A 144,179-nucleotide genomic window follows, 5' to 3' on the forward strand; every position below is an offset into this window, starting at 1 on the left:
ATTAGTTTCAGGTGTGCAACATAGTGACATATGTATATGTTGTGAAATGATCACCACCACAACAATACCCACCATAACACATAGCTACAATTTTTTTTCTTGTTATAAGAATTTTTAAGATTTACTCTCTTAGCAACTAAAGTATAATTTCTTGAGTGGCTTTCTACCTTCTTTGCGCAAATGCTTTCTGAATAAATGCCAAAAACTGAGTGCTAATTCTCTTCTCCAATATTCAAACTACTTCAAATCATAAAAAGGAAAATCTTTGGGGTTTATGTTTCCAGGAAATCTATTTTTTTTCATATGAAGGAACACAATCAAAATTTTAGAGCTAGAAGGTAGAAAGAATAGTTGAAAACAATTATTCTGACTGCAATATCATACTGTTTTCTAGCATGTCCAGTATTGTAGCCACTGGCTACATGTTGCTATTTGAATTTAAATAAATTAAAAGAAATTAAACTTTTATAGTGCAGTTCCTCAACTTCACTAGTTATATTTCAAATACTTAATAGCCACATATGGCTAATGGCTACTGTATTAGGCAGATATGGAACATTTCCATCACAGCAGAAGGTTCTTTTGGATCACACTGAACTAGGAAAGAGCTGGAATAAAACCAGATCTCTTGAGATGATGTGCCAGAGAAAGTGAATCAGAAAAATGTGGTGTCAGCAAACACAAAGCAAAAGATAGTTTCAAGAAGGAAATAATAATACAACAGAGGTGTCAGGCAGATGGAAACTGAAAGGAGTCCATTGATTCTGGAACTTAGGAATCTTTACCATAACAGTATACAGTGCCTCCCCTCCTCCCAGGCTCTTAACATAACATCATGATTTCCCCAAAAGGGAAAATAATTGCAAATGAAATTATTGAATTATAAGACATATTAATTAATCAGCATTCCAACATGTCCAACTTTAATCTTTATAGTGTAAACTTTGTGAAATATTTGTGAAACTATACACTGAAGAAAAGATAAACTAAGATGGCTTCTTTGGGAGACCACCACCTGTGTGCACTCTGGAAAGTTATTCATAGAAGATGCTCTTATTGGTGATCCTGGCATTTGTATTTCAGTGGGAGAGAAACAGCCTAAAGCCAAGTTCCAAGAATGAAAGCACCAATGGGGAGGAAGCAAAAGCATCAACCTGTTCTTCTAAGAAGGTGACAGAGAAAAGGAAGGATGGCAGCATATGGAAGACTAGGAGTTTGTTTTACTGCACTAGCAACTTGAAGATTAGTAAATGAGTTTCAGATTCGTTCATGAATCTTACAAAACTCAGTGCAAAACTTTCTAGGTTTGTGAATTTGTGTCTTTTTCTGTAGATAGAGTGTGGACCATATATAATCTAGGTTAGTCAGATGGGAGAATTTGAAGATACAGAAAATCAATCGAGCAAGGTCCCAAAGGAAGCAGGTGTTGTGGAGAGAACGCGAGTAAACGACCACTGGAGTCCAGACCAAATTAAAATTTAGGGAGCTTTTTAATAACTGGCCTGCTGACTGCTCTCTCTCCACGCAGCCAGCCCAGAGAGCAGCCCCGACCCTTTGTGTCTGACCATATTTAAACCCATTCACTACATCCTGTTTTTGCAGAGCAAACAGTCTAAAACAATTTAAAACAAAGCAGTTTTCCTTAATTAACGTCAGTATGTAATTTACAGGGTCCTGGTGCCTGATGGAGTAAGTAACTGCATCCCAGGAAAGTTGACAGTGATCTATCTTGTAAGGCTATTTTGTTAGTTGCAGCTGGGATTTATGGCCAGGTCCACTAGTGTTACAGAGAACCAGACTAATCAAACAATGCCGGAGAGTTTGGAGTCACACTTTATTCACCAGTGGGCTTAGAGAAAATGAATTCAAATTCTAAGCAAGCCTACAAGCAGAACTTCCCTTTTTATTAAAGAGCCAGCCCTATGTGCGCTTAGTGGTTATCTCGCTGCTGGCCTTGAAAACAACACAGTTCTATCCAATTAAAAAATGCACCTGGCATGGCATTGAAATTATGGGCATATCTAGTCTCTGGCCTACAAGGTCAGACAGCTAAGTTTATCTTCCTCATTATTCAAGCAGCTAAAGCAGGCTAGAAAGCAAAGTTAATTTTAGAATAAGAGTCCGTCTAAAAAAAACAGCAGAGAATTCCAAACAGTTTTACAAAATAGGGGTTAGCCTTCTCACTAGGAGGAAGCATGCTCAAAAATTCCCACTCTCTAACACAGGTAAGAAAAGGAATCAAGTAGAGTGGGAGAAGTAAATCTTAGGAAAGAGTACAAAAGCTTCAGTTTTGGTCATCATAGGAAGAAAGGCCACATAAGCAGAGATAATTTTGAATAATCGAATTGAGAAATTTTGCAACACTGTTCAAAGAGCTTCAAATTTCTTCTTGGTTTCATGCCAGCTTTCTCCAAATATTTTTGCCAAATATGACCTCTACATAGAAATTTGTTTCTGTTAAACAATACATTTTGTGGAAAATATCTAAAAACACAGATTATAAACTAATATATACTAATTAAGCACTTAATTAAGCTGATTATGTTCAGTACTGTTTTAATATTCTTACATATGTTTACTTGTACCAAGACCAGAACTATGCAAAGAAAGACCTCGTGCAGTATAACTATAATATTTTCAACATATTTAATACATTTTGGACTCTTATTTTTCTCTCCTATTTCATCATACATAATTAATTTATTTTCTGCCTTTCTTTCAGCTTGTCCAAAAATCCTCATTGTACTTTACATTAAATAGTTGCAGTACCTACATAGCCTATCTAATTACAATGTGACATCATTTTCTTTAATCTGTCTATATTCTTTTACTTTAGATGTTTAGAAATTTTATCATCGTTCTGTTATTATTCTGAGTGCTCCATAATAATCTGTAGTAAAAAGTCCAATAACAATACAATATTTATTAAGTAATATCTACATTAATGAAGCTTACATTCATTGAATCCCAATGATTTTGGACGTAGTATGTTATTATCTTGTTTTACAAATAATATATGCAACAATTCTAAAATCTCCAGAACTCATACTGAGGCTTAGGGGTAAGAACAGTAAGTACTCTGACTCCTTGGATTCCAGGAAAAAGATATATAAATTAAACAGTGACACAATAACTTAATTACAATAAGTAATATGGAAGTCCATAGCTAACTCTGTCTGGTAGGAGAAACAGCAAAAAGTTCCCTAAGGATTAAAAAAATGAATGAAAACATGTATTCACAGAGATACTAGTATATTCACCCTTACATTCATTGCAGCAGTATTCACAGTGGTCAAGACATGGAAACAATCAGTGTCCTTTGATAGGTGATTGGATAAAGAAAATGTGGTGCATATATACAATAGAATACTGCTCAGCCATAAGAAAAGATTAAATACTGCCATTTTGGACAACATAGATGGACCTTGAAAATATCATGCTAAGTGAAAAAAGTCAGACAAAAAAAGTAAAGAATTATATGATTTCACTTACATGTGGGACATGAAACTGAAAGCAATTAATGAATAAACAAGAAAAATGAAGAAACAAAAACTCATAGACACAGACAAAAGTCTGGTGGTTATCAGAGGCAGAGGGTGGGGAGATAGTAAAAGGTAAAGGGCATCAAAAAAGGGGTTCCTGGAAGATGGGGTCTTTGGGTAATGGGTGCACAATGCAACATACAGACCATTGTAGAGAGCGCCTGGGAAGGCACATGGACATTCTTTAATTATTGTCAGCTGAACCCAAGGTGACAGGCAAAGCCATGCCCTGGGAACATGCTTTGCCAAAAAGGCAAGGGTGTTATCAGCTTGACCTTCATTTCAGCCCAGGTGTCCAGTAGTGGGTTTTTGATATGTAAATCCAGTCAAGCACCAGGAATGCTCGGGCCTACTCAAGAATGCAAATAATCTCCTTTGTCTTGACTTTTGGTGAAACTTCCTGGTATTTGGGGGTATAAAATAAACATGCTGTATCAGCTCTGGGTCACTATCTCTCCAGCAAAAGAGGGCAGCGGGCCCACCTGGTTCCCAGCTTTTCCCTTCCATTTTGTGTCTTGTCTCTTTCTTTCTTTTATTTCTCAACCCCCAGCTCCTCTACTCAGGAACTGGACCCACTCTCTAGCCGCGCTGGATGCGGAAAAGAGAGAAATATTTTTACATCATTTGGCGCCTAATGTGGTCCCACTGAGTACAAAGGCAAGAAGCGAGGGGATCGCTCCAAGAAGTGTGCGCACCACAGATTAAAGAAGTAAGGTAAGGAGCGGATTGTTGCAAGTTGTATTAGCTGGGTGCAAAACATGGGTAATTCTCAAATGCTTAAAGCTATGCTCAAAGCTCAAGGATGCTCTGTCAAGCGTAGTCAGATTCTTGATTTCTTAAGTTTTGTTGATGAAACGTGGGAAAAGGTCAGAAAGCAGTTGCGTGACTGATACTCAGCAGAAGGTCCAGAGAAGATTCCTATTCCTACTTTAATTCGTGATGGCCTTGATCCAGCACAGGAGAGTTTAAGAATGTCTAAGCAGGATGTAGCCACGGCCTTACAGCCTACAGTGGAGGGGTGCGAATCTCTAAGAATACCACCTCCCCCCTCTGCGCCTCCTCCACCTCCACGTGTCGCTCCTGCGACCGCAGTCAAAAGCCCACCTGATAAAGATTTATCTCGTAATTATGAGCAGGAGCTAGAGTTTGAGGCAGAGCGGGACAAGCATCACTGTGAGTGGGATAAGAAAGGTTTTGCTCGCAGCTGCCCAGCCTTTATGGCTGGATGCTGGTGCTTGGCCGAAAGTGACTTCATATCTCATTTTGTTGGAAGCTCAAACTAATTGTATTAGGCTGAACCAAGTAGAAAGGATTAAAGGAATTTCTCAGCAACTGCCAATGATTCTTTATCTTAAAAAATCTTTTTCTTTCCTTAAAAAATAAAAATAAATAAAAATTGAAATAATGAAAATAAAAACAGTAGACGCCAGACCATTACTAAATTTCCCCCCAAAGCAAGAAGGAGGTGGGGGAAGGGAGACATGTGGCGATCCAATATGGATGCCCACTCCCCGAGAAAGCCATTTTAAAAGGTCTCATCTTCGCCATGCTTTTTTCCAGCTAGTGAACTCTTTGCCATGTTATAGTATCAAATCCAAAAGGTTTTTAGCCTCAGAAATAGATAGCAATTTTGCATGTGAATAGCTATAGGTTTGCTTCTTGAGTTCCCCAGCAGAAAAATTACGGTCATTTTAAAAGTCAAGCAGCTGGGCCTGGCCTGTTTTGCTTGCCAGGCTCAAGCGTGGTTTTCCAGAGCTGCTGGAAACTTAAAAACTTTGAAGTTTACTAAATCAAATGGTAAAAACTTATATCTAAATATATTGAAATGATATAATACTGAAATGTTGATCTGAGTATGCCTCATAAAAAACCTAGAGGACAGAATTGAATCTATAAATTGATTAAGAATATAAAAGTGTTACTAATCTAGGAACTGCTAAATGTTTGACTTGCCAGCTTTAAAAGTTCAAAGTGCAAATTAAATTGGGAGAAATTATATAGTTGTGGTAATTAAATGCCTCAAGTATAAAAATTGTTGAAAAAATGTGTTTTCTCTGAAAATAATTAGGAATTCAAAATAAGCTGCTTATTGGTCTAATTAAAAAAGAAGGATTAATTCTGTGATCCCAACCAAGGTTTTTAATGCAATAACCAGTTTGAGTTTAATTGATATCTTAAGATAATTATAATATTTAAATCATATATATATATATATATATATATATATATATATTTAATGGTTTTTTCCATGTTAAAATTTCAAGGCTGTAACTGAGAGATGATTCTTGGAAAGCTCCAAGGGCGCCTGGAGTAATACAAGAAATTTGTTCTCTCTTCTTAAAGGAAATATTTTGAATTTAACCAATCTAATATACTTGAAATTGCATGGAAAGCTTTATCAAATAAAAATTAATAACTATATTTTAAATGTTATGAAGGTTTTGGCCTCTGAGAAGGGCAAAATGAAGTAACTAAATATTTCTTAAAATCCAACAGCAGAATTTAAAATGACAAAAAGCCCGTAGCCACCTGCATTCTTAATTAAGCTAAGAGGTGGGGCAACATTTGTGGCTTGTGAATCAGACGTAAACATTTAGTAAATTTGCTTTGCTTTTTAAATGAAGATACCTACTTTAATTACTTAAATAAATTAGCTTAATTAAATTATAATCAAGGTTTTCAACTAAATGAAAAGCCAATATTTTTATAAACAATTCTAATAAAGACCAGAAACAGCTAGTGAGATTTTTGTTTGTCTGCAATATAAATTTGGCTGTCTTTTAAAAGAACGGATTAGACAGCCACCATGATGGCCACATGGCTTGCCGGTCCCCTGGGGGCTGCCATCTTGAAGCCGTAGGGGCCAACCCCTCCCTTTGAATAAGCCAATGTCTTTGTAAGCAATTTGATTAAGTATTCTAAGAAAGTTACTAAGACCTCCCATGGTCCCTCTGTGGATGCAAATAAGTCTAAGGGGATACTCTTTAAAAAATAAAATTCTAGCTTACTAAAAAGGAGAAATTTGAAAATTTTGAAATCTCTTTCACTGGTATTTACAGGATAAACTGAGGATTGTTATTAAAATATTAAATCTAATCCATACTAGTGGCCATTAACCAAGGAGAAATTAAGTCATATTCGTGAATTAATACAAAAACAAATAGAAGCTGGTCACATAGATCCTTCCAATAGTCCATTGAATACGCCTATATTTACAATCCCTAAAAAGACAACAGGAAAATGGCGATTGTTACATGATCTTAGAGCAGTTAATGCTACTATGCATACCATGGGAGCTTTACAACCTAGACTCCCAGCGCTTTCACAAATCCCTTTAGATTGGTCTCTTATAGTAGTAGATCTTAAAGATTGTTTTTTCACCATTCCCTTGGCACCTCAAGATAAACAGAGATTTGCATTTTCAGTGCCATCTGTTAATAATATAGAACCCATGAAAAGATATCAATGGAAGGTTTTACCTCAAGGAATGGCCAATAGCCCTACTTTGTGTCAAATATATGTGGCTCAAGCTGTTCAGCCTTTAAGAGACAAATACTCCCAATGTTACATTACTCATTACATGGATGACTTGCTCTTAGCAAGCCCACGGGAAGAGCAGACTTTGGCCATGTTTTCCCAATTAGAAGAGGAGTTCCCTAAATGGGGCTTAAGAATTGCTCCAGAAAAGGTGCAGAAAGAAACGCCTTTCTAATATCTGGGAACCATAATTGAAAACCAATGCATTAGGCCTCAGAAGGTGGAGATAAGAAGAGATTGTCTTAAAACTTTAAATGACTTTCAGAAATTATTAGGGGACATTAACTGGTTAAGACCTTATCTGAAGATCTCTACAGGAGAAATGACAAATTTATTTAATTTACTTAAGGTGACTCTAATCTTTCCTCTCCGGGAACATTAACAGATGAAGCTAGGAATGAGTTGCTAAGAATTGAGCAGGCAATTTCCTCAGCCCAAGTAGCACGTGTACAGCCTGAATTACCTTTATTGGGACAAATTAACCCTACTGCAAATAGTCCCACTTGAGTCATCTTTCAAAATAAAAACTCTCCTACCATTATTGAATGGGTCCACTTAGGACAAATAAAGTTAAAGTTAATAAATAAATTAACCTTATTTCAGACTAATTTAAATTGGCTAATTGAAATAAGTGAATATTCATAAAAACTTAATTGTACTGGAAAAAAAAAAAACTGTTCCAAAAATTTTTTATTGATAGTTCATCTCATAGCAAAATTGCTTAACATGCTATGAATCCAAAGCAGTCATATTTCTGTGCAAAAATTAAAAAGTAAGAGTTATCAAGACTGCATTATAAAATTTTCAAAAGCCTCATAATATTTAAATAAAAAAGGCAGTTAGTAAAATAATATCCTGTAAGAAATATCCTGTAAGCAAATTACATCAAGCCTTAATTGCTTTAAAATTTTTTTACTTTAAAAGTTATTTTTCATTTATAATGCTGATAACAAGACACCCATAAAATCCTATGGTGTCAAAATAAGCCAAAGGAAAATCATTTGGACAAAAATCAAAAGGATCACAAATCTAATTTATAGAAAATATTTCTTTATTAACCTTTGGTCGAGAATATGTTTGTATATTTCCAGAAAACTCCAAACCCTTGTGGATTCCTGCAACAACAGATCCCAGAGAGGAATTGATAGGACTGTTCCAGCCACAGAAAAAGCAGTGGCCCCCGAGAACAGAGGAAAAACAGTCCAGAAATAAAGATGGTGAAGACGCCTTGCCATGCTAGCAGTCAGCAGCTGTGCGTCGCTGCAGGTTGCCCAGGACCAAGGGCAAAAAAGGTCAGTGTGCGTGCGATTCCAGACCATGTGTGTGCACCCTTCTGCATAGAAATCAAAATGTTTGATGTTTTGTGTTCTACCAGGACCCCTGACTTGGGGGGCTTGCCTTATTTCTAACACAGGAAATGGTATTAGCTGCCACATTAAAAGAAATGTTATACCTCAGGCATTAACCATTTTTACAGATGGATCCAGTTCTGGAAAGGCTGGATCTACTACAACAGGGGAGCAAAGGTCCTTCAAACCCCTTATATTTCAGTAGAAATACAATCTCTTATTTATGCCTTAACAGATTTTGCTATGGAGCCCATCAACCTATAGTGATAGTGCTTATGTGGTAAGTATGGCCAAAGTTATTGAAACAGCTACTACAGGGCACACTAGTTCAGAGGAACTTTTTCATTTATTTTTCAGCCTTCAAAATGTTATTTGAGAACGACAATTTCCATGTTTTATTGGAAGCAATGTCCTAAGTGTGTTATCCACCTCCCTGTGCCAACTTTAGGGGTAAATCCCCGAGGACTTAAACCTAATCAAATCTGGCAATATGGATGTCACTCCGTAGTAGAAAGAGCCAATTGTACTCTTAAAATGCAATTACTAAAACAAAAAGGGGGAGACGGATGTTATGTGTCAACCCCAAAACAAACTCAGTCTTGCACTTTGTACTTTAAATTTTTTGAATTGCGATGCACAGGGCCGTACAGCAGCCGAAAGCCATTGGGCCTCCTGTACAATAGCCTCCACCGAGTTAGCTAGGTGGAAGGAAGCACAAACCAGACAAGAGTTTTATCAGATTCAGTAATAATGTGGGGAAGAGGTTGTGTTTTATATCTTTCCAGAAGGAGCAACACAGCCAATTTGGGTGCCAGAGCGTTACGTGTGTCACAACAGTGAACCTAGACAAGCTCCTTGTCCCTTCACTCAAAAGGACTGAGTGCTGCCCCGATGACAGCAAAGCGGAAGAAGAAAACTGAAAGCTATGCAAGGGACCGAGGTGCCAATATGGAGTCATCTGAAGAAGTTAATGACTGAAGCCCAGCTTATAAGTAGAAAAGCAAGAAGTGGAAGCTACTTCTTCAACCATGTTCCTGCTCATGCTAGCATCTGTTACCTGCCAGTCTTCTGCAAAGTCTTGTGCCGCCAAGTCCGAGGACTCTGAGTAAATATACACTAGCAGCAAAAGAAATTTTCTTTCATTTAGTAGCTAAAAATGTTAACATGCCTGTAGTTTTGATTTCTCTCTTATTGCTGTTGCACTGGCATTGTTTTGTTATTATTTTAATAGCCAGAGTTTAGCTCTTGAGATTCACATTTTAAAATAACATGTGTGTAGTTTGGTTTTTGCATTGGCATTGTTTGCAATTGTTTTAATATTAGAGCTTTATTCTTGATGTTTAAAATTTTACTTTCATTATAGTAGCTTAAAAACAAAAAAAAGGGTGAGATGTAGAGAGTGCCTGGGAAGGCACATGGGCATTCTTTAATTATTGTCAACTGAACCCAAGGCGACAGGCAAAGCCACGTCCTGGGAGCATGCTTTGCCAAAAAGGCAAGGGTGTTATCAGTTTGACCTTCATTTCAGCCCAAGTGTCCAGTAGTGGGTTTTTGATATGTAAATCCAGTCAGGCACCAGGAATGCTCGGGCCTACTCAAGAATGCAAATAATCTCCTTTGTCTTGACTTTTGGTGAAACATCCTGGTATGTGGGGGTATAAAATAAACATGCTGTATCGGCTCTGGGTCACTGTCTCCCCAGCAAAAGAGGGCAGCAGTTTCACCCGGTTCCCAGCTTTTCCCTTCCATTTTGTGTCTTGTCTTTTTTTTTTTTTATTTCTCAACCCCCAGCTCCTCTACTCAGGAACTGGACCTGCTCTCTAGTTATGCTGGATGCGGAAAAGAGAGAAATATTTTTACGTCAGACCATGTATCATAGAAATGTGCACTGAAAAGTATATAATCTTATTAACCAGTGTCACCCTAATGAATTTAATTTAAAAAATAAATGAAAAATTAAGGATAAACAGTTGAAAGGAAAATAAAGCAAGATGCAAAATGTCTTGAGATGCTGTTGGAGAAGAAAGTGATTCACAATGCATTGATAGTTCATTCTTCATTTTGTATAACATGCTAAAGGAAAAAAATCTGAATATTGCACCATTTTAAACATTTCAGAAGGCTGGCTTTAGATGAGTAGCTATTTTCCTGAGCTGATATTGTGCAAATTGAGACAGTGTTGACAGCATATGAACTCTCCTCAAGGGTTTCATTCCAAGTTCATTCAAGACTTGTTCCCTTCATCAGCTGTAATGTGGGGGTTCTGAAGGATAATTACATTGTTTCTTCAAGGGGTGGAATTACTTCTGGGAGGGAGTTGCCAACAGAAAAGAAGTTACAAGATGGAATCTGCAGGTAGGCTTCAGGGGATGTGGGAATGGAGTTTTGAAGGAGGTAGAGGTGAATTTCTCAGGCTATGGCTATAAATGCACGGTATTAACTTAATAAGAGAAGAGACAATTTAAGATTTGGTGGTTTTCTGGAAATTCCTCTCATTTCTGGTGAGTTGAGATACCATCTCTTTGTAGAGTCATCTGTTGAATAGTTGTTTTGTGAAATCTATCACTACAAGGCTGTTTTTTCTTCTGGTGGAAAATAGGAGCAATCAAGGGAAGAGGCGGGGCATTGTTTAAATCTTCATGTTGGTGTAATAATTTCCTGGGAAATTATGTATTAACTTTATTTTCAATAAATTTTATTTTATTAAGGTAAAGCATAAAGATGGTTTAAAACTATAAATAGTCCTAAAAGGCTTATACTGGTATATCAACGCCTTCCCATCTTCTTGACTTTTCTTCCCAATAGGCAATTATTTAAATCATTTTAGCTGCTTCATCTGTAATCTACCAAATTTACAAATAATATATGGAACTGCTCTATTTTGATTAATCAATTTAGGTATTACATATAACATTTCTACTATAGAAAATAAGCATTTCCCCTCTCATCTCCTTTCCATGCAAATGTGGCTGTATGACACTAATTAAATCCCCATTGTAGCTTTCATAATTTATCCTGGTAAGAAAGAAGAGTATTGTAATTATATTTCCTTAAACATGTGTTTTTGGCCCTAGCTGGTTCGGCTAAGTCTATAGAGTGTCAGCCTTCAGACTGAAGGGTCTGGGGGTCGATTCCAGTCAAGAGCACATGCCTGGGTTGCAGGCTCAATCCCCAGTGTGGGGCCTGCAAGAGGCAGCAGATCAATGATTCTCTCTCAATCATTGTTGTTTCTATCTCTCTCTACTTCTCTGTCATCAATAAAAATATATTTAAAAAAATATGTGTTTTTGTTTTTACAAATTAATACTTTAATAACTTTTTTAGCTTAATATTCTTTTATCTTTTGACTAAGTTTACTCACACTCTTCAAACTTTCTGTAAAAAACCACATGGACTTCCACCTCCAGTCTAGACTGGATGCTCTTGGGATCTATTGTGCAGCTTCATTCTGGCACTTTTATTTTCATCATTAGGAAGACCTTTTTCTCATTTTTCATGTGTTGCAATCCTGGTTTTTGGATGCCAGAAACATTTTTGTATTGCTTTCTCCTTGGATAAATCACATTTCCCAATAACTTCTTATGTAAGAATGAATAGGAGTTGGAAAAAAGCATGGAAAATAAATTTTTGAGACTCTCCACATCTAAAAATTAATTATATTTTCTCTTATATTGACTAATGGTTTGGCTATATATAACATACTAGATTGAAGATCATTTTTTTTGCTAGAAATTTGAACATACCACTCCATTGCCTTCTGGATTCCAATGATTCTATTGCTGAATCCTATACCATTGCAGCCCAATCCCCTGTTGTAGTTTTAAATCTACAGACTTTATTAAAATTTCACTAGTTTTCCCAACAATGTCATTGTGTTGGTTCAGAATCTAATACAAAATTCCACATTTTATCTACTTGAGATGTCTCCTTAGTCTCCTATAATTTATGACAGTTCCTTGTTTTTTTTTAATTTTATTAATTTCTTTATTGATTAAGGTATCACATATTTGTCCTCATCCCCCCATTCCCATCCCAAACCCCTCCCCACGAATGTCCCCACCCCCCTGTTGTCCATGACCACTGGTTAGGCTTATATGCATGCATACAAGTCCTTTGGTTGATCTCTCCCCCTTACCCCCACCCTCCGCTACCTTCCCTCTGAGGTTTGACAGTCTCATCGATGCTTCCCTGTCTCCGGGTCTGTTTTTGTTCATCAGTTTATGTTGTTCATTATTTCCCCTAGATGAGTGAGATCGTGTGATACTAGAAATACACTTATAAGAACCGAAAATGAGACAAGCAATAATGATTATGCTGGGAGGCAAATGAATCAGTCTGTAGTGAGTTTCTCTCTGGGCCAACAGTTCTTTTGAGTCCCAATTTCAATGTCAAACAGTTCCTTATGTGTACATGTCAGCGATGATATTTCAGTTCTGGATGGTGGACAAATGGTGGTAATGCAGGTCCGACCCTCTCTGGTTTGGTCCTGGGCAACCTGCCACGACGCACAGCTGCTGACTGCTAGTATGGCAAGGCGTCGTCAGCGTCTTCCATCTCTGGACTGTTTCTCCTCTTGTCTTCGTGGTTGGAGCAGTCCTGTCAATTCCTCTCTGTTGCAGGAATCCACATGGTCTTGGAGGTGTTTTCTGAAAATATACAAACATATTCTTGACCAAAAGTTAATAAAAGAATCTTTTCTATAAATTTGACTTGGGATCCTTTTTCATTTTTTTGCCCCCAAAATTTTCCTTTGGCTTGTTTAGCCACCATGTGTGTTTTTCATGGGTTTCTTGCTGTTAGCATTACAAATGAAAGTTAATTTTCTAAAGTAAAAATTTTCTAGATGTAATTTACTTACAGGATATTTTTCCTTACATGATATTCTTCTACTATCCCCCCTTTTTTGATTTAAATATTAGGAGGCTTTTGGAAATTTTATAATGTAGTCTTGATAGCTTTTAAATTTTAATTTTTTTGCACTAAAATATGGCTGCTTTAGGTTCATTACATGTTACGCAATTATACCATGAGATGAACTACCAATAAAAATTTTAGTTAACACTTTAGGAACAGCTTTTTGTCCAGTATCATTTTCTTTGCCTTTAATGACTGACACCTTTGAAAAGTATTGACCAGTTTATCTTGTAGACTGTCCCTCAATTTGTAGACTGTCTTATGTGCCCTACTGATTAGATTAAGTTTAATGCACATTTGGTGAAATACCACAGAAGTAATATTGATGTCTTCTCGATGCATTATATCAGGAGGAACATGATGTCTGCATGTCTTATTATTGGTGACTAGAGGCCCAGTGCATGACATTTGTGCACTGGGGGGGGGGGGGGTAGGGAGGCAGGGCGATTACCTCAGCCTGGCCTACACCCTTTTGCAATCCAGGAGCCCTTGGGGGATGCCCGACTGATGGTTTAGGCCTGCTCCTGGGTTGTGCATCTGCCCCCTGATGGTTAGTGTGCATCATAGCAACCAGTTGTTTCACCGTTCAGTTGATTTGCATATTACCCTTTTATTATATAAAATGTTATCACATTGTGGACCAGTAGTTTTATTGCTAGCTTTACCCAGTGGCCAGGTAAGTTTCTATTGAATGAGTACAAAAAACGTTTTACATAAATGTTAAAGGCACACTTTAAAATTAAATAGCCATTGCATTTTGAAGTTATTTATTACATGTTCTTACAAGCTAATATCTTTTTAAAGTATGATACTTTGTAAAACACTGTGTAATATGAAGCGAGAATTCTCGCGATCTGCCCTCAATGTGTTAACTATGATTATTTTATTATATTGGCTTCTGCCAGGATATGTCACTGAAAAGTTGCTGTTTTCCATTTTGCAATTATTATTCTGGAGATTTGGGTGTTAGGAGAAAGATCAAAGAGGTAAATCACCATTGACATCAAATCGCATCAAGAGTATATACTATCAACATGACTTATGAGTGTGGATATTAACTTTGACCACCAGGCTGAGGTAAAAATGTTTTTCAGATCTCTACACAATAAAGTTTCTCTTTTTCCCTATTGCCATATTGTACACCTTGGAAATAAGTCTCTGTGCAGCCCACATGTAAGAAGTGATGAATTATGCTCCCTTTCCTTTAGTATGGAGTATCTACATCAATTATTTAGAATTCTTCTACATGAAAAATTTGTCTCTTCTCCCACATTTATTAATTTATCCAATTATTTATTTATATCAGTATGGTCTCATGGATATTTTATACTTTGGATTAAAATCCAACGCTACTTCATTTTTTATTTTTTTTAAATAAATCTTTATTGTTCAGATTATTACAGGTGTTCCTCTTTTTTCCCCCTAGCTCCCCTCCACCTGATTCCCCACCCCACCCCATGCCCTTACCCCCCGCCACTGTCTTCATTCATAGGTGTAAGCTTTTTGTCCAGTCTCTTCCCACACCCCTCACACCCCCTCCCCCCTGAGAATTGTCAATCCACTCCCTTTCTATGTCCCTGATTCTATTATATTCACCAGTCCATTCTGTTCTTCAGATTTTTTATTCACTTGATTTTTAGATTCACTTGTTGGTAGGTATATACTTGATGTCATTTTGTTGTTCATAATTTTTATCTTTACCTTTTTCTTCTTCTTCCTCTTCTTAAAGAACACCCTTCAGCATTTCATGTAATCCTGGTTTGGTGGTGATGAACTCCTTTAGCTTTTTCTTGTCTGTGAAGCTCTTTATCTGACCTTCAACTCTGAATGATAGCTTTGCTGGGTAGAGTAATCTTGGTTGTAGGTTCTTGCTGTTCATCACTTTGAATATTTCTTGCCACTCTCTTCTGGCCTGCATAGTTTCTGCCGAGAAATCAGCTGACAGTCATATGGGTGCTCCCTTGTAGATAACTAACTGTTTTTCTCTTGCTGCTTTTGCTTTTAAGATTCTCTCTTTGTCTTTTGCTCTTGGCATTTTAATTATGATGTGTCTTGGTGTGGTCCTCTTTGGATTCCTCTTGTATGGGGTTCTGTGTGCTTCCTGAACTTGTAAGTCTATTTCTTTCACCAGGTAGGGAAAGTTTTCTGTCATTATTTCTTTTAATAGGTTTTCAATATTTTGCTCTTTCTCTTCTTCTGGCACCCCAAAAATTCGGATGTTGGTACGCTTAAAGTTGTCCCAGAGGCTCCTTACACTATCTTCATATTTTTGGATTTTTTCTTTTTGTTTTTCTGGTTGGGTGTTTTTTGTTTCCTCATATTTCAGATCTTTGGTTTGATTCTTGGGGTACGTTGATCTACAGTTGAGTTTCTGTATATTCTTTACTTCAGATAGTGTATGCTTAATTTCTGACTGGTCCTTTTCCATTTTTTTGGCATTCTCATTAAGGTCCTTGAAGGTCTCACTAAGCTCCTCGGAGGTCTCATCAAGTTTCTCGGCAGTTTTTAGAAGATTCTTGAGTAACCTTATAAATATGGTTCTGAACTCTATGTCATCCATTAATTTGCTTTCCTCCATTTCTCTCATTCGTGACATGTTTCTTTGTATCCGCATTTTGCTGCTTCCTTATGTTGATGGAGTGGTTTTGGGTGGTAGGTGACCTATAGGGGCCAGTAGCTCAGCCTCCCCAATCACCAGAGGTGGACGCTCTTGGTACACCCTTTTGTGGGTTGAGTGCAAAGTCTTGGTGTAGTTAAGCCTTGATTGCTGTTGGTACACTGGGAGGAATTGACCTCCAGGCCAATTGGCTGTGAGGACCCGCTGTGTCTATAATGGAAGAACTGCTGCGCTGGAGACACGCTTATGGTGCAGGACTTGTTTCAGTGAGGCTTTGGTGCTCACCGAGTCTGCCTCTTGAATTTATCACTTATGGATGTGAGGAGTTTAAATCTGGTGTCTCACACTGACCACTAGGTACACTGGCTTCTGGATCTCCAATGGGGTGCAGGTCAGCTACTGTCTGAGGCCACCCAGCAGGAGCTACAGCAAGAACTACAGTTTTCTCCTCTTTGCTTGGAGTTTGGAGGTTTTGGAGCTGTCTGACCCGGGCTGCAAGTTTGCTAGGTTAAGCTGCGATAGGGTAGGCCATTCATATGCTAAAGCCACTGCTTGGAGCTTGGGTGGGTTCGTAGATTGTGCAGGGCTGGGTCTCAGGGCGTGACTAGGCTAGGGCGTGGCAAACAGCGATGGCTGCCAGTAAGCCAGCTCTGCGGCTCTGCGTCTCCGACCGTGTCCCCGCGTCCCGCGCCCCAGCACAATAAACAATTGTTCCTGCATGCAGCCCTGCAAGCAAGCCTCCCTCACTTTCCGACCCCACGGCAGACAGTCCAGCTTCTCCCCGTAGGAGTTTGGGTCCCCCGCGTCTCCCCAGAAACGAGTTCGGAGTAATCGGGAGCTTATCTCCCTTCGGGTTGAAAACAGCAGCGCTTTCAGTCACCCGTCACCAGCCTGATTCGCGCGTCTCCGTACCTCAGCTTTTCAATGCTTGTGCACCCCTCAATGCTGTTTGCTCTTTCCTTCTAGTTGTAGAACTTCCACTCAGCCACCTTTTCATGGTTCTGGGTGATAGACGTTCTGTCTTTTAGTTGTAGTTTTGAAATTGTTGTGCGAGGCAGCAGTTTAGGTGCTTACCTATGCCGCCATCTTGGTTTCTCTCCACTTCATTTATTTTGTAGCTCAAATTGTTCCAACTTTGTTCATTAGTAGCTCTCGAAGGTGGCTCCCATGCCCATTTACTTTACTATACCTCCACTAATGTGAAGATTTTTTGAACACTTCCTTAATTTCTGGAATTATAAGATGCTACAGACTCTCCTTGTAAATTTCCTACCACAATCCTAAAATCAGCCATTTCTCAAAAAAATCCTGGTTGATATTAACTGGAGAATTATATTAGACCCAGGGGTAGACAGACGTGTCCCAAGCCTTGTCCCAGAGCAGATAGAAAGAACAGCTGAGGGTCGCACGGGGAGTGTCTGTTGGAGAGTTAAGGGACAGCTATACTCCAGAAGAACGTGGGGGACTGCTGGATGCTGGTCCCCTGACCAGGCAGCCCCCACTGCTGCCGGGTTCCCTCCGGGAGCCACTGGTTCGGATGCGGGGACCATGCCATCTTGAAGGGGAAAGTGGATGTTATTGGAAACCAGAAAATCTACAACTGCGGCACCCACCGAACAGCTGCGAACCCCAGAGCACCAATCCCCAATTGGCACAAACAGAGGAGCTCTACACTCCACCACGGAAAGGTCAGATTTCGCCTGGGATAAGGTGAGGTCTCTGGTCCCGGCAGAACAGAGAAACACGTGCACTGTGGGAGCTGGAGGACCAGGGGAAGTCTGCACCTGGAAAAATCCGTGGCTGTTGGGTCAGGCATGATCTGTGAATGTGGAAGGGGGTCCTCAGAGCTGCTAACAGAGGGGATCTCTAAAAAGCAACCCATTTTGTTCTGACACAGGAGAGCCTAAAAATTTTGGGAGTGTGCCAGCTGCTTGGACAAAAGGGGGAAAAGGGGATTGTGCAGGCTTACGCGCAGATCCGGAGTTCACACACTCGCGGTTTCTCCTCTTTGAATCCTTGCTTCTGATTACTGAGCCCAATACATAGGATCACCCAGTTGGGGACACCCTAGGAGACTGCAGGGGAAAGTTGTTTTTCTGGAACCTGGGCATCAGAGCGGGGAGTGACCATCAGAGAACCAGCTCTGGGACAGCCCACACCCACAAACAGGTATTGAGTGCCATAGGGAAAGCAGGATCTAAGCACAGGCTAGAGAGGACCTATAGACCCGGAAGTCAACCCAGAAACACTGCCACCCAGGGGCTGAATCACAAATTGACTCTTGTGTAATCACAAATTAAGGAATATAAGAAAGTAAGACACACCGCCTGCTTAAAAATCAGGACTGGCTTACAACCCTGAGGAGCAGTGGAACGCAGGGAACTGCAATACTGACCTAACTGAGAAACAGGTGTGCCAAACAGAACACTAGAGGAAGTGAATGACCTTCACTACTGCACATTTTATTTTTATTTTATTTTTATTTTTTATTATTTTTTCTTTATCTTCTTTTAATTAAGAAACTAATTATTTTCTTTTTTCCTCACTTGATTTCACCTTTTTAATTATTGCATTTTTATTTTCAATCAGTATTATTACTACTACTATTTTACCTTTTTTTAAAAAAAGTGTCATTTTATCTTCTCTTTATTTGATTTTGAGATTAGTGCTCTATATTCTATATTCATCTTTCCTTTAGCATCATTCTACTCTATCTCAACTCTACCTTTATGCCATCACTCTCTTCCTAACTTTTGCCCTTTTGTTGTCCTGTTTCTCTTACCCTTTTCCTGCTTTAGATTATTCTTATTCTTTCTTTTTACCCCCTGTTAAAATTTCACCCTACTTATATATCTTATTTCCAATCCCCTGCTCTGAGTTCATACACACCTCTCTCTTCTTTGTCTTCACTATCCAAAAAATTGTTTTTCTCTCTGTCCTTTTGTTGTTGTTTGCTTGAATGTTGATTATATGGATTTTTTATGCTTGTTTGTGAGATTGTTTTGCTTATTCTTTTTTTTTGTTTATTTGTTTTTGTTTTTGTTTGTTTTTTTGCATCTGTTTTTCCTCGCCTCACTTGATATTAATTGTTGGGTGTAGTTTGTATTCATCTCCAGGTACTTGTTGCTGGCATTTGCTGGGATTAGTGGCTGTTCTATTGGAGTTTTCCCACCTTATATATAGTTTGTTCCCCCTTTTTTTTATTATTCTCTTTCTTTTATCTCTTACTTATTTTTTTCCTTTTCCCAATTTCATTTAGGCACTCCTTTCTTTCTTTTTTTCCCTCTCTTCTTCTTTCTCTCCTATCCCCTAATTTGCCTTTCTCTGGTGGTCACCTTTATTTGGGATTATTAATATCATGAATACATTTCTGTTCAGTGCCTTGTGTGTGGTACCTGGTTGTGTTGTATTTTGTGCCTTTAAATCAATGCAGGAGAGAGAGAACTACATAACCAGACACCCAGAGAAGAGAGACCATGGGGAGACAAAGAAACAGCCCACATATGAAAGTAAAGCAGGCATCACCAGAAAAGGAAGTAAACGAAATGGAGGCAAGCAACCTGCCAGAGTAAGAATTCAGAGAAATGGTCATAAGGTGGCTGAAGAGAATGGAAGACAAATTTGACAATAGTTGACAATAAGAACCAAGAGGAAATGAAGAAGAACCAAGAAGAAGTGAAAAATGACATCTCTGCTGTAAAGAACTCAATAGAAAGCATCAAGAGTAGACTAGAAGAAGCAGAGAATCGCATCAGTGAGCTAGAAGACAAGGTGGGAAAAAATACCCAAGTAGAGCAGCTTCTAGAAAAAAAAATTAAAAAGCAGGAGGAGAGCCTAAGGGAACTTTGGGACAATAGGAAACAAAACAACATCTGCATTTTAGGGGTTCCAGAAGGAGAGGAAACTGAGCAAGGAAGAGAAAACCTGTTTGAAGAAATAATGACAGAAAACTTCCCTGATATAGGGAAGAAAAAATCCACACAAATCTAAGAAGCTCACAGAGTCCCAAGCAAAATGAACCCCAAAAGACCAATGCCAAGGCACATTATCATCAGGCTTCACAGACAAAAAAGGACTAAGGGAATTTATTACCACCAAACCAGCAATGCAAGAAATGCTAAAGGGTCTGCTGTAATTAAAGAAATAGGAAGCAAAGAAGGAACACAGGGGTAAAGAATAAAAATGGCGACAAATAAGTACCTATCAATAATAACTTAAAATGTAAATGGATTAAATGCCCCAATCAAAAGACATAGGGTAACGGATTGGATTAGAAAACATTACCCATATATCTGCTATCTACAAGAAACCCACCTCAGAAAAAAAGATGCACACAGACTGAGAGTGATGGGATGGAAAAAGGTTTTTCAGGAGAATGGAAATGAAAAAAAAAGCTGGAGTAGCAATACTTATATCTGACAAATTAGATCTCAAAGTGAAGGACATAACAAGAGATAAGGAAGGCCACTTCATAATACTAAAGGGAGCAATCCAACAAGAAGAAATAACTCTGGTAAACATATACGCAACCAATATAGGAGCACCCAAATACATAAAAAAAAAAAACTCCTGGAAGATATCAAGGGAGAGATTGACAGCAATACAATCATAGTAGGAGACTTTAAAACCCCACTATCACCATTGGACAAATCCTCTAAACAAAAAATCAGCAAAGAAACATCAATCCTAAATGACTTACTAGACCAGATGGAATTAATTGACATCTTCAGAACATTTCGCCCCAAAGCCAGAGAATATAAAGTGCAATGGGTCATTTTCAAAGATAGACCATATGTTTGGACATAGGCAAAGTCTCTTCAAATTCAAGAAGATAGAAATCATATCAAGCATCTTCTCAGACCACAGTGGCATAAAACTGGAAATCAACTACAATAAAAACAATCCAAAGAAATCAAACACATGGAGACTAAACAGCATGCTATAAACAATGACTGGGTTACCAGAGAGATCAAGGAAGAAATAAAAAACATCATGGCAACAAATGACAATGAAAACACATCAATCCAAAATCTATGGGACACAGCGAAAGCAGTCTTGAGAGGGAAGTTCATAGCTCTACAATTCTACTGCAAAAAACAAGAAACAATGGAAATAAATTACCTAACCCTACAACTCAAAGAGTTAGAAAGAGAGCAATAAGAAAAGCCCTGTGTAAGCAGAAGGAAGGAAATAATAAAGATCAGAACGGAGATAAACGACATTGAAACCAAAAAAAATAATACAAAAGATTAACAAAACCAAGAGCTGGTTCATTGAAAAGATAAACAAGATTGACGCACCTCTAGCCAGGCTCACCAAGAAGCAAAGAGAGAGGACCCAAATAAACAATATCAGAAATGAAAGAGGTGAAATAACAACAGACCCCACCGAAATACAAAGGATTGTTAAAATATACTATGAACAACTTTATTCCAACAAACTGGACAACCAGGAGGAAATGGACATATTCCTAGAAAAATATAACCTTCCAAAACTCAATCAGGAAAAATCTAAACATCTCAATAGGCCAATAACTATGGAAGAAATTGAAGCAGTCATTAAAAAGCTTCCAGCAAACAAAAGCCCAGGGCCAGATGGCTTCACAGGGGAGTTTTACCAAACATTCAAGGAAGAATTAAAATCTATCCTCCTCAGACTATTCCAAAAAATTCAAGAGGAAGGAACACTTCCAAGCTCCTTCTATGAAGCCAGCATCACCCTAATACCAAAACCAGATAAAGACCACACAATGAAAGAGAATTACAGGCCAATATCCCTCATGAACGTAGATGCCAAAATCCTCAACAAAATTCTAGCAAATCGGATCCAGCACTACATCAGAAAGATCATACACCATGACCAAGTAGGATTTATCCCAGGAATGCAAGGATGGTACAATATCCGCAAATCAATTAATGTGATACATCACATAAACAAATTGAGAGATAAAAATCACATAGTCATATCAATTGATGCACAAAAAGCATTTGACAAAATCCAACACCCTTTCTTGATAAAAACTCTCAACACGGTGGAAATAGAAGGATCATACCTCAACATAATAAAAGCTATATATGATAAACCCACAGCTAACATCATACTCAATGGGCAAAAACTAAAACCATTTCCCCTAAGAACAGGAACAAGACAAGGATGCCCACTGTCACCACTCTTGCTCGTCATAGTACTGGAAGTATTAGCCATTGCAATTAGACAAGAAGAAGAAAAAAAGGAATCCAAATTGGAAAAGAAGAAGTAAAGCTGTCCTTATCTGCAGATGACATGATATTGTACATAAAAAACCCGAAAGACTCCATCAAAAAACTAATAGACTTAATAAATGAATTCTGCAATGTAGCAGGATACAAAATTAAGGCCAAGAAATCTATGGCATTTCTATACACCAATAGTACAGAAAGAGAGACTAATAAACTAATCCCATTTACCATTGCACCAAAAAAATTAAGATACTTAGGAATAAGCTTAACTAAGGAGGTGAAAGACCTATACGTGGAAAACTACATGATACTGAAAAAAGAGATAGAGGAAGATGTAAACAGATGGAAGAACATACCATGTTCATGGATTGGGAGAATCAACATCATTAAAATGTCCATACTACCCAAAGCAATCTATAGATTCAATGCACTCCCCATTAAAATACCAACGGCACATTTCACATACCTAGAAAGAACTCTCCAAAAATTCATCTGGAATAAAAAAAGACCCCGAATAGCCACAGCAATCCTGAGAAAGAAGAACAAAGTAGGTGGGATCTCAATACCAGATTTCAAGCTGTATTACAAAGCCACTGTTCTCAAAACTGCCTGGTACTGGCACAAGAACAGACATATAGATCAATGGAATAGAATAGAGAACCCAGAAATCAACCCAAATCACCACGCTCAATTAATATTTGACAAAGGAGGCATGAACATACAATGTAGTCAAAACAGTCTCTTCAATAAATGGTGTTGGGAAAATTGGACAGATACATGCAAAAAAATGAAACTAGGCCACCAACTTACACCATACACAAAAATAAACTCAAAATGGATCAAGGACTTAAACATACAACGAGAAACCATAAAAATACTAGAGGAATCCACAGGCAGAAAAATCTCTGACATATGCCGAAGCAATTTCTTTACTGATACTGCTCCTAGGGCAATGGAAACTAAAGAGAAAATAAACAAATGGGACTACATCAAAATAAAAAGCTTTTGCACAGCAAAGGAGACCATCAATAAAACAAGAAAGCCCACTGCATGGGAGAACATATTTGCCAATGATATCAACGATAAGGGTTAATCTCCAACATTTACAGGGAACTCATGCAGCTTAACAAAAAGAAGATAAAGAATCCAATCAAAAAATGGGCAACTGATCTAAATAGACACCTTTCAAAAGAAGACAGAAGGAAGGCCAAGAGACATATGAAAACCTGCTCTAAGTCACTAATCATCAGAGAGATGCAAATCAAAACAACAATGAGGTACCATCTCACACCTATCAGAATGGCTATTATCAACAAATCAACCAGTGACAAATGCTGGCGAGGATGCGGAGATGAAGGAACTCTTTTGCACTGCTGGTGGGAATGCAGACTGGTGCAGCCACTGTGGAGAACAGTATGGCGTTTCCTCAAAAAACTAAAAATGGAACTCCCCTTTGACCTAGTGATCCCACTTCTAGGAATATATCCCAAGAAACTAGAAATACGAATCAGAAAGGATATATGCACCCCTATGTTCACAGCAGCACAATTCACCATAGCTAAGATCTGGAAACAGGCTATGTGCCCATCAGCAGATCAGTGGATTAAAAAACTATGGTACATCTACACAATGGAATACTACGCTGCGATTAAAAAAAAGGAGTTCTTACCATTTGCAACAACATGGATGGAGATGGAGAGCATTATGCTAAGTGAAATAAGCCAGCCAGAGAAAGATATATATCACATGATCTCACTCATTTGTGGAATATAATGAACAACATAAACTGATGAACAAAAATACATCCAGAGACAGAGAAACATCAATCAGAGCGTCAAACCTCAGGGAAGATAGGGGAGGGTGGGGGTAAGAGGGAGAGATCAACCAAAGGACTTATATGCATGCATGTATGCCTAATCAATGGACACAGACAACAGGGGCATGGGGGCATGAATGGAAGGTGGGGAGTAATGGGGGAATAAGGACACATATGTAATACCTTAATCAATAAAGAAATAAAAAAAAGAATTATATGAGACCCAAAATTTGTGAAATAGGTATCCTCCTCATCCCTCTTTTTAACTCAATTTTTTTTCTATATGAAAGCTTTAAAATCTTGTCTTTATCCAAAGATTCTAATATTTCATGATAATTTTCTTTGGTTGAGGAGCTATTTTCATTTAAACTGATTGACCCTCTGTAGGCTCATTCACTTAGGAGAATTGGGTCCTTCAATTTTGAGAAATTTTCTTGTATTATTTATTTGAGGATTTACTATCCCTGTTCCCTGTTCTCTCTGAAATTCCTGTCAGCAGGAGGTTAAACCTTTGAAATTTATTCTCTCTTCTTATCTTTACTATCCTATTGTCCATCTCTTTGTACATTCTTTGTAATTTTCACAATTTTATTCTCCAAACTATTCTTCTCTTTCTTCCCTCTCCTCCCCCACTACTTCCCTCCCTCTCCCCTCCTTCTCCTACTTCACTTTTTCTCCTGTTCCTCCTTCTCCTCCTCTTTCTCCTTCTTCTCCTCTTCCTCCTCCTCCTTTTTCTCCCCACTCCTCCTTCTTCTTCATAGATTAAGATGACAAAAGCTTTCATATATAGAGCATCCTACTCTTGTTCCATGGGTGCATCACTCTTACTTCTCACATTAATTCTATTGCTCTGTCTTTACCTCCATAGAGTTACTGGTTTCAACAGATTTGTTTCAGTTTCTCTCTGCCATAACAAAAACATTCTCCAAATGTCCAATGATTCTTGTTTAGTGAGTGTGGGAATTAACAAGTGAGGGGCAGTGGATGAAAAGATCATCTATGAGGGAGGAAATCAGAAGCTTGTGTTTTATTCACAATGGTTATTGGCATCCAAATGGATAAAAAATCTGTTCATAATTGTAATAAGAATTCAGACGAAGGGGAAGATTTTCAACCAGAAAATAAATTCTTAGTAAGAATGTCCACAAAGTAAGAAGATGGTTGCCACAGCAGAAGAAAAGAGTGAGACAGCTAGAGGTCTTATCTTTGAAGGAAGAGTTTTGATTTGTTCGTATTTTGGGAGAATTGTTGGTCATGTTTTACACAAGGTTTTACCAACTGAGAATATAGTGATGTGGAATGGGAATAAAAACTCTAGGCTTATCCCAAGTTCTAAAACTGACATCTTTGACGCTAGAATAAACAGGCCCCACTGTGGCACCCTGCAAGGAAAGTAATTCTCCCAAGGGGCTTATCTGGTTCAAGTGCAGTGTGATAGAGCAGTTTTATCTTGAGCTTCTGCCTTATGAATATACTAGAGGCCCAATGCACTAAATCCATGCTAGAGTAGGCCTTCCTTCCCCCAGCTGCCAGTACTGGCTTCCCTCCGGCCGCAGGCAGGCATCCAGGACCTGGGCTTCCCTCACAGCCCCAGCTTCGTCCGTAAGGTAATCTGGAAGGATGTTTGGTCTAATTAGCATATTATGCCTTTATTATTATAGATACTTAGAAAACACAGCATAGAACAAGGGTGTTAAGGCAGAAGTGTGGGAAACAAATAGCAAATGACCCCTCCCACCACACACACCTCTGAGCAAATCAAAGGGATCTCATCAGCTTATTAGGAGCACAATAATTGCTAAAATTTATCAGATCCAATATAGCAAAATTATCTAACAGTGGTGGTAGATACAATGTGCTCCAGAACAACAACAAAAAAATGGAAGTACCACTCAGAAGATACATCCAATATCATCAGTTTCCCTTCTATTTGCCTCTTGTTTCTATTATTGCTCTGCAAAATAGTTTGAGATGAGTTGCGTGTTCATTCCATATTACACAAAGCCATACAGTAATCTCCCCTTTTCCATGGTTATACACTCCAAGACCCCCCATGGATAGCATGAAACCACAGACAGTGCTGAACCTTGTAAATACTATATATTTTTCTGTATGTACACATGCATGATACATTTTAATTTATAAACTAGGCAATAATTTTATAAATTTATAAAATATTAACAAAAATGCTACTAATAAAATTGAAAAATATAATAATATGCTGTAACAAAATTATGTGAATGTGGTCTCCCCCCACACACACTCAAGAATATGTCCTATTGTAGTTACTCACCCTTCTTCTTGTGATGTTGTGAGATGACAAAATACCAAACCAATTCCTCAATCTGTGTAACCATCCCTCACTTCAGCAAACAAGCGGTTTGGTGCCACTTGTTTCGGGTCTCCCTTGCTGAAGTTTTCTTGTGGGCTCTGTGATTTCTGGCATAACACATGGTCCCCAATCAGAACAAGTTCCTATTCATGTCCTCCACCCACGAATTTAACGCCTTTTTCATTGTAACTAAGCACTTATCACACACTGTGGCCACTACTTTTGCAGTTTGAGGTGCAACAAACAGCAAAACTAACACAAATTTCTCTCTTCCTTCTTTACAATTATATTTGTAAAAAAATTATTCTTACCGTAGATCTTAGCAACCTCAGCATACGATTTCTTTTTCTTTCTGATTAAGTAGAGAATTTTCACTTTTCACTCAAAACTTTAAAATTTCTCTTTGGAGTATCCAAACTGCCAACATAATGACTTTTGCGCTCTGGGGCCATTACGAAGAACACTGGTGGTACTTGAACACGCAGGAGCCTTGTGATGCCATGACAATCGCTCCCATAAGCAAGATGGCTGCTGATGGTCCAGGAGTAGACAGAGGGAGGATTCACATCTCGGGGGACAGAACGGGATTCTCAAGATTACCTCATGCTACTGAGAATGGCACTTGAAAACGTATGGATTGTTTGTTTCTGGAATTTTCCACATAATATTTTCAGACTGTAGTTGACAATAAGGTAACTGAAACCACAGAAAGAGAAACCTCAGGTAAAGGGGCCTACTCTACTTCTCTTTATTTATGTCAAATAGCTTATTTAAGCTATCAAATATTTGATATTAATAAATTTAAGTTTATATTATGTGTGAATGTACTGAGAGATGCATAGGATTTTACTAAGTGAGAAGGGATGTGTCAGGTTGCTCCAAGGAAGTGTTCTATGCACTGGAACATTCACTTGTATTGTCACCACAAAGCATGCGGAAGGAAGGTGGAGATTCATATGTTGTCTGTTAGAAAAAAATCAAGTGCACATTTGACACCACAAAATAATTATTGTTAATTTTTAGGTATGATAATGGTCTTGGGTTATATATTTTAAAAATCCTTATAATTCAGAGACATATGCGGATGTATTTTTGGATAAAATGATATGACACCTGAACTACTTTTAAGTTAATTTAAGGTGGGAAGGAGGATACAGAAAAACAAGATTGTCTATGTCAGCCTCAACTATTGAGTACATAGGATTTTATTGTACTTTCTTTGTATTTTTTTGTATATTATGAAATATTTCATAATAAATATGTAATTTAAACAAACAAAATACATGCAACAGACCCTTTCTGTGAATCGTGAATAAAACATGCTGTCCCTAAGATGTTTTTGCACAGAAATAGTGTTAGCTTAATCCCACTTTACTCTTCTGTTCTATAACTGGCAATATAAAATTTGAATCTCATAAATATACATGATTTCTCTTCCCGGTGTGTTGCAGGAATCTTTTTTTTTTTTTTAAGGGAACGTTACCCCTTCCAAACAAATTGGAATTATAAAATGAATGTGCTATGGTGTGGGAAAATTTCCAAACCCCCTTTGAGAAAGAAGGTTCAACAACTTTTCCCTTCACCATCAGGTTATTATTGTCCACCAGTTTCCCCAAAATGTCCAAAATGCATAATTTTTCCTGTGTCCCTTGTGTTTCAAATCGCCAGAGCTGGAAAGAAATCTAGAGGGAGGAGGTTGTAGCTCCAGGCCTTTGTTCCCTAACAGCTGCACACCTACACACACCTCCATACACATCACACAGCCACACCTCAGCCATGTCCAGATTTGAATGCTGCAGGCTCCACTGGGGCAGCTAGGCAAGGCGACAGAGAAAGCAACTGGAGGTAAAGAACCTGTTTGCTGCCTTCCTCTCTCACTCTTCTCCCTCTCCCTCTCCCTCTCCCTCCCAATCACATCTCTTTGCCATCCTCTCAAACCTTCCACCTTAACTGCATCCCTGCTCTAAATCGCCTCTCCATTTTTTCAAGTCCAAGTCTTCTCCCAGCTCCACCTTCTTACAGATCCCGCTCCCCACGCGCCCTCCCTTCCCAAGGCAGCTGGTGCACAAGACCTCGCAGCTGCCCGGCTCCTGCGGCCGGCAGCAGACTCTGCAGCCGGTTTCAGTCTACATCACCCCGCCCACGCCCGGGTGTTGAAGTCCAACACTGGCCTGGAGCTGAGGGCGGAGGAGCGGGGAGGGAGGAGAGGGAAGAACACAAAACAGCTTCCAGGCGGCGGGCGCGGCTCCACTGCTCATCTGGCTGGAGGGCTTCCCTGGGTTAGTGGCTGGGCAGCTGCCCCAGTGACTCGCGTTCTAGCTGGCAATTCAGTGGGGCCGTGAGCCTAGGTGAGGGCAGATGCTAATCTAGCAACACCATCTAAGCCACCGGAGCCCAGGAAGCCAGAGAGATCAGAAAGAGAAGCCCAGGAGGAGAAAAAGGGCTCCAAGGAGCCCAGCTCCAAGGGCTCCAAGGAGCCCAGGTGCTGGCGGAGACCCATCACATGGGAGCAAGTAAGTGTTTTCTCCTTGCTGTGTGCCCAATCCCAGGAGAGTGTCATCAGCAGCCAGTCTTTCCCACCCAACCCCCCACCGACCCCACCCCATACACGCCCCAGGCGATTAATAGATTCTGGACAAGAATTGAGAGAGCTGCTTTTGAGAGCAGCAGTGGCCTGTGGATGTTTGCTCTGCAAGGTAAGTGTGGTCAGTTTGTTCATCCCACCAGGTAAGCTTCTGAAACCAAGAAGTTATGTTAGTGTAAAATATCTAGAAACCCTACTTGTCAATGGTTTTTAGGTCACATGACACAATAATAGAAGAGAAGGAATGACACCCTATGCAGGCTGGAGCATATTTCTCCTAAGGAATTTTGTCTCATATTCTAAGTAACTTAGTGATTTCAAGATTGGTGCTTTTCATGTAAGAACTGACAGTATAAAATTAGAGGCATAGATGTGATGGGAAATGTTGTGCCTAGTTTAAACCACTAGGCATTTTGGTATGGTTTGGATCAACAGGTTTTGGGTTGTGGCTGTTTTCTTTCATTGATTAGTTCTGTAAAATGCATACGTCCGGAGGTGCTCTTTTAGAAGCGATGATTATTCATTGTGACTCTGGCTATATGTTGCCTCCAATACTCAGGGTACCAGTCAAAGCAGGATAAATGGTGAATACAGGTGGAATGACAGTGATGGGCTCCCTTTCTTTGTGGAAATGATGGATGCAAGTTTGGATATTGGTCAGAAAAATCTCTTGAAATGGGAAGGAGTTTGGGTGGTGCTTTTTGTGGTTGTTTTTTCTTCCTGGCTATTGTTCAGGAGAGTAGTGTATGGCACAAACAGAAGGTAGCTGGGCCCAATAAAAAAGAATCCTGGGTACCATACCAGCTACATAGAGCCCTTATTAAAATTACAGGTCAAGCATATAAGGCCCCTAAGGAGTAATTAGTCAGTAATTACCTAGCTAATGAATGAAGAGTTGAAGTCCCATGAAGAAGACTTTGAGGTTAAGAATAATAAAACATGATTTCCATTTATGTGAAAATGAAGCAAATTATTTAACTTTTGATTAAGCTTTATATTTCTTATTTGTAAATCACACATCAAAAATTTATATTCTGGTAAGGACTAAATTATAGAAGGGTTTTGTGAAGGTAACGTCATGTTTAACTGTTGTTTGCATAAAGAATTTTTCTATGTTTTTATACATTTATTTCACTATTCTAGCTCTCATTTTAAGTCAAGTTCAATATCTGAATAAAAGGGGCTTTCACAGGCCTCACTAGAATGCACTAGAGGAAGTGAAATTCACATGCAGGTCGTGATCTCTTGCCACCTGTACAGTTTCAAGTATATTCTAACCTGTGAGCTTCCATCCTTGCAACATTTTATGTTTAAACACCTTTGAATGCTCTCAACATATGCTTTAGCCACTTTCTCTTTTTAGTTTCAAATTTTGATTTAGTCAAATGGTCTTACTTCCTTGGAATGAAACCATCAAGTAAATTGGCTATTGCTGAATGTATTTTAATCCATTAGTTAATATAGGAAAAATCAGAGTTTAGGCATAAATAATCCACTCTTGAGGGCTGGGAGTAATCAAAACCCTGCCCTCAGGGGAGAAGTACTCTGAGCCCCTTCTTTCCCATCAATATATTTAAAACAATAGGAGAAAATCTTAAAATTGGACTTGGGCTCAGGAAGAGGGGCCAACAGATCCCAGATGATGTGGGCAGGCCCCAGGACCTGCCACTGCCCATCAGCCTCCATTGGAGAGTGGGTGGTAGAGCCAGGCACCTGGGAACTGAGTCTTGTGTCTCACAGCCTCCTGTGGGAGAAGCTCTGGGCGGGTAGTTGATCTATACTACCATAACTTGATCAGAGAGGATAAATACAGGCCTAAAGCACACTGGAAATTAAAACAACAGTATTTTGCTCAACTCCTACCTAGGGAAGAAATATCCTAATACACCCAAGCCCTAGATCTCATTATGACAGGATCCGGACCATAAATGAGGCATTCAGAGCCTGACCCATGATCTTATCCCTACCACCATAGACTGTTTCTTGAAAGCATATGGTGGGGGCATTAGCATAAAAAGGACATTCTTGATTTCTGGGAGTCTGGTCCTATTATTTTTTACTAACCAGTATCAACATTGGTCAGTTGTGAGAGGACATGTGTAAACCCTGCCCACTCTGACTAGCTATCAGCAATGCACAGTCACTCACCATCAAGGCCAGGTAAGCAAGGTCTCACCTCTACAACATTGAAAGAAGGAACCTTTAACACTGCAGAGGAAGTTTTCATCTCATGGCTTCTAGGGATATTTTTCCATTTGTCTCTATCTCTTGGGCCAGGTGGAATTATGATTTCCATGAATTTGTTCAATCGTTGCTATTTATAAACCAGCCCTATTCTGGTTATGCTCCATGCTGACAGGGGAACCCCCATTTGTCTGGCCAACAGATATCCCTGTTGTGTACACAGTATTTCTGACTGAATTGACGCAGACTGATGCTGGCTGAGGAAAACCACCTCTGTGGTGGCAGCCAACTGCCAAACTGACTGTATCAGCATCAAACAAAAGCTTGATTAAGTTAGGGCCCTGCTCAGGGAAATTCTGTTTTTAAAAGGCTGAAATTAGGTCAGGGCATTTGGTTTTAAGCTAGAACATCAGAGGATGTTGATTGGGTGGGGGGAGGACGGCAATGGTCCCTGGTTGAATCTATGGTGTTGAATGGAATATTCCTTTCTATCTGCTTTAGATGCCAGAGTGAGGCTCCCGGGCCACCAGCCTCTCACTCTCTGAGTTCTTCCAGAAGCTGCATGGTCTAAGTGCTAATTATGGGCTATAATTCTGGCTCTGGTCCATAGCTAGTTTTGTGCTAATATGTTTCAAGGCTCCTCTCTGGTTTCTCTGAAATTCGAGAAGTGGTTGGGTATCTATGGGTTTGGTTCCTCATTTGAAAAGCTAGAGAGTTTGGGGAGTAGTAGATCCTGGAGGAACAGACCAACTCTCTGAGAGTGACCAGGAGCCGAGATGGACAGCCAGCTTTAGGAGGCCTTCAGGGTTCCAGTGACGGTGCCAGTTATGGAATTTTTAAAAATTTATATTCCACAGATTCAGTGGCACCTAAAACCATAGGTCAAAAGGTCTCAGGCTTGCTGATGAGTATAGAAGTTACATGCATAACAAGCTCTCCTTTGTATGACTCTAGCAGAGGCAACAATACATTCTTCCTGGTTGAGCTCTTAAATGGCCTCTGGCCAGATTTTCCTTGTTAAGGGGTCTGACTGACTAGGGTCACAGAACATTTAGTTCTGGAAAGATTCTGGCCTTTCCCTAACACACTTGTTTTGGTGGGCTGGACAGGCACAGCTTAGAAATTGTTGTCATATTCAGAGAAAAAAGGGACCCGACCAGTGAACCATGAGGTTGCCATAGAGAAGCGCAAGTGGGCACACTTAAAGACCAAGGCAGCTTTTCTTCATGTTCCTAGAATCCCTTTGTGGCCTTACCAGCCGTAATGGCTCACCCTGCTGAGACTCTGTCCCCCATAGAGACTTATTGTCCTGCATCTTCTCAAGGCACCGGGACATCCACCTGGCTTTCTTTGGGCTCATTCTTGTAAGGGAATTCGAGACTGGGTGCTAAGACTGTCCTATGACACTTTTATCCAGATTCATTCTCCTCAGTATAGGAGGATCACACATACTCTGATCCTAGGTAGAAGACATTTGCAAAGACCTCAGGTCCTGATTATTTTAATGAGCCATCATCATTGGAATATAAGTTTACCAGATTTTGAGGGGAGTTCAGTTCTCAAAAGTGATCTATTTGAGGAGAGATGGGACTTGTCCCTTTGAACTTTTGCTGCTGCTCGTTGATTTACAAGGCCGTTTTCCTAGATTTTGAATCCAGAAGAATGCCTAGATTAAAATTCTTAAAATTTATTTTTAAAAGACAAAATGACAGTGCATACTTGTGTTTTTGAGAAAGTTATTTATAATTTTCTTCTGCAAGATGACATATTGGCTGAAATTGCCAGAGTGAGAGAATTGAGACCAGAATGAAGTGGATATACTGAGGCCAAAATGGGATGACTTGGGAATAGAAACAGCTGCAGTCAGACTCCAGGTCCGAGGACAAAAGAGGCAAAGTCAATTAAGGCAGGCGAGATAAATTGTATGCCAGGAAGAATTAAAGAGTAGGAGTCAGCTAATCAAAGTTCAACAGGAAATAAGCAGCTTAAGTGGAAAAATAATCCCAAAGCAGAAAACCAAGTGGGCTGAAATCAAGGGGAACAGGCAGCTGCAAAATTCCAGGTGGATTGATGCCTTTTTGGTCAATCTGACCTTTATTCCCAAGCCTTCAGTGTGTGAGCATTCCAATTCTGGGTTTTAGTAATACGTACATGGTACATCACATTCAAGTACTATAGAACCGTTAACCAGAAAGCAACAGAATCTCTTGACACCTTTCAGTTCCTCTTCATGGCTTTAGCAGTTTAATTTCTTCCAGAGGGGAAACATTATGCATGTGGTAGCATATATAACCCTATGTATATAACTTATAAAACATTTTATTCAAAGGTAAACAAGGCAAGCCATTACTAATGTTACATTTTTCATGAAGTAATTTATTTTGGGAATCTTTCCATATGAGCACGGACACATCTCATTCTTCACGTTTAGTAAATAGTGTCTCATGATAGCAACCTACTGGATTTACAATATTAGCTCCTTAAGGTGGGCACTTCGATTGATTTCAGTCTTTGAAATGAAAAGCCTGCTGTGACTAACATCTTTGCAAACATGACCTCTCAACTTCAGCAAGAATATTCATTGAGAAGTTTAATTTGGTGGTGGTGGTGGGGGGGGCAGGGGGAGCAAAGAGTACAAGTAACTATTGCCAAACAGTCCTTCCAATAAAAATGCACTATTCACACTCTCACCTGAACTGTGTGAAGGTGCCCATTGCTTTCATATCCCAGTGGGTCCAGGGTCATATCCACTGAGAAGAGTCTCATTTATGTCTCTAGAGCTTTACTGCTAAAGCTATTGTTTTCATCTTATCCATATCTTTCAGAATCTCATTAGTTTCAATCACCTTTCCTCATATTTTTCTGCTTCCTAAAAGACAATGATAATATTTTTGTGTCTTCCATAAAAAAAGCAATGCATCTAATATCATTTGAGTTCTAAACCCCTGTGTGTGGGGCGGGGGCGGGGGGAGAAAGGGAAGATGATAGAGAGCGCTAAGGGAAAAGGCTCTGTCTGCATCAGAGAACTTAGTTGTGAGTCATCACAGAATGTGGGAAAGATGAAATATAAGCCATAATATATCTATGAAGTGCACTCAAGTAGCCCTGACAAACAAAAATGTCAATATAAATTGGTCTCTTCCCTAAAGCATGTGTAATTTCTACATTCTCAACAATATAGATTTCATTCAGTGATTACATTACCTGTCTCCTTCACTTATGTATGCAGTACATTCTAGTCCCAAGTTAACTTGTTTATCAGCATTGTCATTACTTTTTTTGATTATAATTATCTGAATTTCATTGGTGCAATAGGCTTGATGCATTGTTCATGCTGATAGAAAGCTTAATTGTTTCAAAATAGTTTGGAAACTAAATGAGAAGTCATTTTACCTTTTATTTTCTACTAGAGGCCTGGTGCATAAAAATTCATGCACTGGAGCGGGGGGGTCCCTCAGCCCGGCCTGCCACCTCTCACAGTCCGAGAGCCCTTAGGCGGGGGAGGTGACCTGGTGATCAGGGGAAGGCGATGCCCCCATCACACTTCTGCTGCTGCCACTGCCAGCAGCGCAAGCCTTGGCCAGCCCTGGTTACCTGAGCCTCGGGTGGCCCTGGGCAGCTGGGCAGCTGCCATCTGAGGCTTGCTTGCACCTCCAGCCAGCCCTGGGCAGCTGGGCAGCCACCATCCGAGGCTTGCCTGTGCCTCAGGCCTGTCCTGGCAGCTGGGCAGCCGACATTGAGGCTTGCCTGCGCCTTGGGCATTGGCTGGGCAGCCGACATTGAGGCTTGCTGCGCCTTGGGCCGGCCCTGGGCGGCTGAGGGCATGTCTGGCCGCACTGTGCGCCTGCTGTCCCCCCGGCTGAGCTGAAAGGACTGGGGGACTCCGGCAGGGCTGAGGGGACTGGGCGCCGCCATCTTGTAGCTATGGGTGCCACCATCTTTGTGACACTGTGATGGTCAATTTGCATATTCCCTCTTTATTAGATAGGATTCCTTGTTAGATTGAAATTGGCATTTGGGATATTATCCTTACTCTGTGCATCCATTATGCTATATTTCCCCCTTCATTTTTCCTAATTTATATTATCTTGCTCTATGGCTTACACCCTTGTAAGCTACCCTAAATCTTTTAGTAAGTAAGGAGAATATGTGAATATATACTATCTAGTATAGAGTAGAACATTTCATAATTCTTTTTGGCAAAGCAAATCTAGCATCTGTTTCTCATCACTAGGATCAAATCCAGCTTCCCAGGAAGCACAGAGGTTGATTATTTGTATGTTGTTGTTTCATTCCCTAAGGAGAAAAATGAAATTGAGGAGGCTGTGACTGCCCTAGACAGTCACTTCCTACATGTGCAGAATCTGTCTCCACAGCCTGACTGCATTACTGGCAGGCTGTTCTCTGGGAATCAAACCGAGACACAGAAGAAAGAGGAGTGGGAGGAGAGAGGAAAAGCATTGGCTTCTGACTTGCCCTTTCTTTGCTCTCCTTCATTCTGTCTCAGAAAATGCAGCTACAGCTGCTGGTAGAAAATGTTATCCACACAGCCTCTTCCCTGGAACAGAGGCAAAGCACTGGCTCACTGATTGGGTGGCCATGTCATTCATCCTCCAACTCAGGATGCTTGTGAAAAGAAAAGAGAACGACATTTTCTTAATAATTAGTTTTCAACAATTTCAGCATACACCCAAACTGTCCCCAAAACCCGTGACTTCTAATCACACTACTCATAGATGAGATTAGACATTTTGGGAACAAGAGGAAAGAGTGGAAAGAAAAAGAGATTTGCTATCTCCGAGGGAACTGGGAGCAATAGGATAAGGTGGATGTCCCAGTGCATTTCTTTGATTTCAAACTTTAGAACTGTTCTACCCTAGGATCTCTGTGGCAGAATGGTAGTACTTGGTAAGGTCATTGCTAAGCAGATACCCAAAGAATGAGCAAACTAGCGCTAAGGAAAAGAAGGTGCTCAAAGGGGTGAAAAGGATGTGGATCTTCGGGGGAAGTGATGTTTGTAAAGGTGGTTGGATGAAGCTGGGCTATCATCCAAAGGAATCTTTCTGTCTGACAGGCTGCATTAGATTCATTTCAGGTGGCCTCAGCCCAACATATTCTGAAATTATCTTCCTGGGTTGGGCTGTTTGCTCCTAGGTTTTCAATATTAACACCTGGAGATTTCTGATAGTCAAGAGCTAGTATACTAGTAATTCAGCTGCACTGAGGGGATTTGCTTTCCCTACAATTCAGTACCAAGGTTTTGACCAGAGGCCACTCTCACCTTTGTCTTTTGAGAGGCCCTAGGATTCATGAACTGCAGATTGGACACTGTGACATCTTGTTAGCCATCCAGAGTCTGATACATTGTTGAAGTTCTTATATATATCTCAGGCTAACCCAGAGCCAGACTAAGTGCTAGAGGTTTATGATTTGCCTTATGTGACAACTGGTTCAGAACTCTTTTATCTGCATATTTAGAGCATGGTTTGTGGATCTATGAGCTTAGTTCCACTGCTCAGAAGCTGGGCAACAATGAAGGTTAAGAAAAATTTAACAGTCCCATTGCAGATTCGGAAGATGCTCAGGGAATTCAGCTTGTTGTGAATGGTCCCCAAGAGCTCCAGGAAGAGTTCCAGTTATGTATTTTATTAAACAGAAATTGAGATCAGGTCTTGCATCTCAGGGGAGCCAGTGGCACCAAGGACTTCAGGGTTGAAGGCAAGTTATAGAATCTGGTTGCATGACAAAACCCTCATGCATTCTACTGGGAAGTGACAAATGGTACTTTTTCTTCCACTTGTTGAGCCCTAATGTGGTCACTGGCTAGGAATTTTTGGTCAAGGATTTGACAGACCGGGTTCATCAAAAATACAATTCTAGGAAGATCCTGGCTCTTCTACAACTTGTTCATTTTTGTTAGGGTAATAAGGGGCAATTCAGAAATTTTAGAGGCCAATTTTACGAAGGAGAAGTTTGAAGAACATCTGGAGAAATTGGAGCCATTAGTGGTTTACAATGTTGGGTTAGATCACTTTCCCAGTCTTACTGTTAGGGCACCCAAACCTGTGTTGTCTTAGAAGATTCAAATTGAACTGTTTAAGCCAGAGTAGCTTTACTTTTGGGTTCCTTAGTAGCCTCACTTTCTATTATCTCTGTCACTGTCATAGTGGCATTTGTTAGTGAGCCAGGAGACCTTCATTGGGATCCTATCCCCAGTGGTGTATGTTCCTTCCTGGTGTTTCAACTGCCAATACGTTTTCCTTTATTCATTGTTCATAGCAAATTTACACTCAGATGCAGATAGGGAGACTTTGTTATCTGACACTGCATATGGACCTCTAATCCTACTGTGCATATTGACTGTAATTCTGAAGCTTAGTTCCCTAGACTGCTCCCTTCCTCAAGAAGAGAGACATTAACTGTTATCAGATTATTAGAAAATTTGGCACTCTGAAGAATCCAGGTCCACCAGTGTTGGAGACGATTTTAATTTCAGTTAATGTTGCTCTTAAAACTTAAAAATTTTCAGAGATGACCAAGACAACTTGGTTCTTATTTGTGTACAAGTCTGTCTCCTATTGTCCTTAAGTTCAGTAATTATATTTTATTAATTTTTCTAGCACTGCTACCAGGCATAGTACTTGGCACTTAAGTATGTTCTGCAAATGATTGCCAAATAAATTAATGCTAAAAGTAAGCACCATGGTTGAACATATTTCCCTACATGACATATTAACTGGCAAGAAGAATCTTTTAAGGAAAATTGGAGCTCACTTTTTAAAACATATATGTTATTAAAATGTTAAAATATAGAGTTAAAAATAAGTACTGATGAATACTTATCTGTCAAACAAGAAGTTGTTTACAACTTCTTTCTGCAAGAGAGCACATTTCAATAATGTGTTTCAAGGGTTCTGAGAGGGGTTAGGAAGGATAGAGTTGAGCAATCAGGAAATCCAAAGCCACCAAAAAGTGCAGAATGTCCACCCAGAGAGTAGGTCAATCCTAGGTCAATCCAGTTTAGGAGCCTTATCCAACATCGGTTGAACTCTGGGCAGACCATAATTGCAGAGAAAGTAAAAACAAAAGCTATGTATCAACAGTCATTTCAGTCAGAAAGAGTAAAACAATCTTAGGGGCAAGAAAATGATTTGAAATAAAAAAAAAGTGATTAGCCACACTAGAGTAAAGAGATGCTAATACAAGAAGAATCTAAGCGTATAAATTATTATGTAATAATTAAAATGAAATCTGAGCCAGTTTTGGAGTCTAGAGATTGTATACTCACAGGAGTATATGGTTATTTGCTATTAGGTGTTAAGTCTGTTCAGCTAGTTGCCTGTCATTCAGTCTTTCCGCTTATAAATAGTCTACCCTCGGGACTTCAAATTATCAGGTAATAATTTGTGACATTTTAATTATAAATTAAAATAAAAGAAATATCAGATTTTTCTAAACATGACTGGAATCTTGAAATCTAAAGAGACTTATGCTCTGCCCTATTTATTATTATGAAGCCATTTATTTATGCTGCAAGTTATATCTCAGGACAAAAAATAATGGAACTTGGGGTTAAGGAGGATGGAGAAGATTAGTGAAAAGTTAAAAGTTTTACAGTATGGTTGATTTTTTTTCCATTGGAGATTTTGGACTGTCACTCATGTGCAATTGTTATGGTTGTTTATCCCTAGCAAATTAGAGAGGAATTGTTGGAAGGGGAAGCCAAAAGAAGGAAGCAATGTGAAAGCAGCAAGAAAAAATCTAAAAGTATGGTGATGAAAGAGATACAAATAAATAAAGCAGAAAAAATGTAAAAAGCAGAACTCTTTCAAAACTTATTTAAGCATGTCTCTGTATTGCAGTTGATTGTAATTGAATATTATCATTCCTTTGATTTATTAGTAAGAAATTATATTCAGCATATTCTCTTTATAAATTCTAGGAAGTATGGCAGAAATTTTGATTTAAAGACAGTTAAACATAAAAATACAGTGCTTTAAAATAGTAACAGCTAGTATATATTGAGTGCATATTACCTCTTCTGGATGCTTTGTATTTATTAACTCATTCCATGCTCACACTATTCTAGGAGGTAAGTACTCTCATTGTTCCCATTTTTTATAATTGAGGAAACTAGCCAGGGAGAGGTTAAGTGCCTTGCTCAAGGTCACAGTTAGAGTTCTCAACTCCAGATTGAAATCCAGTTGATCCAATAAATATTCTGTTATGGAGCTAGATATTTTCCAAATATTTATTACAAAATATTTCAAATATATGGAAAAGCAAACAAAACTGCACAAGGAACATCCAAACACCATCTGAATCTTCAATTGTCATTTTATAATGTTTACTTCATTATCGATGTAATATACAGATGTTATATCATAGCCTTGTACCTTTGAAACCTATATAATTTATTAACCAATGTCACCCCAATAAATTTAATAGAAAATACAATGTTGAACACTGTGTACATTAATTGGTTTGGGGTGTACCTATTGTGTATACTCATATTGCTCAAATTACTAAGGTAAAGTTTATATTTTTTAATTTAGAGAACTAGTGCCAGATATTTTTTTTTGGAAAATATGTACCAATTTATAATACCAAAAAAGTTTATATTAAAGTATTTATTTCCTCACATCCTAGCCATCACTTTGCTTCATTAAACTAGGACCTTCACTTTAAATAACTATAAAGCCATTTATTTATGCTTTCTTTTATAAGTTTTATTGTGTAGGTTTTTAATTTTAAATTTTGTTTAGCATTTAAATAATTCAGCCATCCAAAATTTATTTGGCTATTAGAAGTGTCTGGAGCCAAGGATAATGGGAACTGCCCAACTCTGAACCTCCCGGTATGTTTCACAAACAATGCAATACAAAACAACAACAATAATTAAAACAACACAAAACCCACACCATCAGTAAAACTAGAAGTCAGAGAATGCCCAAACTTCAAAATGCCTGTGAAGAAAAAGTAAAATTCAACCCATATGCACTCTCTCTCATGCTCCAAAGGCTTTATAGAGAATGTGGTCTAAATTTAAATTGAAATGACTGACAGAAAGAGAACACTCCCACTAATGGTGAAAATACTTGGGAGAAAAGCATTTCCCACTAACTTCTTTGTATCAATTATTGAATAGCCTCTGTTTTGCCACTCTGCTTTGAAATAAACTACTAAGTATATTCTATATGATCCCAATGCTTCAAGTTATGCTTAATGACAGTAACATATCAGCCTGGGAGAAATGAAATCATTGATAGATTTAAACTCAGCTCTCAATAATTCTCAATCTGAGCATCTACAGAAGAAAATGGAAGGACGGGGATAGAAGGGGAGGACTAAATCAAAGCCAAGATCACAGCCAATATCATATGGCAGAAGCAGTCCAGTGAGCATGAATGGTACTTCAGCTCAAACCACCAAAAATATTTCACTGGGCCCACCTGAGTTAGCATATATTTTCACCACTCACCTAGCTATACCATGATGGAGAAGTCATGAAACTCATCAATGTCTGTTTCCTTATTTATAAACGGTGATCACAAGGATGACATGTGAGAACATGAGATAATGGAAACATCTAGTCCAGTGCCTCACAAATGGCAGTCACTCAGTAAGTGTGACCAAAATTATAATTGCCTTAATTATGACAAATACAGTATTGGCTCATTTTCAAATGCTTGAAAATTGTTATAAGGAGAATATTTTTCTATCATAATGCATCTCTTTTTCTCATATTGATGCTGGTTGTGCTACTTTCAACTGATATCTAAGATACATGGCTTGCACTTTAATAAATATAAAATATTAGTGCAACTAGAACTTGTTAGAGTCCAAACTTGAGTTTAATTTGATACAATTCTTGCCAAAAGTGTACTTTAGCTTTCGATTTTTTAGAAAGGCACTCTAATGGACAGATTAACTATTAATCTTTCTATATTTTTCAGGCTTTAGTGTGCTGTATTAAGATCACTCACCGGAAAGCATAGTGCCTGGACCATATTTTATAAATTCCCCGCAGAAATGCTTTTACCTAAGTGTGACTTAATTATTAATAATTTATCATCCTTTCTTAGCCACCTAGAAGTCAGATGCAAGTCGGTTCCATTTGATAAGTACTTGCTTTTCTTTGACATACTATAGAAGTCAGTGCTCACTATCAATTCATTTAAATAGTCAACTATCCAGAGTACTTTCATTCAGCATCAAAATTATCACTAAGGAGCCTGGCCTGTATGGCTCAGTAGTTGAGTGTTGACCCAAGAACCAGGAGGTCAGGGTTCAGTTCCAGGTCAGAGCTTTCTCAGGTTGTGAGCTCGATTCCCATTAGAGGGCATGCAGGAGGCAGCCGATGGATGGTTCTTATCATTGATGTTTCTATCTCTCTCCCCCTCTTCCTTCTTCTCTGAAATCAATAAAAACATATTTTAAAAATTAAAAAAATATATATCACTAGGAAGTCTTCTGGGATAACTGAATTGGGGGAGAGAATTAGCATGGACAGAGTCAGTACTGTCCTGCAGGCTTTCTGTATATGGTCTGTTTAACCCTTATGACCTTGTGCAGTACATGAGGGATTCTGGTTTACATGTGAAGAAACATGACTCAGGCAATGTTATGATACTTTGAAAAGAGAATGTTTTACTTGAGTCTTTTCTACTTCAACTAATGTAGTCTCTATTCTTTTCAGTAGTCTATAGATGCTGTGATTTGAGTCTAATCAATATTCCGATTCTATCTGAAGACCCTTCAGTTTACCTACATGCCTTTTGGGTGTGGTTATGGATTACAGCAGAATAGAGAAGATCTGCCTCCTACATCTTCCTTCAATACAGATCAAGGTTATATAGCTTTTTTGGCAGCTACAGGGTAGTATTGATTTACATTGCAATTACTATTAAGTAAAATCCCTTGGCAGTTTTCTCTGTTACAAAAAAAGTATCTTCACTGTACTTGTGCAGATGGGATTTTTTGGTCCAACTTTCATAACCATACATATATTCCCATTATATATTATTTTATTAGATTTGGCCCATCATTCTAAGATATAAAAATCTTATCACAATTAAAATTTATACTTACTTCCCATTTATTAGGTGCCAGTCAATGTACTAGGGTAACTTGGCATTGTCACCTATATTATTTTATTTTATTCTTTTTTTTAATACTTTATTTTTTTATAATTTTTTAAATTTTTTTAAATTGTTATTTTTTATTTAACCCAAAGAAAAACACCAATTTTATGACTGAAGGATCAAGAATATTGAGTAACTTGACTGAGACCTCTCGAACATTAGTAACAGAATTTAGCTTTTGAATGCATGTCTATTTAATTTCAAAGTTCATGATTTTATTTGTTTATTGTTTATACTAACCTATAATCATGAGTCATTAAGAAACCTTTTAATTTATACTCAAGGAACTCCATGTAAGGAGTTCAATTTTGAAAGCACATTTAATATATTAAAGAAATAAGATTTCATATGTAAGAACAAACTTCAGTGTCTGTAGCCTATGTTTATAAATTGTGAGTTGTTGCTGTAGATGTGTTTGTATGTATATGTATATATGGTATATATAAATGATTCTTAACCAACTTTTAATGTGTTAGTTTTGTGCATGATATTGAGCAAGGTACTTGGAAAATAAGCAAATTTTAAGATGAACAATTGTTAGTTTTTTAAAGCATTAATCTGGAAAGAGAAATCCAAGTAGATACATGCCATTATTTGTACTCCATATTTATCTCTTATTGCTTCACACCCCATCCTTGTAACATGTTTTGAGGGAAGTAGACATAAGGTAAGAAGCTATTGCTATTGTGAAAATGTTTCTCTCTAGTCATAAGTGACTGTACCAAGGGGAAATAAATCCATAGGCTGGGCTAGACCAATTAAGAGTTTCTTTTTACAGTTTTTGAGACATGGGCATATGGGGGAAATTAAACTGAAAAATCAAATAAAATTGAAGCTGAGATGGCATTGTTTAATGTGTATTCTGAGAAGTAAGCAAAGGCAGCCATTCTTTAGATAGAATGAAAAGAAAAGCCCAGAAGACGGTGATCCCATGAGAGGCATAGGAGTCATCCCAGTACTTGATTTTCCATTTTTATGTCCCAGGACACAAAAATGTACTGTGTGTTCTTTCCTTGGATGTCTATGAGATTACCATTTGTATACTTAAATGTCTGCCTCACACCATTTATTTAAGCTAGCATTTAGAGTCTGATTTTTACAATGACTGCTATTCCATTAATATTAACTAACATCTTTTCTTTCTTACTATATAAGCAATGAACTAAACTATTAAACAACTCAGTTTCATTAAACTGTGGAATTCTGGTGCAGAATATATATGTGTGTACGTGTGTGTGCTTTCTGTTTTAGGAAAACATTATAGAAGGAATTCAGCCAAGGCCAGCTCTATAAGAGACAACATATATACATATGAAATGCCACAATTATCAAGTACAAAATTTCTTATCCTTTATTGCAGTAATAAAATTACAAAGAGGGTTAAGGGGAATGAATAAAGAATAAAGAGTCAGTTGTCACTGAATAGGATCACTTGAGTAGGTTTTGACAAGAATTAGACTGGAGAAAATCAGCAAAAGAACATATTTTTATGTGAGAGGAAGTAACAAGGCTTATGAATGGGGAATTGATACATAAAATTACATTTCATGAAGACAAATTTGGGTGGCCTGTAGGATGATTTGAAATAAAGACTAGAATGGAGGGAAACCTGTAAAGACTACTACAGCAACCCAGATATAGATGACTTACCTCAATGTAGATATGTAAACAATGGATCATATGTAATTACATAATGAAAAATAATTGAAAGAACATTATTTTCTTTAGAGAAGTTGATGACAAATACAAATCTCATGAGTAATATTCAAAATAATTAGTTTATATTTGTGCTTTTTATATAATGAATAGAAGGTTAAAGATTGATTATAGTCATGGGAAAAAACAATAAATTTTGTTTTTACTTGTTAAGTTGCTCTCATTGGTGGGTTTGCATAAATGATAGAAGATAGTATTTTGGGAACTGTACTCAGTAAATATCCATGTATAGTAATTAAAACTATGTTTGCCTATGCATTCACCAAAAAGAAGGACGTAACAGAAGGGAAAAGCATAACTTTAAGGGATATCAGAGTTAAAATTTGGAGGGAAGAACTGTGTCAAAGGGAGTATTCAGAATCCTAAGAAGAGTGGATAATGCTGCCATGAACATAGGATTGCATATATCTTTGCAAATAAATGTTTTCAATATTTTATGTAGATATAACCAAAACAAACAAAAACTCATAAACACACTCAACAGTATGGTGGTTACCAGAGAAAAATGGGAGTGGAGGGGTAGGGAAGGCTAGAGGGGGTTGAGTGTGTGGTGATGGAAGGAAATTTGACTTTACAAAACACAGTATTCAGATTATGTATCATAGAATTGTACACTTGAAACCTACATAATTTCATCAACTAATGTCACCCCAATAAATTTAATTTTAAGAAAAAGAAGGTAAGAGTGGGCTTCAGAAGCAATGAAGACTGCCTTTAGGAAAGGAAAGCCTAGTCAACAGTTAAATGCAGATGAGAGTGAAATAATTGGATTCCCCACCTCCCACCTCCAAATCTCTAGCAGCTTTAGAACTCTTATTACAGAGGAGAAATGGAAAGAAATATTTCACTAAGAGGAAAAGGATTCAGTGGAGAGGTAAAGAAAACAGAATGAGTTACATATGAAATTACAAATTAAGCCTAATATTAAGTATAACAGGACCTAATTTAACAGCTCAGTTTTCTACAAAACTCAGGACTTTTCTTTGAATACATTCAGTTATCTGTTACCTTTTATTTATATTTTTCCTAAGCTTTTTAATTTAAAATTTTTCTTTCTACAGTATATACAAATTTAATAGAGAGCTAAAAAATACATTTCTTGCAGGTGCAAAATTGAAAATGGCTTCCCCAGAACCTAAGGGCCTTGTCCTCTTCACAAGGGAGTCTCTTGAACTTATGGAACAGCGTATTGCTAAAAAACACAGTGAGGAACATGAAGAAGATTTAAAGCCAAACACTGACTTGGAAGTTGGAAAAGAGCTTCCATTTGTTTATGGAAATCTTCCTCAAGGAATGGTGTCAGAGCCCTTGGAAGACGTGGACCCATACTACCAGAATAAAAATGTAAGGATCAATTGAACTTACTGTGACCACATTTGTTTTTCAGACATGCAAAAAATGTAATTGAGATAAGACGTAAAAAGAGAATTAAGAAAAAATTAGCAAGTAATTTTAAATTATACAAAACTACATAAGACATCCCACAAATATTTGAGAATTTTATCAAAAGTCACTGTTTGCCTGGTTGGCTAGTTTGTTTGGGGTTACTTTACTTTGTAATAGGCATACTGTTATACCTTTTTTATTTTTTCTCCCCATCTGTGAACATGAGATGTCTTTACATTTATTTAGATCTTCTTTATTTCAACAATGTTTTGCAGTTTTCAATGTACATGTGTTTGCTTTTATTAAATGTATTCCTAAGTATTATATCCTTTATGGGGATATTATACTAGTGCAGGGGTCCTCAAACTTTTTAAACAGGGGGCCAGTTCACTGTCCCTCAGACTGTTGGAGGGCCGGACTATAGTTTTTTTTTAAAAAAAACTATGAACAAATTCCTATGCACACTGCAGGCCCGGGACGAGTCGGCTGCTAAGCAGGACAGGCAGCGGCACCCGGCGGGCCGGATAAATGGTGGCCCACGGGCCGTAGTTTGAGGACCCCTGTACTAGTGCATGGAACTAGAGGCCTGATGCATGACATTTGTGCACGGGGGTGGGAGGTCCCTTAGCCCAGCCTGCGCCCTCTTGCAGTCCAGGACCCCTCGGGGGATGTCCGCCTGTCAGCTTAGGCCCCCACCTCATGGTGGTGCCCCAGTGGCGCTCCCCCTATGGGAGCGCACTGACCACCAGGGGACAGCTCCTGTGTTGAGCATCTGCCCCCTGGTGGACAGTGCGCTTCATAGTGACCAGTCATTCCAGCATTCAGTTGATTTGCATATTAGGTTTTTATTATATAGGATTGTTTCTTTAATTCATTTTTTGCTTGTTTATTGATACAGTATAGAATACAATTGATTTTCAAAATATTAATCTCATATCCTGAAACCTCACTAAAATATTTTTTAAAATTGTTGACACTATTACAGATGTCCCTCATTTTCCTCTCTTTGCCCCCCTCCACTTTGCCCACCCCTCCACCCCGAGCCTTCACCACACAATTGTCTGTGTACATGGGCTATACCTATGTGTTCTTTGGCTAATCTCATCACCTTCTTTTATCTAGACCCTCCCCCCTGTTATGCATTCATATAATGATTTGTTTTATTGGAGTATGATGATCAGCTACTTAAGGTTATCAATTTTAAAGCACTATAATATAAAAGTTATATAATATCTACACAATTTCACATTTCAACTTGCTAAGAGCTCACTCATTAGTTAGGAAAATAAAGTCAACCTATATTTTATCATTTTTATTCATTCATAGAATCATATCCTATCTTATCTCCAGAATAACTTGAAGAACCTACTAAATATTTGAAAAATTGAAAAACAAGCACAAAATGTTAAAAATAAGAATAATTGTTTAGAAAAGGCAGTGATCTGTGTGGCTTGGTAGCTGGAAGTGTCTTCAAGAAATAGCATGTGAGTGATAGTTTAGAGAACATTTCAAATTTTAACAAGGCAAAGGGAAGGTCTATGAAAAAGTAAGAGCAGAGATTAATTCTGGAATAGGAAATAGAAGAAATAAGAGAGATTTCAACATGGATTTAATGTGATGGCCAAAAGACTGATGTGATGAATGCAATATTTAAGTAAGGTTAATATGAAGATTTCTAGATTATTATTGCTTGGAAGAGATAGGGTCAGAAAAATGAAATAGGAGAGAAAGAGTAATCCAGTCTGATGGTATCTTAGAGGAGAGAGAGAGGTAACAAATCCGAGAACAATCAGCAAGATTTGAAGACTGACTAATAATGCCAAGGTCTTCAGCCTGAAAGAATGGTGGTGCTGCTGACAAAATTGCAATAACTATAAAACAGATCAAGTTTGGGGGACAAAATGATTAACCCCATTGTGGACAAATGTAATTTGATATTTTTGTAGAGCAAGCATGTCAAACTCACAGCCCGTGGGCCCCATGCGGCCCACAATGAATATTTTTGTGGCCCAGCCTATTTAATGGTATGTAAGAAACGTTTTAATAAAAATTTCATAACTTAATTTTTACAATATCCTGTTACACATAATTATTAATAACAAACTACAACGTTTGCTAATGACGGATCACTAGAATCATGTTGCATTCATTTCCCTTACGCACCTTACACACAGGCGCACCATTTCTCTCCACTAATACTAGCAGTGAATATTTTAGCAGCAGATTTCCATGTCACTAGTCTTGGACTGACTTGTTTGGTTGTACACAACAGGAAATATTTCGCTTTTGGAGAACAAGAAAAATAGGTTTATTTGCATTATGCTTATTAATTTGTGCAGTTATTCAGTGTCTGGTAAGTTAATGTTCAAGAAAAAGTATCAATTTTTATAGAAGCATAGATTAGATGCTCAAACCTCAAAGGGAAGGTAGGGGAGGGTGGGGATAAGGGGGAGAGATCAACCAAAGGACTTGTATGCATACATATAAGCATAACCAATGGACACAGACACCAGAGGTGTGAGGGCATTAGCGGAAGGTGGGGGAGTAGGGGGAATATGGGGGGATAAGGACACATAGGTAATACCTTAATCAATAAAGAAAAAAAATAAAAAATTAAAAAAAATAGAAATGTTCTATTATTTTATGTTAATGACTAGAGGCCTGGTGCATGAAATTCCTGGGGATCAGGCCTAAACCGGCAGATGGACATCCCTCTCACAATCCGGACCGCTGGCTCCTAACTGCTCACCTGCCTGCCTGCCTGATTGCCCCTAACTGCCCCCTCCGCTGGCCTGGTGACCCCTCACTGCCCCCCCCTGCCGGCCTGGTCACCCCCAACTGCCCTCCCCCGCAGGCCTGGTCACCCCCAACTGCTCACCCTGCCAGCCTGGTCACTCCTCACTGCCCCCCTCTACCAGCCTGGTTGCCCCCAACTCCCCCCCACCCCCCGCCAGCCCGGTCGCCCCTCATGGCTCCCCCTGCTGGCCTGGTTGCCCCACACAGCCTGCTGTTCTGTCATTACCTTTTATTAGTATAGATTACTCATTTATTCCAGCTCTTTGTATTTAGCATGTCTCTATCAAAATAAACCTACATTTTTATGAAAATTGAAGCTTTTGTTTTTTTGCAGCCCACATGAACTTAAACTTTGTTTATTTGGCCTGTGTTAGCCTTTGAATTTGACATGCTTGTTGTAGAGCATTCATTGATATACCAATAGAATTAAAGCAAAACTCTGGATGGATGGCAAGGTGATCATTTTGTAGAACCACAGCTCTTTTGAATCATTGCGTGGTGGAAGCGTATTGGCATTTTACAGGATAAATAAATGTATTAACAAAAGGACTCCAGTATCTGTGGTAACTTCCAGGGCATTATTCAACAATAATAAATACCTATAAAATCTTGAGATAGTGGAAATGCAAGTCCTCATCTCAATTTTATCTGCTTTCAGTTTTTGCTATGCTTAAATCATAAAATTAATATAACAATTACTTAGAGGTAATTCTAATATAGCAGAGTTCTGAGTTTTTTATAATATACTAGAGGCCCAGTGCATGAAATTCGTGCATGGGGGGTGTCCCCTCAGCCCAGCCTGCACCCTCTCCAATCCGGGACCCCTCGGGGGATGTCCGACTGCCAGTTTAGGCCCGATCCCTGGGATCAGGCCTAAATCGGCAGTCAGACATCTCTCTCACAATCTTGGACCACTGGCTCCTAATTGCTCACCTGCCTGCCTGCCTGGTGACCCCAAACTGCCCCCACTGCCAGCCTGATCACCCCTCACTGCCTCTGCATGCTGGCCTGGTCACCCCTAACTACCCCCTGCTACCAGCCAGATCACCCCCAACTGCCCCCTCTCTGCCAACCTGGTTGCCCCTAACTGCCCCCCCTGCCAGCCTGGTCGCCCACGCAGCCTGCTTGTTCAGTTGTTTGGTTGTCCCTCACTAACCCCCCTGCCGGCTTGGTAGTAGGGAGCCATCTTGTGAGGACATGATGGTTAATTTGCATATTACCTCTTTATTGTATAGGACAGTGGTTGGCAAACTGTGGCTTGCAAGCCACACGTGGCTCTTTGGCCCCTTGAGTGTGGCTCTTCCACAAAATACCATGGCCTGGGCGAGTCTATTTTGAAGAAGTGGTGTTAGAAGAAGTTCAAGTTTAAAAAATTTGGCTCTCAAAAGAAATTTCAATCATTGTACTGTTGATATTTTGCTCTGTTGACTAATGAGTTTGCCAACCACTGGTATAGGATACTGAAGTGGTAAGCAAATCAGGATTGTTATTGAAGAAAAAAAACACAGGAATTTTGAAAAACAAAAAAAAGTAAAAAACTGCAGCAGAGTTTAGTATAAAAAGTAGTTATTTATGATGGTACATTTATTAAAAATTTGAATTACATTGTTTATTTTGTTAAAGATGGCATATAAGTTAATGATTCTAAAATTAAATAAATAATTTCAGCACTTAAACATTACCTGGAAAATATGATACTTAGAATTACTCATTGCTTCATAATAACATGTAAGCTGATTGGTTGTACATCCATCTTCTGTGCAGTTTAAGATTGTTCTGGAAATATACAGAAAGCACATTTTAAATAATCAGATTTATTTGGTGGGGCTCTTTTTAATTTTCTCATTGCATTTAAAATGAAAAGGGGAAATTTCTACAATACAGCCAGATATCCATAGATTGTATGTTGGAAAAGGTTTCCATTTAGAACATACACTAGTATCCTATCTAATAAAACAGTAATATGCAAATTGACTGTCACTCCAACACACAAGATGGCTACCCCCAGGTGGTCAAAAATGGCTGCCCCCATGCGGACACAAATGGCTGCCACAAGATGGCCAGCAGGGGAGGGCAGTTGGGAGGGACCAGGCCTGCAAGGGAGGCAATTGGGGGTGATCAAGCCTGCAGGGGAGGGCAGTTAGGGGTGACCAGGCTGGCAGAGGAGGGAAGTTGTGGGTGACCGGGCCTGCAGGGAAGGGCAGTTGGGGGGGACCCAGGCCTGCAGGGGAGAGCAGTTGAGGGGAGGGGCAGGCCTGCAAGGGAGGGCAGTTGGGGGTGATCAAGCCTACAGGGGAGGGCAGTTAGGGGTGACCAGGCTGGCAGAGCAGGGAAGTTGGGGGTGACCGGGCCTTCAGGGAAGGGCAATTGGGGGGGACCCAGGCCTGCAGGGGAGAGGTGTTGGGGGTACCAGGCCTGCAGGGGAGGGCAGTTTGGGGGGGCAGACCAGCAGGGGAGAGCAGTTAGGGGCGATGAGGCTGGCAGGGGAGGGCAGTTAGGGGTGACCCAAGCCTGCAGGGGAGAGCAGTTGGGGGAGACCAGGCCAGCAGGGGATGGTAGTTGGGGGGACCAGGCTGGCAGGGGAGGGCAGTTAGGGATGACCAGGCTGGCAGGGGAGGGCAGTTAGGGGTGATCAGACCTGCAGGGGAGAGCAGTTGAGGGGTACCAGGCCTGCAGGGGAAGGCAGTTAGGGGCAAACAGGCTGGCAGAGGAGCAGTTAGGCATCAATCAGGCTGGCAAGGGAGTGGTTAGGGGGTGATCAGGCTGGCAGGCAGAAGCGGTTAGGGGCAATCAGGAAGGCAGGCAGGCGAGCAGTTGGGAGCCAGCAGTCCTGGATTGTGAGAGGGCAGTCAGACATCCCTTGAAGGGGTCCCAGATTGGAGAGGGTGCAGGCTGGGCTGAGGGACACCGCCCCTCCACCCCCATGCACAAATTTCGTGCACTGGGCCTCTAGTGTATAAATAATTAGCAAATATATATTTTTATCCACTAATATAAATGTAAATCCCTCTATACCAGTATAAATAGCTATATACACTTATATAAATACTTATATATATAAATGATTGGCTATTTAAAGTTATCAATTTTAAAGAACTATATCTATAATAATAAAAGCATAAAATGCAAATTGACCAAACTGCCATCTGTTTGTCCTTCCGGATGACCTTCCAGACGAATCCGGGGCTGTGAGGGATGGATGGAGGCAGCCGTCACAGCCACAAAGGCCTACTTTTTCATGAATTTCATGCATTGGGCCTCTAGTATAAATATAAATATCTATATATAATTACCATATACACTTCTGTATAATTATATGTTATATAACATAAAATATAATACTATAATATACATGGTGGGGCAAAAAGCAGATTTACAGTTGTATGTGAAACAATTTATTTGTATTATTATTTATTAATTATTGTATTACTTTACATATGAACAACTATAAACCTACTTTTGCTCCACACTATATAAGAGATCATATTTAATATATGTAATTTAGTATATTATAGTATACTAAAGGCCTGATGCACAAAATTCATGCAAGGGGCTCGGCCCTCACAGTCACGGCAGCTTACCTTGGCCCTGGCAGCCCCAGCTTGGTCCAGAAGGTTATTTGGAAGGACGTCTGGTCTAATTAGCATATTATGCTTTTATTATTATAGATTGTATTACACTGCATTATATGCTATATATTATATCCTGTTATATAACAAATATAATACTCAATATAAAATATATTTATGCACATATCACAATAAATGAATTTTTCAATTGGATATGTATTATAGTAAAGGTGTATACAGAGACATACACACACACTTACACTGTGTGTAAGTGTATATGTATATACATATATATTGTAGATACACACATATATATACATATATACAGATATATACATAAATGACTCATTTTTAGGATATTTTTTATCTTTCATTAGTTTTGGCTTTATGTTCCAATATATTATATTTACATGATTTAAATGTATGTTAAGAAAATGATAATAAACAAGTGGGGTTTTATACCATGGATAATTACTTATGATTGGGGTAACATTTAAGTGCATTTTGGGTCATTTTTACTATTGTAATCCCACACCTCATTGGCTTTGAAATAAAATAAATGTTTTTTTACATTCATTGAATTCTGGTATGTGTAAATGAATCTCCATGAACCATTAATATTTACCTTTCTTCCTATTATTTTAATTTTGCTGGAAATTTTGAGGACTGGTGTGTGGCAAATTGTTTTCTCAGTAGAATCCTCCCCACCGCCAAGCAAAAAAAAGTGGTAGATAAGCCTAAATATCAATTAAAAGAGTTTAAAAAAAACACACACTTTTCCATTGCTTTTATATGTAAAAGAATATCAAAATATAAGAAAAATGTAATTGTTAGAACTCATGACGGAAGTGACCATTGTCAATATGTTGCATAATTGGTTAGATTATATAGTTCATGTTCTAATTTCACATGATCTTCTTTTTTGCCTTACAGACTTTCATGGTATTAAATAAGAAGAGAAAAATTTTCAGATTTAATGCCACCTGGTGTACATTGTCTCCTTTCAATTCAATTAGAAGAGCAACTGTTAAGATTTTGGTACATCCATATCCTTTTCTATTGGCTTTAGAATGTACAAATATCAAATGCAACCATTCTATTCAAATATTGCTGCAGTCATTTCCTCTTTTGAATTGATATCTCATTTTAGGTCACATACAAATTTGGATTATAACTGCACTAAATGTTTCATATTTGAAAATGCATTAAAATATATTTTCAAGTACACACAATAGTAGTAAACATTAATAAATCTTTATCTTCATCATTTATCAATGACTAACATATTTTTGATAATTTAAGAAACTATTTTATCTCATGTGTACATACATATAAACATTTAGGAACATATATTTCCAATATTATTTATTATCTATTATTCCTTGACTGCAATCTACCTTTTTTCGACTATTAATTTTGATTAGCGTTCTGATTGACTGCATATTTATGTCCCTGACTGAGAGGCCAAAGTGGGGGCCAGAATTACAGTAAGTTATATAATTTCATTGTATGTAATCTCATATAAGATTATATTTTATATTTACTTGTGGCATTATAGTACATTACATACTAAGTATTATAACATTGCATAATTTAATATTTATAATGTATATGTAATATTCATTGTACATAATATAATATTTATACATATATCATGATTAATGAATTTGCCAAATAGAACTCTACATATATATCAACTAATCAATTTTAATGTTTTTTTATCCTTTCATTATTTCCAAACCTGTTAGATTAACATTGTGTAAATTTGAGTCTTTAGCTGTATGTTTATGTCTGGTATAATTTTAAAGTTAATCACTAAGGATTAGTATTTCAGTGCCTCAGATTTTCTTTACTATTGCAATCCCATACCTGATTTACTTCAAACTCAAATCACTTTATTCTTTTTATTATTTAAAAAAAGTTATTTTCCTTTCTTTCTATCTCTTTTCTCTTTCCTGAGAGATGTAAGTAGATTGAGTTGCATTAGCCTATAATGATGGAAAGGCCCATTACATTTTCTAGGGATGAAGGTTTTTTTGATGCTACCTCTCAAGTTTAATTCTGTTCTTAAAACTAGTTGAAATTGGAAGATAAATATAGTACTGATTCACTATAAAAATCCTTATTTAAGCCAAAACTGGTTTGGCTCAGTGGATAGAGCGTCGGCCTGCGGACTGAAGGGTCCCAGGTTCCATTCCGGTCAGGGGCATGTACCTTGGTTGCGGGCACATCCCCAGTGGGAGGTGTGTAGGAGGCAGCTGATCGATGTTTCTCTCTCATCAATGTTTCTAGCTCTCTATCCCTCTCCCTTCCTCTCTGTGAAATATCAATAAAATATATTAAAAAAAAATCCTTATTTAAACATATGATAAAATTAGTTCTTTAAACCCCTTTACAATTCAGTGTGATCCCCAATATGGAATAAAGTTGATATTTTATGTTTTCTAAATATATAGAGAGAATATAACCTTGAGCTAAGATTTGTTGAAAAAGCTGATAGTCAAATTGTGTGGTTAATGCCATGAGACATATGCCACCCTAGAAGCCCTATCTAAAGCCTGTCTGTGGCTCAAAGGGCACTTGCTTTTCTAAGTGTCTGGTTGGTTGCTTGGTTATTAGTTGATTGTCTGCCAGACAGTTGTCATAAACATTGTATTTCAGAGCTGACAATGTATTATTTTCACTATATATGTATATTTATAATTTTTAATATATAAATTTTTCTGCAGGATCACTTTGCTTGCAATTTACACATTTGAAATACTTGTAAAACTCATTGCAAGAGGCATCTGGACAGGATCTTTCTATTTCTTTGGTGATCCGTGGAACTGGCTTGACTTCAGTGTAACTTTGTTTGAGTGAGTATTTATTTAAGTTGTGAACATCTTAATACCTTGCTAAGCATATGCTTTTCATGAAAAAATTGAAGTTGGCAAAATTTTCTGCCTGAAAAAATTTTGCAAATATAGAATATTTTATAAATTCTAATCATAGTGAGTTCTCTAAGACAGCTCCAACTGAACCCGGTCATAGAATATGGAATAAAAATGAAAGGAATGGGATATTATCTATGTTTTCTATATGAAATGAAGAAAATAGAGGTTGATTTTTGCTTTTTAAGTTAGTTTTAGTGAGCAGAAAATCTTCTGGAGACTTAGCAGAGGATACTAGCATATTTGGTTCTGTCTCACATTTACATTTTTTTTAGCTACATTTCTTAATACCAGTAAATATATTAGATATCTGAATAAGATATTTTAAAAATATACACACATACATTTTCTACATTTCATAGAGTGTTGTTACATTAAATTCTAATGATTTACACATGTATTTATTTTTTCAATGCATCTGTTTAATATACTCTGCTTTGTAGCTGAGTGATCAATGGTGTTGAACCCTATTAAAGGAATTAAAAATAATATTCTATTTCTAGATTTTGGGTCAAGAATTTTTCTTCAAAAAATCTTTATAAAGGTTAATAATTAGTGTCTGCCATATGGTAAGCAATAAAAAATAGTAGCTAAAATTATTGCAATTATCACTACTACTTCTACTATTACTATCACTAATGGCCCGGTGCACAAAATTCGTGCATGGGGGGTTGTCACTAAGCCCAGCCTGCACCCGCTCCAATCTGGGACCCCTCGGGGGATGTCTGACTGCTGGTTTAGGATCAGACCTAAACCGGCAGTCGGACATCCCTCTCACAATCTGGGACCACTGGCTCCTAACCGCTCACCCTGTCTGCCTGCCTGATTGCCCCTAACCACTCTGCATGCAGGCCTGCTTGCCCCCAAATGCCCCCCCACCAGCCTGCTCGCCCCCAACTGGCCCCCTCTGCTTGTCTGCTTGCCTCTAACTACCCCCCTCCCACCAGCCTGATCACACCCAACTGCCCTCCCCTCCTGGCCTGATCTCCCCTAACCGCCTTTGCCTCAGCCCCGCCACCATGGCTTTGTCCAGAAGAACATCCAGAAGGTCTCCTGGTCTAATTAGCATATTACCCTTTTATTAGTATAGATTATTTCTGCTGTTGCTGTTAGCAAACAGTTAATAGCTAACATTTAGATATCTTATAGCATGTGCCAGTTGCTTTTCTATGCACTTTACATATATTAGCTCACCTAGTCCTAACCCTCTGAAAAAGAAAGTATTATCCACACCTTACTTCTGAGGAAACTGAGGCAGGAAAGGTTAAGTAATTTTTCTCTGTCACACAGCTAGTAAAGAGTGGATTTCTACACAGGCAGTCTGGATCCAGAGCACAGACTGGATCCAGTATGTACCCTGCACAGGCAGTCTGGATCCAGAGCACAGACTGGACCAGTATGTACCCTGCCTTCTGCTGTCACCACCATTACCATTGTCATCATCAGAATCACCTTAAACACTTACATTGAAGCTCATTCCTTTAAAAGACTGTGGTTTTGTATTTTAAATAATCTTTTTGTTAGTTGGGTAACAAAATGTTTATGAAGATGACATAAATATGGACTTAAGAGTACTCAGTGTCAAAATTTTATAAATTCTCATAATTTGTGGATTAATATTTACCCAGCTACTTTGCACATTGTAGCAATTTCATCTTCCAATCAGTAATAAAACTATTTTCAAAATGGAGCAATGAAAGCAAGGGAAATGTTTGGATATATGGTTTTTAAAATAAGTTTTAAAGAACGTAAGGAGCCAAAGATATGTCGTATAACCTCTAAATAACTCTAACTTAATTCCACAGGCACATAACAATATATTCGCCTCTAAACTTCACACCAATATTTAGAGTTGCAAGAAGTTTGAGAATTTTGAAAATTATTCCCTTAAACCAAGGTAAGAAATGATATTGAGTTCCTTTTCTTCATTTTGTTTTATGTACTCCCATATAATCATTTGAATTCCTCTGTTATTGTTTGGAGAAATATTAAATTGAATACTGCTTCAGCTTGTTCAATTAATGAATTATCTGATCTTTAAATTTGTTTCAGTCACTACAGAAAAGGCAACAAAATTACACATTTGACTGTTATTTATTTGAGGTGGGTTCATTCATTATAAAATATAGATATCAATCAAAAATATAACTTTTCTATTTATTTATTTATTCTTATATCTTAAATATGAACTTATATAATTGTCTTTAGACTTCTTAGAGAGACAGCAGCCTAGACAGGTATCTAATCTAACTTCTTCTTTTTCTAATTACATCTAACAATTAGATGAAATAAATAAAGTAATATAAAAAAAGATAAATTCCTTTTTGTTCTGAGTTCTTGGATAGGGTGTATTCCATATGCTACAAAATTCAAGGAGTTCCTGCTAAATAAGGCTGTGACCACATTGATGGAAGATGCTGAGGACAAATTTTAGCTCCCATTCCTGAAGATATCTTAAAACCTTCTAATTTGTTATTCAGAATGAATAAAAACAACAAAGTAGGAAAACTCCAATCAGAGGGGTTTTTTTTGCTGCTATGATTCAGACTAGTATGAAATAGGTAGATCAATAAACCCTGAGGCAAGTGTGATAATACCAAAAGTAAGAACTACAGGCAACTTTTGTGCACTGGTACACCGTGAAGCATGCCAAACACACGCATACTGTGTATCAATCCAAACAAATTCCAGGTTGGCAAAACAGCAAAAAGATTGGGGAGTGTGGTGATGGATGCATAACCATGTGGCCATACTAAAACATTGAACTGTACACATTAAATGGGTGAATTGTATGTTTTGTGAGTTATAGCTCAGTAGAGGTATATAATAAACATGATTTGTGGCATGACAGTTTTGCCAAACCCAGTGAAGAAAACAGTGAGAATTGCCCTGCTAGGAATAGTCACAGTCTGAACTTCCTTACTGGTCTCTACAAATTACTAGAACATAAAATTGCATCAACTGCATCTTTATCTTGGCAAAGATTATAGAAGAAATCAGGTGGATCCTAGTTAATTCAAGAGGAATACACACACTAGAGTTCAGAGCACACAGGCTGGTAGGACCTGCTCTTTACAAGGGAGAAAGTAATCAAGGCACATAGCAATATAAAATGTATAAAAATATTTTGCAACACAGAAAGAGAAACATACTATTTAAGAGAATGAAAATAATTTTTTTTTCTTTAAAAACAGTGCTCTAGGAAATAGGAGCAAGCATAAAAAAATCATATTTTGTAGTCCCAATAGAAGAAAATTGAGACTCTTTGAAGCAAAAGGGGAAAATGAGATTATAAAATGACAAAAATACTGTTAAAACTAAAATATGATAAAATTATAATAACTTTGGTTAATATTTGATGGCAGTAAAATATAGTATCATCTGTATAGTATTATGGTAAAGCAAAACCTGTTGTACAGAAAAATTAGAGACATTCTATATTAATACAGTAGAACCAAAAAATGGATGGATTAATAAAGGAGAGAAAACTTAAGTTTCATTTTATGGATAATAGGTAATACTAAAAAGGAGACAAAATAATGTAAAAGACAAATTATTAAAAAATACACTAGAATTTTTTAATCACTCAAATTGAGAGAGACCTTAGTCACAGTTGGAAAGGGCTCATCTTATACTAGATAAATAAATAAGCAAACAAACAAATAAATGATACATTCATAAAAGTATTATAAAACTCCTACAAGCAAAAAAGCAAAGATAAAGAGCCTATGGAAAGGTAACCCTTAGACCTCGTGAGTGGGCAGTAGAGTTTCAGAACTTGGAGGGCATGCAGGCAGGGAGGTTATGACACCAGAACTTCATACCTGTTTGTCATTTATGTGTGAAGTCAACAGAAAAATAATCTCAGTCACCCAAGAGTTCTTGAATTTTACGTGTGTATCTTTCCTGAATGTCTGCTGAAAAAGAAAAATATAAAAATAAAATATTCAACAATGAGAAGATTTACTATCCAAAGTAATCGCAATGAAGTCTTAAATCATTTCAACAGAGAATAAATTCCAAATTATGTTGTTAGTGGGTTGCAAAACAGAATACAAATATTATAAATTATAATATGGACATCTGTGGGTCATTCTTGAACTAGAAACATATGTTGTTTGTGCTTTTAAAAACTTTGGAATAGATACCAACCTTATAAAAATCTGGTGATTTTAACATTCAAATCTAAATTAATTTGGATAAATTATCAGCATCAATCCAACCAAATTTCTGGCTGCAACTACCACCTGTAACTGAAGAGCAGCTTACCCTTTACGTCAGGCACATTCATCCAAGTCTCCTCCACTCCCTACTTGCACGGATTTATATTTTCTGACAAGCCTTTGTAAGAATATCAATGTTATCTTTCCTGTAAATCATGAAAAATAATATATAATGCAAAATCCATAGAATTCAACTATTATAATTAGGTCAGAGGTTCAAAATTATATTAACAAAAATGAGAACTAGAAACTGAGAAATGTGAGAAAGCAAAGATGATTATGTTCTTATATGAGAAGACTATAGTACAGTTTTATTTTTTATGTAGAGAGTACATTTGTTCAAAATAATAATTTAAGTTAGATACAGGTGCTCAAAATAGACATACTAGAAGAAAAAAGAAAAATATTAAAGTTAATTTAAGAAAGATAAAACACATAGAAAATCATAAGGGAAATATAAAAATAAGAAACCAAACTGGCAAAGACCAATCCAAAATAAAGGCAATTTATGAAAATAAAAATAATTGGGTTAAATTTTTCTGTCAAGATGTAGAGACTTTGATATTAAATCAGAAATAAATTGAACTCCACCAGAGATAAACTAAAACAAAATAAAAGTTTAAAACTAAAATGAAGGGGAAAATAATACCAAGAAATCAAAGTCAAAGTTGGCATATGGTAGATAACAATGAATGGTAGATAACAAAGAAAATTATTAGTAAGTTTGATTCTGTAAAATTGGATGGTGACTTTTTTACCTTCAAACAAAATGTTACCAATAGATTAAAACTCACAAAAACTTGGTTTATATATACTGTATATGTATACACACATACATATATACACATATACAAACACACACATGTGTTCTGATTTAAAAGCTACTCCAATAAAACAATATGAAACATTTTTCAGTAAAATAATATACAGAGAACTCGGGATAGTTGCCAAACAGAAGTACAGTGTAAATATACATGTTTTAAAAGTTCATTATGGTAGTCACAGAAATTACATTAAAGTAAAGTGATCCCATTTTTCTTCTAATAAGATGAAAATACTTGTTAAATATTTCATTTTTAATGAGGACTTGGTTATATACATATGTAGTGTTTGGTTTATCCATTGGTTTTACATCTCTTATTTAATCAGCTCCAAAAAATGAATTCTTAAAAATTAATGAAAGAATATTATAGAATACTGCTGTTTCAAACTAGTTTTTGTTTCAACATTTTCAACTCATTTTGATGAATAACTCTATATCTTTACTTATGCTTATAAACAATAGTGATTGGTATGAAAAGCAGTAACCAAGAGAGAAAGCCTGTCCTTTATGTAGTAAAGAGGAACAAACAAATGACTAATTACAAAATATATTGTGACTACATTATTTTGTTAAGTATAAAAAAATAGCAATTATACAAAAACCTTACAGTTTGGTGTTTTATTCATTTTATTTATTAGACAGAGATAATGGTAAATTAGATTGTGAAACACAAAGCTACCAAGTTCAGTGGATATGTATTTGCCATGGGAGAAGTTTGCTAATGCTGCTTTACGAAAGTATTTTACTTTATTGGGAACAAACTTGTCTCTTTTCAGGTGTGAAGTCTTATGTAGGGATCCTGCTCCAATGCTTGAAGAAACTTACCGGTATCATTATCCTTACTCTATTTTTTCTGATCATATTTTCTCTAATTGGGATGGGGTTCTTCATGGGCAACCTAAAGCATAAATGTTTCCGATGGCCCCAAGAAAATGAAACTGAAATCCTGCACAACAGAACCAGAAACCCATGTTATATTCGAGGTAAGAATCGCTTGCCATCTATGTCAATTGAAATGTTTCTTTAGGGGAGCAGGGGGTATTTTTAGTTCTATTTTTTAAAATTGAGGTATAATTTATGTACCATAATAGTCACAGTTTTAGTTTGTTCACAAGGTTGTATAACCATCACCACTATCTAATTCTAGAACATTTTCATCACCCTAAACAGAAACTCCTATCCATTAGCAATCATTTCTTATTCCCCTGGCACCAGCCCCTGGCAACCACTAATCTACTTTTTGTGGCTATATACTTTCCTATTCTGGACATTTCATATAAATGGAATCAAGCAGTGTATGGTCTTTTGTGACTAACTTCTTTTACTTTCTTTTTTTGGAGAAATGTCTATTCTAATCTATTTCTCTTTGAGTTATTTGCCTGTTAATTATTGAATCAAAATAAGGTTTTATATATCCTGGATTCTAGACTCTTATCAGATACATGATTTGAAAACATTTTCTCCATTCTATGGGTTGTCTTTTCACTTTCATATAGCGTCTTTTGGATCTCTAAAGTTTTCAATTTTGAGCATATTTTAGGCTAATAGAAATAATATTTACCATAATCTTGCAGAGGAGACATGAATAACCCCTATTAAAAGAAGGAAATGAAGTTCAGAGAAATTTAGTGAATGCTCCAGAATACTGTAACTACATGGGCATAAAATCAGGATTCTAACCAAGCACAATCCGGATTTAATACCCATTCCCTTTGCACAGACCATACTCTTACTGGATTTTTCTCTCACATTAAAATTATCAGGTCCTTTCTGACAGTATTTAGAAAAAAATAAAAGCATATTTTTCAACTAATAAAAACCAAACATTGATTAACCTTATGTAGTCCTTCTACATTAACTTATACTTTGGATTTAATAAGTTATAAAATAAACTTAATTGATTTTACTCTTTAGTTTTCCCCATCTACACTAATAAAAGAGAAACATGCAAATTAACCATCACTCTGCTACACCCACAAGCCACGTCCACCAGCCAATCAGGAGCGAATATGCAAATTAACCCAATCAAGATGGCGGCTGGCCATGGAGCGAGCAGGAGGCTTGGGTTTCCCCAATGATGGAGGAAGCCAAGCTTCTGCAGCCCTGGCCTGCGTTGGCCTCTGCTCAAGGCTACAAAGTTCAATTATAGAAGATAAATAAATCCCAGATCCCAGGACCTCTGCTTGGGTCACCGGGGGGGCATGGCCAGCCTGCAAACCACCACAGGCTCCTTGCCCAGGCAACCACACACCCCAAGGAAACTCTCACCCTGATCCGGGACACCCTTCAGGGCAAACCAGCCGGCCCCCACCTGTGCACCAGGCCTCTATCCTATATAATAAAAGAGTAATATGCAAATTGACCATCACTCCAACACACAAGATGGCTGCCCCCATGTGGTCAAAGATCCTGCCCCCATGTGTACACAAGATGGCTGCCACAAGATGGCCAGCAGGGGAGGGCAGTTGGGAGGGACCAGGCCTGCAGGGGAGGGCAATTAGGGGCAATCAGGCTGGCAGGGGAGCAGTTAGGCATCAATCATGCTAGCAGGGGAGTGGTTAGTGGGTGATCAGGCTGGCAGGCAGAAGTGGTTAGGGGCAATCAGGAAGGCAGGCAGGTGAGCAGTTGGGAGACAGCAGTCCTGGATTGTGAGAAGGATGTCCGACTGCCCATTTAGGCCCGATCCTAAATAGGCAGTCGGACATCCCTCGAGGGGTCCCAGATTGGAGAGGGTGCAGGCTGGGCTGAGGGACACCACCCATGCACGAATTTCGTGCACCAGGCCTCTAGTGAAATGATAATGATGCAAGTAATACAGAATTATTAGCATACGAGTATGTGAAATGTTTCCTTATGATATGTGTCTATTTCAAGGCCCCAATTTTAGTGGTGAGGACATTAGGAGATAGATATTAAATGTTAGATTCCAGTTGAAATACCCTTTGGTTCCTTTGACAATGTAACAAGATATGCTAATTACTTAAAAGTAATTTTTGCTACTTCACTAATTATTGCTAAGAAAAAAGGTTATTTTCATCTTTGTTAAAATATATTAAGAACAAATCATTTTTAAAGATTACCTCTTTAAAATAGTCAATCCATTTCCTCAAGTAGCATGCTAGGAGCTGCTGAAAATAAAATATTATTAACCTAATTGCCAAGTCATAATCCTTGTACATAGAAAACTATTTGGGACTGTCCAGTTTACTAATGTCAAATTTCAATTGTTTTTTTAAATTTATCTTTTTTATTGAAAGTATTACAGATGTCACCCTATCCCCTCTTCAGACTTTCATCTCACTATTGTCTGTGTCCTTGGGTTATGCATATATACACGTAAGTTCTTTGGTTGTCATTTCGTTTTTAACTGCTGTTCAAGAAGTTTGATCAATGGTTTCTAATTATGTATGATTTAAAAATTCTTCTAAAATTATTTTAGTGACGTTATTTGAGATTGAAGTAATTCAATTTTGTATATATAACATATATAGTGCAATTTTGTACATGTATATTTTTGTATGTATATACTCTTACATAGACACACACACAAACACACACACACACTCAGAACTACTTTCATGGGTTTGATTTCTGTGATTTGAATTTAGAATCTAAAAATAAATGCTCCTAGGGATGCATGTTCCCAACCCTGGTAACTGTATTTATAAATACGCAGTTTACATTTTAATAGACAGGTAAGGATATCTGGATAAATTCTATGGGCTCTAATTCAGATCAGCTTAGGTTGTGGTTGAAATTAGGTGACACCAGGGAAATAATTGGCGCTGGATGCTCAATGAAGAAAAATAAGCTTCGAAGTGAGAAGAGAATGGAAATTAAACCCAAAGACAGAAAATCTTGTCTTCTGCTCAGGAAGAGCATCAGGAATAAATCTTGGAAATAAAGGCCCTTGGCTTTCCAACATATTAGTTTTAGGAATTTTTCCTTCAGGGGTCTGGATGTACTGGGCTGGTTACATTCATTTTCTTGAACTCTAATTTTGAAAGGGATTCTCCTCTTTCTACACTGAGTTTTATCACTTTCAGGTCAGTGAAGTAGATGGATTGCCAGAGGACTTTTGGTCTGTGCTTCAGATGCTGAGACAGCTTCCTTGATAAAAGTATGGAGTTTCCTCAAAAAGTTAAAAATGGAACTCCCATTTGACCCTGTGATCCCACTTCTAGAACTATATCCCAATAAACCAGAAACTCCAATCAGAAAGGATATATGCACCCCTATGTTCATAGCAGCACAATTTACAACAGCTAAGATTTGGAAACAACCTAAGTGCCCATCAGCAGATGAGTGGATTGAAAAACAGTGGTACATCTACACAATGGAATACTATGCTGCTATAAAAAAGAAGGAACTTTTACCATTTGCAACAGCATGGATGGAACTGGAGAGCATTATGCTAAGCGAAATAAGCCAATTGGAGAAAGATATATATCACATGCTCTCACTCATATGTGGGATATAATGACCAACATAATTTGATGAACAAAAATAGATCTAGAGACAAATGGCAGAGGAGGTTGGGGGGGTTAGAGAGCAACCAAAGGACTTATCTGTATGCATATTAGCATAACCAATGGACACAGACACTGGGGCGGGGGGCTTGCCTGGGGTGGGAATGGCTGGAGGGGCGGAGGGGTCAATGCGGGGGGGGGGGGGGGAGAAGAGACATATGTAAAACTTTAGACAATAAAAAATAAAAGCCAGGCTATATGCTAATTCCTTCTCACTATAGAGGTTTAAATAGCTTTCAGATATGCTGTTCACTCAAGATTAGAAAATTAGATATAGAATATAATTTCTTTCTTATTTTCAGAAACAGAAAACTTTTATTATTTGGAAGGAGAAAGATATGCTCTCCTTTGTGGCAACAGATCAGATGCCAGGTAAGTGAGGTTAATGTTTTCTTCTGTCAAGTCAGTATCACCAATCAATTGTATTTATTGGATAATTATTATCTTTACTTATGGTTCCTATTCGATTAGATTATCTATTTTTTAATTGAAACCATGCTGAGAATGAATAGTATGGAATACTATTAAACCAATTCTATTTTATTTTTATTTTAAAAAACAATAGGCAAGCTAGCTAAATGATTTAAGGTCAAGAAAGATATAATACTCATTTGTAAACAGCAGAGCTGGGACTTAAACAAGATCTGTTTTTTTCTGTTTTCAGCGTGCCTCAGAGCTAGCAGAAATTACCAAAAAACCAAAAAACAATAAAATCTTTTCTTTGGCCCCAAGCCTTTGAAGAAAGAAATATTAAAGATATGCTGTTATTTCACTTATTTATGGCTTGTCTATCTTTTATGACCATAATTTTAATTAAGAAAAAGCTTATTGTTCTTGAAAACAATATTTATAAGTAATTCTTCAGTGAGAACACAACTCTCATGTCTTGTCCTATAATTTCAGATGAAGAGATAAGAAAGTAGAAATAAAGTGCTTCTTGACAGTGCAATGCCTTTCGGAGTTCCTTATGCTACTTTCCGCAGCTGGATGACTTGATATCCATCTGTAGGCTTTTTCTTAGGCTCAGGGGCCCAGGTTGACAAATGGCACATGATGGGGAAAGGAGCCTAAATTATGCAGTTTTGTCATATTTCATTGATTTAGTTATTTTGTCGCTTGCTCAACTCTTTTTGCCCAGCTACTTTTGGGTGTACACTCTATTCTCAAGTCCAAATTGTGAACTCATCCCATTGTGTCTGTCGAATACAACACCAGCTAACTCCTCTTTGTGGACATTCCTAACACAGATTGAAGATATCTGGTTATGAATATCCGGAATCACAATGATATACTTCAAGGCCAGAAAGTCATGCAATACTTCACCTGTAGCCATCATACTTTGCTGCAGGATAAATGAACCCAAAAGTTAGTGCCTTAAGAACAAATATTCATTTGTTCAGATTATGTGGATCAACAATTTAGCAAGCCTCAATGCATAATTACTTTTTATAACCTCTGTTTGTATCACATTTATTAACCATTAATCAATGTTCAAAATAAGACACAGGGCCAAAGCCAAAATAATGTATGAGGGAACTAGGATAGAGGGAAGCATCATTTATTGGGCCACTACTGTAATAACTGACCTCAACACTCAAGCCCCCAGTAGATAAAAGTATGAAGATTCCATAAAAGGCAATGAAATATTATTTGTTCTTTCCATGGTAGTGCAAGTACTGCTTGTAATTACTGATGTAATAAATGTTTTCTCACCCTTAAATAATAGGATCTAAGGATTTGAGGTGAGACCAATTAAAAATTAAACCCTTAACTCTTGCAGTTTTATTATATTTCATCATTTATAACCTCACGTTGATATTGGGTACTAAAGAAAACTTTAACAAAGGCTTGGCAAAAAGTACTTGTCAGGCCCCTTTTCTTTTTAGCTTAATTAACACTCTTCACTTATACCAACTTAAAAATCTAACTCATTTGCAGCTTTCCACTGGAAATTGTTTGGGAGAAGATTGCTCCCTATGGAAACAAGAGTCCTTTGTTATTTATGGGCAAATGTTCTATATTTATGATTTGGCCATAATCTGGAAGTCACCTAAAAGTAAGCAGTTGTTCTTTTCTTTGTATTCTTTAGTCAGTGTCCTGAAGGATATGCGTGTATAAAAACTGGCATGAATCCTGATAATGGCTACACAAATTTTGACAACTTTGGCTGGGCCTTGTTAGCCCTATTCCGGTTGGTGATGCAGGATTACCCTGAAGCACTGTATCATCAGGTAAGAACAGAGAGAATCTGCCATGCACATAAGAATGGTACCATGCCCCTCCCTTTCAAGACAATGTTCAAATGTGACATAGTTTATTACATTTGGATGTTAAGAATTTGAAGACAGAAGGAAAGAGAACAAGAATTATTAAGGGTCAAACTATACCCTAACACTGTATTGAAGTTTGTACTCTTATGTGTGATATCTCATTTAACCTTTACAACAATCCTACATGGTGCGTATATATACATCTGATTTTTATATGAAGACACTAAGATCACAGTGGATGCGTAACCTCTCCAAAGTTACAACACGGGTATATACAGGGATCACTGTCCTGCTCTGTGATATGAACTAAGTTAAGAAGGTTTCTGGGTACCAATTCTTCAGTCACAAATTTGAACCTATGAGATTACCAAGTATTACATAATTATTTATTGAATACCTACAATGGGCTATTTCTTTTCAATTCTTCTATTCTCATTTCTCTTTAATGTTCAATCATGCCTCAGTTGTAACAGAAGGCTTGATGTTATCAGACTTGAAATCCAAATTCTGAAAGTCTGTCTTCATCACTGATGATTTGTGTGCCATAGTTTCTCAAGAAGATATAATAATAATTAAAACAAAGATTCAAGTTTTTTATTCAGAGAGGATTCTGACTCCTGAATATAGTACAGTAAATGACAGCTAGTTCAATAGGAAAAAATATTTAACCAAATCTTAAACAGTTGACTCATTGGGATACTAGGGTTTATTAAGAATACTTTTAAAGACTATATACTATAGATTAATGAAAATTATTCCTGATGGAATGTTAGAACGTCCTATTAATCAGTACATTCTTAACTCTTTATATCAACACAATATTTTCTGTAAATAATGCTTATTTATTGAATCAAATGGATATTTAAAAATTAAACTATTCCCATTTTTTTTCTTGACTTTGTTCATATATTTTTAACGAGGAGGATAAATCAGTGGACTATATTTTGGATTTGTAATGTCTACTTATAATTTTCTAAATTTTTTAATTTTAAGATCTGTCTTAGGTACTTATGAAATAAAAACTAGTTAATGCTTAGTTTGGAAATCTAAAATTTAGTATTTTTCTATCTATAAATGAATACATGTAAGTGAGTTATATGTCTTTCCCTTGTGATTAAAGTTCTTTACCAAATAGATATTCTGACAGGTACAGAAATATTTCTGTTCCCCATCCCTTTGAATACCTAATTTTGGATTTTGTTGTAATATTTCCATAAAGTAATTATTAGAAGAAAGTAATCTCTAAATGTTCTCTAACTTTATTAAATTTCATATATTTAAAGATTCCATTGCAAAGAAAATAATCTTTCATATTTAGATCATCCAGCTTTCTTTATTGGGAGATGACAATTTTTTTCTTTCACTATGTTTTCTTTATTAATGAAAACATAAAAGTCAAATGCTTACCCTAAATTAATTAAATTACTCAAATCTTTCTTTGGTTTTGTACTATATATTTTATACCTTAGATAAGTCTAAAGTTGAAGTTCATTTTGCTTATTTTTCCACATAGAGCCAGTACTTGAACTGTCTTGTGATTACATTTCACTTATGACTATTATTTTCACAAAAAACTTCATTTTTATTTTTAAAAAGAAGATTACAGGAAGACAAATAACATTTTCCTTTTTTGTCCTGTTTTCCACCTCTCCTTAGATTCTTTATGCTTCTGGAAAGGTCTACATGATATTTTTTATTATAATAAGTTTTTGGTTTGCCTTTTACATGACAAGTTTGTTTTTGGGCATACTTGCAATGTCCTATGAAGAAGAAAAACGGACAGCTGCTGAAAAAACTAAGAAGATTGAAACAGAATTTCAGCACACTTTACTTCAAGAAGAAAATGAAGCAGCTGAGGTATAATTTTTAAAATGCTTCTTAGAATCACAGAATTTGAGTTATCTTCTTAAGATCTTAGAGTATATTGCTAGATCCTCAATATGTGTGTGGTGCATGATAAGAAGATTGAAAGTGATTTTGATAAGAGCATTTTTTTTTTTTTTGCTACATAACATTCTTTCCTGAGTGCACTATGGTAAGAAAAGCCAATACCTATAAATATTTCATTAATTTATACATTTTTGTTCCAAAACATGTATTACTGCTGCTGATAAACTATATACATATATATTTAAACTTGACTTCCCACAATGCAGCTATAGTTTATTAATTCAGACTTGCTTCAAATAGCACATCATAATTTGGAAAAATTTGGTGATCAACTCAAAGTGATAATGTCTTCCATAACAGAAATAACAAAGTACTAATAGCATGGATAAACGTACAGGACTGAATTTGTAAAAGGAGAAAAAAATTACTTTATTGGCTTTCTAGCTCCTTCAAGAGGAAATGCACTATGCATCATGATATATGAATTATTTTATTCATGAAATAATTAAATCCATGATTAGTAAGATTTAATAAGGGTGTACTCTAATTTTTGATGATTTTAGTGTGTTTGAATACATTTTCAAATTTTTAGCTTCCTAGCAAAATACTTGGTTTATGAATCAAAACAAATGACAGAAGTGGCATTAAAGAAGTTGTAGGAATTTATCTTTTAAAATCTAAATAGTGCTGTAAAGTTGGCTAAATGGGAGAACAGGACCCAGGACAACAACCAGAAGTAGCTTGCTCAAATCCCACAGGAGCTGGCAACCTCACACCTCTTCCTTGGCTTGGAGAGGGATAGTTTTAGCCAGTCTCCTAACACCCCTACCTGGAGTTGTTGAGCTGTGCTGGGAGCAGAGGCCAAGCAGCCCATGATGGTACCCAGCCCAGACCTCTTCGACAATGTTGCTCCTTTTCCCTGGGGATCTTGTTTGAAGACTGCTGGGTCCAAGGTGGCCACAACCAAGTGCTTCTGCCCCACTGGTCTGGTTACAGGCCCTCAGCCTGGAGGAAAGGAGCCATGTCCTGCCTCCTTTGGATTCTTCTGGAATTGTTACTAGTTTGTATTCTTGACACCTGCTAATAAAGATTGTGTACACTGGAGGGAAAATCCCTCAAACTACATTCTCTATTAGATGGAAAAAGGATAGATTGAGAGAGCTGACAAATGATAGAAAGGCCCTATACCAGGGACCCTGTCATATTGATGCCAAATTTTCTGTTCTGGTCCTAGTCTGTTGTCTCGCAAAACCGAAGAATGGATTCATGGACAAAAATGGTTAACAGAGGCAAAGTTTATTGAGTGTAGATGGACTTCTTGCCGCAGGCGGCAGCAGGAAGGGGGCCCAAAGCAGGTTACTCATGAAGCTTCTTTGTCTCAGGTTCCAAAGTTCCATGCACCCCAAGCCAGTCCTGTAAAAGGTGCATCTGGGGTTCGAAAAGTAGGCCAGTGCCCAGAGCTTCCATTCCATGTTGTAGTTCAGCATCCAAGCTAATTAAAGTCCATTAGTCCTCGTGTGGAGTCCCACACAGTCATAAGCCACAAGGGTACAGAGGAACCTATCCTCTGCCATAGAAGCTAGAGAGAGAAGAGAAGAGTGTGTTCTTCTTTGTGTAGGGTAGATACATGCTTTGCTAGATCCTAATTAGTGCTTTCAAATAATCCTGCCTTAGCAACATCCCTGTGATTGGTAATCTGCAAGCTGCCTGTTTTAGCAACATCCATACATTTTAAAGCTCATGTCTCCCATGTGCCCTTCTTTCCCCGCCCAGCTGGGTGGCTTAGCAATTCCACCTAGCTAGGGTCAGTTCTAGATCCTTTTGTTTGTCTCTGTGGTACAGTCAGAAAGTTGTATCCTATTCACATCAGTAAGGTCCTGTTATTCAAGGACTTCCCCATTATTCTCCCTCCCCCAAGGTCCTGTCCCTGACTGCTTAGCCCTTCTATCTCCTCAGTATAGGAGAGATGGGGAAAAGTAAAGGGTCAAGTTATATGCTCTGACACTAATTGAAATGCCTAGTAAAGCTGGCTAGGAGGTTCATGGATACTAAAGTTTCCTGAGTCATAAAGGGGAAAATGTTAACTTACCTACATATGTAATCCTTTTTATCAAGTCATCTCTCTATATAAAAGGCTAACATGCAAAGTGTCCCCTCAGGAGTTCGACCGGGAGACCGGGAGTTCAATTGCTTGTTATGACGTGCATTGACCAGCAGGGGGTGGGGTGGAACAAAGGAAGGCCCCAGTCGGCAGCTGGCAGCTGGGGGAAGGAAGGCCCCAGCTGGCAGCTGGCAGCTTGGGAAGGAAGGCCCCAGCCGGCTCCCAGAAGGCCCCTATCAGCCCTGATTGCCTCCCAAGCCTAGGGACCCTACTCATACATGAATTTTATGCACCAGGCCTCTAGTTATCAATAAAGAAGCTCTAGGAAAGTCATTATTCCAAATAGTGGGGCCTGGGTGACATGATGCAGGATCATACCGAATGACAACTTATTGATAGACTAGAGGCCTGATGCACAAAATTCATGCAAGGGGCTTGACCCTTGCAGCCCCGGCTTCGTCTGGAAGGTCACCTGGATGGTCGTTCTGCTGTTTGGTCTAATTAGTATATTAATTCTTTATTATATAGGATACTTATGTGTACATGATCCATAACACACATACCATTGAAACAAGAAGCAATTATACACCATATGAAGAAAACATGTATAAAAAGAGGCTATTGAGTATAGCCATTATATCACCCATGAGGAAGTCACAGAAAAACAAATTACAAAAGCTTTCTGTTTCTAGAAATGAGTCTTGGATCCTTAAAATTGAATGATTATGGTCTGAATGATATGTTGAATGTGTAATTTCTTTTGAAGTGACATTTCAAATGTCAAGGGCAACACACAAATGTATCCAAGAGCACAATACTGCTCTTATCCCAGGATGAGATGCCCTATTAACTCTGCTTAAGAACTTGGATTATTTCCTAATTTTCCAATATCCTCATTCATTTGGCTGCTTTGGATCACACAAAGCCTTTCTGATTTTAATTAAAAATTCCAATTGTAAAGGATTTCTTTTCTTGGAAGAGTACTAGAACATTTTGTCATGCAAAGGTTTTCCAAGAAGTGAGAGTGAAAAACATTTTCACAAGATTTCTTTTCTTTTTTGATTTATACATAAGAAAACACTGGTGGGAGAACTTAACATGGAACATACTGAGGATACTTTAGGTGACCCATCTGAATGAAGACTAGTCAGATTCCAATGTTGATATTATCTGGAGAGTGTTTAGATGCTTCATATTCTCCCATTACAGGAAAGCACAAGATCATATTGGCTAACAGCTCAGTTTTTCAGTCCATTTTAGTCATTTAATGGATGTATTGCCAGTTCCGTTAATTTTTCTAAACTTCAGCTTCTTTATCTGTAATATGTAAAAATCTATAGTATGCATCTGTCGCATAGGTTATTATAAGATTCAAATGCAATAAATTCATGTTAAGTGCTTGGCACTTCTCAGAATATACTAAGCAACTGAAAAATGTTAATGACTAATTATAGGGAACACAAGAAAACAAATGCAAAAAGGCACAGCAGTTCATATGGAGAATACTTCATCAACATAAAATTCTAAGTCACTGACTATGTCCCGTTTTAGGGAAGTTTAAAATAATAATAACAATTATAACAAATAACGCTTATTGGTCATCAGTTATGTACCAGACACATGAGTGCCTTCATGAATCCTCAGATGTAATCCTCATTGAGGAGTTCTAGTTGCAATAAATCTATAATTATTAGTATTTGATTTCTCAATACATAGGAAGAGAGCCTAGTGTTCACCACTTTACTTAATTGTTTCAATGCTGAAACAGTATTGTTCCATCAATTGCACAATTTGCAAGTAAATCTTTTCTATAAATTCTCAGTTACTGGCAAAACCTCAGGAAAAGAATCAGATATATACAACTGCAGGATTATAAATATTTTCAAATTATTGGCCCATCTAAACTGACATTTCTATAACTCATCTATCCAGTTAAATAACACATTATTGTCAATCTGCTACGTGCTAGGCATTGTACAAAACACTGAAGATTAAAAATAAACTTCAATAGATACAAATATAGTACCTATCTTCATGAAGCTAATGAACTAGTGGGTAGATAAACTATAAACTTATTATGACACAAAATTGTAACTCTAGGACCACCAGTCATTATGTCTTTCCTGATGTTATGAAATAGGAAACTTAAAACACCACATACAATAAATTATTTTCCAAAATTTGAGCTAAGTCTAATAAGCCTCTAGATCTATCTTTTTCCAGGGACAGTAGGAGAGAGAAGAACAGATTAAATTACACTAAATGGACATAATCTGTCAAACAAAGAATGTGGAGAATTCTACAGAATAAGTGAACAAGTATCATCAACAAATAAATCACATAAGAAAAAATAAATTAAAATCTCAATATAGTCAATGGACATCAACAAGTGCAATATGTAGATCTTATTTGTATTTTTATTGGAACAAGTCAACTAAAATAGAATGTTTCTGACCAATGAAAGAAAATTGAGCATGGTCTGGGTATTGGATAATATTAAGGAATTACTAATTTTGCTGCTGATGATAATGGTGTTGTGATTATGTTTCTTAAAAAGCTTATTCTGTCAGACAGAGAAAGACAAATGCTTTGTCACGTGATTTATCTTATATGTGAAATCTAAGGAACAAAACAAATGAACAAACAAAACAGAAACAGATGTAGCCAGATGGGAGAGGTGTTGGAGGGCTGGGTAAAAAATGGTGAAAGGATTAAGTACAAATTGGTAGCTACAGAATAGTCATGGGGATGTAAAGTATAGCATAGGAAGTATAATTAATAATATTGTAATAACTATGGTGCCAGGTGGGTACTAGATTTAAAAAGTGATCACTTTGTAAATTATGTAAATGTATAACCACTAAGCTGTGTACCTGAAACTAATAGAATATTGAATGTCAACTATAATTGAAAAATAAGAAAAAATTTTAAAATTTGATTTTAAATCTTTCAGAAAGAAAGTTGGATGAATAATATAAATGAAGGGTAGAGTGTTATTAATTGTTGAAGCTGAATATTGGGTTTCTGGTGGTTGACTTTATTATTCTCTCCAAGAAAAAAACACCTGTAACTATAAAGAGAGAAATATGCTGCTTTGAGAGACTAATAAAGCATTTCTCTGAGTCAGAAAAGGTTTTTATGAGGAACTGTTACTTGAGTTGAGATCTGAGGAATGATCATGCTATATAGGGAGAGAAAACAGGGTCAGTGTGGCTGCAATAAAGAGAGAAAGTCTGAGTCCAACATGAACACTTCAGGTATTTGTTGCTTAATGCCAGAAATATGACTGTGTTCTTTCTTCCTTATTCACACCTCCCTCCAGAGAAAATTTAAACCAGTTATGAGAAACATGGTCCCTTTTCCCAGTCTAATTTTTACATTGAATTGTCTAAAATTCAGGCATATGCCCTTATTAACTCTTAAACTTCCAAAAAGGAGTTACTGTTATGATCCTCTCAATTTGCATTATAAATAGCTGTATCCTCAAGAGTTGGCCCACACATGGGTGTTCATTTACTATTTTTAGCTCAATTTGTTCATTTTGTATTCTAAAATACATCCATATTCAACCCACATTAGTAGAAATTTGGCATTGACTATATGAACAATAACATTATTATTCTCCCCACTCCATCCCTCCATTCCGCACGCAGAAGACTGTCTTTACTGACTTGCTCCTTGGTGTGATTCCATGAATCATTGTCACTGTCAGAAATAACTCTAGGGGAAGTAATTTCTCTATATTAAGAGCATAGTGAAAGATATTATTCCCTATATCACCAAAGTATCAGCTTCATGAAGATACACTTGGGAAATCCTTGTCAGATCTTAGTAACAGGAAAAAGGTATGCTTATGTATTTTTTTATTTCATGGAAATTTGGAATTGTATAATTTATAACTTATATTTTATGTCAGCTAAAATAATTTCTTAAATGATCATAGTTTAAGTAAATACATTAAACTGGCATCCTCAGTTTTTAGCTTACTTTTTGAGTTAAAAAAAGGGGGCGGGGAGCAAACCAAGATTTGTAGACCTGCAGAATCTGCCAGTGGAATTCAGTATGAAATACAACAGGTTTTCACCACTATTTGTGAAATTAGAGGGGATTTGATTGGTATTGAGTGAGATGAATGTGATTCCTTTCATATCTATTATGCCTCTTCAGATAGACCACAGCAGAACTTGCCAACCTGAGTGTATTGTGTATGGGTTATTGGTGAGTCTCAACTACTGATTCTCTCAGTGTTAAGGTGGGAGTATTCCAAGCTGTGTGTATGTAATTACATATATATGGGTATAACATTATATATATATATATGTTATACCCATATATATGTAATTAATATATTAAGGTCCTCTCTATATTGACTCTGCTTTTTAAACATGGATAGTTACTTCTATGCAAGAGTAGCTTCACCTATTTATCCCAAGTTAACAAATAGATAAATATTATTATTCTCTGTGTATGCCAAATGTGAAAACTCTTGGGAAATCTGTGGTGTAATATCATTACCCATTATGAATTTCTTACAGTTTAAATCCAATTACAAAGTTTATACATGGTCACTAGAAACATCTTGAGCTATATTTGTAATACTGAATGTGTACAAGTTATAATCTTGACATCAAAGTTAGGAGTTGTGAGTGCCTTTTCAATGCAAGGATTCTTTTTAACCCTATGTAGCCACATCAGCAAAGAAGAGGGTACCTTAAAGCTGTTATTCAAGAGACATGAGAGACAGAAAGAAGTGATTCCTTTGTGGAATTATCATATATGTTCTAACAATGCAATTTTAAAAAATTTATCTATTACTTGATATTCTTCCAGACTTATTTCATTGTTACAAAACCAAGTCGTTTATTTTGTCAAGAGAATATGCAAAGTTATATTGTTAACATAGTCTCAAGGAAAGATATTTAAGATGTTAGAGCAGGGGTGGGGAACCTTTTTTCTGCCAAGGGTCATTTGGATATTTATAACATCATTCGCGGGTCATACAAAATTATCAACTTAAAAATTAGCCTGCTATATTTTGGCAAACATTTAATTAACTCACTCCTAATGCCTTGGCAGGGCCAGACCAAATAATTTCATGGGCCTTATATGGCCCAGGGGCCAGACATTCCCCATCCCTGTGTTAGAGGAACACTGTTGCTATTCAATAGCATGCTTACCAATTGGATATTTCACAATAATGCTAAACTATACATTGAATTATTTGTCAAATATGGGTAATACCACTATCATTCTCTGATTTACTCTTTTTATAGTTGACCTCATAGGATACAATTATTTTGTCAAGTTGCAAGTTATATGTATTTTCCAAAAGAAAAAGTTAAGTTTCTGGAAGTAAAAATCAGCATATGTGAAGAGGTTGTAAACTTTCTTATAGTTGTAATCTTGGGAAGAATTCAGTATTATACTCATCAAGTTTCTTTTCAGGCCAAGACCACACAAATAGAAATGAAGAAAAGATCACCAACTTCTATGATCACTTCTTTGGATATGTTGGATGATGCTACTATCAGACATAAAGAAGGTAAAGTAAAAAATATTTAGACACTATCAAAGGTACTATTCATAAGATTCACTTTTAAAGAAATTTTATAATGACTTCAAAATTTTATATGATAAGTAAAATTTAAGGAATAACATGAGAATATTAGGATGAACAATTTAGAAAATTCCATAAACATAGTGTTTTAAACGTTAGAAAGGGTTACTAGAGGGCTAAATAATTATTTTTAACATTGAAAGTTACATAGAAGTGGCAACTTATAACTAAAAATAAAGCTTGAATGTGTGTGTGTGTGTGTGTGTGTGTGTGTGTGTGTGTATGGGTATGGGTATACTAGAGGCCCGGTGCATGAAATTCGTGCATGGGAGGGTGTATCCCTCAGCCCAGCCTGCACCCTCTCCAATCTGGGACCCCTCACAATCCAGGACTGCTGGCTCCCAACTGCTCGCCTGCCTGCCTTCCTGATTGCCCCTAACCACTTCTGCCTGCCAGCCTGATCATCCCTAACCACTCCCCTGACAGACTGATTGATGCCTAACTGTTCCCGTGCCAGTCTGTTTGCCCCTAACTGCCCTCCCCTGCAGGCCTGGTCACCCCTAACTGCCCTCCCCTGCAGGCCTGGGTCCCCCCCCCCCAACTGCCCTTCCCTGCAGGCCCGGTCACCCCCAACTTTCCTCCTCTGCCAGCCTGATCATCCCTAACTGCCCTCTCCTGTAGGCTTGATCGCCCCCAACTGCCCTCTCCTGCAGGCTTGATGGCCCCCAACGGCCCTCCCTTGCTGGCCTGATCACCCACAACTGCCCTCCCTTGCAGGCCTGGTCTCTCCCAACTGCCCTTCCCTGCTGGCCATCTTGTGGCAGCCATCTTGTGTCCACATGGGGGCAGCCATCTTGTGTGATGGAGTGATGGTCAATTTTCATATTACTCTTTTATTAGATAGGATAGAGGCCTGGTGCAAGGGTGGGGCCCAGCTGGTTTGCCCTGAAGGGTGTCCCGGATCAGGGTGGGGGTTCCCTTGGGGCATGGGGTGGCCTGGGTGAGGGGCCTGTGGTGGTTTGCAGGCCGGCCACGTCCCCCTGGTGACCCAAGCAGAGGCCCTGGTATCTGGGATTTATTTATCTTCTATAATTGAAACTTTGTAGCCTTGAGTGGAGGCCAAGGCAGGCCAGGGCTGTGGAAGCTTGGCTTCCTCCATCGCCAGGGGCAACTCAAGCCTACTGCTCTAACCAGCTCCATGGCTGCTGCCATTTTTGTTGGGATTTATTGATCTTCTGTAATTGAAACTTTGAGGTTTGAGTGGCGGCCTGGGCCTGCCAGGGTGTGTGGAAAGCTTGTCTTCCTCCATTGCCAGGGAAACCCAAGCCTTCTGCTCGCTCCATGGCCATAGCCATCTTGGTTGGGTTAATTTGCATACTAGCTCCTGATTGGCTGGTGGGCATGGCTTGTGGGTGTAGCAGAGTGATGGTTAATTTGCATATTATGCTTTTATTAGATAGGAGATATATATATATATATATATATATATATTAATTAATATATTAAGGTCCTTTCTATATTGACTCTGTTTTTTAAACATACAATCAGTAACTCATTATTATGCCAATATTAAAGGGCATTATTTTGTAAAGTATATAAATCTAGGAATTATAAATCATAATGCTCTCAGCTATATTCCATATTTGTTTTTTTGACAGATACTCCTATGTTTTTCTTCCATTGGTCTCATTTTCATTTGTCTAATTCAGCTTCCATGAAAAAAATAGAGGAAATTTACTTTGTTCTGCTTATTAGTATAAAATATTTCTCTTTTTTTGCTAATTCCAAATCAGAAGTATAGTTTCAAACCTCTTTTTGCTAGTACATGCAAAAGTCAGCATTTCCTATTAGTTATACTTAGGCAATTTTCTAAAGTTGCACGTTACTATTCTTTCATTGCAGAGCATAAAAAATCTCAGAAGAGATGTCCATTGTGTTGGTATAAATTTGCTAAAATTTTCTTGATTTGGAATTGTTCTCCCTGTTGGGTAAAGTTGAAAGAGTTTGTCCATGTGATTATGATGCATCCATTTACTGATCTTTTTCTCACAATATGCATAATTCTGAACATATATTTTTTGGCCATGGAATGTTATCCAATGAGTGCAGCAACATCCAATATCCTCAGCATTGGAAATCTGGTAAGGCCCTTATTCTATGTTACTTTCATTTCCAGTTTCAATCTTTTTTAGTTGTCATTATTTCATTAATTTATTTTATAACTTTAATATGTTGCAAATGCATATTATATAAGCACAAGATAAAATATTGTGTTCATGCTTCCCCACTTCACCGTCCCCAGCCCTGCTTTGTAAATGTCCTTAACACTGAATAGGTTTATACCTAGAGTTTAAAAATCTGCCATTTAAATTTGTGATTTCTCACCAGCTGCTTAGCAGTCATGTTAAGTGGAAATTATTCCTTTCCTCTCCTTTCCCAAGTATACCTTCTCTTGGGTACCATATCCCCATAGATCAGAATAGGGTAGAAGTCAAATAACAGACACATGTTCTTCACTGATACCTGATTCTGAATCTTGACTGCAACTGCACCTGACCCTGTCTGCTCTCACCACCTGTCTTTGCCTTAGATTGGAGCTTATCCTTTGCAAGGTATTGTTGGGATTCACCTATCTTTTTCATTCCATACAATGCAAAATGCAAAACAGATTTGTATGAATTTAAAAACAAGTCACATTCAAGCAAATATATAGTGTTTAATTTTTTTCCCTTTTATTAAGTTGTTATTGGTTAGTTGGTTGTTATTCATACAAACAGCCATTTTGCTACCAATTTTGAATTATACATTTACTTGATACCAAACCCACAATTTAGTTATTTCTTCCAATATAGTTTTCAAAAGACAGTTTTCATAGCTTCATTCTGTTTATTTATGGATCATATATGTACTTCTTTTATTCTTTTGCAAGTTGAAAAATTAAATATCTTAACAAATATTCCATATACCAAAAGAAACTATTCAAAACGAAAAGATTTTTTACCCACAAATATTCTTTTATTTTCTTCCAGACTAGCTTTAAAAAGTAATTGATGGTTTTGTATACAGTGTTTAATATTAGATTATTAAATAAAACGTATGAGTCTATTGTAATAGACAGAACTGTGAGGATTGTGGCTTTAAAAAGATACGGTTTCTGTGCATGAGGGTTCCAAAGAGCCATTGCAATCATGTTCTCATCCATGTGTTTTGTTTTTATTTAGGTTTTCATTGGAATTTTCACAACAGAAATGATTTTAAAAATAATTGCCATGCATCCATATGGGTATTTCCAAGTAGGCTGGAATATTTATGATAGTGCAATTGTGTTCCTTGGTTTAGCAGAACTTTTTCTAGCGAATATTCATGGACTGGATGCTTTTCGATTACTCAGGGTGGTAAGTAGAATCCAAGACCTAAATTTTATTTTATGAATATTTATCTCAGTTTTCTCAAACATAAAATGAAAGAATAGTAATAGAAATACCATTGGGACATTTGGAATATTACATGAGTTAATACTGCCTCGGGAAAAAGTATGCAGTCTTTAATGCTATTATTTAACCAAAGCATTCAAGGAAATAAGCCATATACTAGTATGTAGCAAATATGAGATGTAGTTCTAGGAAGCAGGGGCAGGGGTCCTGAGCCAGCTTTAAGGAGCAAGGTAATGAAGAGCCCCAGAAGCTGAATGTCAATGTGTAACTAAGGAACTGGAACCAGGTATTTCTAAATGCAGGGCAGAAAACCTTATATAACAGCAATCAGGCCAGCAGAATGTTGTTATAAAAATTATTGTCAGTATCAGTATGTATGCAAAGAAGGTTGATGGTAAGAATCAGAAAACTAGATAAGGTGATAATGTTATTAGAATGGTATTTATGGAAATATTAAGCATTTGATAAGTAATATATTGTCACATTCTGGCAACAAGTTGAAGGAATGAAGCAGGGATCAAGAGCAACCTGTTTTAATCCTCATTCATAAACTTTTCTAATGACTGAGAGAAAAATATCAAGATGTAGTTATCAAGTTTATGTAAGAAACAAGACTGGGAAATGCAGAAAATGTGATTAAAGATTGGATCAAAATATCTGAAAGGCTAGTAACAGAATGAATAAAAGATGATAAAGTTTTACTTGGATAAATGTAAAGTCCTGCTCTTTAATCCAGAAAGCCACACACATACTAGGAAAGGTTAAAGAAAGTAGATAGTGCACATAAAAATGATGTGTGGATTTTAGATGACTAAGTTCATTGAGGTATAGTGGCTAAAATGTTAAGGTAATCTGTGCTGTGCCAATTAAAAAAAATTAGTGAAAAGAAGGGAAATATTCAAACTAAACCTGGAATGTTGTGTTTGGTCTTTAATGTGTTTCTTTAAAAGGAAAACACACAATAGAACCTTCAATGGAATTCAGTGGAAAATGACAGTTGTTTTTTTTTTTTTCAATATCATCTGCATGTCAGAATGTGGGAAAATACCCGTATAGTGTGAAAAGTAAAACAGAAGGGACAGTTGCCCTACCAGATATTAAAACATATAGCTACAGTAAATATAATATAATATTGAATGGGCATTGACAGATCAATATGTATGAATTGTGAGTAAATAATTATAGAATATGTATGCTTTGTATTAAGAATTATTCATAAAGCGAATTGTTAGTGGTTAATATTAAAAGGTTCAAAACAGAATAGTACATTAAATACTATATATTTGAATATGTATATTGCTGATACAGATTTTAAATGTATAACATAATAAATAATAACCAAGTTTTTTTTGTATTTTGTTTCTTGTTCCTGTTTTTTACATTTGCTCTATTAGTTGCGAATTTTCAAGTTGGGGAAATACTGGCCAACATTTGAGATTCTGAAGCTGACTCTTATAAAGTCACTGGTGGCCCTGAATGACTTGATCCTGCTGTTGTTCACATTCCTGTTCTTCTCTGCTGTGGTTGGCACAAGGCTGCTTGGTTTGTGTTACAAAGCATATGTCTACAACTTAGACAAAGACTGTCAACTTCCACGCTGGCACATGATGGACTTTTTCCACTCCTTTCTGAATGTGTTCCGGATTCTCTGTGGAGAGTGGATAGAGACTCTATGGGATTGCTTTGACATAGCAGGCCAATTCAGTTGTGTTCCTTTTTACATGATGGTCATTTCAATTGGAAACTTTTTGGTAAGTAACCCATGCTTTTAAATTTTCCTTAGGAAACTGTTGTAATATAGTCTAATATTTTCATGATGTGGATTCCTGGGATCCAATGATCTATAACTGTGCTGCCCAATGTGGTGCCACCTAGCCACATGTGGCTATTGATCAGTTGAAATATGAGTGGCCTAATTTGAGCTATGCCCCAAGTGTGAAACTTTCCACTGGATTTTAAGTCTTACCCAAAAAAGTATGTAAGTTACTTTATTAATAACTAGGAGCCTGGTTCATGAATTCGTGTACCTTGAAAGTAACTGAGGGCCTTGAGGCTGCAGTGGGCACAGGGGCAGGTCTCAGCCCATCCTCTGTGCCCCTGCCCAGCACCTCCCACCACGGCCCCTGGTCCCCTGTTTGCCAGCAACCCTGCTCCTGCCACTGTGGCTCCCACAGGCTAACAGTTCCAGCCCTGCATGCACCCGCAATTGGGGCTGGCACCAGGAGTGGGTGCGAGAGGGGCCAGTGCCGTCAGTGGGTGCGAGCATCAGCTGCCGGCCCCGATCACCCCTCAGGAGCAGGGCGAGGTGGAGAAGCCCTGAGGGGTGATCGGGCCAGCAGCTGCTGCTCACACCCGCTGATGGTGCTGAGTGATCGGGACTGGTGCTGGGCACCAACAGCAGGTGCAAGCAGCAGCTCCAGCACTGGCTGCAGGTGTGAGTGGGGCCAGCGCCAGCAGTGGGTGGGAGTGGCGGCTCCGGTGCTGGCAGTGGGTATGAGCAGCGGCCGGTGCTGGCCCAAACGCCACTCATGAGCAGGGGTAGGTGGAGAAGCCCTGAGAGGCAATCGGGCCAGCAGCCACCACTCGCACCTGCTGACGGTGCCAGTGATCAGGACTGGTGCCTGATGCTGGCAGCAGGTGTGAGCGGGGCCAGTGTTGGCAGCAGGTGCGAGCACCGGACGGGACCACGGCACCTGGGAGCAAAGAATTTTCAGTAACCACCAGAGGCTCGCCCTTATGACAGCAACTGGTGCCTTGTTTTGGTCTGGTGTACCCGCTCACCTGCTCTACCATCCTGCTGCGACTGACGCCTGCCATGTTCCATGTGTGCCCCCTGGTGGTCAGCGCATGTCATAGCGACTGGTTGTTCGGTTGTTCCACCATTCGGTCTATTTGCATATTAGGGTTTTATATATATATATATAGAAGATTTTTATTGAATTGCATTTTAAAATATCTTATATGTTTAATTAAATGTTAGTAGATTAATTTTAACTGTTTTTGTTTATGCTTTGTGGCTACTGAAAAATGTCACATGCATCACATTTCTATTAGATAGCACTAGTTTATAACCTTGCTACTCAAAGTAGCATTGGCATCATGTGGGGGTTAGTTATCAATGCAGACTCTCAAAACCCACCCAGACCTATGGGAGCAGAATCTGTATTTTAACAATATCCACAGGTGATTTTTATGCACATTAGATTTTAAAAACCACTTATGCATAACACTAATTGTCAAACTTAGATGTACATTGGAATTACCTGAAGAATTAATAAAAATATAATGTCTTGGATCCATTCCCAAAGATCCTGATTTTATTGATACACGGGCATCAGGATTTTTTAGGAATCTTTATTTGATTAAATTGTGCAGCAAGGTTTGAAAACCTCTGTTCTATAAAACTGTTATGCATTAATTAACTAAGAGAGAAAGCTTTCACTTTTAAACATCATTGAAGTGGTGCTACATGAATTGAGTAAGTAGCTTTTACTGTTTCTAAGAAAAAGGAATGGCTTATAAAAGAAAATTTTATTACAGGAGAAAAATAGGACTCACATATTTGCTTTTTTCTCATAAATTATAGAGATTAAGTACATTTCCCAAAAGACTAAAAAAAATAATAATAACCTGATAAGTTAGACTCCACTATTTTGTTTTACATATATTGTTTCACCTTTCATCTCTTAACCCAAAAGCAGCAAATATGTGTTTTGACTCTCATTATAACACTGTGACTGAAAAAAAGTAATGCTAAGTTTATATAATATAATTTACGTTTTTCCCCCTTCCTTCTTTATTAATCCTCAAGTTAGAAGAGGTCATCAATCCTCCATAGCTTTGGTCATTTACACATCCTGTTTTTCCTTTTTAATCCTTCAAGAGACCAGGCTATTTTACTAAGTTCAGAGCACACTTGAACAAAGCAGAAGCACTCTACAGTGTAAAAGTTCTTCATTTGTACCAAAATTCCAGAGTATTTTGAACTTTATTTTCATACGTGACATTCCTAGTGCATATGTATGTATGCATGTACATGTGTGTGTGGGTAATTGTGTGTGTGTGTATCTATTATATAAAAAATCTTAGATTGTAAGCTCTTAAAAATATAATTGTTGTAGCATAATTTTTCTTGTTCAAATTCTGACACAAAATCTATTCTTTCATTTATTCTACAATTAATTCATTTTCTTTTTAAAAAAAATATATTTTATTGATTTTTTACAGAGAGGAAGGGAGAGGGAGAGAGAGTTAGAAACATCGATGAGAGAGAAACATCGATCAGCTGCCTCCTGCACACCCCCTACTGGGGATGTGCCCGCAACCAAGGTACATGCCCTTGACCGGAATCAAACCTGGGACCTTTCAGTCCGCAGGCTGATGCTCTATCCACTGAGCCAAACTGGTTAGGGCTACAATTAATTCATTTTCAACATGTATTTATTTATCACTAACGTTGTGATTCACATTGTGCTAGTTGTCTACTTAAGAGAAAATGTGGTTCCTGCTCTTATGAAGCTTATAGTCATGAAATGCTTACCTAACACCCTTTTCTTATTTGTCACCATGCCTAATACTTAACCAAACGAAGTGGGGAGGGGAGAGGGAGAAAGAAACAACCAACCACCTTAAATTATATTTGGTCTTGCTCTTTTACATCCTGAACTTATTGTCCTTTGAGGATGACAGAGGTTAATAGTGAAGTTCTTACACTGGTAAGGATTCATTGAGCTTGTCAAGTGAGGCACTCATGTGAGAACAATCACATGAATCTCAGGGGATATTGGCATTTGATCATTGTATTTTCAGTTATGTGTTGTTTTTTACTTTCAGTTTGCCCTCAGAGACTCCGCCATTGGAGGTTCTCTGACAGAAAATATATCAGTTATTCAGATATCATCACTTGTAAGAAATTTCCAATTTTGAGCCATCCACATTTTATTGCTCCACCAAAATATTGTGAAGATTATGATTATCTATGTGATGACAATATTTGCAATAATATTTTAATTTTCCATTTGGGTCTTACTTGACCTTTATTCCTACATATATATGAAGATATAGGTATAAGGAAGTACAAGCAGTCTGTTAGGACTGAACACTATATGGAGAACAGTTCATGTTTTCTTAGGTGTGTAAATGCAGGAGAAAGACAGTAATTCGAGTATCTGAGAACTTCATCTCTTCACATAGATACAGAATTCTGAGAGAAGTTTTAACAAATGAGTGTTTGGAGATCTTCATAGACTTATTTTATTTTATATATACATTAATTGTCAGTATACTTTTTTAAAGAATAGATCTTAATGTTTGAAAAAATCAGAAACACTGGCAGGAAAGCGTTGTGTAAGTTATATATACAGCAGTTCCTTCAATAATGTCATTTCACTTAATGTTGTTTCAGCCACCCATCCATGACCCTGAAGTAGAATAAGTGGGTTGGAAAATAATTGTCTTACTTGTTTTTATTAATATATCTTAAATGTGTGTATAGCTCACATTTATTTTATTATTTACTAGTAGAAATGTTTTGGATCTTTACTTAGAAGTTTGGTGATGTTTTGTGACCAGAAATATGGTATAGGAACTTAGCTTTTATTTATACCAATTAGCCTATGTTAAATTTGGTTTTATGTTATTTTACTTAAAGTCACAGTTTTCAAGGTCCTATGAATCATGTTAAATGAGGATTACTATATATCTATATCTATATAGATATAGATATAGATATAGATATAGATATAGATATAGATATAGATATAGATATAGATATAGATATAGATACTAGAGGCCTGGTGCATGATTCATGCACAGGGATGTGTCCCTCCGCCTAGCCTGCACCCTCTCCAATATGGGACCCTTTGAGGGATGTCCGACTGCCCGTTTAAGCCTGATCCCGGTAGGATCGGGCCTAAACACACAGTTGGACATCCCTCTCACAATCCAGGACTGCTGGCTCCCAACTGCTCACCTGCCTGCCTTCCTGATTTCCCCTACCCACTTCTGCCTGCCAGCCTGATCACCCCCTAACCACTCCCCTGACAGCCTGATTGATGATGCCTAACTGCTCCCCTGCCAGCCTGATTGCCCCTAACTGCCCTCCCCTGCAGGCCTGGTCACCCCTGACTGCCCTCCCTTACAGGCCTGGTCCCCCCCAACTGCCCTTCCCTGCAGGCCTGGTCCCCCCCAACTGCCCTCCCCTGCTGGCCTGATCACCCACAACTGCCCTCCCTTGCAGACCTGGTCCCTCCCAACTGCCCTCCCCTACTGGGCATCTTGTGGCAGCTCTCTTCTGTCCACATGGGGGCAGCCATCTTTGACCACATAGGGGCAGCCATCTTGTGTGTTGCAGTGATGGTCAATTTGCATATTACTCTTTTATTATATAGGATGTGTATGTATATATATATTCTTAAACATAATGCATGCCATTTGAACTTTGCGCTCTAAAATAATATGTAAAGCATAAAATGAACTAACTCTTAGGCTTATATATCTGAAGAAAGAAGAGGAATCTTCCATAATAGGTAATTATGCTCAAATTATTACTTTAACTCTAAGAGAATAATTGATGTTAATCTTCAACACTAGAATCCAAAAACATCATCTATACCTTATAACTATAAACAAGATAAAAATCGGATTCTCTGGAAACTGAACATACTTAGATCATATTTCTTAGTGATAGTAAAATCAAAATATATATTATCATAGAGTTTGAATAATTTGCAAGTATTAATAATAATTTTTCTATCATTTGTCTCTTTCTTATTTGGCCAAAATTATTACTAAAAATAATCAATTAACCTACCCAAACACTATGCTTGTATGGGTCAAGAAGTATTAGATGTGGGCCACAGAACCAGGAGTAGTTGCCTCCCAGTGAGATTCCTTATGAGTTTGCAGAATCCAAAAAGATGTCATTATACATCTGGGTAGAACTGAAGTCAGCCACTTTGAGTAGCAATTCATTTTCTCACCTTGTCGGAGGTAGCTTGGCTCAGTAAAAGAAAACAAGCTTTAAAATAAGACAGACTTGAATTCAATCTGTGTGACCTTTGATATGTAACATCTACAAAACTTGCCTGTTTCCTCTAGAAAAGAGAAATATTTCATAGAATGTTGTGACCTTCAGTTGAGTTCTAGCTATACAAATCTCTAGTATAGCACCTGACCCATTGTAGATGAGTAAGAACTGAATAGTATTGTAGTTAATATGCTGTTTTCAGATCTCAGGTCAGCCTTTTTAAAGAATTTTTTATTGTTTAAAGAGAAACAAAAAATGAGATACACTTAACCTCATTTACGTCTTCATTTAGATATTTTACCTGTTTCTGGCTTTGGTGAGCTCCTTTAGCTCATGCAATGCTGCAACACATGCAGAGAATGAAGAAGCCAAAAATCTCCAGCGTGCAATGGCAAGAATTAAAAAAGGAATATGCTTTGTGCTTTCTAAAATATTATGTAAAAGACTAAATGTTCCCAAGGACACAGTGGACAATGTAAATGTTAAAGAGAATATTTCTGACCATACCCTTTCTGAATTGAGCAACACTGAAGATGCCCTCAAGGACAAGGGAAAAATCAGTGGCACAGAGAAAACCACCGTGACTGAGAATGAGAGTCAGTCACTTCTCCCCAGTCCTAGTGCCTCTGAAACGGTACCAATTGCTTCCGGAGAATCTGATATAGAAAATCTGGATAATAAGGAGATTCAGAGCAAGTCAGGTTACGGCAGCAGCAAAGAGGTAAGATATTTCAATATCTGGATTGCTTGTTATTAATTTAGGGCATTGTTGATAAGAAGGTGAATCAGCACTGAAGGTTCAGAGTTAGATTACCCATTCAATACTAGCAACAGCACTCTTGTCTCCTGATTTTATGATCCTGATCAAGCTGTTTAAACTTTATAAACTTCAGTTTACAGATCAGGATGAAATTGTTTCTATTTCTAATAGAAAGAAAGATTTCCCAGCCAGACTGGCTTAGTGGTTGAGCGTTGACCTATGAACCAAAAGGTCATGGTTCTTTTCCCAGGTCTGGGTCCATGCAGGTGTTGCAGACTCAATCCCTCTGTGGGCATGCAGGAGGCAGCCAATCAATGATTCTCTCTCATTGATGTTTCTATCTCTCTCCCTCTCTCTTTCTCACTGAAATCAATAAGATATATTTAAAAAAGAAAAAATAATAAAAGATAGAAAGATTAAGAACAGTAGTGCATATAACAATGCCCATAATATAGTAAGCACTTCACAACAATTGGATAATATAATTATAAAATTACTAGAGGCCCGGTGCATGAAATCCTGTGATTGGGCCTAAACGGGCAGTCGGACATCCCTCTCACAATCCAGGACTGCTGGCTTCCAACTGCTCACCTGCCTGCCTTCCTGATTGCCCCTAACTGCTTCTGCCTGCCATCCTGATCACCCCCTAACCACTCCCCTGCCAGCCTGATTGATGCCTAACTGCTCCCCTGCCAGCCTGTTTTCCCCTAACTGCCCTCCCCTGCAGGCCTGGGTCACCCCCAACTGCCCTCCTCTGCAGGCCTGGGTCCCTCCCAACTGCCTTTCCATGCAGGCCTGGTCGCCCCCAACTTCCCTCCTCTGCCGGCTTGGTCACCCCTAACTGCCCTCCCCTGCAGGCTTGATTGCCCCCAACTGCCCTCCCCTGCTGGCCTGATCGCCCACAACTGTCCTCCCTTGCAGGCTTGGCCCCTCTCAACTGCCCTCCTGTGCTGGCCATCTTGTGTCCACATGGGGGCAGGATCTTTGACCACATGGGGGCAGCCATCTTGTGTTTTGGAGTGATGGTCAATCTGCATATTACTCTTTTATTAGATAGGATAGTGGCCTGGTGCATGGGTGGGGGCCAGCTGGTTTGTCCTGAAGGGTGTCCCAGATCAGGGTGGGGCTTCCCTTGGGGTGTGGGGCGGCCTGGGAGAGGGGCCTGTGGTGGTTTGCAGGCCGGCCACGCCCCCTGGCGACCCAAGCAGAGGCCCTGGTATCTGGGGTTTATTTATCTTCTACAACTGAAACTTTGTAGCCTGGAACGGAGCCAAGCCTTCTGCTTTCTCTGTGGCAGCAGCCATTTCTGTTGGGATTTATGTATCTTCTATAATTGAAACTTTGTAGCCTTAAGCGGAGGCCTGGGCCGGCCAGGGTGTGCGGAAAGCTTGGCTTCCTCCATCGCTGGGGGCAACCCTAGCCTCCTGCTCTTTCCAGCTCCGTGGCTGCCACCATTTCTGTTTGGTTTTATGTATCTCCTATCATTGAAACTTTGTAGCCTTGAGTGGAGGCCTAGGCCGGCAAGGGCAGGTGGAAAGCTTGGCTTCCTCCATTGCCGGGGAAACCCAAGCCTCCCTCCTGCTCTCTGTGGCTGTAGCCATCTTGGTTGGGTTTATTTGCATATTTGCTCCTGATTGGCTGGTGGGCGTGGCTTGTGGGTATATCGGAGTGGTGGTTAATTTGCATATTACTCTTTTATTAGATAGGATACAAATTAATAAACAGGCAGTGTGGAGTGATGATAAGCATACTGAAGAAAACTAAATTTTCAAAATCAATTTGTACTACTGGAGAAATCATTAAACTCTTCTGGGCATCTTTAAATTGTGAGATTGGACTACAACACTGCTAAGATAGATTATTGCTTGCTAAAATTCTAAGATTCTTGTCAGTTCATTTCTGCAACGTATTTTATAACATATGTAATTAAATTGGACTAATGAATAGAGGGAAACCAACTTCCCTTGCTTTTCACATGCATGCATACATCCTACTGGATACAGTTTTATTGTCTTCATTTGAAAGCAGCATAATGTCTTAGTAGAGGAGATATAGTGTAATGGAAAGCTACAATCTATCTAGGTCACAATGACACTGTGGGCTTTTTGCATTGGAACTCACTAGGGACTCCTCTCAGATTACTTATAGACACCAGGGAGAGAGAGGCAAAGAATGTCTCTTTACAGGTCCCCAAACTCTCCAGCACCATCTTGTCTTCCAAACCTCTTCTGGCTTGGCAGCCACTCTGGGCAATAACTTCTGAAACTGGCCTTATAGAAGGGTTGAATTTCAATTATTCAAAGGCTTTCTAGCTTTTAGTAAAGGCATCTTTGTTTTAGAGAAACTTTCGCTCTTTAGCATACTCAATCTCAGATTCCTTTTTTATTTTTATTTTTATTGATTTCATAGAGGATGGGAGAGGAAGAGAGAGAGATGGAAACATCAATGATGAGATAAAATCATTGATCCGCTGCTTCCTGCACGCCCCACCCTGGGGATCAAGCCCACAACCCAGGCATTTGCCCTGACTGGGTATTGAACTGTGACCTCCTGGTTCATAGCTCAATGCTCAAGCTCTGAGCCAAGCCAGCCAGGCTCTCAGATTCCTTTTTAAAAAATATTTTTAAAGTATGTTTTTATTGATTTCAGAGAGAGAAAGGGAGAGGGAGAGAGAGAGATAGAAACAACAATGATGAGAGAGAATCATTGATCAGCTGCCTCCTGCATGCCCCCTAATGGAGATCAAGCCCCCCAAACCTGCATGGACCTTGACCTCCTGGTTCATGGGTCAAATGACCAACCACTGAACTACACCAGCCAGTCTCAGGTTCTTCTTCTTTTTTAAAAAAATAATACCATTATGAGAAAACCAGAGAAAATTCCTCTCCAGCACAATTCTGTATCTTTACTTAAGACTTTGACTATCATCCATCTCTGGGCAAAATTGCTATTTATCACAGCACACCGTGTAAAGATGTTCTTGGAAGCTCCTTTCCAAATCTCATTAAAAAGTCTGTGATATGAAAATGTAAAGGAAAGAAGAAATTAAATATAATTGGATATGTTGAACTTTATGCTGCATACTTATTTGGTCCTATTGATTGGTTAGCTACTCATAGATTTGTTCACATATTTGTATGTTTTTAGTTACATAATTAATTTAATTACACACTTTCCAGATTACATAGCCCATGAGTACCTAGGATGCTTGATTTTATTCAAGTGCCAATGAATAAAATATAAAAATCACATGTAATTTGATAATTCAGAGTTATATACTCTCATTTCTTTGGTATTTAAACTTTCAGCCTTTTAAATTACAAGTATGTAACTAAGTTTTATAACAATAACATCAAACTTTAAATTGGGTTTTATAACTTTTCTCTATGTAGCAATATATCATGGCTATTTTTTCATGCCATTAAATAATCTCCTACTAAAATAAGTTATATATAATTTTGAATCTTAATTGATTTATTTGTAAATTTAAAATAATGCATACTCAAAGGAGTTTGGAAAAAATCACATCAAAGTGTTTAGGTGCAATGGTTTTAAGAACTCTAAAAAACTTAAATATAATATTAATTTATTTATTGTCTACTTCTAAATCAGTGCATGGCTATAGCCTTTAGTTAATCAGAAATAAAGAAAATTTAAGAGAAATGAAATTATAAAAATGATTTATTTATTTAAGAGGAATATTCAGCTGGACATATTTTTTAAATTGAGCGCCATACTGTCTTAATGACAATTACCATTGAGGTTTGAGCAAACAAAGCTTCCTAATTATATTGATTGACATTTTTTGTGCATAAGAGGAAGAAGTAGGACAAAACATTCATAATTTCCTTTTTTACGTACTCTACTGGAGCTTTCCTTAATTTTTAAGAAATAAGATTGATTTTCTTCCAAATGTTTTAAACACATATCTTAATTTTTAAAATTAGAAAATGACTTGAGGTGCTATTAACTTTGGGATCTTGGTCATTTTAAAAGATGATATGTTGTATGCCCACTTTTCAATAAGGTGCAAGAAAGCAATGTGGGAAAATAATTTTAAGTAGAGAACAAGCATTGCACTTGCATTATTGTCATATGTACAAAGTCATGACTACCTTATTCTAGCCAGTCTTGAACTTCAGTCAAGAATAGAGTGGGGGAAAATGTCAATCTCTGCAACTAGCCTCTTTGCATACCCTGGTACCACTTTCCCAGGTCTATTATTGACCCTTTTCCTTTTGCCATTTCTTCATTTCGCTTCAGGATAACCTCCATCAATCTCATTGTATGATGAAATACATAAGAATGTCTGGACTGGATTTTACAGTAAATACTAAGTACACCCTTGCTGCCCATCTTTAGCATCAAGGGGTGATTTATTCTGATGCTATTATATAATTGAAATAGCATCCTGGAAACTTTGTGAATAACTTCTAGAAAACTTTGGAACTCAAATCCTTTTGGAAATTGGAGATAGCCTATACATCATTTGCGAGAACAGTGTTATTAACTAAATGTCAATTTTAATTTTAAATGTATTTTATCTTTTTTTGTTTGTTTTTTTCTTTTTGAAGTGGTGATGGAAAAAATAAAAAAAATTAAATTAAATTTTAAAAATTATTTTATCTTAAATTAATTTTTAAAATAATTTTAACACCATCAATCACAGAGATATGTACGCATTTTAATATTAATCATGAACTTGACCTAAAGTCTTTTAAATCTGATAATGGTATTTGTGTGCAAAATTTTCTTATTTCTGAAAATGAGGTGAACAGTAACTACAGTGAGTAAATGAAACTTTGTTTACGTTTTTGGTGGGACTTTTTCTTTTCAGAAGGTAAAGCCATCTAGCTCATCTGAATGCAGTACAGTTGATATTGCTATCTCTGAAGAAGAAGAAATGATCCATGAACATGAGAAGCCAAAGCATCTTAAAAACAGTAAGAAAAAGTTTCTTTGGATATTATACTGCAACTAGAGGCCCGGTGCATGAAATTCATGCACGGGGGTGTGTGTCCCTCAGCCCAGCCTGCACCCTCTCCAATCTGGGACTCCTTGAGGGATGTCCGACTGCCCGTTTAGGCCCGATTCCAGTGGGATCGGGCATAAACGGGCGGTCGGACATCCCTCTCACAATCCAGGACTGCTGGCTTCCAACTGCCCTCCCCTGCAGGCCTGGTCCCCCCCAACTGCCCTACCCTGCAGGCCTGGTTCCCCCCCAACTGCCCTCCCTTGCTGGCCTCATCTCCCCCAACTGCCCTCCTCTGCTGGCCTGGTCACCCCTTACTTCCCACAACTGCCCTTCCCTGCAGGCCATCTTGTGGCAGCTATCTTGTGGCAGCCATCTTGTGTCCACATGGGGACGGCCATCTCGTGTCTTGGTGTGACAGTCAATTTACATATTACTCCTTTATTAGATAGGATTAGACTAAATTTCTCTTAATCTAAATAATACTATTGGATATATTTTTAATTGTAGAAAACTTATTAATTTGGCTAACAAATACACACAGTGTGTGTGCACATTCCCATGTGAATCCTGATAGAAAACTAAAATAAATATCAAGAAAAAAGTCAACATTTAGAAAAAAGGAAATGGGGCTACTTTCTAGGGAATCTAAAGCAGTAGTTAAGAGTGTGGGCTCTTGCCCCAGCTGGTTTAGCTCAGTGGACAGAGTGTCAGCCTGTGGACTGAAGAGTCCCAGGTTTGATTCTGGTCAAGGGCACATGCCAAGGTTTCGGGCACAGTTCCCAGTGTGGGGAGTGCAGGAGGCAGCCAATCAATGATTCTCCCTCATCATTGATGTTTCTATCTATCTCTCTCCCTCTCCCTTCCTCTCTGAAATCAATAAAAATTAAAAATAATTTTTTTAAAAAAGTGTGGGCTCTGGAGTCAGAGAGCCTGAGTTCAAATCCCAGTCCTCTACTTATACTTACCCTCTCTCTGACTCATTTCCTTATATGTAAAATGAAGGTAATAACAAAACTTACTTTATAAGGTTGTTTAAAAAAATTGAATCAGGGTTATGTGTATATGTATTTTTATGCCTTGTGGAATGGAGTCAACATTTAAATATTCATATGAAAGCATCCTTAACTTTCATAGAAAAACAAATCATGTAATAGTGATATATTTTTGCATTCCACATGAATATTAAGAAATGTATAAGGCTTCAGTTGGTTGACTCTCTAGATATGTAACATACATCTCTTACTGACTTATAATTAAAAGTAGTTTCCTAGGAAGATTAACAAATGGCTACAGGTTCTAGTCCTTTGAAATGACTGAACATCATCAAAATAGAAACTGCTAAATGCTCAAATTTCTATATTCAAAATAAACATCTGCTCTTAGTAGCTGAGTTGTAGGACTTGTTTCATCCAAAACAAGGGAAGAAATATTTCCTTTTTTTTTTTTTAATTTGACCAAAGACATATACATTGATATTGGGTAAAATTCTAAAATAATAAGTGTTGTTAAACTCCACCCACCTCCATTTCCTCATTTTTTTATAGGTTAATCACTCTCTTCTCCTTAGCTTTCCTTATGCTAATCTCTTGACCAGAAAACAGAGTTCAAAACCCATGCACATGTACCCTACTCACAAAGTACTCCATAATCTAGGTTAGCTCCTCAGTTAATCTCAAACAAAATTCCCATTTCCATACCATCTAAGAATTGAAATCAATTTAACTGATACTAATACTTCTTGACATTTAATAAATATTTGTGAATTTAAATGGGAATACTTGTTTTGCCATGGGAATCTTCAGAGAATGAATTTTCAGGCATTATATCAATGTGATATTCAGAAGATGTATGTGTGTAATTAATTTTTTTTTTTTTTTTTTTTTTTTTTTTTTTTGTAGAAGCGGTAATACTAGTAGGGGATAAATTCTACTCTCAGACTCTGTCTTGCAGGCTTAGGGAATGTGCTGAGTCATCTCTGCCTTTCATAATTTCTTTTAATTACCAAACTCACAAGTTAAGTTTTTGTGTTTTTTCCTCGGTGATTGCAGTGTTCAGTACAGCAGGGGTAAAAATCAATTGCTTGTAAGTCAGAGACCACCTATATTAGATTCTGTAAAGCATATGGTAGAAACTTTGAGATGTTTATTTTTTTCATGAATTGTCAAGATTTTTTTAAACAGTTTTATTCTTGACAGGTAATGAACGAAGATCTTCACCAGGTCAAATTAGTAGAGAATCCAAGAGAGGAAAAATTTGGCGAAACATAAGGAAAACCTGCTGCAAGATTGTAGAAAACAGTTTTTTTAAGTGTTTCATTGGCCTTGTCACTTTGCTCAGCACAGGTGCTCTGGTAAGTAAGGGTATGTGAGATTTTTATAGGAAAAGTATATTAGAAGTCTGTTAATTTGTAGAGTCACCATAACAAATTAGTTTCCCCCCTAATACTTATTATTATACCACCATAGTTCATAATCTGTGATTTTAGTTTTGAAAGACATACATTATAATTTATTTAAAATCTGTATAGGCATCATTTAATATTAAATAAATAATACAATTCCAAAATACTGTATATTAATGGCAGTGGGGAGAAGGAATGTTAAAATATACTTAATTTTTATTTTAATAAAGTTTCATATAAGAAACAAAGTTTAGGCTTCCTGTCAAGATGGTGGCACAGGTAAACTCGGTACTTGCATCCTTCTACAACCACATCAAAATTGCAACTAAACTACAGAACAACCATCATTCAGAACTGTCTGAAATGTAGCTAAACAGAAGTGCTACAGCTAAAGATATAAAGAAGACATATTGAGATTGGTAGGAGGGATGAAGACACTGAATCAGTTGGTTCCACACCCAAATGTGGCAGATAAAAATTGGGAGGGATATCGTGGTTTGTGGAGGGACCCCCTGAGGAACCAGGGTTCCAAGCTCCACACCAGAACCCCCAGCCCAGGGTTCCAGTACCAGGAAGAGAAGTTCCCATAATTTCTGGCTATAAAAACCAGTCGGGATTTTGGCTGGCTGACAAAGAAGACTGCTGAAGTCCCAGGGGTTTCTCTTAATGCAGCTGTCACCAACTGGTGGTCTGCAGATCACTGGTGGTCCCTGAGGTCCGAAAGGTTGGTGACCACTGTCTTAAAGGGTCCATGCCTGGACTTATACTCACTCATTCTGTGCTCCTGCACTGTGGGAGCACCTTCAAAGTCATCAGGGACATACAGGGAGGAACTGAATTCACCAGCATCAGGACAAGAACCGGAGGGACAGCATTTTTCCCAGCCAGAAGTGCTGGAAGAGGTTATTGTTCCTTTTCAGAGCCTCACCCTGAAAGAGCCAGCAGGTAGGGACCATATCTGAGTCTCCATCAACCTGGCCCCACCCTGGTGATTCCCTGAGACTTCATCTCACCCAATGCATTTCCAGTGGCTTTACCATATGAATAGTCTGTCTTGGTTCATGCTTCAGACTCTCCTAAAATCTCTCAAATAAGCAGTATCTGGACTCGGTATGCCCTGTACTTCTAGCTATTCACAGGATAATTTTTTATAGTAGCAAAGGATTGAAAAGCAAAAATAGTCCATAATAGGTATTTATGGGATTATCGTACAGTGGGATACTGTGCAGCTATTTAAAAAGCGCAGGAGCTGTATGCATTCTGATATTGCAAGATATGGTAAGAAGTGAAAAAAATGATCTAGAATAAAGTGTATTACATGCTACATTTTAGGTAAGAAAACAAGAGTAATAGAATGTATATTATTTGCTTTGTTTGATTGAAGAAGATCAGAGAAGAATGCATAAGAAATAGTTAACTGTGAGATGCACAGGATAGAGAAGATAAAGTAATGGTTGGGAACCATACTTTGTACTGCATATGTTTTTAAGTAGACTTTATATTGACATTTATTACACATTCTGAAAAACCACACAAATTATAATTGTACAGTATAAAGGATTTTCAAAGTAAATGCACCTGTGTTATTGTCACTTGGCTTGAGAAACAGAACATTACCAGGAATTCAGAACCACATTCTGATTCTTCACAGTCACTTCCCCACTCCATATGTGTAGCCAGTATGTGCAGTTCAACTGCCATTGATTAGCTTTGCCTGTTTTTTAAAACTTTAAATTAAAATGGAGACTTCTGTACATCTTATCATATTGTTTTGCATTATATGCCTATTCAAAAAATAAATACACATCTATATATATAAAAGCCAAGCAACTGGACGACTGGAACGACCGGTTGCTATGACACTCACTGTGGCCAGCCAGCCTGCCCCGATCAGGGGCGGGCCAGCCAGCCAACCTCCTGTGGCCCCTCCTCCCAGCCGGCCCCGCCCCCAATCACCTCCCCCAACCCTGATCAGGGGCAGGGTCGGCTGGCCAATCTCCCATGTCCCCTCCCCACAACCGACTGGCCCCGATCGGTCCTGATCAGAGAGGGCTGGCCAGACCCCACCTGTGCACAAATTTGTGCACTGGGCCTCTAGGAATAAAATAGTCCTTTAAAGTAACTTTAGATGATACTTATAATTTGCTTTTATAGACACTTTTCTCCATAATTGGTTCAATTAAGTCAGTAATTCTGTTGTCATTTTATATTTACTTTTGTTTAACAGTGGGTTTATGAAAATCACACCATTTTTTGAATAAGGTTATTTTAATCCTTGTTTACTTTTTAACCTTGAATATACTTTGATACAAGTCTGCCTGAGATTATTAGTACTTTGTTGCCTTTTGTCAGTGCTAAAATAAAAGCAGCATGAAATTGCTTTGAATGTCATTATTAAACTTTGCATCCTTCATAGAAAAACCAAGGTTGACCTTTTAAAACTGAGAAGCTTTAGAGAAACTATTACAGTTTTACTTCATATTTGTGTGTTTTAACTGGTGTACCTGATTATTCCTGCAGTGAAACAAGCTTTGTGACGTTTTCTTATAATAACACTGTGGATTTCTAAAAACATTTAAAAAACAATATCTGCTCTGTTATTAGCAAGTGCATATATTTGTACATTGGCCACATGGAATTAGAGATAAGAGCCACATCAGATGTGACTGCAAATACCGCCTTTTATATTAAGGTTGATTAACTGATTTGGTCACTATTTAGAACAGTTATGAAGTCATGTTCAATCTCTATAAGAAGTGGTTCTAGGATCAATTAATGATGTCTGTTACAGGCATTGGATCAGAAAATGATACTTATGGGTTATGTGAATAAATGCAAGAAAAGTGAACCAGCCCTTGAGACTACAACCTATGACTTTGCTCACCATCTGCTTTTTGGAGATGGCATTCCATTCCCCTCATGCAAAAAATGTTTTAGAAATTACATGTATGCTAATCCGTGAATTTTTTCCCCATAGGCTTTTGAAGATATATATATCAATCAAAGAAAGACTATTAAAATCTTATTGGAATATGCAGACATGATCTTCACTTACATCTTTATTCTGGAAATGCTTCTAAAGTGGGTGGCGTATGGTTTTAAAGCCTATTTCACTAATGGCTGGCACAGGCTGGACTTCATGGTTGTTATTGTACGTATGCAAAACAACATTTTAGAGCTATTTGATTTGCTGTTGCTTCTTTATTCTTACTCTTTTACTGTTCCATTTACTTGTATCTTCCTTTATCTCTCTATATACATTTTTAGTCACCAACATTCCATATTTCTTCATTTGTAATGCTTAATATTTATCCTTTTCTTCTCATTCTAAAACTTAAAATTCAGCACTTCATTTCTTGATTATTCTAACAGTCACCTATGTACCCACTGTTAACAAACTAGGCTTATTGCATAATATTTTGAAATTATCAGCATCTTAAAATAATTAAATTCTGCCGAAACCGGTTTGGCTCAGTGGATAGAGCGTCAGCCTGCGGACTGAAGGGTCCCGGGTTCGGTTCCGGTCAAGGGCATGTACCTTGGTTGCGGGCACATCCCCAGTAGGGGGTGTGCAGGAGGCAGCTGGTCGATGTTTCTCTCTCATCGATGTTTCTAGCTCTCTATCCCTCTCCCTTCCTCTCTGTAAAATATCAATAAAATATATTTAAAAAAAAATTAAATTCTATTTGCTCAACTTTTAAATTATATTTTCAAAATGAGATACATATAATTTCCTTCACCAGTACCACACTGATGCCAGCAACCAAAAACCCTCATTTGGATCACTGCAATAGCTTCCAATCTGATATTCTGGCTTCCACATTTTTCATTTATGTTGCCTTGTAATTACAGAAAATATGAAGGCACAATAAAAGTTAATCATAACTCTTCCACCTTGCTCAATCTCTATTAACATTTATTAATCTCTAATCGTTTTTATGCAAATATGTTTACTTTGAAAAATAACCTTACCATATTTCTATTCTTTGTATTTAACAATATTTATATCTTTCTTGATGCCTTTCCTCTAAAATAATTCTGTATATTGTCTTAACTATATTTATATACAGATGAATATGTAAATATATTCAGTTTTGTTTCAGCAAATAGATTGTATACTATAACTATATTGAAATCATGAAACTGATTTTTAATCTAATTACAAACTAAAAAATGGATATAAATATTAATCCTTAATTATAATAAAGAATAAAGTATAATAAAAATAAATTATAATAAATAATAAACAATATATATTATTTATTTTAGTAATATGTATTATTATCAGAAGATATCTTTAAATCATTTAAGTGATTTTAACACAAAATGATATTCTTATACCTTTCTATAAGTCATTGTTAAAGATGGATTGAAATATATAGTAAAACTTTTGCATATTTCTTGGTAGGCTTTGACTATGTCTCTTTTTGTAATAAATGAGAAGTTTATTTATTTATTTATTTTTTAAAATATATTTCTTTATTGATTTCAGAGAGGAAGGGAGAAGGAGAGAGAGATAGAAACATCAATGATGAGAGAGAATCATTGATCGGCTGCCTCCTGCACACTCCCTACTGGGGATCGAGCCCGAAACCCAGGCATATGCCCTTGGCCGGAATCGAACTCGGGACCGACGCTCTATCCATTGAGCCAAGCCGGCTAGGGCGAGAAGTTTATTTTATATATTGTTTTTGTTAAAGTTAACACTAAATCCTATTAATTATTTATTTTTCACATATCTAGGTATTTTGTCTGAACTTAATAGGCAAATCTCAGGAACTAAAACTACTTATGTCCATAAAATTCCTTCGGGCACTTAGAGTTCTGTCTCAATTTGAAAGAATGAAGGTAAGAGAAACGTTCCTAAACTTATCTATAACTTTTAATTTAAAATTACTAAATTTCCACAGAAGTACAGTTTTGTAATCTGTACAAAAATCTAATACAAAAATCCTGTATTCTACTAAAAGTATAGAAGAAGAGTACTGGTATATTAGCTTTGCTTACTAGGATTTTAGGTGTTTATTGTTCCTAAGATGAAAACTAATAAAAATAAGCAAAAGTGAAACAAAAAACCAAAAACCCTAATAGTTGAGATAAAATATTTTCTGCAGAAATCTACTAGCCTTGTTCCAAAGTGCCCTTGATTGTCAAACAAAACTGTGTGAGGGGAACAGTTTTGAATTCAACCTGTGGAGACTCCAAAGGTTGTGAACCAACACTTCCTGGATCAAATGCCCAACCTGTGCTGCTCCCAGGCAGAGCCTCTGGAATCCAGAGGCCGGCAGAGGAGAGCAAGGGTCCACCCTGCACCGTAGGGTCCCCCAGCATTTGGTCCCCGCAGGAAAGGGGTCCGCTGCTGCTGCAGGAGTAGGCAGGGTGACACCTCCTTTCAGATGCTCGCTCGTGGGACTCAGCTCCCTCTTAGTCTTCGCATCCTCTTCCTTGTCCTCCTTGCCCCAGACACCCCAGAGGGGGGGACTGTGCTCCAGATAATGGTTCACGGAGTAGGGGCCTGGTGTCACTCTGGTGCCTGGAGCAGAGCCCGCACACAGCCCTGTGGAGCCGGACCCTGAGAAGGGCGAGGAGCTGGACAGCACAGAGTTGACCTTAGGTAGCTGTAGATTCCCTGGGCTCATGGGAGGAGCATTTCTCTCTTCTTGGGAGATGAGAGCCAGAAGTCACACAACATGTACTGGGGTCTGAACTGTAGTTGAAGAGCTGAAACATTTTGAATTTGAGAACTTATATGTTGACAAGGCAAGAATGAGTCTTGGAAGTTCTTTTGGTTTTACCAGGAAGATGACTAGAAGACTAACTCCCATCTTTGAGGGGCGTGAGGAGCTGATGTACAACATAGAAATCTTATTCCAGGCAGGAATGGCTCACCTCCCTTCAGCCCTTAAGTTACTTGGTTATTCTGGGACCCTCTGTGTTTGGAGACTAAAATTTCATAACGTGCTTTTTACAGTATCTGCCACTTATTTTACCAGAACCATTGCCATTTCCCATGTTACTAAAGATCAGAGTTTCCTCTATTATGACTGTATGTATTTCTGCAAGTTTATATATGATTTCCTGCTATCCAGATATATTTCTTAGAAATGTTTTCATTGTTTACTATGAACTGAGCCTAGAAAAAAATGTCTATGCAAACTGATCATAAATGTTTGGTTTGATCTTTAAAAACATACAGCTACATGGTTTTTAGTAAAATACAGGTCACGACTTAGGGACTTGAGAATTGAATTTTAGACTTAGGCTCAAGTTGCCTTTGAAGAGGAACTATAATTGTCTCCTATTAAACCTGAAGAAAATCCCTTTGAGTTTTGTGGTATTTGATATTCCTTTCATGTAAGTCACCTAGTTAATTTTTCTGAAGTTAAGCTTTGTATTATTGCAGTAACTACTTTTCAGTTTCTAGGAATATGCAAAAAAGAATTATGGGATTATCATTAATAATTAAATAATAACTAATACAATTATTCATGTCTCTGGTTAACTTATGAAATATTTTTAACAGCATTATAGAGGCCCATAAGGTGGTATTATCCCCAATGGTTTGCTTTTAAACCAAAATAAGGAGGAAAATAAGCTGAGAAGTAAAATGTGGTTGAAGAGGTTAAAATAACAAGACAACTAAATTTCCAGCATAAACATAGCCATAGAAAATTTTTATAGAATATGCTAGGGCTGTAAACTACACATGACCTGTTAACTCAAATTACTGTGGGGTGGGAATTACAGAAGGGAGATATTGGTCAAGGGCACAAACTTTCATTTATAAGATGAATAAGGCCTGGGGATTTCATGTACAGCATGGGGACTATATACAGTTATTAATATTATACTGTACACCTGAAATTTTCCAAGAGTAGATCTGAAGTGTTTTCACCACCACCACCACAAACAAAAAAGAACTAGATGTGGTTAATTAGCTTGATTGTGGAATCATTTTATAATGTATACATATACCAAATCATGACTTTGTACACCTTAAATATATACAACTTTTATTTGTCTATTATACCTCCATGAAGCTGGAAAACACACAGAGAGATGTTAATTAATGTAACTAAAGTAAACTTTTTGTTACTGTAAGAAATGTTATGGGATAATACCAAGGTTATTTTTTTCTCTAATAAATTTAGATACACGGGATGAAGAGTGCCTCTATTAGCAAATTGTCTGCACCTAATTTAGAGAAAAGTAGGAAAGCTGCCTCTGCTTGTTGTAAATTAAGCACTCTACTATTTGATGCCAAACATTCACTAGAATGGCAGTGAGATTGTAGCCATGGACAATTCAAGGACGGGTATATACTAGTAGTAGCCATTCTTAGATCAAGGTCAGTTCTAGATCTTAAGCTTCATTGAAACCTCTGGAAATTCTGTAGTTGAATGATCTCTGAAGATATATCACTGATTATATAAGGAAGCTACATGATTACAAAATTAATATTTTATGTATTTAATGAATTTTGGGTCTTCTCCCCCTGTTGAAATATTTGGGTCAATCATATCCATGGTTTTTATTCTTACATATGTGCAATTACTAACAGGCATAGCATTTTTTTCATCAGCGGCAACAGTGGACCTATCAAAATACCTAAAGTGTCAACAAAGGACTTGTGACTTAGTTTTAGAAATAAAGTCTTTTTGAAACTGTAATTAAAAGTCAAGATATTAATTCAAGGCCAGAAAACTAAGGAATATAAGCAAGAAAGTACAGGCAAATGTATATGTATCCAGTAATGACTGAGGGAAGGAAAGGTTAGACTGGTAGAAAAGAAAATCAATGGTGACTCAGAAAAAAAGGAAAACTAAGTGATTTCGAGGGAAGAGAGTCAAAAGTGTAAATGGTAACTGAAAGATAAGGAAATAGCAAAGATTGTCCTGACTGAGTTGTTCAGTTGGTTGAGCATCATCCTGTGCACCAAAAGGTTGCAGGTTTGATCCCTGGTCAGAGTGAGTAAGGGAAGCAACCCATTGATATTTCTCTCTATAGCAAAGATTTGAAATATTCTGTTGGATATAACAACTGGTTTTACATTTGCCATACCAGCATTAGTGAAGTGATTAGGAATAAATACAATGCTGATTGTAATATTAAAAAATGAAGGGAGTTGAGGAAATGAAGGCAGTGATTATAGGCTATTTCTGTTATTCAAGTTTAGGTAGTGAATTCGCTTCCCAAACTTTCCACTCTGCAGTATCTCACCAGTGACATAGAGTGATTCAGTGAAGTGATTTATGAATTTGTGAGGCTAGCTGCTTATTCATGTCTCTTGGAACAGTCTTCTGACTTGACTTCACTGATCTACAATCTCTTGGTCTTCTTTTATGTCAAACTCTGCCACTTCTTTACTTTCTTCTAGGTAGGCTGTTCCTCCTGAAGGTTAGAATCCCCAACAATTACGTCTGGTCCTATTTTATTCTCATTTTAGATGCTTTCTATTGATGAGAGAGAGAGAGGGAAGAGAGGGAGAGAGAGAATCATCAATTTGTTGTTCCATTTATTTATGCATTCATTGATTGATTCTTATATGTGCCTTGACTGAGGATTGAACCCACAACCTTGGGGTCAGCCTTGGTGTCTTCCTTGGCATCAACCTTGGCATATCAAGATGATGCCCTAGCCCTAGCTGGTTGGCTCAGTAGATAGAGAGTCAGCCTGTGGACCAAAGGACCCTGGTTTGAATCTGGTCAGGGCCATGTATTTTGGTTGCAGGCTCCTCCCCAGCCTGGGCCCTGGTCAGGGCACATACAGGAGGCAACCAATTCATGTGTTTTTCTCACATCGATGCTTTTCTCTGTCTTTCCCTCTCTCTTCCACTCTCTCTAAAAGATCAATTGAGAACTATCCTGAGGTGAGGATTAACAACAACAAAAAAAGATGATGCTCTAACTAACTGAGCTACCCAGCCAGGGCCTCATATGCTTTCTAGATAATCTTAGACATGTATACAGGTTCATTTGTCTTGCCCATTTCTCGCACAATAGTTGATACACGTGTGTTAAATCAGTAAAATAACTCTTTATTCTAGCATTTATATTAATTAGCTCTGTTGTTTTTTTAATGATTATTTTTACTAAAAACATTTTGAGACTATCTGGATTTTTCATGTATATTTTTAATTGAAATTTTTTATTTTGGTTATTCAAATACCAGCATGTGTGTGATTTAAAGATAACCTTTTTTTGTTATTTCAATATGACATTAAATTAATTAGCACTTCCAATTTAATCAAAATAGTTTCACATTTCTTACCTAAAGTTTACATGTTTGTTTTTTATATGCCAGGTGGTTGTGAGAGCTTTGATGAAAACAACTTTACCAGCTTTAAATGTGTTTCTGGTCTGCCTTATGATCTGGCTGGCTTATAGCATCATAGGAGTAAACTTATTTGCTGGCACGTTCTATGAATGCATTGACCCAACAAGTGGAGAAAGATTTTCTACATATGAAGTCAGTAATGGGAGTGAATGTGAAAGTCTTGTATTCAATGAATCCATGCCATGGGAGAATGCAAAACTGAACTTTGATAATGTTGGAAATAGTTTCCTTTCATTGCTTCAAGTAGTAAGTATGCTTTTGATTTTATTATCTTTTACATGTGCATCCATATTGTAGGTAAGCATAAGGACAAAATGTGGATGATTCATACAATTGGTTATACATTATTTTAGCTATTATTTGTTCATAGATACATGTTATAAACAAATAAGTTCATTTGGAAAAACAAAAGTGAAACAGTTTCTGTACTTTTTGGAGAAGGCGGGGGAGATGAAGGCAGGACTGACTGGGGAAATGGCAGGTACTGGCCAAACCTGCTTCTATCACTGATCATGTACCAGGGTCACAATTTTTGGTCCAACTCAGGTTACCACAGTTTTATTTCTACTTAGTGCTTTGAAGAATGACTACTCAGTCACCCAACATCTAGCAGATGTGAGGAGGTGAACCATTCTGGTCTTGGCTCCCCCATAGAAAAACACGTGTAATAGCAGTTACAAGTATCTAAGATACCTGAGGAGCATGTATTTATTTACTATATACCTATCTCTCTACTTATATCTCTGCCTTTCTATTTATACTATCTTAAAATATTTTTAGTTACCAACTACAGTTACACTAAGTAATTTTAAATATCTGTTAACAGACAACATAAATGTAATAATAAAAATGGTAGGAATCTCAGTTACACAATATATTGAAGTGTGGTCAGTCTTACTAATCAAATGTTTTTTTTTCTTTTTTCTTTTTTTTAAATAAATCTTTATTCAGATTATTACAATTGTTTCTCCTTTTTTTCCCCATAGCTCCCCTCCACCCGGTTCCCACTCCACCTTCTGCCCTTACCTCCCCCCCACTGTCCTCATCCATAGGTGTATGACTTTTGTCCAGTCTCTTCCTGAACACCCCCATACCCCTTTCCCCCTGAGAATTATCAGTCCACTCCCTTTCTATGCCCCTGATTCTAATATATTCACCAGATTATTCTGTTCCTCAGGTTTTTAATTCACTTGATTTTTAGGTTCACTTGTTGATAGATATGTATTTGTTGTTCATAATTTTTATCTTTACTTTTTTCTTCCTCCTCTTCTTTAAGAATACCTTTCAGCATTTCATATAATACTGGTTTGGTGGTGATGAACTCCTTTAGCTTTTTCTTATCTGTGAAGCTCTTTACCTGCCCTTCAATTCTGAATGATAGCTTTGCTGGGTAGAGTAATCTTGGTTGTAGGTTCTTGCTATTCATCACTTTGAAAATTCCTTGCCACTCCCATCTGGCCTGCATAGTTTCTCTTGAGAAATCAGCTGACAATCGTATGGGTGCTCCCTTGTAGGTAATTAACTGTTTTTCTCTTGCTGCTTTTAAGATTCTCTCTTTGTCTTTTGCTCTTGGCATTTTAATTATGATGTGTCTTGGTGTGGTCCTCTTTGGATTCCTTTTGTTTGGGGTTCTGTGCGCTTCCTGGACTTGTAAGTCTATTTCTTTCACCAGGTGGGGGAAGTTTTCGGTCATTATTTCTTCAAATAGGTTTTCAGTATCTTGCTCTCTCTCTTCTTCTGGCATCCCCATAATTCTGATGTTGGTACGCTTGAAGTTGTCCCAGAGGCTTCTTACACTATCTTCAATTTTTTGGATTTTTTTTTCTTTTTGCTTTTTCAGTTGAGTGTTTTTTGCTTCTTTGTATTTCACTTCTTTGACTTGATTCTTGTGTTCCTCTAGTCTGTTGTTGGGTCTCTGTATAATATTTTTTATTTCAGTCAGTGTATGTTTAATTTCTAGTTGGTCCTTTTTCATATCTTCGAGGGTCTCTTTATATTTATCGGCCTTTTCTAGGATATTCTTGAAAAGCCTTATAACCGTGGTTTTGAATTCTATATCCAGTCGTTTGTTTTCCTCCATTTCTTTTGTTTGTGATCTGTTTCTTTGACGCCGCATTTTGACTGCTTCCCTGAGTTGGTAGGGTAGATTTGTGTGCTAGGTTTCCTATATGGCCCAGTGGGTCGGCCTCCCCAGTTAACCTGAGGTGGATACTCTTGGTGCACCCCTTTGTGGACTGTGTGTACAGCCTTGTTGTAGTTAAGTCTTGATTGTTGTTGGTATCACTGGGTGGAATTGACTTGCAGGCCAGTTGGCTGTAAGGATCAGCTGTGTCTACGCTGGGAGAAGTTCAGTGCTGGAGACAGACTTATAGGATTAGACTTGCCAAATTGCAATAGCCTCTGTGCTCAGCTTGGATGGGGTGGAGTCTCAGGGTGGAGCAGACAGTCTTGGCTTCCAGTCAGCCTTGCCCTTGCACGCACGCGCCTTCAGACCTCTGCCTTCCCCGGCTCCCAAGTCTCCGCCCGAGAGTCCAGATTCCCCCCACAAGAGCGTGGGTCCTCAGGGGCTCGCCTGGAACTGGGGTTCAGTGCAGTCAGAACTGGGGTTCAGTGTAGTCAGGAGCTTCCAACTCCCTTCTGCTAGGGAAAGCCTGTGGCAACCTCCGCAGCCTTTGTGCACACTGGTGCGCACGCCTCAGACCCCTGCCTGCTGGGGCTCCCCCGGGTCTCCCCCGGGTCTCCGAGTCTCCGGGTGCCTTTCTCTCTACCTGACAGTCCAGACTCCCCCTGTATGAGCCTGGGTCCACGGGGTTTCACACGGGACTGAAGTTCAGTGCAGTCAGAACTGGGGTTCAGTGAGGTCGGGGGCTTCCTTCCCCCTTCCGCCAGAGAAAGTCAGCCAGGCTCTCAGCCACCCTTCCTCTCTGCGTGCACAAAGACCCTTTGCTGTACCTCCAATTCTCTGTGAACTTTTCTCTTTCCTTCTAGTTGTAGAATTTCCACTCAGCCAGCTTTCCTGTGGTTCTGGATGGTGTCCGTTCTGTCTTTTAGTTGTAGTTTTGAAATTGTTGTGCGAGGCAGCAGTTTAGGTGCTTACCTATGCCGCCATCTTGGTTTCTCCCTAATCAAATGTTTTACTATATTAATAACAGATTGAGTTTTACTTTAATTTGCCATAAGGCATAAAATTTCCATAAGAATTAAATACATGCCATTTTTTACAGGCAACATTTAATGGATGGATCACTATTATGAATTCAGCTGTTGATTCTACTGGTGTAAGTACAGTATAATCCTAAAGTCATTGTTATAGTTCAAGCAAAGTCATTTTTCTAATTTAAGAACAGGGCACTAGCAAGAACAATAATTAACAGTGTAAAAGCAAATACTTAGGCTAGACAAAAGTTAAATACTGTTCAGATTGAGTATCTCACGGACAATGAAGTCCTTTCAGGATTATATACAATGGTTGAGGCCCAATAGGCCCACTTGAAGGATTATCAGACTTCATAACAATTATTAAACCAATAAAATAAACTTTAAAATCCAGTAAACAAAGCAATGATATCTCTTCACCAATGATCAAAGAGAAAACATACCTCAAGTAGCATTGTTGGATTTTCTTATCAGAAATTATTTTGTAAATCTAATGTTTTAAAAAGTCAGTATCAATATTTTCCTTTTTTTCACTTTTTATACATTTTTACTTTTAAAGAATTTCTTTTTAGTGCAGTTTTAGGTTTACAACATAATTGAGAGGGAGGTACAAATATTTCCCACATACCCCCTTCCTCCGCACATGCATGGCCTTCTTGTTGTTAACATCGTTCACCAGAATGGTATATTTTTTAACCAAGAATAAATCTACATTGACATGTCATAATCAATCAAAGTTCATAGTTTACCCTGGGGTTCATTCAGTGTTGTACATTGAATGGGTGGGTTTGGACAAATGTATGGTGACATGTATCCATTATTACAGTATCATATAGAGTATTTTCACTGCTCTAAAAATCCTCTATGCTCTTCCTCATTTTGTTTATTTTTTAACTTCACTTTTAGGTAAATATGCAGCCTGATTTTGAAGCGAATATCTATATGTATTGTTACTTTATTGGTTTTATTATCATTGGATTATTTCTTCCTCTGACTATGCTGGTCGGTGTTATTCTTGCTAATTTCAACAAGCAAAAAATAAAGATAAGTATAAATATCAAACGCATTTTTAAGAATGTCCTGCTTCAAATGATTGATTTTGGATTCAACTTAATGTCATTTCTTTTTGGTACTCACCTAAAAAAAGATTGATGTTCCTGCATATTGATAAACATTGCTAAAATGTTCATTCTGTACATTGTTTTCTATATTCAAGTATGTACAAACAAGTTTAAAAGGTAAAGATTCCAAGTGTTTCTATATGTACTAGTATGTTCATAAATAATGGCATGCTAAGAAATAAAAAACATTGTGCATTTGCGCAAATATGTGAAGACTACACCTTTTTCCTCTCTGAAATTTTCAGTCTTCAGAGTCATAACCAGCATACACATCTTCTCAGTTAGAGTAGCTTTCATGCTAGAAGTAGAGAGAGTAATACATTTGAATTGGGTGGCTTAAATAGGAGTACTTACTTAGAAAGAATTCAGAGGCAGAATTGAACCACTTCTTTGGTGCCATTTTCGTGTAAATGCTTCTACAAATTGTAAAGGTTTCAGAATTCGTCTATGTCTACTTATTCTAACCACATGGACCTACTTTTTATTGGTGGAGGAAAGCCTTCTAACAAATCAAAGAAAAGAATCATTTAATTTTAAAAGTACAATTTAGCCATGTCAGCAAAGTTTAGCTATGTGCAGATTCTGGTAAATAAACAACTCTGAATCTCAGATGGGATTAGAGAGATCGGTGGTCAAATTTCTAGAAAGATAAGCCTTTCTAGAGATTTCCTTTCCCCTTTGTCTTGGTCTAACAAGAGGTAGCTCAATAAACTGAAAATTTTAAATAGGTTGACCACCCACAGGAAGGTGCACCAAAAGATAACTAAATATCAATCACTACCAATATGTATTCCATATATGTTTTATATGAATTTTTGTGCAGAAAATCAGACATGTTTAAACATGATTTATTTCATTGCAGTTAAGCCTTTCTTTAAAGATTAAATCAATCACTACCAAGCTTTCCAAAATGCATATTAATATAAAATGAAATTTGGATTAAATCTGATTTTAATATATTTTTCTTTTATTTCTTTACCAGGGAGGCTCCAATATCTTTATAACAGGAAAACAAGAGAAACAATATCTAACACTGAAGAAGCTGATGTATAAGGACTCTCAAAAAATACCTCGCCCAGGAGTAAGAAAACATCTAGATTTTTTAAAGTTTCTAAAAAAGTTTCCTTGACATATTCATCTTTAAAATAAACATGTTTTTAAAATTCTTAACAACAAATGCTTTTGACAAAAAATTTTATAAATGTGTTCCTTGACAAAGCTTTTGATGGTCTTATTTGCTTTGACTGTGTGCTATAATTCTAGTTTGGTAAAAACTTAGGCCCTGACTTACTCTCCTATTTATGCTGGAAGGAAAGATATAAATCTAAAGACTTTGTGTGTGTATAGATATCCTATTAATATGACTATTACACCTTTTTCTTCACCCACAGAACAAGTTCCAAAGATTCATCTTTGACTTGGTAACAAGTCAAGCTTTTAATATCATCATTATGGTTCTTATCTGTTTCCAAGCAATAACCCTTATGATACAAAGTGATGAACAGAGTAGACAAATGGATACTGCTGTCCTCTGGCTTCAGCTACTTTTCGTTATTCTATACACTGGAGAATGTGTGCTGAAGCTCATCGCTTTCCGTTGTAACTATTTCACCAGTGGATGGAACATTTTAGATTTTATAGTGGTCATTTTCTCTATTACAGGTAAGATTTCATGTAGTCAGATTTTTATTTGTAGTAATATTAATTCAGGCAAGTTCTTATAGTAAATGTCTCCTCTTACTCAGCAAAGCAGGTAGGGACCCTTGTTATTTCCAACAGAAATGCTTTACATGTTTGCATTTTATATAAAAATGTCTGTACACATGCCTGATATATATAAAATATTCAAAAATACTGTTTGAATTAGTACACAGACTTTACTTCACAGACCACCAGGTAAATATTTAATTACCCCTTCAGTATATCAACTACATTATTTTTCTAGGATGACACTAAATCTCTATATATCCTAGCATAATATAAACTTTCAAGCTCACTATTTTCCCTTTTCTCTAATCTCTAAAACTACTTACAGCTTTCACAACAGTAGAGTTTAATGCTCTAGGTCACTAGTTTTACTCCGGAGATCTCAGTCTTTGATTTAACCAATATATTTGATTGTCCTCTTTGTGAATAGATATTGCACTATATTCAAAGAACTCATTAGTAAACAAGTTAGCCATAATTCCTATATGCTCATAGTTTATAATCCTATATAGTAAAAGCCTAATATTCAAATTGTCCCCTCGGGTGGTTGTTTGACCGGGAGTTCGACCATTCGCTATGACATGCGCTGATCACCAGGGGGCGGCGCGGAACATAGCGGGCATTGGTGATGCAGCGCTGGCAAGGAGAGCTCAGGTGCCGGGAATCCACAAGGCGCCCGCCCCACACCCGCACAGCCTCTTCTGGGTGAGCTGGGCCACAGCCACTGGGACCGTAGGGGCTGGTCAGGCTCGCTGCGGGTTCGTGCAGGAGCCGGTCTGGGAGGCCGGCCAGGAGAGAGCATGCTGCTCACCTGGCTTCCATGCAGCGCCACTGGGTGGCCCAGAGGCCCACGCTATGCCCCAGCCCACGGCATCCAGCCACGCTCACTGCATCTCCGCGTGGGGACTCAGGCGCCGTGACTCAGGGGGAGGGGGGCATGCGGGGACCTGGGGGCCCAGGTGCTGCCCAGGGAGGGCCCAGAGGTCAGCTGGGATCTGCCCTTCCATGCCAGATGCTGCACTTCGATCGACAGCCAGGCCAGGGACTGCACCCATGCAGATAATTAACGGTGCATTTTACTGTGCTATTAATGAAAATGTTATATAAGGGATGTTACAGCAGCACACCTAATCAGTAAGTAGAGGTCAGAGAAAACTTCATGGAAAAAGCAGAAGTTAACTATTGGATAAGGAGGTAGCCAAGAAATAAAATAGGAGAAAAGGGTTTTAGGCAGAGAAAAGTTTGTTTCTTGTCTGCCTCCTATAAGACACATACTAGAATGTGAGCTCCATGAGTATAGGGACAATATTTAATATTTATTGTCAAGTACTATTGTGTGTAGTCAGCAGTAAAAAAAAATGTAGATAAACTGTCAGCCCAGCTGTGCTTCCAGAAAATCCACTCATTCACCTGGTAGTAGAAACAGTGCAACTACTATTGACAGACAAGTGTAAGACGTTTGACTGAAAGTGCATTAAGGCAGAGGGAGCGGGTAGGAAGGTAACTGAGGAATATGGCATTAAAGAGCCCTAGGAGACTAAAGTGAGAATTACTGAATCAGAAAGAGAGGAAATGGTGGTCAGAGAAAGCTGTTTGGAGGTGAGGTCTCGGAAGGCAGGTATCCTGTGTGGGTCCAGAATGTGGCTATTGATGTAAAATTGTTAAAATTAAAAAAGCCAAAGACTGAGCGACTGGCCTTTGAATGGGTTGTTGATGGTAGGTGCTGAGATGGAAAGGACCACATGAGCCAGGTACTAAAGAGTCCAGTTGAATATAAATGAGGAGAAATGACTAGATCATAGAGTCAGGAATGGGAGGAGATGGTTTTGTGAAATAACATGACCCACAAGGAGTTGAAATTAATTTTTTTCTCAAAATGATGGAAAGACAAGGTGTCTGGAAATCACTTTGTAACAAAAAAAGATGCCTGATTATTCCATCTTTCTACCAGGAGAAATATGGAGTGGGGAAGAATGAGCTGTCTGCAGTTTAGAGGATGTAGAAAAATATGCTTATATTAAAGGCGGATACTCCTGCATAATGGAAGAGTTTGGAAGACTGAGGAGAAGTGAAACATTGAGCCAGAGTAGGAGGTTCATTAAAACACTGTGAAGATGAGGGTATAGAGAAGACAGAAGGTCAGAGAGAATGCCAACATTAATAGTGACAAAGTTCAACAGAATGTGAGACCTGAGTCTTCCAGATGCAGCATGCCATCTCAGTTAAAAGCTTCATATAATTCTCCCCTCCCCCACCTTTTCAACTCAAAATGAACCACATCCCCTCCAGTACTTCCAAAGAACATCCTCATGCTTTTTATGACAATTATAATTTCACCTTGTTTTATAGTTCTGTCTTCACTTTCATAGTTCCCTCATTCACCCACTACTGCCAAAAAATTGTTCCAGGCAAAGACTCAGCTCTTCAATTCACAGTGAAAGCTCCCAAGGGCCCAAATACTGTTTATGAAATAAATAAATTAAATTATAATCTGTGAGTCACTGGATACATTTTTCAGATGATGTGTTGTGGAATTGTCCACCTGAAACCTGTATAATTTTGTTAGCCAATGTCACCCCAATAAAGTCAATAAAAATATTTTTTATAATCACATTTATCAACCAGATTTTTTTTGCTTTGCATTATAATTAGTTTAAATGTCTTCCTCTAAAGATTACAAGGTCTTTGAGGACAGAGCCACATTAATCATCTTTGCATATTTGCACAACACCTTTATTAAGTATCCAATAAAGGTTGCATTGAATTAAATTTCTTGATTCAACTACAATCAGAAAAATATGACTACTGTCCTATATTATAGATTCATGCCCTCTGTTATTCCAGAAGTATTTGAGACATAATACTCTTAAGGTGATGATGCAAAGAATTATCTTCCAACTTTTACCAGATACTCTGAGCATTGCCACAATTATTATTTGGCTAACCCAAACTTCCAATGTGTGCTAAATGCTATATAGGGAGGATGAATAAAATGATCTTAACTTATAGAAAAAGGTGAAATGTAAAATAAATTTATATTCCTTTAAATATCATGAAATTTAAATAATTTGATTGCCTGCTTTATCTTTCCCCACATCAAGGACTACTTCTGCCTCTGATAGGAGAATACTACTTTGTATCTCCTTCCTTCCTGCAACTGATAGTTCTCTCCCGGATCATCCACATCCTGCGTCCTGGGAAAGGACCAAAGGTGTTCCATGATCTGCTGCTTCCTTTGGTGCTCTTCCTCCCAGCACTGTTGAACATCAGTCTTCTCATCTTCCTAGTCATGTTCATCTATGCCATCTTTGGAATGTACAATTTTGCCTATGTTAAAAAGGAAGCTGGAATTAATGATGTGTCCAACTTTGAAACCTTTGGCAGCAGTATGCTCTGTCTTTTCCAAGTTACAATATTTGCCGGTTGGGATGGGATGCTTAATGCAATTTTTAACAGTAAATGGTCTGACTGTGATCCTGATAAAATTAACCCTGGGACCCAGGTGAGAGGAGATTGTGGTAATCCCATTGTCGGAATTATTTATTTTGTCAGTTACATCCTCATAGCATGGCTGATCATTGTAAACATGTACATTGCTCTTATTATGGAGTTCGTAAATATTGGTTCTAAAAAAAAAGCCAAGACCTTGAGTGAAGATGATTTTAGGAAATTCTTTCAGGTATGGAAGAGGTTTGACCCTGATGGGACCCAGTACATAGATTCTAGCAAGCTTTCAGATTTTGCAGCTGCTCTGGATGCTCCTTTGTCCATGGCAAAACCAAACAAGGGCCAGCTAGTGGCCATGGATCTTCCGATGGCTGTTGGGGACAGAATCCATTGCCTGGACATCTTACTTGCTTTTACAAAGCGAGTTGTGGGTAAAGATGTGAGGATGGAGACACTTCTTTCAGAGATGGAATCGGGGTTTATTTTAGCTAACCCTTTTAAGATCACATATGAGCCAATTACAACTACCCTGAAACGAAAACAAGAGGCAGTCTCAGCAACCATCATTCAGCGTGCTTATAAAAGTTACCGTTTGAGGCAAAGTGCCAAAAGAACATCAGATATCCATATGATAGATGATGACAGGGAAGCTCAAGCTACCAAAGAAGATGCCTAATTTGAGAAAGCTTAGGAAAATCAACTATTCAAAGCCAGATCTAGTTCCATTTACCATCTTTTCACCTTCTTTACATATCTCAAAAATGTTAAAAGTTTAAGACAGAAATAAAAGCAAGGATTAGAGATAGTAAAGATTTCACTTAATCAATTGTTTACAACTCATGGAAGTTAAGCTTGTTTTCACAAGATTTTATATTAAATTCACCGTTTTACGTTTTACCCCTCTGTATTCAATGTAACCAAGACAACACTTTAAATCACTGTAGTGAATTAAAGTGGTTTAAACGTCCCATTTGATAACCCAATGCTTGGGTTCTATATATGATTTACATAGTGTATGCTTCCTCTGGAGAATGGGGAGAGGGTGGTAGAGATTAGTAGCAAAAGGGTCTTATATATTTTATGTATATTTTAATTTGATGGGACTTAAGTCCCCTCTTTCTTAATGTAGGATAGTGTTTAAAAACAGTACAATGCTACAAGCCATTAAATCATGAACTCAGCTACACAGATGCCAATTGGGGGAAGAGGAAGGGCAGTTTTTAGAAAGTGCCTTTAAGATCAATCACAAAGACCTTGGGCTGAATCAAACCGCATTTGAAAAAGATTGATCAGAGCTCTGTTGTTGTTTTCTTTTATTTTTGGTATGAAGAAGGGGAATTCATGTTTTTTATTGTTCTTGGATTCCTGGTTTCTCATCTCTGGCTAGTTCCACCTAAGCTCAGCTCTTCAACAGAATGATTCTTAGGAGAAAAATAACGGGAAACACATTTTTTAAAGTATACATTTATTAAAATGAAATAATAGGCTATGTTGATAGACTCAAGTCTTACATTATCATAGACCTGATGTATTTTACTATTTATCCATAATGTAACATTGAGTATATAAGATATGGCAAATGCATGTAATGATATGAATTAGAAGAGTCAAGGGCTACCATTGTGTCTAGGGATTTTCACAGTGTCTTGATCCTGGGAAACTGGCCAATTTCATTGGGAAACAGACCAATTTGAAGTACGTTTTGCTGTATTTTATGGTTCTTTATAATTTAGAGAAAGAAAATGATCAAAGAAACTGTGAGAACTCTGAATTAGGAGATCAAAGTGTAAGTTTGCTGTTGGTGGGATATTATAACATTAATGTATGCAAGTTAGTTTACATTTACTCATTTATCATTCCAAGTTCTTTGTTGTTTCTATCCTATCACATACATAACTACTTTGTAAAATGTTTTATGTCTGAAACACTTTAAAACCCTAAACATTAATTTTAAGTATTAAAATTATTTTGAAAAGATAGGCACAAAATTGTTTTTTTGATATAATCATAAAAATGCAGTCACATCCACTAAGTTTGAGATCCTGAAATTTATTAATTTTGTATAAAATTTGCTATCAATGTGCCTATAAAGTCCTAAAGGATTCAAAACGAAAATATCTATACTGTAAGCTTAAATGACAAGTTTTCAATATGTTGTATGACATTCAATGCCATTTAAATATCAATTGTATTTTATTATGAATGCATGATCTTGAGCCTTAACTATTATAATCTAACTTTTGCTCCTCAGAAATGTATTAACCTGACCAAGATGCCTTTAGGGAATCTGATCCCAAATGTAACTTCAGGGTTCTGTTTTTTTCCTATGTGCTCCTTCCCTTTCGCCTCCCGCTCTCCATCAGGTATGTGATGGGGACCATAAGAGATCAGTGTTAACTTGGTAACCTGTTGACCTGGTGCTTTATCTAAGTTTATCAGTTTTCTGTGTCTTGGAAGTGCTTTAATGCAGATACTGCTTCCGATATTTAAACTGAATCTTAACTTGCTTCTGTAAGTTCCATAAAGACCACAAACTGATTTTAGTTTGAAAATTATATCTTTTACTTGTAAACTGTGTTTGCCACTAACCAACCAGTATTGTGTAAAGAATTATTTTTAACAAAGTCGTACAATATATTCTACTTTTTAGATACTTTAGAGAAAATAATAAATGCAACCTGTTAACCACACTAAGTTTTGTTTCTTTTCTTTGACAAGTCAGTTTGGCAACTTTCTATAATAAAAAAACCCAAAACACCTTTATAAATGAGTCTTACACTATAGTTTATTCATTCAGGCTCAAAATTCAAAACTGGGAAAATTTGTGCTTTCTTTTTATTCACTTAATTTAGTAAAATTAATGTTAGTAAGCTTACCAGAGACCCTACATGTTAACAACATGTAAAAAACATTATTTTCATTGAAATCATATTAAGTTCATTACATGTATTTAAGTATTATTAGAACCTGAATGTTGAAATTAGAAAAAATATTGAAATTAAATTTATTGGTATGCAAAAAAATTATTGGTATGCTATTATTTCCCAATATCTGCTTCTTTAAAAATTGTTTCTGGTCTTCTAATAAATGTAATTACTGAAATGGTTATAATGATTTGGAAATGGCTACCATTTGTTAAGCAGACTGTTATGTCCGGCCTCATGCTAAATGTTTATCATGCATAAGCTTAGCATTCACAGCAATCATGAAACAATGATGATTCTCATTTTATAGATGAAAAATATTAAGATTAGAAGGGTTATAAGAACTTTTATCTAGCACAGAACTTGTAAATGACAGGCCAGGACTCTAAACCAGATCTAGTCTCAGAGCCTTCGTATTTAATCACTCTGTACAATAACTGTCTAGTAATAAATGACCTCAGTAGAGACAGAGGAAGTTTAAGATTAGTGAAATTGCTATATAGAGATAAGGAGTACCTCTCTATCTCTATGTTTGTCTTAGTCTCTAACTCTATGTCCATCACTATGTCCTCTTCTATGGAGGAAAATTTAAAAGTAGAGACAATCCTACAGGTAAACCCAGAATCTGGGTAGATAAACATATTTACATACATACATACATACATACATACAAAGACAAATTTGAGACAAAATGACTTACTGACTACTGTGGGGAACACATAACTATATAGCTGATTATAATATGTGGTAATTTTTATGCCACTGGTTTAAATTATAATATGTATACAGAAAAAAATTATGGGTTCTGATTGGAAATTAGTAAAGCACAGGTGAAGTTAGTAAAGAACACCTCTGAAGAAAAAGAAAGATTTTATCAATTAGAAAAGAAGGTAAATATCTTGATTTATTTATGGTATTTTTGAGTGTATCTCTTTGTATATTTTTGGTAGTGATTATTCTGAGTATTACTATCAATCTAGCTATCTACCTATGAATTACACAGTCTAATAATTTCAACATTTTACCACTTTAAGTGAAGTGTGGAAGCCCCATTAAGGTCCCTTTCTCTTCTTTGTTTTAAAATAGCTTTGTCATAGGAATCAAATGGTGCTATAATTTTTGCTACAATCATCAAATGTGGTTTTAAAACTCATGAGGAAAAGAAAGCTTTTTTTTTAATGTACCCATATTTATGCTCTTTCCATTATTCCTTCTTCCTTTCTGATGCTCCATTATTCCTTCCTTTATCAGTTCCTTTCTTTGGAAAAAATCTGTTCAACCAATCTTTGGAGTAAGTGATTTATTTCTTTGTAATATTTTAATATTTATTACATGTTGAAATGATAATATTTTTATATATTGAGTTAAACTGAATTCTTAAAAACGACATCTGGTAGTAATATCTTTTAGCTCTTCTTCCTCTGAGAATATTTTTATTTCTCTTTCAGTCCTAAAGGATAAATTTATAGAATATAGAATTTGCATTTGACAGTTGTTTTCTTTTAGCACTTGAAAAGTATTGTGCCACTTCTTTCTGGTTTCCATTACTTCAAATAAGAAATCCATTATCATTTGCATTGGTATTCTGGATAGGTGCCTTGTTATCTCCCTCCAGCTACTGTCAAGATTTTTTCTTGGTTTTAGTTTTCAAAGTTTTTACTTTGATATATCTTTATCATAGATTTCTTTGTGTTTATTCTGTTTAGCATTCACTCAAGTCTTTGGAATTGTAGATTTGTGTCTTTTACCAAATTTACGACTTTTTTAGTCAATACTTTTTCAAACAACTTTTCAGCCACTCTTTTCTACTTTCCTTCTGGGAGTGTAATGACATAAATGATGATTCTTCTGTTGTAGTCTCACATGTCCCTGAGGCTCATTTTTTCCAGTCTAGTTTTTCTGTGTTGTTCATTTTGTATGAATCTATTGCTCTGTACTCAAAGTCACTGATTTTTCTTCTCTGTCATTTCTACTCTACTATTGAGCCCTTCTATGGATATTTTTACTTCTGTTGTTATATTTTTTTAGTTTCATAATTCCAATCTTTTTATAAAATCAATTGCTTTTGAAGTTTTCTATTTTTTAGATTTCTTTCAAGAGAATTTTATTTGATTAATGCTTTAAAATACTTCTTAGACAATTTCAACATCTGATTTAACTTAATATTAGTGCCACAAATTGTCTTTTCCCCTTCAAGGTATGATTTTCTTAGTTCTTGGTATGCTGGGTAATATTTTTCCCTCTAATATTTTGTCTATGTCTTGTCTAACTCACTTTAGATCCAGATCAAGAATAAGCCTAACTGGTCTGCCCTCTATTTTTAGATCCAAGGTGAGTAGTCTTCTGCTGTTGGGTGTTGGGATAAAAGATGCCCTTCATTATGGTGTCTCCATTCTCTTATGATAATAGTATTCCTGTTTCTTAGCTAGACACATGGCCTTCTGGGATAAAGAGTACATTTCATAGTCTCTTTTTTCAGTTAAGGCTGACCATGTAAATAAATTAAATCCTTTTTAACTTCTTTCTACTGATGGAAATATGGATGAAGGTGGGCAATCTGTTATGAAACAAGTGAAGCCATCAATAAATCAATGACAACCAATATGACAGAAGAACTTGGTTCATATACTAGTAATCATAAAGTAGCAGGGAATAGCCACATCATATTTTATCTTTTTTAAGCTACCAGGAAAATTAAGAACCTTTGAGGGACACTTAGGTAATCGCAAACCTTTTCCCAAAACTTCCAGGCAAAGATCCAAATCATTAAAAAAGAAATACACACCATTATAGCAGTATTATATTCTTTAGAGTTTAAACCTGGATAATTGTTATACAGTAGAGAGCACAGAAGTCTAATATATCCCATGGGCTATAGTTTCCAATCCTACAATGTCTTTCACTTCTTGCTCAGTAAAAATCTCTACAAGATTCCTAAACAACTGAATTGGCAGGGAACTATCATAAGCCCGCAATATAGTGCAATGTGAAGCAGGAGTACATTTTAATCTTTGGGTATATCATGCTATCTCTGTGTGAAGGAGCTATCTTTGCTGAATAAATATCACCTTTCCATTGTCTATCAATCATGCTTGATAGTTTGGTGAAGAAATGTATTTGTTCTCTCAACTGAGTGAACCTTCTTTAGATTAAGGTGAAGCACTGACATATTTGGGGCAAGCAAGACTGCAATACCAGCTCCAGTTTGATTAAAGACGTGTTGGTTTATTTTCTTTTACATCACAGAAATGACTTAGAATCATCTCCAGGGTGTCTGCTTTTCTCCTGAACCTTAAATGAAATATATATATTTTGTCCTCACATTGCTGTCTGCAGAAGAAAACACTGCATCCTTCCAATGCACACAAAGATTCCACTGCAGTGCAACCCAAGCAAAAGCAGCCAAGGTCTGCCAGAGACCTCGGCTGCTGCAGCGTTTGATGCTCACAGGAAAGGTCTCATGAATAATGCAGTTATAAACAGGTGGCCATGTCAGGATCTCTTCACTTAATGCTATTCTCAAACACACTCTGAGGAAAGTAATTGGATACCTTCATTACCAATTGATCTGTACAGGAAGAAAGAGTGATTAAAAGCTTTGCAAGGCATTGATTGCATGTGCATTAGCTTGCATTGGCCTGCATTATTTTCTACTGAAACCCCACGTAAATTGTAGCAATAACCAGAATTGTGAGGCTTAACAGAAATATAAGCTATTTTAAAGCCACAAGTATAAGGATCCAGAGCAATCCTTCCACTGCAGAATATGTAAAAAGCAAAAGCAGCTTATCACGAGGCCACCTTATAATTGGGTTAGTGCTTGTAAGGCAGCGTCAACTGCTGATGTATTACCAATGGAACATCTTGTAAAATATGAATCCACTCTGGTCCATTTTCTTAACACCAGTGACAAGAACCGTCAGGAAGCTCCAAGCACCTTCCTGGAACAGCCATCATTAATCTCCAATATGATCACATTATCTTTTTATTATTTTACAAAAAATAATGGGCCATACCTACCCCCAAAATCACATACTATTTGTTAAACCTATAAACCTTTGTGCATTCAACCAGCCAGAATTATCGATACAATTGTGAAAGTTAACTGCTCTTGGTGGTGAGGGGGAGGAGGTAGATGTCCATCATGACCAAATCATATACTACAGATATAAGCTTCTTGACTCCTTTATACAAATCTTCTTTAACAAGAAGATTGAAATGTGGTATACAATTTCAACTATACCATGAATTATTATTATTATTATTATTATTATTATTATTATTATTATTACTAGTGGCCCGGTGTATGAAATTTGTACATGGGGTGGTGGGGAGTGGGGTGTCCCTCAGCCCGGCCTGCACCCTCTCCAATCTGGGATCCCTCAGGGGATAACCGGCAGTTGGACATCCCTCTCACAATCCAGAACTGCTGGCTTCTAACTGCTCCCCTGCTGGCTTGATTGCCCCTAATCACCTATGCCTCGGCCCCACACCTGGGACCCAGGATTCCCTCCTCCAGCCGACCACAGGCACCCGGGATCTGGGCTTCCTTCCCTCTGGTCTGGCTGGCTGCAGCTGCAGGGGATGGTGGGCAGGTGGCTTCGCCTGGGCTGCAGCCGCAGGTGCTGGCACCCAGGACTGCGGGGTGGGCGGCTTCTCCATCTCCTGGGCCACAGCCAGCCACAGGCACTGGCACCCAGTTTCTCCGTCTCCCCCAGGATGTGGGGCAGGCGGACGTGAGGCTTCTGCAGCTGGCTGCCACCTGGAATCACAGGGCAGGCAGCTTCTTTGTCTCCCAGGCCGCAGCCAGCCTCAGGTGCTAGCACCCGGTTTCTCCATCTCCCCCAGAACATGGGGCAGGAGGACGTGGGGTGGGTGGCTTCTGTAGCTGGGATCACGGAGCAGGTGGCTTCTTGGTCTCCCTGGCCGTGGCCAGCCTCAGGTGCTGACGCCTGACTTCTCCGACTCCCAAGGCCCAGAGCGGCTCGGGGGCAGGGCCACTGCCATCTTTGTCAGGTTAATTTGCATACTCACTCCTGATTGGCTGGTGGGCTTAGCAGAGGTATGGTCAATTTGCATCTTTCTCTTTCATTAGTGTAGATTGTAAGTATTTATGGGCATTTGTAAGACAGCATTACAATGATTTCTGCATGCTTTTTTACATATTATCTCATCTTAGTGGTTATTATGTTAGCAATAAATTCTATATAATATTAACTGTATCTGATTAACTTTTTTCTCTCTGAGATTATAGAGTGATTTATCTAGGTGCTCTGGAGATTCTATAATGCTCATTGTCTATAGAAAGTTTTATTTATATTACTAGTGGCCTGGTGCACAGATTTATGCACATTGAAAGGAAATTAATTAGAAGAAATATTTTAATATTGCTATTCATCCTTTCTCTATAATACAAGTGTCAGAGATTAAAGAAAATTAGTAAGATGTATATGGAAAAGTATATAAATTGATTAATAAATAAACAATAACATGATATAACAACAACAAAGCCATGATATAAAAACAACAAAAACATGATATAGAAACAACATTGATAAAAACAATGACTGATAAATTGATTAAACTTATTCTAATATCTCCTTCTATACCACCATATTAAGCGTAACATTACTTTCAGAGTGCTTGACTAATTTCCCTTGTGATGAAGTATTTACAACTTTAACTTTAACGTCACATGCTCTTCGAACTCAAGAGAAAGTAACATATAACTGACCATGTCTGAAAATGGGCTCAGGTAGGAATATTCCTACTCTGTCTAGATTGGCACCAGCAAGAGCTTTTATATGTCTTGCACATATGCGAGTCAACGTTTGTTTTTACATTGCCAGTGCACGTCATATTTACTGGCTGGTCAGTTGTTTGAAAGGTCTGACGGATGGATGATTGGTCACTTAGCCTTTTACATACAGAGATTACTCTATTTAGTTATGTTCTTCATATCTTAGTTATTCCTCCTTATCTTTTTTGGTTGAATGCATAAAATTAAATATGCTAGTGTGGAAGAGAAAAAAAATAAAATTCTAAACTATCATTAGTGTGAGGTTCAATCATTGGGAAAGAGGAATTAATTTTAGGTTATTGAAAATTAAGGCTAAGATCTGCTTCCATTTGTGGAAGATTAACTGTAGTGGGAATTGCCATCACACTGTAAACAATGAGAAAACTTGACAAAAATGTATGAAACATATTTTTAGACATTGGATAATAGGGAGCACAGAATTGTGCTATCAGACAGAAGGAGTCCTGAGACAATGACATTTCAGAATCCCTGCCCTAATATGAAAAGGCTGCTCCAGACCTGACTTAAATACACTTTAACACAAGCCTCCAAAAGGCTAACCTAACCTGAAAGTCATTGAGTATGTACCATATTTAAAGACTACAATAAAATGCATCACTCAGTAATGTAAAATTCACACTGTCTAGTGAATTTTACATTACTGAGTGCCAAGGTAAGAAGCAGGAAAATATGACTCTTAAGCAGAAGCAAAAACAAATAGACTCAGTTATGATATTAATTATAAAATAGGCAGACTATAATATTAAAATGGCTATTCTAAATAGTATAACTATGAGCAGGAGGTAAAAGAACACATGAATTGCCCGGCTGGTGTGGCTCTTGGTTGAGCATTGACCTATGAACCAGGAGGTCACGGTTTGATTCCCTGTCAGGGCACATGCTCTGGTTGCAGGCTCAAATCCCCAGTAGGGGGTATGCAGGAGGCAGCCAATCAATGATTTTCATCATTGATGTTTCCCTGTCTTTCCCTCTCTGAAATCAATAATAATAAAAAAAGAACACATGAATTAATAAGGAGAGAATAAAAATGGTTTTAAAAATCCAAATGGATATCCCAGAGATTTAAAACCATCATTTGAAATGAAAAACTGATTGGGTTAAGCTGCAGTTTAGAAACTGGAGAAGACATCTGTGAACTTGAAGATATGGAAATAGAAACTATCCAAATTTAACAGAGAAAAATAAAACTAAAAAGTAAAGGACAGAATCTTAGTGACCTGAGGGCAAATATCTAGCAATCTTACATCTGTGTAATCTTTCCAAAATGAAGATAAATATTTTAAAGCAAACAAAACATGTTAAAATTATCACTAGTAGTGCAGCACTACAAGAAAGGTGAAAGGAAGTTCTTCAGGTGGAAAGCAAATGATATCAGATTGAAATGTGGATTTAAACAATGGAATAAAGAGCACTAGAAATTGTAAATGTGTGAGAAAATATAAAAAATATATACTTTCTCATTTTAATATATTTTAAAATTGTATAAAGCAAAGGTAATAACCATGTATGTTGTTTATGTTTGTAATATATATAAGAAAAATTCATAACAACATAGCACAAAGGACAAGATTGAATAAATGAAATTCTGTTGAAATAAGGATTTACTCAGTATATGTGAAGTGGTATAATATTATTTGAAACCAGACTTTGACAAGTTAAAGGAGCACATTCTAAATTATAAGATAACCACTAAAAATATAAAACAAAGAAAAAGCTAATAAGCCAAAAGATGGGATATAATGAAATCCCAAGGAGTACTAAAATAATTTGTAAAAATGAGAAAAACTTTTAAAAAAGGACAAATAGAAAACAAAAAGTAAGATAGCAAGATTTGAATTCAACTATATAAATAATTATATAAAGTGTAAATGATCTGAATACTCCAAAAGACAAAAATGTCAAATAGAATAAAAAGAATATCAAACCCACTTTTCCCTTTATATTGAACTTATTGGGGTGACATTGGTTAACAAAATTATACAGATTTCAGGTACACAGTTCCACAACAAATCATCTGTATACTATATAGTGTATACACCACCCCAAGTCAAATTCAAGCCCACTTTAAAGATGAGATACAAATAGATTAAAGTTCAAAGATGGGATAAAATATACAATGAAAACACTATTCCAAAGAAAGCTGGCTTGGCTGTATTAAAATAAAGAATAAGTATATTTAAGATAAATATCACTAGAAATAAACTTGTACATTTTCTAATAACAACTGAGTTAAGTCATCAAAAAGAAATATCAACCTTAAATAGATATGCATATAATACTAGAATTTTAAAGCACATACAACAAAACTAATGAAACTAAAAAGAAGAACAGGCAGTCACAGTACACTCAGAGATTCCAATGCTCTTCTTTCAGTATTGACAGAACAAGTAGACATATAATCAGAAATGATGTAGGAAATGTGAACAACCAGCTTGACTTTATTGACATTTTAGAACTCTCTGCCAACAACAGCAAAATATAAATTGTTTTCAAGTACAAATGAATTATCCATCCAGGTACAATAAGCTGAGACATAAAACAAATTTGAAAGGAATAAAGTTAGACCAATATGTTCTTTGACTGCATCAAATTAAATAAAAATCAATAAGTAAAAGGTATATGAAAAATCCTCCAAATTTTAAAAAATGAAAGCCTCAGCTAAATAACCCATGGGACAAAGGAGAACTAGAAATGAAAGGATGGACTAAATCTGTTTTTATCTTGAGACAAAAACATTGTGTACATAGAAAATGCCATGGACATTTTTGTAAATAATTAGAGGCCCGATGCACGAAATTCATGCAAGAGTAGGCCTTCCTTCCTCCCGGCTGCTGGCACCGGCTTTCCTCCGGCACCTAGACCCAGGCTTCCCTCGCAGCCACGGCTTCGTCGGGAAGGACTCTGGTCTAATTAGCATATTATGCTTTTATTATTATAGATTTTTGAAAAAGCTATGACACAGCATAGAATTTGGAAAGATGCAAGGTCAGTAAACAAAATTAGAGAGTGTTTCTCTATAATATTAGATAATTATTGGAATATTGATGTTAAATAAATAATAGTATAAAATATGAAGTATGTAGGGATAAATTTGACAAATTATGTACAAAACCTGTACTCTAAATATTGTAAAACATTTCTGAGAGAAGTTAAGGAAAATGTAAATAAATGAAAAGAGATACACTGTTCATTGATTGGAAAATTTAATATTGTTGAAGATGTCAATTTTTACTCAATTAATCTGTATGTCAACACAATCCCAACCAATATCACAGTAGAAATCATCAAACTAATGATAAATTTGGAAATCCAAAGACCCTAGAGGAGCCAAAGATCTTAGAGGAGCCAAAATAACTTTGACAAAGAATACAAAGTTTGATGACGTACATGATTTGATTTGAAAAGCTACGATAAAGCTACAGTAATCAAGATAGTGTGGTATCGGAATAAGAATAGGCATACATAAATCTGGAACAGAATAGAGTTCCGAAATAAATCCAAAATTATATGACCATTTGTTTTTTAACAATGTTACCAAGATAATAAAATGGAGAAAGAAAAATTTTCAACAAATTATTCTGGAGAAGTAGTACAGCCACATTCAAAAGAAAAGTCTTGACTATACCCCCCATCAGTTAAACAAAAATTTTACTTTGAACAGATCTTATATCTAAACATAAAGACTAAAACCATTAAAATTTTACAGGAAAGCAGAGGAGATGACCATTATAATATTGGGTTAACCAAGGATTTCTGAAACAAGATATAAAAAGCAGGAACCACTACAGAAAAAATTTGATTACTTGGACTGCATAAATAAGAAACCATTTGCTCATTAAATACACTGCAAATAAAATGAAGTCCATTATGATCAGGAGGAAATATTTCAATACACGTATCTGACAAGAAACTTTGCTCCATAATATGGAAATAATTGTTATACATCAATATCAGAAGATAAAAAATGGAAAAAAAATTTGGATACTTCACAAAAGGAAAGGTATAAGTGACAGATATAAGAGATATAAGTAACAAATAAACTCAAGATAACTAGTCATAAGGGAAATGCAAATAAAAAACACAATGATATACTAGAACATGCCACAAGAATAGAAAAAGTTTTTTTAACTTTATTTTTATTGTTGACACTATTAAAGATGTCCCCATCCCCCCTTTGCCCACCTCCACCCAGGTCCCGCCACCCCTTCTTTCAGACCATAATCACACTGCTGTCTGTGTCCATGGGTCATGCATATACGTTCTTTAGCTAATCTCTTCACCTTCTTTTTCCAGTCTCCTATACACCCGCATCCCACAAAAGCTACCCATCTGTTCCATGTACCCATGCCTCTGGTTTTATTTTGTTCATCAGGTCATTTTGTTCATTAGATTCCACATAAAAGTGATACCCTATGGTATGTGTCTTTCTCTGACTGGCCCATTTCACTTAGCATAATAATCTACAGGTCCATCCACAGCTGTTGCAAAAGGGAAGAGTTCCTTCTTTTTTCCTTTTTATGGACACATAGTATCCCCTTGTTTAAATGTACCACAGCATTTTTGTCCACTCATCTATTGATGAACACTTAGGCTGTTTCCAGATCTTGGCTATTATAAATAATGCTTCAATGAATATAGGGGTGCATATATATTTTCTGATTGGTGTTTCAGGATTCTTAGGATATATTCTAAGAAGTGGAATCCCTAAAATTCACATGAAAAATAAATTGTTCAAGCATAGCAAAGACAATTATAAACAAACAAACAAATAAATAAAGCAATCACATTTCCAGACATAAAAAATAGCAAGAATTTCTTTCCTCCCTTCCTCCCTCCCTCCCTCCTTCTCCTTTCTTTCTTCACAACTTTCTTCTTTCCTTTCTAGCTTCCCTGAAATCCTCCTGCTCTCTCTGTTTCTTCCTCTCTCCCTCCTTTCTTTCCTTTTCACTTATGTATGTAACCTGATCCCATAATGGAAAAGAGTAACTTCAGCCAAGGTATTGGAAAACAATATTCTGACTAGTGACTTCTCACACACTCCTACTACCTTACATCACAATTTCAGGAAACTTTATCTTCAGAAATAGTAATTTTTGGCTGAGCCATCAAATGTATCCAAACCAAGGAGTGACTTTTCAGATAACAAGATGGGTCCTACCTAAGTTGGACTCCAGTAAAATTAATGATTTAAGAAAATAGTACTAATCAGGGGATTTTCATAGAGCAATAATTTATATATAATTTTAATAAATCACAGGATATCTCACTTTATTGGGGCAAAGACTAGTCTTATTCTTAATTCTCATCATGGTTTTCCTTAATTCAATATACAGTATAAATAATATATATACTGGCAGCAGTTGATACTTGGGGGTATTTTTTATCAATCAAATTATCCACATGCAAATTTAAGGAAAAAATGTTTCAAATAAATCTACATTGAAGATTTTAGTGGTTAAAATAATGAAGCACTTATAAAAGTCATTTTATATAATGCTATAAAATCCATTCCTGCCCTTAGTTGTAATGAATGACAATAGCAAATAATAGTGGCTTATCATTTACTGAATGTTTATTATAAGCTGAGCACTATGCTAAACATTTTATTTGTATTATCTCCTTACAAAGAAATCTATTGGATGGGTATTATTATTATCCCCATTTTACAGATGATTCTTAGGATAGAATATGATAGAGATAAGATTCAAGCCTATGTGGTCACACTCGATTACATATCAGTACTTCTAACTAAAAGCATGTGAAGTGCCTGCCACTCCATAGTTTTCATAAATTAAGATAAATTTATATTTGTATAGATATTTATTAGTACCCCATCTTGTTCTAGAATGGAGTTTAAGTACCTCTCAAAAATACCTATGTAGTAGATTGTATTTATGGTACAAAGTTGTCACTCTTCCCTGTATCCACGCCCTTTGCTATGTGGTGTTACAGTTTATCTCACTAAAGAGTGAAATAAATTCATTTCCCACCCTCGAATCTGAGCGTGGCCATGTGTCTTGCTTTGGCAATTCGAGTGTGGCAAAAGGCTCTACATACCAATCCTGAGGCAAGGCTGAAAGAGAGCATGCAGGTCTCCACTTAGTGTCTTGTGCCTGAGAACATGAAAACATGCCTAGGCTAGCCTCCCGGATGCCGAGCCACCTGTCCATTAAAACTAAGCTGTCCAAAGTTTCCCAGTGGAGGCCCGTCTAAATAAGCCCAGATTAGTTATATCAAGCCGACAACTTGCAGATGTGTAAGTCCAGCCCACATCAGCATAGCTACCTATCCAACTCCCAGTAAACTGACTATGGCAATAAATTCTGAAAGTTGGATGCCAGTGAAATTTTTTTACTGTGTGTTATGTATTATTATTTTGGTCATAAATAACGGACAGAAAATAGCACAAGTTTCATTAAACAAGACTTGGAGTGCTCACTCTATTTAAGACACGATTGTAGGTGCTAAGGCTACAGTGGTAATCAAGAAACAAGGTCCCTGCTCTATGCAGAGATCATGTTCTACAGAGGGGCACAGAGGAACACATGTGCACAAGATACTTTCAGATAGTGAAAAGTGCATGAAGAAAATCAAGCTAAAGGGAAGAGTGGGTAAAGGGGAAGCAGGGAGTTGGGCAAAGCGGGGGGTGGGGGATGGGGACATCTGTAAGCAATAAAAAAGAAAATCAAGCCAGATGGTATAATGGAGACCAATTGGGAAATAGAAGAGTTGAGACATAAAGTGTGAGGTCAGGGAAAAGGGACATTTTGGTGTGGTGTCACTTTACTTTTGATTTGAGAAGATGACATTTAGGCTGGTACCATGCTTAAGAAGGCAGCCATGCTAAGATTTGAAGGTAAATCATTCCAGGCAGAAAAAATAGCAGTGTTAGACTCTGGGCTGCTGTTGTGGGTTGCATTGTGTCCTGCAAAAAGAAATGTTCAAGTCCTAACCCCTAGCACCTGTGCATGTGACCTTTAGAAATAGAGTCTTTATGTATGTAATCAAATTGAGATGAGGACATAATGAATTAGGCTGGGTTTATAAAGTTCTTATAGGAGGAGGGAAATTTGGACACACACACACACACACACACACACACACACACACACAGAGAACACCACGTGATAACAGAGACTAAATGATGCATTTATAGGCCAAGGAAACCCAAGAAATGTTGGCAACTATCAGAAGCCAAGAGAGAAGTCATGGAGTAACTAGATTCTCTCTCCAGAGCCTCTAGGAGGAATCAAACCTGCCCACACCTTGATTTCAGACTTCTGGCCTCCAGAATGGTGAGAGCATAAATGTCTGTTGTTCTAAAGCAACCAGTTTGTGATGGTTTGTCACAGCAGCTCCAGGAAAAGCATACAACTCAGAACAATGTGGGTGGATTCTAAAACCTGGAAAAAGACTCATCAACTTGAATATGGTGAGTGAGGAGGAGAGTATAGACAATGAAGTGAAAGGGACTGGCAGGGGCCCCATCACTTAGGGGTTTACAGGTTGTAATTATTTTACTGCACTATTTTTTATCGCTTCCTTATTGGTATATGCTGCTTGATGAAATATCTCACCATCATCAGCCCCACATTCACTTGTCTATTTCTTATTATTCTTTATTATTCCATTTGTTTAATAACTGAGTTTCTCTTTATCAGACATCCTTTAGCATTAAGGCATACAAATAAACAAAGTAGGTATATTCCCTTTGCACAGAGCTTTGGTTTTGTAGTTAGGCTAAAAATAATTAGACAATTAATTACAATTGTGTCAAGCATGATGAAAGGAAAGTTCAAAGCTAAGGCAGGGAAAACCTGACCCAGCCGTGGGAGTTGAAAATTGGCTTAAAGCTGAGAAGTAATGGATGAAAAGAGTTGGCTAAACAATGAATGGGAGTGTCCTTCCAATCAGACAGCTGCATGATCAAAGGCTCTTGAAATAAAGGAGTATTTCATGTCTCAGCAAACTAAAGAACACTTCTCTTTTCTCTCTTCTCTGGCTTTTTTTTCCTTCCTCTCTCCCTTCCTCTTTCTCTTCCCCTCCTTTGGTTGTTGATTTTTGTTTCCACTCAATAGAAGTAGAATAGCATCACTTACTCTTTGTGTAAAAGGTTATTTATTTAAGATAGGCCTCAGTATCCTTATTTGTTAAGCAGGTGTAATAAAAATACGTACCTTATGGATTGTAATGAGGATTTAATGTGATTGTGTGCCAATGCCTGGCATGCCATGAACACTCAAAATACAATCTATTACTCTATTTACTTATGTATTTATCATTGAGCATTAACTAAGTGTTTTATGTGCCAAGCCCAGTGTTAAGGTTTTTATATCGATGTGGTCTTATGTAATCCTCACAGACTCAGAAAGTCAGGTATCATTGTTCCCAGATGAGACAACTAGATCCTAGAGTGAGTAAAGAGCTTTCTCATACTAACACAACAAGCATCACCTGCTTTTAAATACTACAGTATGCTTCACCCTGTGATGTATTTGTTTATTTCTTCTTTTTAAAAATTGAAAAATGTTCTTTAATATTGACCCTAAACAGATTTGTCTAGCTTTGTTTAGATATAGAGATTTTTAACTAAATGTAGAAAAGAAAGATAAGATTGCATGACTCTACAGCTCATTACTAGTAATACTACAAAGCAAATCACTGGGAAAGGGATAGAAAGCAAATTGATTGATAAAAAGAATGTTAAAGGAAATAAATAGTCACATAAATCTGTCAAAATTGAGTCATTATGTTCTTAATTCCTGAGAAATACAATCCAGGTTGATGATACAGATCATTTTTCAAATATGTATAATATGGGAGACTTCCAAGAACTTGTAGGGTGGATCATTAAAAGCTACAATTAGCCAGTAGCCATCATTTCAGCCTTCTGTCGCCATCCCCTTCCTTCTCCAATTCCCATAAGGCTGATGCTTATCACATCCCCTAATGTAGGCTGATGGCCCAAGAGAACAGGAAAAGCAGTTGTATCAATTGGGCCTCAATTTATAGTTCATTGATGATCTAATTCAGATATATATTTTGGGAAGTGTCCATAAATAAGAAGTACATATGAATGGCTGAATATTCTAAGTGTATCCCCCTTTTTTTCAACAGTGCTATTGAAGCACAGTACATAATAAATTCTCTGATAAATACAATGAAGCAAAGATGGTATTTTAACAAATAGTGCTGGAAAAACTGGACATCCACATGCAAAAAAAGAGAATCTAGACATAGACCTAAGTCCTTCATAAAAATGAACTCAAAATAGATCACAGACCTTAATGTAAAGTGCAAAACAATAAAACTCTTATAGGAGAACACCCTAGATGACCTTGCATATGGTGATGATGTTTTAGATATATCAAAGACACAATCCATGAAAGAAAGAATTGATAAGTGGACTTCATTAAAGTTAAAAGTGCTGCTCTGTGAAAAACAATATCAGAGAATTAGAAGAAGAGTCACATAGTGGGAGGAAATATTTGCAAAAGACACATCTGATACATGACTGATATCCAAAATATAAAAAGAGCTCTTAAAACTCAACAATATGAAAACAAACAAAAAAAAAACTATTAAAAATGAGCCAAAAACCTTAATAGTCACCTCAGATATAGAGAAGGAGATACACAGATGGCAAATAAGTATATGAAAAGATGTTCCACAGCACATGGAGAATTAGGAAAATGCAAATTTAAACAACAATGAGATACCCCTACACACCTATTAGAATGACCAAAATGTGTAACACTGACAACACCAAATGCTCATGAAGATACAGACCAAAAGAAATTATCATACATTGTGGTGGAAGTGTAAAATGGTACAGTGACTTTGGTAGATGGTTTTGCAATTTCTTACAAAACTAAATATACTCTTAGCATATGACCCAGCAGTTATACTCCTTGGAATTTACCCAAAGAATTTGAAAACTTATGTCCGCATGAAAACCTGCACATGGATGTTTACAGCAGCTTTATTCACAATTGCCAAAACTTGGAAGCAACTAAGATGTCCTTCAGTGAATAATAAATAAAATGCCAGACAACAATGGACTATTATTCAGCGCCCCCCCCAAAAAAAACACCCCCCAAAAACAATCAAGCCATGAAAAAAGGCATGAAAGAAATTTAAATACATATTACTGTGAAAGAAGCCAGTCTGAAAAGGCTACATACTTTATTCTTCCAATAATATGACATCTGAAAAAGGCAAAACTGTGGAGACAATGAAATAATTAATGATTGCCAGGGGCGGAGAGGGAAAAGGCAGAGCACAGAGTATGTTTAGGGTAGTGAAGCTACTCTGTATGATATTATAGTGATGGAGAGGTGCCATTATACATTTGTCTAAACCAGTGGTCGGCAAACTCATTAGTCAACAGAGCCAAATATCAACAGTACAACGACTGAAATTTCTTTTGAGAGCCAAATTTTTTAAACTTAAACTTCTTCTAACGCCACTACTTCAAAATAGACTTGCCCAGGCCATGGTATTTTGTGGAAGAGCCACACTCAAGGGGCCAAAGAGCCGCATGTGGCTCGCAAGCCGCAGTGTGCCGACCACGGGTCTAAACCCATAGAATGTAAAACACCAAGACTGAATGCTAAGGTAAACTATGGACTTCAGATGATTATAATATGTGAATGTAGGTTCATCCTTGGGTTAAAAAAAAAAAATAATAATAAAAAGTACCATTCTGGTGAATGATGTTGATAATGGGGGAGGCTACGCATGTGTGGAGCGTGGGGATATATGAGAAGTCTCCGTACCTTCATCTCAATTTTATTGTAGAGTTAAAACTGCTCTAAAAAGAAGTTTTTTTTAAAAAGTAAAAGGTTTTTAGATTACCTTCTAAGACATTTGACTTATTTTGAACACCAGGTGGCAGCAGGTATAGCACTTATCAAAAATGAATGAGGAGGAAACTGATTTTGAACTGTACGTATGCAAATTAATGGTGTATACAGAGTGTCCACTGTCAGCACTGTGCTAGAATTTTTTGTACCGGGGTAGCTCTGAAGGAAACAGTCATAATCCAGTGAAGTAAAAAAAACTTCAAATTTGAGTCTATAACTTCTATTTAATTTTCTCATTTGATTATTTCTCTTCCAAAAGTGGCTATCATAGAGAAAATATACTAGTACATGTTGCTCACAAACAACAATGTTTCCATGAAAGAATGTTCTATTTAAATTTTACTTGGAAAGATGCATATATTCATATAAAAGAAACAAATCTAAAAGATCAGGGAAGAAAGGACCTTAAAATTAATTGAGCACAGACCTTCTAATTTATGAAGGAGAAAACTGGAATACACAGAGATTAGAATTCACACCTACTGGAAGCAGGTAATAATTGGTAGATCAGAAAATGGCTTCTGTACTCTTTCCACAGTACTATGAAGAGATTCCACTTCACCAACTTGTTTGTTTCAGTCAACAGTTTTGTTTGTGAATGAATCAACTATTGAGGGTTGAGCTTACTTTATGTTTATGTATTTTGTTCTACACTTACCAAATTTTATTTTCATAATTATAATGTGGTCTGGCTAATATTTTCTAAATACACATATTGTCTTTATTAGACATAGAATAGCCACTTCCCTCTAATGGTACTTACTTAAGCACACAGGCCCCAGAACCTGAGTACGTAAAATATAGAGTGAGCTTATTGGCTCTTCCGCATAGCTGGGTGGCCTTGGGCAAATTGTTTAATCCTTCATAGCTTAGTTTTGTTAGCTGGAAATATGGAATTATGATTTTATCTACCTGCAGGAGTTGTATCCTACCTAATAAAGATGGAATATACAAATTGACCATAACTCCGCAATAAGGAGGGAATATGCAAATTGACACGACAAGGCGAGAGGTGAAAGGAGGCTCCGGGCTGGAGCGAAGGCGGAGCCAGCAGCCAGGGGAAGGAAGGCCTATTCTTGCACGAATCTTCGTGCATCTGGCCTCTAGTGTATTAAATAAGTTACACAAGTAAAGTTTTAAAAATAATGCCTGGTACATATTAAAACTTCAATAGGCATTATTACTAATTGCACTGGCAAGAACCAAAATAATTGCAAGAGTTTAACCTAATTACATTTCAAAATTTTTTATAAAAACATATTGACCATTTGTTAAAAATATATTATTATTTGCCATTCAACCTGTCTTCACTACATTTTCACTTGATAATGCATTCTCAGAATATCATCATGTTTCTTGGAATAGTTAGGTAATTCAGATATCGCTAAATCAGGCCTCAAATTCAAAATTTACCATCTTATTCATTACTATATAAATACATCCTTTTAAGCTTTGTCGGAATAAATCTAGAGCAACTTTAAACTAAACTTTAGAAAGGTACTTTCCTTATAATGGGGCTAAAATAGCTTTCTATTTTAGCCCCATTTTTAGGAAAGTACCTTTCTAAAGACTCTACCCAATATTGCATGGGTGATGAGGCATTTCCACTTTGGCTGGCGGGGGGAATACAAATTATTTCTAGCCCTGTCTGAAATCCAGATTTTTTTTTTACTTGATGCATTCCATTAGTTTTTTCCCCTGGCCTTAGGTATTTTTATTTATTTCATTGTCTTCATATTACTGTCTATTTATCTCTCCTCCAGAAATGACTATAGTTTTAAAAAATGGAGCGGCAATTATGGAAAAGATAAAAGTGTAGATTTCCACAGTACCACAGAGTAAAATAAAATTCTTTATTCCTGTTATGATTTTGAAGTATAACATTAGTTTCAACATGTAAACATCTCCACTTCTTTCTACCCAAGTTATAGGTGATCTTTGTGAATAGTCTTAGGAATTTATTGGTTCAACCAGGTATTTTATCAGCCTCCCATAATTCAAAACTATCCTTTAGCTTTCTCGCTGGCACCATCTACTTATGTCTACATTTGACACGATCATTTAGTGTTTGGTGAATTCTCAGAGGTGTTTAGTATAATATTCAATGAAAGACTCAGTCTTTTTCTTGATTTAAACAGAAACAAAAAATCTCAAAAGAGCAATAAAAGCACAGACAACATAGACTAAAAGTAACCGATTACAAATGCTTGGGAGAATAAGAATGGCACATAAAATAAATAGGTGGAAGGTAAATAATATTCGGGGATGAAAGAGAAATGGGAAGATAATGAACAATATACATCATGCTTTGCCAATGAGCTCAAAGGCAAAATCTTACAAGGGGTACTTAAGGTAGACCTAGGAGGTTTTCTCTTTGAAACTTTTAAAAAGAACTTAGGTATATTGAGGATGTATTTGTGAATATACTCTTATGGTGGAAAAATCCTATATAATAAAGAGTTAAGCCGAAACCGGTTTGGCTCAGTGGATAGAGCGTCGGCCTGCGGACTCAAGGGTCCCAGGTTCGATTCCGGTCAAGGACATGTACCTTGGTTGCGGGCACATCCCCAGTAGGGGGCGTGCAGGAGGCAGCTGATCGATGTTTCTCTCTCATCGATGTTTCTAGCTCTCTATCCCTCTCCCTTCCTCTCTGTATAAAAATCAATAAAATATATTTTTTAAAAAAAAGAGTTAATATGCAAATGGTTGTCACACCCTCGTGCTGGGATGGGGGTACCTGAGGCCATGTTCCCTACCCCGGCACTGGGGCCAGGGAACCTGAGGCCACACCCCCCCGCCCTAGCGTCAGGCCAGGGGACCTGAGGCTGCGCTGGGGGACCTAAAGCCACGTCCCCCACCTGGTACAAGGCCAGGGAACCTGAGGCTGCACCCCCTACCTGGCAGGGCTTGATGGGGGACCTGAGGCTGTGCACCCCACCTGATGGGGCTTGATGGGGGTGGGGCCGACCGGGTCTGGGTCTCGCATGATTTCGAGGCACACGCAGGTGGGCGCAGGGACTTGACTCTGGGTCCCATGGCGTGCCCCAGACTCTGACAGGAGGGAGATTTTCATATACATTTTACTAATTTTCTTTCATCTCTGACACTTCTATTATAGAGAAAGGGCAAATAGCAATATTAAAATGTTTCCTCTAATTAATTCCCTTTTAATATGCATGAATTTCGTGCACCGGGCCACTAGTATATATAATAAATAAATACATGTAAACATATTATATATATGTAACAAAAATACACACTCATTGGCAAAGCAGGATATATACTATTCATTATTTTCTTAGTGACAGGGGGAAGAGACAAAAAATTCCTTTCCCATCACACAGATGGAAAGTAATTTTTGTCCAGTGTTAAAAATTGCTATACTTGCCATGGCTGGGTGGCTCAGTTGGTTGGAGCATTCTTCTCCATAACCAGAAAGTTGTGGGTTCAATTCCGAGTCAGGGCACATACCTAGGTTGTGGGTTCCATACCCTGTCAGGGCTCATACAGGAGGCAACCAATTGATGTTTCTCTCTCACATCAGTGCTTCTTTCTCTATCTCTCAAAAAAAAAATCAATAAAAACTTATCCTTGGGTTAGGTTTTTGAATAATTGCTATACTTCATTAAAACGATCCCAATATTCCTTCACTATCCCATGGTATTTTCTGAATAGTGCTATATGATATTAACTACCAAAGGTGACCCCAAGTTTCCTGTAATAATTCCATATGGTGCCATCATTTATCAATTCATCTTGGATCTATTTTTGTCTTAATTTTGCATTATTTCTAGGAATAACAAATCCAATAAGCTCACTATATTTCATAATATAGTAATTTGATTTGTTCTTGAGTGAGTATTTTGGAATTTATTGATCAAATCTGTGCTAATCATCTTAATAAATTTTATAATTTTAGAGCCATTGATGATTTTTTAGTTCTCTTAATCAGCTAGAGTCTTTAGGTTCTAATTTATCTGCTTAAGAGAAAATATAACATAGATGTGAAATCCCGTGGATTCTAATTATTCTGTGTCATATGGATTTTTCCCTGATAGAAAGGAGATCAGATGTCAGACAGCTGTAAGAGAAAGGGTTGATTGTGCTCATGTTACTTCTCAGAGACAACTGAGTTGAAGGCTATCTTGAGGGTCTCAAGAAAACAAAATGGCAATGATTGCATCTCATCAAAAAGGCTGTCATTGCTGATACAGTTGAACTCTTCTTATGTCTGCAACCAATCAAGGAGGAGAAGGTGACTTACATTGAGAATTACTAGTATCCCCAAGTGACCAAGTTCACCCTTCAGTGGAGAACCTCAGAAACTGAAAGTTCCTTCCTTCCCTAGCACATCTTTCACATCAAGAATATAAGGTCCAAAAGCCTACAGCAAACCTCATGAGCTCAATAAGCATCAATGAAGGGTAAATCCTCGGGCTTGAAATCCTGTGTTTACCACACTTGAAATCCTGTGTGGATAAGTACCATGTCCACAATAGAAGGTGTGGGCACAAATAACACTAGAGCTGCAAATGCCCATCACTCAGGTTTCTACTGCGAAGTGATCTGCCCCTTTTAAAAGCCTAAATCCAGAAATCCACTCTACCCCAAAGTAACCCTTGATTTTTCTCCTTGGTGGAAATTTACAATTTCTCTTTGAGAAAGAGAATTCAGTCCTGTTCCCATCAATCTTCCTCCCAGCAGGCAGCTGTAGAAAACTCTCTCTCTCTCTGATTTAAAAAAGATTTCTTTTCACAGTCGCACCTACCCAGCTCAAACTCACAACCCCTTATGACCCATGGTGCTCTGAGAAAGCAGCCTCTCCCCCATGTCTCCCTCTCCACCATGACGACCTGACTCCTCACTCCACCTTAGAAAAAAAAAGTATAATTCTTTGCCTGCCTGGAAGACTCGGCAACCCGATCGATCGATTATAAAAAAGAAAAGAAAAATCGTAGCCTAGACACTGTCTTGCGCGCCACCGCCGGTCTCTGCGGGCAAAGCCCCAGGGAAGAAACTGATTCTAGTCTCCAATCCTCAGAGCCCAGGGCCATGGCCATGGGTCCCCACCTCCTCTGCAGGGGAGTTCTCCGGCTCCCCGCCAAGCCCCGCTAAGTGACTTCTCCGAAACGTTAGCAGATTCTGCTGAGCAGGGAGGGAGGGAGGGGTGATGGGGCTGGGGGAGAGGGAAGGGAAGGGCTCTTCTGACAGTTGGACACACACACACACACACACACACGCACACACACACGCACATACATGCACACAAGTACACGCGCGCGCGCGCGCGCACACACACACACACACACACACGCGCCCCACCTCACCCCACCCCGTAGGGTAGCTGTAAATGAGAGGTTGCGACCCCTCCTCTGCCTCCTACTTGGCACAGAGTGGAAGGGCTACAGCTTCGCCACCGCCGCGCCGGGAGCTGGGTCCCGGCCCTACGCGCCCTGGGGAGTGGAGCGCAGGAGGGAGGGTGGGACAGGTCTGCGAAGGGGCGGATGGAGAGGGAGGGCGGGGCCCGCGTGGGGCGGGGCTGCAGGCCTGGGCGCGCCCGGAAGGAGGGGCGCAGGGGTGGTGCGGGCCCTGCCAGCGCTCCCGCAGCGGGTGTCTGCTTTCCAATTCTTCCGCTCGGCTGGCCGGGGCTGGGCTGGCTTGGGTGCAGGCGGCTAGTGGCGGCGGGCGCACGCTGGGCAACAGGAGCCTAAAGAACAAGGGTGGAGCAGCAGCGGAGGGAACGCCGCGGGAGCGAGGAAGGGTCCCTGAAGCCCGCGCCCTTCCTGGGGCCAGGTTCTGCGGGGGGACTGGTGGGCATGACCGGCGGGCAAGGTTGCAAGTAAGTGCCTTTTCTCTTGCTCCTCTGGTGTTGGTGGCAGGGAAGCCACCGGTGTCGCCAGTGCTCTCCTCAGCCGCCACACCCACCTGTGTCCATATTCGCATCTCTCGGCTTTGGCCACCCGGTGTTAAGCCTCCTGGAAAGTAGAGCGGGGGAAGCTGGGCGGTGTGCGGGCGGGGACCGCCCAATATTGGGGGCTAGAGGAGCTGAGAAGGCTGGGGAGGCAACTGTTTCCACTGCAGCGCCGGTCCTTTGCGGGTTTTGACCTTGTGAGTTTGCTGCCAGGTTCTGAAATGTGGAAAGGGCAAGACACCTGATGGTTTTTTCTTCCTGTTGATGCTAGCAGAGTTGTTGGATGGGTTTCGGTTCCAGGGACAGGTCTTTTCTTTATGAGCAAAAAAATAAAGAGTTCTATGTCCCATTGGCTAAGGTGAGAACCAGCAGCTGATAGATACTACCTGAGGGACAGGGAAGAAATGCCACAACCCTGGGGGGCACACAAACAAATAATTGACAAGACTGCTTAGCCCCAGTTCTCCACGCAGCTTGTTTTTCAAATGATTATGCCTTTTATAGTGAAATTCAGATAAGGTTCAGAATCACTTTAACTTTTTATCCACTTCAACAGAAACCGATATTTACTTTGGGGCGGGGGGGGGGGGGGCGGGGGCGGAGAATAGGTACTTTCGTTACTTGTAGTAAGGCAATTCAAAGATCAAAACAAGATTCCGAAACAAGAAAATGTAATGACAACTTTGTGATTATTTAATTCATTATTTTAGTGTTTTTTAATTATTACAGCTGCAGCTCTCCCAGTAATTTATATCTCCTTTGAAGCGAAGAGCAATTTTATGAGAGAATAGTAGGGGAGTTTTTAAAAAGCTCAGTTCAATAAGATAAAGACCAAATCAATATGAGCTTTTAAAATAATGGTGGATTTTCAGTGGCTGAGTGTGAGTTGGGGGTTAAGTTCTTTTCGAAAACACCGACTCTTAATGTTCTTTTCTATTTCTATTGCTGTTTTTCCTTCTTTCTTTTGGTATTTTAACATATATTTTCATGATTTTTGCTTTAACATAAATATAGTCTGTCTAAAAATAATATGCAAACCAAATCCAATTATTAAGTAGTCCTTTTCATTGAATCTTCTAATTACTTTTTTCATTATTTTTTTTAAATTAGAGTTCACTTTCTTAGGATTTTAAAAAATATCTTGATTATTTGAAAGCTAGTCTATTTTGATCCCTGTGTATGGAATTATCATGATTGTTAGAATACTGCTTACAACAAAGTGCTAGACAAAATAAGGCATTAGATGTAATGGAGGCTGTGCCCTCCATTTAGGAAACTGATAATAGCTTTACTTAAGGTCAATTTTTTGTATTTTGTAGGTGTTAAAAATACCTGGCTACTAGAGGTTCCCTTTTGGAAGTGAACCACTGTGCAGTCATGGGATACAGTGACATATTTTTACAGAGGGTGGGTACACAATATGCCATGATTCTTATGGTGCAGGGCAGGGCTCACCGGTACCTGGTGCTTCTATGGAAGAAAGATGAGTCAGGTCTGGCTCTCTCCCAAGGGCATTCTGGTGCCTCCTTGTGTCTCCTGGGACTCAGAGATAATCTTGGGAGTTCTCCTGTCTCAGTGCTTGTGTTTTTGCTACCTGTGGCTGAGATGTGTTTTGGCAGCAGAGAAAAAGTAAGAAATTCAGAGGTGGAATCAGAGGGATCCTATCCAACTTTTTATTAAGACCAACCCGTTTTCTCTGTGGCAAGGACAAAACAATAGAGTCTTACATTTTTGCATGAATAATGAATACTAATATTTATCTACTATCTATTCCACTTAGATATGTGGAAGAAAGTGTGAAGTGCTGAAAGGATTTATACGCTACTTTTCTAACCTTGCAAAGGAGCTAAATGTTTACAAATGTGTATGGGCCGTTCTAAATGTCATGATAGTAATAGCATGATTTTTCCTAAAACTCTGTTATAGATTCTTTCCCACATCCCATCATTTGAATAAATGACTCAACCATCCACCAAGTGTTGATTGCTCTCTTTTCCTCATGATGGCATTTCACCCCTAACCAGGCCATATTTAGATCTATCAATCTTATTATCCAGACACGCTTCTATTCAATTATACTTCTCAGATGTATCTCTTCCACTCTGTTATCTGTATCTCTCCTGCCACCAAATTAGTTTAGGCCATCGTCATAATTTACTCAGGTTCCTGCTACAGCCTTTATAGTTTGTTCTACTTCCATAGATTTTTCCTCCTGCAAGTAACTCTTAATAATAAGCAATGATGCCTCTTCTTAAAAATATTCATTGACTCATGACTGCATCGATATGAATAAATGCAGAAACACAGAAACAGATCAACCGCAAATTCCTTCTGTTAACATGCAGCTCACTCTGTGATATGACCCCTTCTCTACAACCTCACTGAACCCATCTCCCTCTCATTTATATGCTCCAGCCAGCCATACTGGTCTTTTACTACCTGGACCATGTGGAGAAATTTCCTAAGGCGTTTTCAAATGCTGTTCTTAGAGCCTGGACTATTCCTTTCTCTCTTTGAATGGCTAGCTCCTTCTAAGCCTCAGCTCAAAGGCCTCTTCCTCAGATCATTCTGGATCACCTTGTCAAAAGTAGGTTGTCATCTGTTAGTTTCTATCTTGGTACCTGGTTTGTTTCCTTCACAGTGCTGATTATACAGCATGCGGATATTTTGTGGATTTGGACAATGCATGTTTCATAGTGCAGGACTTTATTGTTGAGTTAGCTTCCAGTACAGTGCCTGGCATGAAGTAGTGAGGGAGGGTGTCCCCAGATATTTCAATACAAAGATATGACTTATTTCATCAGAGAGCACATCAATCCAGTAAATATATGCATTTCCTGTTGTTGAGAATCTGGTACGTTCACAGCCTTGTACTCTGATTTTGAATAGGTAAAATTAAAATATCCTGAGATGTATTCCTATCTTTAAGTAATTATTAGGCAATAACATGTTCAAAGGTAAGTAGATTATAATGTATTCTTAGGAAAGCAGTGACCACAACTGAATTAAAATGTATTTTAAAGAAAAATTGGAGTGCATAAGCCAATATGACTTTAGTATGAATGACTCCTAACATACAATGATGACTGTATTTGGTTTAAATCTGTATATTTTACCAAGAATTTAGGGTAAATTGGTAATTAATAAATTTAAAATATTTTTTGTAATAAAAATGAGCATCTGAGTAGGCTCAGCTGATGTAAATATGGTCAAGTGAGACTCAGGCTTAAGATTTGGTGCTCACATGATCCAAGTTGGTGTTTACTCCAGGCTCAAGGGGCAAATTATCTCTCAAATTCAATTGTTCACTAAGAAAGGCTCTGAGAGACACTGTGGGCTAATCCAGGAAGATCCATGACTATTATTTGGCGCCAGAGGAGGGACTTCAAACTGCATGCTGGCTAATGATAGCATCATATTTATACACACATTCACAAAACTTTGTGTGGCAATAAAACCTCAATTATTTTTTTTTTGAGACTACACCTAAGGATAAACCAAAAAGTAGTTTTGCTACTAATATTTGGTTGAAAGTTTTGCTTGCAAGTAGGTGACCAGCATTGATTCATGATATTGTTTTCATTTTGGGGAGTTTGGGGTCAAGAATTTGGCAATCATGTCTCTTCCGAAGGACTAAAAGTATTTTATGAATTGTCACCAGGGATTTTGTCAAATGTGCTATTAAGATGGCACATCATGGTTGTTGTAATGTTTTGGAGTGCATCTGTGTACTAATTGAAGATGGCCCTCTGTTTTACATACCACAGTCCACTAATTTATTATTACACAGGGTATTATAGCTTCCTTCTTCAGAACTATGAAAATCAGATTGCCATTTAAGATGGCAAGGTCATACTAAAGGACACTATAAGACTATCTAAAAATAATTTTCACATGAGGATTTATGGAAGAGCATTCACCGAATGTGAGATACGAAAGAACAGTTTTGGTGTCTCGCCATCCTGCACAAAGAAATTTCTTCATTGGAGGTTTAACTTACTTCTCTGTATATCTGGAAGGAAATGGCTTTAGGCGACAGGGAAAGCCTCAGCTTTTGGCAGCTAAAGTCGGAATAAAGTTTGGAGGAATGAAACTTGGATGGTGAGGAAAAATGCCAGGCCGTGGTGAAGAAGGAAGGGAGAAGGGAACCCTGGAACAGTGCCAATAAAGAATCGCCACACCCCTCCCGGAGCTGCGGGCTTGGACGCGGAGTCTGCGCCATCTTGATCCGGAAAGTGGAGCTTATCTGAAGCCTGAGAATCCACAACGGCGGCACCCCAGGAACAGCTGCGAGCCCCAGAACAACGCTCCCCAACTGGCGCAAGCACACGGGTTCAGAGAAGCTCTACACTCCACCACGGAAAGGTCAGATTTCGCCTGGGATAAGGTGAGGTCTCTGGTCCCGGCGGGAGAGAGGAACGCGCGTTTTGCGGGAGCTGGAGGACCAGGGAAGTCTGTGCCTAGAAAAATCCGTGGCTGTAGGGGCTGGCGTGATCTGTGACTGTGGAAAGGGGTCCTCAGAGCTGCTAAGAGAAGGGCACTCTAAAAAGCAACCCATTTTGATCTGAAGTGCAGGGACACCCTAAGAATTTCAGGCAGTCCAGACTTACGCGCAGCCCGTGCGCTCCCTGGGTGCCTGGGCTCACTCGCAGTCCCGGAGTTCGCACACTTGGGCTTTTTCCTCTTCAAATCCTTGCTTCTGATTACTAAGCCCAATACATAGGATCACCCAGTTGGGGACACCCTGGGAGACTGCAGGGGAAGGTTGTTTTTCTGGAACCTGGGGATCGGAGCGGGGAGTGACCATCAGAGAGCCAGCTCTGAGGCAGACCACTCCCACAGGCCCGAGTGCCACAGGGAAAGAAGGCTCTAACACTCCCTAGAGAGGCCATAGATAGACCCGGAAGTCAATCCAGAAACACTGCCACCCAGGGGCTGAATCACAAATTGACTCTTGTGTAATCAAAAATAAAGGAATACGAGAAATTAAGACACACCGCCTGCTTAAAATCAGGACTGGCTTACAACACCGAAGAGCAGTGGATCGCAGGGAACTGCAATACTGTCTGGACTGAGAAACAGGCGTGCCAAACAGAAAAACAGAGGAAGTGAATGACCTTCACTACTCCACATTTTATTTTTACCTTTTATTTTTTTTATTTTTTTATTTTTTTTTAATTTTCATTTTTTGCATCTTTTAATCAAGAAACTTTTTTTTCTTTTTTCATCACTTGATTTTGCCTTTTTAATGATTACATTTTTAT

The 144,179-nt window shown here is 37.7% G+C and overlaps 2 protein-coding genes across 2 annotated transcripts in view; both read left to right on the forward strand.

Annotated features, from left to right (window-relative positions):
- Positions 1–28,981: 28,981 nt before the first annotated feature.
- Positions 28,982–116,084, forward strand: SCN7A (sodium voltage-gated channel alpha subunit 7). Its single transcript, XM_080667300.1, has 25 exons — positions 28,982–29,021; positions 45,059–45,297; positions 52,638–52,750; positions 53,102–53,191; positions 54,434–54,562; positions 56,443–56,534; positions 60,460–60,666; positions 64,515–64,584; positions 66,302–66,443; positions 68,139–68,339; positions 75,919–76,015; positions 77,933–78,171; positions 79,252–79,425; positions 80,859–81,215; positions 86,784–87,212; positions 92,089–92,194; positions 94,422–94,576; positions 97,605–97,778; positions 99,371–99,475; positions 103,931–104,209; positions 107,188–107,241; positions 108,026–108,163; positions 109,220–109,321; positions 109,632–109,902; positions 113,049–116,084. The coding sequence occupies exons 1-25, from the start codon at positions 29,006–29,008 to the stop codon at positions 114,068–114,070; spliced, it is 5,001 nt and encodes a 1,666-aa protein (XP_080523426.1). The 5' UTR covers positions 28,982–29,005; the 3' UTR covers positions 114,071–116,084.
- Positions 116,085–138,539: 22,455 nt separating this feature from the next.
- The window catches only part of SCN9A (sodium voltage-gated channel alpha subunit 9), a 158,969-nt gene continuing 153,329 nt past the window's right edge, over positions 138,540–144,179 (forward strand). Inside the window, exon 1 of the mRNA XM_080667299.1 lies at positions 138,540–138,843. The gene's annotated coding sequence lies outside the window, so the exon portion shown is untranslated. The remainder of the gene's footprint in view (positions 138,844–144,179) is intronic.

This window comes from Plecotus auritus (assembly GCF_963455305.1).
Source record: "Plecotus auritus genome assembly, chromosome: 5".
In the NCBI taxonomy this organism is placed as follows: Eukaryota; Metazoa; Chordata; class Mammalia; order Chiroptera; family Vespertilionidae; genus Plecotus; species Plecotus auritus.

Bases quoted from the DNA above. Each gene is read 5' to 3' on its own strand.
- SCN7A (XM_080667300.1), top strand. The intron at 56,535-60,459 runs GTAAGAAATGAT...GTCTCTTTTCAG, and splicing joins AATTATTCCCTTAAACCAAG to GTGTGAAGTCTTATGTAGGG. The intron at 108,164-109,219 runs ATAAGTATAAAT...TTATTTCTTTAC, and splicing joins TCAACAAGCAAAAAATAAAG to CAGGGAGGCTCCAATATCTT.